Raw genomic sequence first — 143,269 nt, 5'->3', positions numbered from 1 at the left:
AATGCATTGCCTCGAGGTGAGAGTTTTAGTAGTACTAAACAATTTTAATACATGGTTGACAAAAACCAATAACAGTGAACGTGCGTCTTGAGCAAGTTTATTCACATAGAGTTGAAAACAAATAAGTTGATGAAAAATATTCAATCAAGCCTCCCCATAAAAGTTTCACCCACTAGAATTTCCACTAGAATTTTTTTGTTGCATAGCCCTCTGCATTGTCATCAGCCTAAGTAGAACCCTTTTCGTTAACCTCAATGTTTCAACCCGTAGGTGAGTCCCATACAGATTACTGAAGCCTTGTTAGCCACCGCCGTATTCTGTTAAATTAAAAATACAGGTGCAGAAGGAACTAATATACGAGATATTCGCAAATGAGTCAAAAATTGTAGGCGCCAAAAAAAGGACGCCAAAAAGACTAGGGCGTTGAATAAACCTCTGTTTTAACCTTCCTTGACAGGCGACATAACCTGAAAGCTCTTATCGATTATGCCCTTTTAATTTTGCTCCCCCATATATACTTCCGTGATTCCACACTAGTTCCTTTAAATCCTTTGTTCAATATATTGTATATGTAACGAGGCTTGCTTCAGCTTTTCTACCTAGAATATTTTGAAGCATCTTTTTCCAGCCTCTTTAACTGGCACTTACATGCAAAGCGCTGATACTGATCAAGCAACCAGAGTGACGTTTCTTCTTGAAACGTTCCATCCACTCCACTTATTTTTTATGCATTACAAATATAGCTGTACTCCTTTCGCAAGCCATTTGCAGCTGTAAACTTTTAATCTGGTTTCCCGTAACGTCCAATTATAACTGGAACTTTTGAAAACGTGCGCGGAAACGTATCAATAGCGTATGAAACGTAAGGGCGACTACTTGAGGCAATCAGGATGACGCGCTCTACATAATTGTGTTCCTAACGCAGTTCTTGCAGTCGACGGGAGCTGAGCTAGGAATGTGGTAGCAACACAATAATGTGGATTGAGCCATACTGATGGGCTCAAGGGGCCCTTATATTTCATAGGGCTGAAAATATATTGTGAAACGAAGTGTCAGCCACTCCTTTCGAGAAGAAAGGGAGACTAGCGCAGCGAGCGAGGACGTAATCTTTCGCCGTGGGGGAGGTGGCCAACTAGCGTTAGGCGCGTGATATCCGGGAGCCAATGGTGTCTAGCTCGGTTGAATTTCAAACCGGTCATCGGTGAGCCCAGCATGTAAATGCACGCTTGCTTCGCACGTTGCTATTTGTGACGCGACAGTTCCGTATATAGCATGCATTAAACGCTTCCTGCCTGTCGACACTGGTGTCGATGGAAAGCGATGGCTTTGTTGGATGAATAATCGTGTATTGGTTAGGGCCGCAGCATTAGTTCGGCAATAAAGTTCTGCGAAAACAGCGGTATAATGGCGGTAACATTAAACCCATATATCAATACTCACAGTATCGAAGCGAACGCAATGAGGAACGGGGTTCAAACAAGTGCAGGGAGACTCCTAAGAGATTATAGACGTGACCACATTGCTCCTCTGCGTATTTTGAGCATTCTTTGTTATTCTTTCGGCTACTAGAGCTACGAGCTGGAATCCTCGATGAATTAGAGGATAGTATGTCATATTGTGGGCTGGTAATAGTTTTCTGTTTTCACAATACGCGCTTCAATTGAGCTCACGGTGGAGCCTTGTTTTTTGTTTTTTGTTTTTTTTGTTTTTTTTTTCAGCAGACGGATAGGTCGGATATACACGGGTCGCTTGCGTGCCTTCCAGGCGACAAACAAACATCACACCTAGGAAAGACCATGGAACGGATGGTGCTCAATCGGCTCGAGGCTTATCTTGAATCCACAGATTTCTTTTCCCCTCAACAAATTGGCTTATGAAAAGGTGTGTCTACTCAGGACCTCTTTTTTCTCCTCATGCACAAATCTGACCCTCTGCCTTCTTCCCAGATCCAAGCCATTTATGTGCGTAAGTCCTTTGATAACCTTGCCCACGATCCTCTATTAAACATCCTTGCCTCTACTGGCTGTAGTCTAAAGATGTATGGCTACCTCACTGCATTCCTCCGCGACTGCACGGCCAACTTCCCTCTCATACGTGGTACTCCTCAGGGCGCTATTCTGTCACCCACCCTTTTTACCCTGCAATGGCTCCCCTACCTCGTATTTCAGCGTCTATACCAAACTTAAAACATACATTCTATGCGGACGACCTACTCTTTAGTGCACTTCCGGATCTCCTGCAGCAGTAGAGGAGACCCTACAGCATGATGTCGATGCAGTCTTTAGTTATCCTGATAATGTAGGGCTATTTATCTCACCTGAAGAATCCGAACTGCTGCTGATTGCAAATCCTCACTATCAACGCCAACATAACCAGCTAATCAATCTCAAAATGGCAGGTCACCCCATCCCTCGCGTACTGTCCTGCCGGATCCTTGGCCTTCATATTCATGAGTCAACTAATCAGGCGAATGTATCTACAATCGTTAAAGTTTGCAATCAGGTTACGCATCTAATTCGCCGCATGGTGAATAAGCACGCTGGGGTACGCGAGGGTCAAGTTAGGCAGCTTGTGCACGCCTTAGCACTCCGCAAAATGTTATATACTATTCCATACCTTACTCTAACCTGTCTCCAAAGACATCAGATTGAGGTTGCGCTTCATACATTGTCCAAGGCTACCCTTAATGTTCCTGTACCTATACGTCACGGAGCGCCTAAACTCTACAGGGCTGTTCTTGCCCCTGAGAGACCTCATACAACAACATCGAGGCTGGAAAATGCACGTTTTCCTGGCACCGAACAAGGACATTGGATACTACGGCAAGTTGCACTGAAACCTATCGACCTCCCTATAATTACCTCTCCTGCCTCGCTCCCAGAAAACCTCAAAGTAACCCCCATTCCAAACAACGTTGCACCCGATACTAACCCAGGCAGACGTTCCGCTCGCGTTTCCAATCATGTTCACCCTACTAATTCCACAATCGTCTACACAGGTGCATCACGAACTAAGGTCAGAGCGGCTGCTTACCACACTGAGAGCTGTAGCAAAGTAGAGACGCATACCCTCGGTCTTTACATAGATCCTCCTCTTACAGCGACTCTCGAGACCCTGCTAATAGTCGCCATTATTCAAGGCCTCGCACAAGCGCCCCTATCCCTACAGGATATAACATATACACTGATTCAATACAAGCTATACGTACCATTGATACGGGTCGCATTCCTAAAGAACTGCAGGATGACCTACACAAAGCTCTCACCAAACTACGCCCCAACACGGTCACACTGAGGTGGATTCCTGGTCTCGCTGGAATCCCAGGCAATGAGGTAGTGCATCGCCTCGCCCGCGAACTACTTCAACACAGGGCGTCTGTGATTCCCTGGCCTTATCCACCCACGTGGGACACTACTCATCACTAGAAAAATAAAATCAACAATCAATATGACAACATTAGAGAAACTCTTCGTACACTTCCTCTTCCTGATAAATCTGTCACTACCACGCAAATATGCATTCTTAGACGCATACAACTAAACACACTCCTTACTCCTGCCCGGTCGTTTCTATACCGAATCAGACATTCCCCCGCATGCCCAAATTGTTCTAAACACTATGCAAACTTAGAACATTGCATGTTTACATGCCCTGTCGCAATTCAATCACCTCACTTTCCCCACCCTCCTCCCCCAACATGGCGGGCTTGGTTAGCCTCTGACCAGCTGAATGATCAGTTGGCCTTGGTGACTCTGGTCTAGGACATTCTCTAGGCTTAGTAATGTGTTAAATAAATTTCTTTCCTCCTCCTTAATGCGATGTTAAATTCTCTGTTCTCCATGTAATCAGGCGTTGGCGTTGTTGGCATTGTGGGCGAAAGATCAAGATCATGCCTCAGGTATGTGATAGTGGGCAGGAGACATTTCAGAGGACTAATTTTACAGCTTGTTGTGATCGTCTCCGAACTACATAACACTAAAATCCCTCAATGAATTAAAGTAGCGCCATCTCAGGCACCACCATAAGTTTTGCCATACGAGTAGCGGTAATGTAGAGGTTAAGTCATAGGATTCTGTTTCAGAGTACTGGATGACTGAAGAAATTCACAAGCAACACATGATCTGGTATATGCCTTTTTAAATCTAAGTAATGTTAAGGGGCAAACCTTCACGTTAAAAATCTGTCCCGCCATTTACTGAATACTAAAAGCCACGTGGGCCGGATTCAATTTCAGCCATGGTGGCTGCGCTTCATGAAGGCGAGACGCGAGGTTCCCCAACCTCACTTTTAGCAGGCGGCTTCTTCGAGTTCGGCTGCTTCCGATGAACGAAGGCTGAAAAACCGCATTCAGGTTTAATTCTTTTGTGCCACAGCTTTGAAGAATCAGCTGTTCAATCTGAATGTCTATGAATTGTTCGTGTTCAAGAAATCAACAGAAAATATGTTACAGAATTACTCTGCTTAAAAGCTGGAAATTCGAAAGCCTTACTCTCTTCTTTTTGTCCAGGAGTGCATTTAAGTGTTGAGTGCGTAATGTGTGCAGGACCACCGTTCGAAGCTCATCACTTCTAGGTGCACGTCTTTTCATGCCGCCGCCACCCACCTGGTTCCCCTTCCCCACACGCATGCCGCGCATGTGTCGGAGAGGCCGACCCGACCCCCGGCCACCGTCGCCAGCTTTGCGTGGCGCTCTTATGCCGAGAGAAATCTTTTGGGAGCTGACCGCGTTGCCGGGTGGTCCTACACATGCACCTCTCGGGGAGGCCAGTAAAGAGCACTGAAATGGCACTCAGACCTTCTTTTGACACCGTGTCTTTGTGCAGTTCAAAACGCAGTCCCCTTATCTTGCCCGCTTATCCGACAAAGAGCTCCCGAGGAATCGCTTAGGATTTTACTCTGGCATAGTTCTCACAGCGGGGAAGCTTCCCTTTCCTTCGGCTCCCAGTCTTCGTCACAGTGGCTGTGTGGTCTTTTCCCTTCCATGGTGTTACTCTCAGAGGTCAAGCATGGGTGGTGCGTGACAGTGCAATTGTAGAAAGTATTACCAGCAGCGTGAGCGTGGATGGGGCGGCGATGTGCGGGAGGCAAGTGGGAAGAGAGCTTCCTAACGGTAGAGGGTCGACCCCTTACCGGAGAAGGAGTATTAACGCACCCTTTGTTTGATGCAATTTGTATTGCTAGCGGGGCCCGGGGTTAGAGGCTGAGGACAACCCACAGGGTTGTGCCCATCTAGCTTACTATTTGCTCATTGGACAATTGATGTATGGGCCGGCCGCTCAAAATGACCATCCATATTTCTTTGTTGTTTCAATGTGTAAAACGTGCGGTGATTGAAGAAAGTCCAGTCCAGTCTGAGCTGGGACTGCATGTGTAGTCATGTAACACGGTTCTACTTAGGCTATAACCAGTTGTGCTAATGAGTAAAGTAGCACAAATTTGATCTTTTCGTAAATTCATTTCTGCTTCTATTTTTAGGCTCTATATGTTTGTCATGCTGTAAATGTATGCTCTGCTGTCATCACCTTCAAGTGCGCCTCCAACTCTTCTCCCACACCGAACTTCATAACAGGAAGCGTTTAGGAACCTTCCGAAAGGAAACGAACATTATAAATTCTACTCGCGCAACTCGACAGGGTTCGGCCCGTCTCATCTATAAGGCCAGGCATCATAGCGGCATCCACAGGCCATCCGACACGGAGCATCGAGGAACCGTCAAGGGAGGATCCATCTAGGCTGCTACCAATGCTTTTGGAACGGACGCATCATTCGTGCACAGGGCGGCAAAAAACAAAAGACCTGCGCCGGGTGAGTGGGAATTCTTGCGTTTTGTTGAAGTTGGCATGGTGGTTGGTTTATAATGCTTATGGTCGAGACGAGGAGGACGTTAGCCACTAAACAAAGCGAATATAATGTGAAAAGTGAATCGATTGAATCCTCGCCAGGAGCAGCAATCGCTAGAGGGCGGAGTAAAAACAGACACTGATAAAGACTATGATTTCTATGAAGCGACTATGAAGGACGATTTCAGCGTGGAGAGCATGTTTCAGGCCGGCTACCAGAGACACACATTCTCACTAGACGCGAAAGGAGCCGAGACAGAGAGGATGGCTATTCGCCGTATTATGTTATAGGTGGAAATGGAGCTTGGAATGTGTGAAAATGAATCCCGGGAGCGACTAGCCTTAAAGCAGATGGAACTTGGGCTGTCTAATGGTCGACTGCCACCGCTTGGGTCGGGACGGAACGATGAGCGAAGTATAGAATAACACAGCGTGCGGAAGACCTGAAGGGCTACAAAATGCCATGCGACGCTTATGTGCCACTGTGGTTCGAGGGAGGGGAGAAGCTGTTCGCACTTTTCAATGTGTCATACAGTAGCCGAGTGCATTTAATTATGCCGGCACTGGCAGAGCGAAACAGCTACTTAATTCGTAACCTGGACGGAGTGGAATTCACGAACTATGATGAGGATAGCAACGGTTCTAGGTAACTAAAGCTCACTCCCCCTGAGTACCATTGGAGTTCTGAAAAAAGCCAAAAAGAAAGCAGGAGACGTGGGTTCAGTTTGCATCTCGAGTGAAAACTTACCCATAGCGTTCCAGTCTAGAGAGGTGCTCAAAAGAGGCGCTCACCGATCTCATGATGTCGATCGCATTAAGGGAGGTATCAGCTTGGAGGGCACTGAATATGTGTGCCTTCGCGAAACAGATTTGACTGAAACCTAAATACTTAGAAAAATAACCTACAAATTTTGAACAGGCAAAAGGTCAGTACCGGCCGGGGTACAAAGCAGGTTAGGGTGCCAGAGCAGCAAGTGGGCCAAAAGCAGATGAAAGCTGAAAAGGCCACAGTAAAATGTCATCTATGCCGTGGACTAGAGATCCCTGCTAGGAATCGCCTGCAAACAACAGGGAATGAACCGTGCTCGAAACAAATAAATGAGCTTTACAAATAAGACTAAAATCAACACAAATTAACAGCCACCGGAAGCTGGAGGAGTGAAGTCGATGCGGATGCTTTCCGTTGCGTGGACTCGGAATGCAAGGAACGTCCAGCGTCCACAGGCGCCTGGGTCAGGCCAGCAGGCGGTTGGTAGCTGAACAGGCTCGGCGGAGGCGAGAGGAGGTCTCAGGTTGCTGTCGAGCGGCAGAATCTCTAGATTTCCAGGTGCGTCTTATCCGGCGCCTCCAGCACGACGCCGAATGCGCATGCCGTCTACGTGCTCCAGTCCAGGAGCACGACAGGAGTTGGCCACTTCCAGGTCTGGTCACCCGGATCGTAGGCCAGGTGGGAAGCAATCAGCAGTAGCTCCATCGCCACTTCCAGGTCTGGTCACCCGAGTCGTAGGCTAGGCGGGACGGGATCAGCAGGATCTTCATGGCCACCCGTCTTCCATCAACGCTGCTCTCCCGTTCTCTTTCCATGTGCCGCCATGATCCATTCGGCACGCACCCCATACTATGGTGGCTCATTGTCTTCTTTCTCGTTTCTCCCTCGTGCCCAGAGTTCCACACGCCGTGTGGCACTAGCTCCTTACAGCGTCCTACCAATTTTTATTGTACTTTCTATATTTTGCCTCGTAACAATCTGTCGCGACGACTAAAATTGTTCATTTGCTGAAATTTAGGATGGCAGTTTTACTGTCACTGATGAAGACGAATATGGATGATTTCGATCTGGGAGTGAGAGTGACGAAAATCTGAACGTCATTTCTGGTTAGATGTAGCAGAGGCCGTAGTGGAAGGCTCCGGATTAATCTTGAGTGCTTGAAATTGGTTTACAGCAAAAAAAGAAAAAGGTGTCACAGTTTTTCCGTGGACGTGCACCGAAAACCTGCAGTTCACGGAAACCTTTCCGTTTCGCCTCCACCGAAACGCAGCCGCCGACGGTCGGGCGCCCCGCCGGGGTGTTGCAGTGGTAAGACGCCCGACTACTGTGCCGGAGTTCCCGGGTTCGAACCCGACCTCGGCGGCTGCGTTTCGATGGAGGCGAAACGAAGTGGCGTCCGTGTGCTGTGCGATGTCAGCGCACGTTAAAGATCCCCAGGTAGTCGAAATTACTCCGTAGCCCTCCACTACGGCTCCCCTTTCTCTCTTTCCCCTTTCACTCCCACCCTCATCCCTTCCCTAGTCGGGCATCTTAACCACGGCGCCACAGCGGCGGAGCAATAGTACATTCACTTTCGCGATACAAGTGGGATTGTTTTGCTTTTCGCCACCTTCGACTTTCCTCTGCCCGGCCTCCTTTCGGCCCACCTTATTTTTGCAGTGACCACACTGGAATAAATACACTTATATTCACATCACAGAAGCACTGAAAATAACTGATTTTACAACAGTGGAGCAGATATGGATAGGGGTTGACAAGAAATGGAGGGCCTGTCCCATTGGAACGGGCATCCGCCTGTTCAAAAACTAACAGAGAAAGAACGAAACGACGTCAAGCGCCACCTGCTAGAGATAAAAAAGCTATATTCTAGGCACTATACTAGTACGCCTTCTTTTACATCGATCAAGCCACCTGTCTCCAGTTGGCGGAACGACAGGCGCGTATGAACACAGTCATGTAGTGCGCGCTAATCTGATTGGACGAGAGAGCTCTACCTTTCACAGTGCTGCAAACATCTGTTGCCAATACGGATATAGCAGATAATATAGGTGAATTTTATACCATTATTGAGAGGATGGCAGGCATTGTTTTCAGCTTATTAAGCGGTGTAAATTGAAGGTTGTACAGGCCTAAGCGCCTACATGCAGTCATGACGACCACGCAGTATATTCTACAAAGATGTAGAATTGGCAATGAGGAAAGTAAGGACCTGGTATATTATGATGAGTGGATTGAATGTCAAGGTAGATAAAAAGCAGTCTGCAGTGACCCGGCAGTAGGTGCCTATGGCATTAGTTCTAGGAATAGCTGTGGAGAGTTATTGAGTTTGCGGAGAGCGATAACTTAACGCCCATGAATACCTTTCAGCAAATGGAAGAACCGAAATAATTAAATGCCCTAACGGAGCGACTAAATTAAATTGACTTCCTACTAATATTAATAATAATGGTTTCACAGGAAAGGAAAGGCACAATATATGGCCCACTTGCTCTGTGCCCATCTGAACCGCGCCGTGAGGGATAGGATAAAGGTTGAAGTGAAAGTGGAAAGAGAGAAATAGTAGCCGTAGTGGAGGGCAATAAGTAATTTCGACCACCTGGGGATCTTTACCGTGAACTGGCATTGCACAGCACAAGAACGTCTCTCCATTTCGCATCCATCGGAACATCCGCCGGCGGTCGGTATTGAACCCTGGTACTCCGGCACAGTAGTCTGGCATCTTCACCACTGCACCATCGAGGCGGGGAATTGACTTCATACTGTGTTCTAACATTGGCATTTTGTAGTTGGATGCATAGCCAATCAGAGGAAGGTAAAGTCTCGAGTTCGTCTAGATCTGAAGAGCGAACGAAGCTGATTAGTAAGGAACAATTAGATCAACGATTTTGGGGTGAGAGGGGAAGATCTCGCTAAGGAATAGATATTCCTTGAACCGAGGGTGACGACCTTGGTGTAGAAGCGACATCATTACCTTGAGAGAAATCATTACTAAGTCCGCGGTAGATGTAGGTGGTAGGATAGTTAGAGAGGATACCGACCGGCTGTCTAAGAAGACGAAAGATTTGATTAAGAAACGCTTAAGTATGAAAGCTTTCAATCCAACAGACCAGATAGAATTGGCAGAGGTATCAAAGCTAATCAATAAGCGCAAAGAGGCCTATATACGGCAGTATGCAAGGAGAAAATCGAGCATGCTATAAAGAACAGTGGCAGTCTTAAAGCGATGAAGAGGAAATTAGGCGTAAGAAAAATCATATTTATACGCTAAGGGACAAGGCGGGCAATGTCATCACAAATTCGGCAAGATAGAGTCGCTCATAGCCTGAGTCGCGTTGGGACGTTAAACCCCATAAACCAACCAAACAAACTTTAGGACCGGTAAGACAGATCACCTTCGTACGAGGTAACGTGGTCTTTTGAGACCACGGCGTCTGACGAAACATTCTGCGAACACTCCCTGCGACGTCTTTTCCTTCTCGTAAGACATAAGATTCTCGCTTTAATATAATGTTGCAACGGTGATCGATTCCCCGAGCGCTGAACAGATGGAAAAGGTAGCCAGCTCAGCTTCAACGACTGCGCATCCCGCCTGTCTTTTATGGCGAAAGCAATAATACGCCAGGTCTAACAACTCGTCTCTGTGTGCCGTGTCCGTGTCCATTTCCGTGTAAGTGGATCCCGAGCCGGCGCTGCACCTAACAGAAGAAGAACTCTCGGTCACCCGGAACTAATGCTTTCGCTCCATATTCGGTTCAGCAGCGTTGAACCCTTCTCTCTTTTCTTTTTCTTTTTTTGGGGAAGGGGGGGCAACGTCTTGTCTTGTCATATGGAAGGAGGGATGCACTAGGTGGGTGTGATCAACGTTACTAGACTAGTTTGGTGTGATCCTCCTGCTAGGATACAGAACTCAACCTCCATCAACATCCTACGGCTACCCCAGGCAAGGCATCCCAAACCAAAGGTTAGGGGTTTTTGTTTTGGGGAGCGGGCTTTTTCCATCCAAGAGGCTCATGCAATCTGGCTTGTTCCCACCAGGGTGGGGTCTCAGTACCAATGCACCACGTCCACACTACCCCAGCTGGTCGAAGCCTGACGCGAGCGAGTCTTAATTGTAGTATAGCTCACTTCCAATCATCCCTTTTCTTCTTTGAATATCATCATGGGGCCCATTATTCAAGGAACTTCTTGACACCCAAGTGGCGTCTCTCTCTCCAGGTGGAACCAGAGTTCTTTTCTGATTTTGGCCTTAACTTCATGAAGTCTTGAGTCTTGTTCTAGTCCGCTTTGTAGCGGGCTAACCACACCTGACAGTTCGCGTGGGCCAATGTCAGCACAAACTGATTGTGTCTTTACTTTGGAAGCGGGTCGAATTAGCGCGTGGTTGTGCTATGGGATCCAGGGGAGACTGAACATATCGCTCAGACGTTCTAGGGGGCTGCGAGAATGAGGCAGTCCAAAAAGATGTGCTCCACTGTCTCCCGAGCCAAACAGAACAGGACATCTGTCCTGTTGTCGCAGGGACGAAGGCGCGCCGTCTGATTGGCAGCTCCTTCGCTTAATTTCTTCTTTTCAACTTTTTTAGGAGCGCTACAGTAACATAGCCCTAAGCAACATCACCGTGAGAAACGCGTCACCTGAGAAGCGCTTTATTTGCGCTGAGCGCAAAGAGCATTAGTCCGCAACCCCAGACAGTGCAAGAGAAGACACTCGAGCGAACCCCATTTCCGCCTTTCTCTTAACCTTATATAACTAAAGATATGTTGTCATCGGTGCAATACATAAAAGCAATAATTCACGTAGCAGCCATAATGCGAACGCGCCATCAACGACACAATGGATTGAGTTCTTAACCTTGCCGCAGTAAGACGAAGGATGTGAAAGGTATGAACCCGCAGCTTAGCGCCAGAGCAAGCGGGTCATACATGGTATATTCAGACGTATAGAACACTACTGTAAGGTTCACAGATGGTTGAAATTACCCCGCAGCCCTTCATTACCGCACCTCTTTCTCTCCTTTCGCTTTCTTCCATGCTCCTTTCTTCCCTTACGGCGCGGTTCAAGCGCTCACAAAACAAGTGGCCCCGCCGGGGTGGTGCAGTGGTAAGACACCCGACTACTGTGCCGGAGTACCCGGGTTCAAACCTGACCTCGACGGCTGCGTTTCGATGGAGGCGAAACGAAAAGGCGTCCGTGTGCTGTGCGATGTCAGCGCACGTTAAAGATCCCCAGGTGGTCGAAATTACTCCGTAGCCCTCCGCTACGACTCCTCTTTCTCTCTTTTCACTTTAACTCCCACCTTCCTTCTTTCCCTTACGGCGCGGTTGACGTGTCCACAAAAACAAATGAGACAGTTACCGCGCCTTCCCCTTCCTATAAATCAATCAACCACAAAACAAGTGTGCCAGATATTGAGCCTTTCATGTTCTTTCCTATAAACTAATAAAATATTAGTGAACGTTAAAGATCCCCAGAGTGATCCAAAATGTTCCGCAGCCCTCCACTAAGGCATTTCTCTTCCTTCTTGCGTTCCCACCGTCCTCCCTTCCCATACGACGCGGTTCAAATGACCTCTCAGATATGTGATATAAGGTGCATCAGGAACACGATGATCAAGAACTATCCAGTGCGTTCGTCACGAGCGGACGTGTGATGCATGGGCTCCATTGAAATATTCTGTTGTGACGGATTGGAGCAGTGCATCACCGGATATTCATGATCAGCGGGCTTCCTTCAGCGCTCGGCATCGCCAGGAACCACTAGCGAGCGTGTGACTTTTTTTCTGCGCCTAATTTGTTGCACTCTTCGTAAAAGCTGGACGAGCGCTAACCCTAACGGCCGTGGAGAGCAGGGTAGCGACCGCGGGTGCGCGGCGTAGCGCTCGCGGAAAGCTGCGCAGCGTTCGCGCAAACGAAGCCTCCCCAGGCGACCGCGGCAGGGCTCTCAAAAGCAAGGCTGCGATCCCCACAGCAAGGCGAGACCTGCGACTGAACAATGTTCAGATCTCCTCGCTGCTGCACAAAGGAAGATGCTGGCGACCCAGTAGGTAGAGGCCACCAAGAAGGCACTCCGCTCATTGCCCTCGCCCAGCATGTTTGCTATCGCCACGCGAGGAGGGGCTCAGTGTATATGCCCACGATGAAGCCTCGTGCGGCGCACCAGAGCCAGGAGAGGCACTACCGGATGCTGTCTTTCCCGCTCCGGAGCACGTACGACATGGCGTCCCAAGACAATACGTAGGGGCCGCAGTGGATACTTCTATCTTGGGCAAGAGGCGGCGTTCACATAGCCCCAGACAGCGACGCTGACAGCGTAGAGGCAGCCGGTGGCAAGCAGGAGGCCCATGGGCCCCCTGACTCTGGCCCCTTCTCTCGCTTTGCCACACTGAAGGGAACTGCAATCCCATTGGAAGCAGCTCCAGTCATGGACATCTCCAGTATCCTGGCTGCTGGACCGACGCTTTTGGTGCAGCCGGTAGCCTCCAGCACCTGCTCCACGGCGGAGACCAGTACAAAACGGCAGCTTGCGAGCGCGCGTGCGTCGCGTACAATAGCTGGCAACGCTGTGCAAGTATCCGGTGTTGGCTACACTTTGAAGGCATCGAAAGGGGCTCCCCCAGCTGTCCAGGCAGCAATGGACCCACCAGCCTGCTGCCCTGGACAATCAAGGTAGCTAAGGCCCAGCGGCGCCGTCCGGCGGCCCTAAGTAGGACTGCGTCTGCACTGGGGGGCCCCCCTGCACTGCCACACAATATGGTGTTCTTCCGCCCCCCAGTCCGTGGCACTGGGCTCACCAGAGAACAAGGCTGGGATCTGGCGGAGGAGCTTCATCTACGTCCTCGCGTGCTAGCAGTACGACTGAACACGCGGCGCAACGTAGTGATCGTGGACGTAGCAAGCGAGGGCAATTTCAATGCCCTCTTGACCACAACGGTCATCCGTGGCCTGCCCGTGCGGGCCACGGCACTAGCCCCGCTCGAGTGCAGCGGGCTGGTATTTGGTGTCTACACCCGCCGCACGGCTGAACATCTTGCAGCGATGGACTCTGTTGTGACGGTAAGGCGGCCCCATTGAAAGACAGCACCCTGAGGCTCCAGTTCGCCGCTGCTGCGCCGGCGCCAGATATCTCCATTCACGGTCGGGTGCTGCAGGTGCGACCGTGTCGTCCTCGCCCGCTGCAGTGTACTTGGTGCTCTAGCCTGGCCCATGCAACTGAAGCCTGTCGCGCCATGGAACACTGCGTCCATTGCGGCGGGCCACATTCAAGTGCGGAAGGCACCAGCGCCTAGCCGAGATGCTCAAAGTGTGGAGGTCGCCATGCTGCCACGGATCCATCTGCCCAAGTGGCTGAGAGAGGCACGTGGCCACCATTTTCGCGATGTTAAAGTGCCCCTCTCCCGACAGGCCGTTCGCGCGATTGTCCACGAGGGAACCATTGCTTCGGGCGACCAGCAGCACCAGCGCGTTCCCAGCTATGCACAGGTGGCACCCGCGGCGGGCAGCACCCGCCTCAGCAGCCCTGACAGGACCAGGAACAGCTGCAGGGAACCCCCGCAACAGGGACGTCAGCAGCGGTCATCTCAGCAGCAACACCAGCAGCACCCCGATGGCTCGCAGACCGCAGCTCGCGCCGCACAACCCATTCTCGCTCCGGGCAACATCCACACCACCTCTCCGGACGAGCGAGACAAGATCGAACAGCTGATGACTGCAATTCACGTCCTCGCATGGTATATTCCGAACGTCTCTCCCGACAGGCGCATCCGCTTAGAAGCAGCAGGCGCAACCTTACAGGATGTCCAGCATCATGGCTATTCGCTGGGTACCACCCCGCATTCCTTCCATCCTGTAGTGGAACATATGTTCTCTTGCCACGCGCTGCTCACAGCTGTGCTTACGAGTGACTAACGAGTGTACAAAAGTTGTAGCACTGCAGGAGACCTACGTTCGCGCACAAGAGGGGGAGCCCCAAATGCGGCTACTCGTCCACGTCGGATACCGCTTCCCGACAACCTGTGAGGAGATGACCTGTACTGCAGGGCCCTGCTGTGATGCTCAGCACAAGCCAGGGAAATCTCGGTGTGCGGTTTATGTGCGGCGGATATCCAACATGTCCTCGTTGACTCGGCTACTATATGCAAAAATGCTGAGAGAGGGGAGCCATCCCGCAAGAGTGAAAATACGCCAATCTCGTTCTCATCCCCAAGCCGGGCGAACCACCTACTCTTTGGAACCTCCGCTCCATTTCTCTCACGTCTTGCGTGGGAAAACTATTGGATCATGCAATTCAGACCCATTTTCTTTGTTACCTAGAACATCACCTACTCCCAGACACAATGTTTGGTTCTCGAACACACGTTGCGGCCCCAGACATCATGCTCAAGCATCAGGTGCTGACACACAACACTTTCGACGCCAAAGTCATGGTTGGTCTAGACGTACCCAAGCGTTTGGCAGACATCCCCACTTGCACCAGAGGGACGGCCAGATCGAGGACTCTGCAGACAGCCATTGATTGCATTGGTACCTACCTGGCCACATTCGGTCTATCCTCCTCGGCTACCCAGTCTGAATACATTACTGTCCCGACCCCAGGTAGACGCTCCAGATCACCTCCGGCATCCTTGAATCTGGAAGTACAGGGCACCACACCATACCCCGTACCGACCGAATTCGCATCCTGGGCCCTTATCTACAATATAGTGGAGGAAACGCCCCTACTCTTCAGCGTATCGATCAATCTGTAATCCAGAGTAGCCGCGCTTCGTCGCTTCTGTTTCCCTTTGAATAGCCGGGCAAATCCTCTTCATCTTGAGCGGGGCGGTCAATGCGACGTCAACACCATACCTCTTGCCTACATTTTTTGAGGCCATGTGAAATTCTGTGCAAGAATGTGGGGTGAAACATAGAAACCCATTTGTTGGATGCAGGGCAGGTTTTGTGACAGGCTTCCACTCTCTTGTGGAGCCTGTTATATAGGACAAACAGGACGATGTATTAATAATAGACTACAAGAACACTGGAACAACTTGGAAAGTGGAAAGGACAAAACGTTTCTGGTACCACATTGCCATTCATGTGAAATAATGAAGAAGGAGAAGTGCATTCCCAAGTTTGACAAGGTTCGGATTTTGTATCGCCACAAAGAGAAGATGACAAGAGAGATAGCGGAATCATATTTTATTTCAACGGACAATAAGTGTGTCAGCAAGACTTCTCTAGCTCTTTCAAGCAAAGAGGTGTCTTTTTTAAAGGACTTTTTGTGCAGCAGATGAACCCAGGGGTTGTTTCACGTGATTGTTTCGTTTTCTTCGTGTTTGTTTTTTCTGGGCATTGTAGTAATGGGCTTAGGCATAGTTGTGAGTTAGCACATGTACTGTGGTTTTCTTTTATCTTGTCCTTTGTCTTTGTGTTCGCGCTGTTTAAATTAATAATGAATAGATGCCTCCCCTTCGCCCCGTTACGGTTGCGGCTCCATTGGCACCGCGCCGAAATTGGTACAATGCCTGCAGCGTCCTCAATGCCGCAACTGTTACCACCGCGGAAGAGGTTGCCATCGTGTTAGCGCTGACCGACACCTTCACCAAAGTAGCCGTTAGCGATTTTCAACAAGCAATTGGTAACTTTAATGCAGGTCGTATATCCCGACAGGCACATATCCTCCCATATCTTCTCTTACCGTCTACACCTCGTCTTCTTATATGGGCCCCAGCCCATGAGGCGCTCAACGGGAACGCACAGGCGCATGCTCTAGCCCGAGAACTCAACTACTGGGCGGAGCGCCCTCCTCAGCCTGCCGCTTCCTCTGACACCCCCCAAGACACTCATTCACACCTTTTTAAGTACACAGACATCCTCCAACATGTGGGATTCGGGCTTGCCGCGGCTGCCCTTTGAGCGGCCGCCGCCCGTGCCATGTTGTTCTCCTCGTTTCCTTTTTCCCGCCTGAGGCGGCGGAGAGAGGTTCGGACGACTTGTCATTGTCGTTCGGACTCCACGTTGGGCGCCAGTTGTGGTTTCTACGTGGGCATAGGCCATCAACCACCGCGGGTTCGAGCGTCGCGCGAGCCGAAGCCCCGATCAGCCGTCACCACGCGCACACTGAAACACCGCAGCGCGCACTCAACCTCCACCGGGAGGAGAGCACTTCTTTGCAAGGACACAAGCCTCCAAGTTCACAAAGGAGGCGTTTATTGAAACGCCATCCTCCAGCGGCACACACACACGCACACACAAACACATATATACAAACGCACATACACACACATACTCAGTCACCGTGTCCCGGGAGCGCGCAAAGGCGTGCTGTGTTCTCCCGCTCTCGCAGTGACCAAAGGGTTCCTTTGAGAGAGAGTGGGCAACCACCGCAAGGTACGCCTGTCGCGGATCGTTGGATCACGATCGACAGGCTCGAGCTGCGCTTTCAGGTGCGACCCGGAGCGGACGAACTCGAGTACACACTGGTCTGCGCGGACAAAGGCCGGCAGACAAGAACAGCTGCGTACGCACTTTGCGATGTCTCGGAGGAGTCTCTCCCTGAGCTCCGCTCGGACGGTCGCGCGAGCGCGGCCGTCGACGCGGTGCCGCGTTCCCGCCAAAAGGCGCCAATGGGAACAGCCACTGGGGCGCCCTTACCATAAGAACTGTGCGGTCCAGGTGTCCACCGAGAAAGAGTGACAGATACTTGGCCTTTCACTTCATATAGATCAATTTGCATTTAAATTATGCGCATTGACCTCCGGTCCCCTGATGTTTACAAGGACCTCTTCGTGGAGCCTTCAGAGCACCGTGGTGTTGTTCAATGAACACATCGGCGTCAACATCCGAAGACTGAAGAAGTATACAGCCACCTCAATCGTGTTTTATCGCCGAAACGCTCTTCCAGCATACTAATGACGTCCATGAGGCATGCCTCGTTTGCAAAAAGGTGAGCGGTGGCTGAAGCATCATCACCTTTCAGGCAGAGAGAGAGAGCGAATGCGGCAAATAATGGAAATTTCTCGTTGGCAGTGAGGACATCGTTGCGTAGACTCCTGTGGTAAAACTGTTCCCAAAACCCACTCCAGGTATTAAAGTCCCCAGTGGACGGTGAGATAGTGAGCTTAGGAAGCCTGGCTCTTGGTCTTTCGAAGAGGCGGCAGTGTCTCGAGCAGAAGTTTCGGAAGGCGAGGAAATCGTGAAAGAATGCTACTCCGGCAACTCGTGAGGTCGCCAGCGTATGCATCGAGCCCTCTTCGCATTCGACGATCATCGCGTACTGTTCTGCAAAGGTCGCTTCTTCGCAAATGTATGCACGCTTCAAGCTCATCGTTTATGTTCTTGAGTTCCTTGCGTGTTTCGAAGCGATCGTAGAAGCGGGTTAGCAGGTTAAAGGTTTTAGTGCCAACAAAGAGAAAAGCAAGTGTCTCAGTGATAAGCCAGCAATTCTGCGCCCTGTGAGCCATCCACTTGGCTTTCAGTCTATTAATGAGAAAGTAAAACCACATTCGCAGCCCTCACCAGGTCTAGTCATGTGAATAATCCCCGAGTTTCGACGCCAAATATCCAAGGTTGGCTATGAGTACGCACTTAAAGACTAAGATCTAGGACTTTGAAGCTGGCAGGGCACTAGGTCAAGATGGGACCAAACCTGAGCGCTAGTACTCACGCCGCTTTCTCACCAGCGGTCCTGTTCCTATTAATTGGCGTGCTAATGGCGACGGCACAAAAATGCTAAAAGCCTAAACACCTGCGTCTAATTCGACCAACATCTTGCCTAAAAAACCTAATTAAGCTTGTCATTCTTTACGACCTGCATTAATATGTGGAAAACTGGCGCCTCCTACTGCACGCGTCGGTTTCCGATCCAGACTATCTGCTGAGGACGTCTTGCTTGAACTTAGTCAAAAAACAGCGATCGCGCTCGCCTTCTTCACCAACACCGTTATAAGCTACGCCAAGAAGGCCGTCATTGGCTACGTCCGCACCCAGATATCTATCTGCCGCCTATGCAGCCCGTCCTAATGCAAATCGAAAATTCTTATTTTATTAGTCTCATTTGGGCGATCCTCTCCTACCCGGCCATCGAACACCGCCCGCGAATTAGCTCATCGGGAAAAGGCAGGAAAGAATCTCGAAAGCACCCACAAGGATACGCTGAGCAACTGCCGCGAAATCATTCAAGCATACCAACTGGCCCGCAGAAGGTAACCGGTGACGAACTTAGAAGGGTCAGAGTTGGGGCTAGTCGGTAATCAGCTTGAGGTTCCATAGCACACAACACTGAAGAGATACAAAACGAGTGTTTTGTCCCTTCCTTGCTGTGTGCTATGGAACCTCAAGGTGCACAAGATGCTGTCCAAAGCCCATAACATGTCTGGACCCGCCTGAAGACTAGCACGTACCCACACCGCACTCTCTTGCCCACATCTAACCCGAAGGCTACACTAATTCATGCAAGCGCTCCAGATAACCTTCAGACCTAATCCAAATAGTGGGCATGTCCTCATTTATCAACTCCACTACATAAGTCATCACCAGGTAGCTCTCGAAAACACTGATTATCAGCTCTAGCCGCGCCGTTCAAGCGGTGGTAATGGCCTTCCGGCCGCCTGGTTTACCATCGTTCACACTTTAATTGCCAACAGTATAGCTTCATCCACCAATCAAACAATGAAGTTTCATTTTCAATCTCACACACGGTTGAGCTTAGTCCTGTTCGGCACCTAGTCGGTTCGAAAGCGCTATCGAGAGTTTTGAGTTTTGCCATTTATTGTGGGATCAGGGAAGATAATGAAAATTAGTAGTCATGCTACTTGCTTGCGCATAATTCGAAAACTACAATGTAAGTCGCAATAAAAAGGGTTTTAATAATGGATCTAAAAATCGGTTTGGCTTTGTTTCATTTGGTTCAGTTTGGTTTGTGGAGTTTAACGTCCCAAGGCGACTGAGGCTATGAGAGACGCCGTAGTGGAGGACTCCGGAAATTTCGACCACCTGGGGTTCTTCAACGGGCACTGACATCGCACAGCACACGGGCGCCTTGCTTTTCGCCTCCATAGAAAAACGGCAGCTGAGGCAGGTATTCCATCCCGCATCCTTGGGAACAGTAGTCGAGCTCACCAACCACTGCGCGATCGATCGGATTATGCACACCCAAGATAAATATGAAGTTCCGCTTTACATACGCAGTACGGACCTTCCTGTGGGGCCCAGCAGTAACGTGTCACCGTTGCCAGATGGGAAGGGGACGTGACACCCGAAATTGACGTGCCCCAGAGTCTGGCTCAGGATCCAAGTGTGCCGGAGGGTTAGATTACCATCTGGCAGGAGCAACCCAGCTGCCTTTGTGATCTCGTAATATCACACAACACAGCGACAAGCCAATGCACAGCCATGCTACCAACATGAGGCATGCTTCACAACGCCGACATTGAATTTTCCAGATAACTGGACCTTTAACATTATTTTGTTGAAATTGCTAGTTTTAGTTTGACATATCATTTCTGTGAGAGAAAAGCACGTACGCTACACCTACTAAGAAATCAGGTATGTAGGTGCACCCCTCTATTTCGAATGCATGGCTGTTTTTTTCAATAAGGTTTTCCATCGCGTCAGGTGAGAGACCCTGCATAGCGCGTATGTGCATCAACAATGACGCAGCTCACGAGTAGTGTGTTTTCTCATCACCTGCGGACATTGATCCAACACTGTGGGCGTTTGTGCTTACGCAGGAGGTATAAACTGACTTTTTCGGGTATCTTGTCTTTACAGTAGGCAAGTATTAACGTCATCAACCTATTTGCGCAGAAGCTATGAATCAACAGTTCATTACTCAGGAGTTGTAGAACCACACGCCCTGCGTGTAGGCGCAAAGCCTTTCCGTTTGCAGCATTGTTCCGAGATATCCACTGATTTTGATCGATGGAAACGCACCCACTCTAAATAAAGAACCAACCGAACAAAGCAAAAATTGCAGTCGATGACGATGTTTTGATGGTCAAAGACTACGCAGATACGCATGTAGTTATTCGTGCCTCTTGCGTAGATGTGCACTTTCTCTTCAAGCACAACTAGTTTTGGCCAACTCATAAATGAACCCAGCTTCACTGATCTGGGAGGTTATTTAACTTTGATGTTTCCTGCCGTTAAACTTGACCTTTGATTTCCAATCTACGTCAGTAGAGGAGTTGGAACGGTGGATAATTTGCGTTTCAAGTGAACCTCAGTAAACTTAGCGTTACGACCTAATGAAACCCGATTGCGGCGGATGTATTTCGCTGGAAAGGAAAACAGCTCCGGATTTACATGAGCCCTAAATGTGAGAAGTGCTCCATGCTCCAGCAGCTCTTTCAAATGCGATAGCTTTAAAGGTTTCGCTCACCGAAAATCCGTCCGCCGGCGTTGTCGTGAGCGAAAAATGACTAGCATGGCACTGTCAGACGGTAGCTGGCAGCTGACGTGGCCGAGCACTAACTGGACGTAGGGATTCCCTGGCGGGAACTGCCAGTTCGGGCCTCTTCTTTCATATGGGAAGGTGATCCTGCCAGGACCCTTGCCTTCAAGTTATCCTTGGGCCATGCGGACATGTTCATAGGACTTGGTTAAATAGAAGCTTTGTATGTGTTCTGGTAGCCGACGCTATCCCTCAGGCGGAGCTTATGTGCCCCCCATAATTTCTTTCACTCTTTGAACGTGTTTAAACTTCTTTACCTTCATTTATCTTTGATTACCTTGGTTTCATTTGACTATTTTTGCCGCTCAGCGCCCCAGCACATAAGGAGTCGTTGAAGAGATTCAGCCAAAAGTGCGGCGAGATATAGTCCAGCAATTCCAGCTCACGCGGCACACCCTCTCTCTCCACCGGTTGCAGCGATCCGCGACACATGTAACAGGTGCGACAGCTAAATGTTTGCAAGTTTTTTTAAAGAGACGGTGGTGCCCTAGGGTAGTAAAACCATGCTCAAGGCCCTTCAGAGTTGCTTGACCTAGTCTACGGTACTTTTGTTCGCCAAATTTAATTAGTTAAAAATATTAATTATCAAACCTTTTTAATTTTCTGCGGCAGCATCGCAGAAAATTGCGCCTAAAATCTATAATAATAAAGTATTGTAGCATGAATGTTATAATGACCGGCTGCAGCGCCTGCTTGCCGTGATGACACATAACTGTATTAATTATGCGCATGACAAAGAGATAGAAGAAGCTGTCTTCCACAATTAGATGGGGACACTACTTTTTATAGTGACTTCGAAGGTTATGGGTAGAGGAAAAAGGCGCAATTACCGTAAGGGATCCCGCGTCTTGTGTCAGCGGGATACCCTACCAGCCTCATTGTATCTGTTTCAGAAGGGATGCTAGGAAAAACAAAGAAAAAACAAAGACTGAGCGATGGAAATAAAAAAAGAACAGTGGTAATTCCTTATTTGCATAACACCTCGCATCGCCTAAAAAAGATAGCGAAACGCAGCAACGTCAGAGTGGTGCTATCGGCTCCCGAGAAGCTAGGAAGACTTGTGAAAATGACCAACCCTTTTTCAAGGCCAAAACAGCAGTGCACAATTAGACATCGAGAACCCTTTGTAGCTTGTTCGTCCGGGGTGGTGTATGAGATTCCCCTGTCATGTGGCTCGAGGTGTCAATGAGAGATTATTGGAGCACAGGAGGAACGTGGGCAACTACAGGGATGGTAATCTATCTGTGCATTGTCACGATTGTGCTGAAAAGAATAAAAAAGCGTGCAAACCATTTTTTAACGCGTGCAAGATAGTAGCCAAACATGTGTGTAAAGATGTCATGGAAGTAATCGAGGCAGATCTGATTATAAAAGCGGGTGCATCCTGTGTCAGCACACCATCTGTTTCTTTGACGGCCAAAGAGTTAAATTTTTTGTCCGGGGCCACGTGATGTCGGCGTTTATGTCGGGTGACGTCATGATGCAGGTTGTATTTAATGTGCAATGGTGTCAATAAATCATCAGTTGAAAGTTAGTGCTTGTGTTGTCTACATCTCTCTCGTCCTCGTTCATATGCGCTAGAACGTGTCTGCAATGCACCAACTCGCCCAACAATCTGTGCCCACAGAAAGCACCCGGAAGGTGATTGCTGTTGAAGGAGCAGGCTGTGGATGCTAAGCCTTCTCTGTGGCACTTTGGACCAATAAAGTGTGATAAGGCAAAAGCCTTTGCTTGAAACTTCGCTTATTCTTAGTTTTACTGCGTCTGCTTCTATAGGCTGTGCGGTGCGAGGTTCTAGGAAGCGCCAAATGAAAGGCGCCGCGTGGACGCCTGGATCGGTATGACGCGATAGCGTAAGCTACCAGCCTACATATAAAGTTTCGCTTTAACCGAGCTGTATGAACGTGCCTGCGTGGCCTAGGGATAACGTGAATGCAAGGGTCTTGACAGGCCTTCCATATTAAATGAGAGGCCTGCCAAACGTAATGTCAGGAAGCCGCACGTCCAGTTAGTGCTCGGCCATGTCAGCTGCTAGCTACCGCCTCCCACGTAACGAAAGCGTATTAAGGCTTACGCCTTACGTGTTAAGGGCGTAAGAAGGACGTATTAAGGCTTATGCCTTAATACGTCCCCCTCTGGGGGGCGTGGGCCCTGGGTGGGATTTTATTCGTTGCCATCTTGGGTAGCATCACATGACCTAGGGTGGGCCTTAGGGTGGCCGCCAACTTGGATGGCCCACTTGACCTATGGTGGCCGTCATCTTGGGTGCTATCACGTGACCTAGGGTGGCCGAAAAATGTGGAACCTTCTGCGAACGACAGTATGAGCCATTAAAGGCTTTCACCTTAAAATGGAATTATGCGAAAGTAGAGGGTGGTTGCATGGGGAACCCGAACGGTGGCAACGTTTGCACGAGGAAACCAAATGGTTCCAACGATGAAAGTTAGTCATTATTTAACTCTGCTTAAGCCGGTAAATTCGTTGTGAACGACCAACGTCAAAGGCTAACTCAAAGACTAACAGTCACTCCCAAGTCAAGGAGTGTACAATGAGTTGGCTATAGGCAGACTTGCGGCGCTAAGTTCAAATGTATCACAAGATTCGTGATCTGGTTTGACCATTCGAAGTAGTGCTTCAGTGCTGAAGTACACTATATCTCACCGTCCCCAGTTTGGTTTGGTATGGCAAAACTTTATTTCCCACAGTAGGGGTCCTGGAGGACACTCGGCTAGGCGCCAGGTGTAGGGTTGAAGCATGAAATGAATCGGATGGAAGGCGTACCGGATCCTGCGTCTAAATAAGGTTTTTCCTCCCACCGCAGGAGTACGCGGAGGACAACGAGATCATCCTCTCAACAACGTTAGGCTTCAAAGCTTATTTTATCCACGCAGGATGTCATGCTCCACGCAAAGGTACACATGATAGACCTCGGGAAGCAGTGCTGGAGCTGGACTTTCACCAAGACCTTCGATAACGTGGTACACGACGTCAAATTCGGCAACCTCTCAAACCTGCCGATACGCCCGCTAATTTCTTGGCCATAGGTGGTCGAAATTTCCGGAGTCCTCCACCACGGTGTCTCATAGCCTGAGTCGCTTTGGGACGTTAAACCCCACAAACCAAACCAAACCATTATTACAACCGTAGCAATAAAGGCAAACAAAAATGGCATTAATCTTATCTGCACTTGGAGTGCTAGTGTACCGCACGGCGACGCTAAGCGGCCGACACACAGGCACGCGAACGTGTGAAGTGCGAAAACTGCACTGCAGCCGGCCAGGGACCCAACGATGCAACCGCCATGGCGAATTGCGACATTACTCCAGTTCGACGCCGTGGCGCTACCGTGGGTAAACTACGCCATACGACTCGAGGAATTCTTCGGCGCTAACCGCATGACTGGCGACGTGAAGATGAGGTTAGTTCTGATGTCGGCACTAAGCCCAGAAATCTATGCCCGCCTGCGAAGCCTAATGACACCAGGAAAGCCGAGAGATGTGACATATGACACGGTTTCAACCCTCACGCAGCACCTGAATCCCGAACCTTTTGAAATTTATGAAACATTCAGATTTCAAATCCGGGTGCAGAACAACAGCGATGAAGTAGCGGGCTACTTGGCGAAGCTGAGAAAAATCGCCGACCACTGTGGATTTGGCGGGGTTATTGAACGGAACTTGTGGGACAGCTTTGTCAATAGGCAACAGTTGAGCCAGCATACATTGGCCTAACTGGTTAGTGTGAAGCAAGAAATGCAGATTGACATTGGCTCACCCGTGTGTATCATCTCGCGGGACACGTACAAGCGTTATACAAGCAGAAGCCTGTACTGCTATACAGGGAACCTGCCACTGCTGGGAGTCTTAGTAGTGAGGCGCCAAGGCCAACAAGTTGAAGGCATCATTTATGTGACCAAGTGTTCAGAGCCGTCACTTTGTGGGCGGGAAATCATCCAACAGTTCGAACTTTTTGGAGGTACAGTGGTAGGCCTCGTGCAGCATGAGGACAGTCATGTTCGCGATACGCCGAACAGCCTCAAAAAGGAGTTCAGGGAGTTGTTCAAACCTGGAGCCGCCTGCTCACATCAACTTGAAGCGGGATGTGAATCCCAAGTTCTGCACGGTACGGCCTTTGCAGTATGCTTTGAGAGCCAAAGTAGCCGAAGAACTGGACAGGATGTGCCAAGGGCATATTGTCACCAGTTATGCACAGTGAGTGGGCCCCTCCAGTGGTACCAGTACTGAAGGCAGATGGAAGCTTAAGTATTTGCAATGACTTCAAGGTCACATTGAATGCAGCCGGTTAAGTTGACCAATACCTATACGTATACGAAGAATAGAGGGCATGCTTGTATCTCTCGAAGATACTACTGGTTAACAAAGCTCAACTTAGAGGAGGCTTACTGCTATGTGCCTTTGGATCAAATCACGGAAGACAGCAGTGCTGAACACGCACAAAAGTATTTTCTCTCACAACCGCCTGCCTTAAGAAATTTCTTCTGCGCCTGCAATCTTCCAGAGAAAACAAAATTAGCTGTGGTTTAGCTTGTGGTTAAACCTGAAGTTACGCGAAGGCAATGCATGGCTACGCTTAGGTTCGGCTTGAAAGTAGACGTGGCTTTTGCACATAGGTACTAGTTTACTCTAAGGTTTTAGCTTTACTTATGCCATAAGGGGCACTTTTCACCACTAAATGCGATGAGGCGAAAGCCTCTATCACTATTCTGTCTGTCTATTACAAGCCTAGCTGTGGCTGCAATTCCTCGCGCTCGGTGGCTCAGCGAGCTGATGACCGGCCAAAAGTAAGGACAACCAGTGTTCCCATGAAGTACTTTTCGAGGTTGCCCGCGCATTCCCGCCCCATGGAGAACGATAGGACATGTACAAATGCTGCATGTTGGAGGATTTGGAGGATTGTCGTTTAAATGGCAGGGGTATTCTGGTATCAGGAGAGGAGAAGGTGACTGTCTAACTACAGCTATATGAAAGCTTCCGTCCTATCTCGAGAGTGTGGGGTGACGCAGGAATCACATGCAACGGTCCTCACGGCGCCCTTGTACAAGTGGAATGCACATGCTAAAATGAGAAATGTATACTTGAAACTTTATTCTGTTCGCATGCGGGCACCCATTCAACAGATAGCGTATCATCTAGCCGGGGGTTCCCCCTTGCAGGAACTGAAACTACGAGGAGGAGGCATGGATGGTAGAGAAGCGGTAGTTTTTATTTGCCATTGATGTGTCGCGCAGGACTATGTTTATCACTCGAACACTTATGTGAAATAATCGATGATTTTCCCACGCGCTCTATTGTTTATCTGAAGGCACACCCTTAATTCGTAACGAATACTTTTTACACATCATCAGGAATTTTAATAGTGCCGGAAGATGGGCGTGTATGCAAAGGGACAAACTGTCCATAGCTGGCTTGTGGTGGTAGAAGCCACAGAGAACCGCAGAAACCAATTCCCGTGCTTGCACATATTAATGCAAAAGCACTTGTCTCACCCGAGGCATCGCCAGTACATGCGAAGAGCTGGTCATCAAAGCGTGTCTGCGCGATCAACCATCCATTGAATAGGTAACTGGTATAATATATGATTAAGCAATTGCATAAATATTAGGAATAAATAAGTCACCTAAGTGACTAATTATTTGAACCAATTTTCAATCTTAATTACTGGCATATAAGTGAATTAGTTAACTGTAGTCAAACGCGAATGAGAAATTGGTGGGTCACTTCGTTTAAGTGAAGTAGTTACTCACTTAGTCAATCAACATGAATTCGTTAATCAGCAAAGGGTAAGAAACGAACAGGCAAGGCATTCGGCAGCAGCAAAAGAAACTCATTTCTGCACCTAAGTAAAGTGAAATCCCGGAATTTCTCAACCAATTCTCATGTGCAGCAGTTGTAAGTTCATATCTAGATGTGTTGGTGTTAGGCAAGTAGTGTTAACTGATATCGAAGTTCCAGTATACGCTTTCTGTGTGTATGTATACTGATTGAAACTACAGATATGTGTTCCGCTATTGTGTTGATCCATTATGCTATAGAGCTAAGGTGCATGTGTTTTAAGGCGAAAGCTTTAATGGCTCATGCTGTCGTGGACAAATTGTGTCCCGCTTTTGCGGCTGCTCTGATTGGCCGAGGCGGGATGACGTCATAGAGGTCTCGAATAATCACAGAGCACCACCACAGTATGCGCAAATGCCATATGGTAATCAATGATCAATTACTAATTAATAAGTAATAATTAATAATGACTAAATAAGCACTTCATTAATTGACGACTAATTAGTTGCTTACTAACTAATTAATTACTGATTAGTGCTGATTGCGTAGCAGAATGCGGCACTCAGGCTTTCGCCTTTCACAACTTTAGTCGTTTAAAGGCCCACTGTCCACCCGCCGGTCGAAAATATTTTCTTCCCCGGTGACTGTGAGACTTCGCCCCCAGAACGCAAGGCCGCAAAATGTTTTTGACAAGAGTAGTTAATAACGCAGTTACAGCCACCCTAATCACCCGATTCTGTCCTGTTTCTCTCCTTCCGTTCCCTCGCACAGGTTTTTCACTCTCCTACCCGGTAGTCTAGCCTCCGCAAGACAAAGTGCTGAACGTACTGTGCCACTCTGTGTTATAGCCTCACGGTCTTCTGCGTCTATTATTGCTGCCAGTTATGAGATATGTTCTGTCAACCTTGTTCTGTAGATGCACTTGTATTCATTTTTTCTTTTTTCCAGTGGTTGTTCTTGCCTTTTGCCTACTGCTGACTTGTAGGGGTGGTGAGGCCCGTCAAGCGGTGCATAATTCACTGCTTTTTTCTCACCATCCCCAGTTTGTATGTACAAACTGAAATAAAGATTGATTGATTGATTGATTGATTGATTGATTGATTGATTGATTGATTGATTGATTGATTGATTGATTGATTGATTGATTGATTGATTGATTGATTGAAATTCCCCTTCCTCCTCCGCGTTTGGCGGGAGGTGGGGCGTGGCAGTCCGCCTGCGCGAAAAAAAAAGAAAACGGGCGAGGGAGCGCACGCCTATGGATTCAGTCGGGCCGTGGCGAGGGAAAAGCGCGCAGCGAGCGGTAGACACCCATCATTCACCCTGAAACAGCGAGACGGACCAATGGACGTCATTCGCGGGAAGTACGTCATTACTGTAGCTCGACGGCCAGAGAAGGAAACGGGGAAGCTGGCTTCCCGAAGGAGAGCATGAGAGAGCTTTGATTTGTATTTTCGTTGCTTTGCGGCGCGCGTGTCACTGTAGCATTTTGCACAGACTATCTCCGGTACCAGATCGAAACACTGGGCTCCTTCGCCTAAAAGGTCCTTCCATGGACAGTGGCCCTTTAAGTCCCTGGTAATATTTTGCAGTATATTTAATGTCCCCATTGCGCAAGCGGTGTTGAACAGGTTTATCGCCAGCAGCCTGAACTGCCGCGTAATTTTTGGACACATTTTATGCAGTCTTCTTTCCATTTAAAAATTTTACAACCTTTGTAGAGTGAAGTAATTATTTGCAATCTTTGCAGTGAGTGCACTACATATCTCTATGCGAGGTGTAAATACTATTGTTCTTCTGAAGGCACCCCCTTAATTTGTAACATTTTTTTTCTATGCGCTACAGGATATTTAATAGCACCAGAAATGTGGCACTTAAGCGAATGGACAAGTGATCCATAACTAAGGGATAAGTCATCCATGGAAGAAATTAGTTTCATACGAAGGAAAGAACAGTCGGGAGAGAGAAAGAGAAAAGAGTGGGAAACGCGCTTGAGACGAGCGCCAGTGAAGGCGCGGAGGTGAGCACAAGCTGAGGAGTGTCTGATGCGAGGGGAGAGATGCAGAAGTTGAATAAAAGGGACTTTAAAGTTGAAGAAGCGCGAGCGACGCACGACTGCTCACTCCGAAGTAACACACGCTTGTGCAACGCTGCCCAGTGACGGCCGCCACGCCCTTAACAGCCACGCCCCTCTCTTACTCGATGCATCCATGCGGCCATTCCGCCCCCTCAGTGTCAAGTCGCGTGATGCGGGTGTCGCCTTTTTCCCTTCCTTCTCTTCAAGTTCACGGAAAGACGGATGGGCAGAGAGCGGCTTCTGCTGCCGCTGTGCGGCCGCTCCGCCTCCTCAATGCTGAGCCGCGCGACGTGCGCATCGCCACCACTCTCTCCACTTCAAGTTCACGAAAAGAGAGTGAGCGGCTTCAGACAGACATTGGCGAAATCCGTGATTGCGGCTAGTAGTGCTACGCACTAAAAACATCAAGACGCAATTTTTCAATCGATCGGAGGAGGAAACTTTATTAAAAATTTATGTGTTCTTTTCACCCGCCGTAGAAGTGCGTTTAAATGGAATGGAATATAGGAGCGTCCCTTTTGAAACGGGGTGGTAGCAGCAGCTATCATGCTCATTTTTCTCCCTATATCTTAATTATTGATTTAGAATGGTTAACTAAACCTTCATTCTATTTATTAACTTTTGTTCCTACATTACTAACATTATGTCACTTCTCTGCTTTTAAGCCACCAATCTTCCAGTCGTTTTTTGCTAGTTTCCACCGCCGGTTTATTCACCCGGCCACTGTTATCTCTAAACCCCAGAGCTTCAGGAACAGTGATTGCGCCTGCACCAACTTCCGGATGGATACCATTACATTCGAGTATAATATGGTCAATTGTTTCACTGGAGTATCCACATACAGCACATGCGTCATCTCCATTGTCAAATTTTTTTTTTTTTGTAGCTACGTGTTCTAAGGCACCCTGATCTAGCTTCAAAAAGTAGGGCACTGCCTCTTGAGTTATCAAAGAAATCTTCCTTCCTGATCTGCATTTTCCACTTACGGTATAATTCCACACTCTGTTTCTTTTCCATCGAATTTATCCAATTTTTACCTTCTGTGTTTTTCACCTGTTGCTTAATGCTCTTTATTTCTCCGTCCTTGTTACTAGCATACTTACTAGTTAGTTTCCTAGTTCTTTTCCTCCATTGTGAGTCAACGCTTTTTAGGTACAGGTATTTAAATACTTTAGCTGCCCATCTGTTACTGTCCAATTTCCTCAGGTGTTCCTCATATAATATTTTACTCTGAGCTTCCCGTACTTCGAAAGATGCCCAGCCCATATCTCCCTGTACCGCCTCATTTGTAGTTTTGCCGTGGGCACCTAGTGCTAATCGTCCAACGGATCTCTGATTTGTTTCTAATGTCGACTGTACCTCTGATTTTAGGCACAAAACCGCGTTTCCGAAAGTAAGTCCGGGCACCATAATTCCTTTCCAAATACCCCTCAAAACCTCATACCTATTGTATCCCCACAACGCCTTATGCTTCATTATCCCGGCATTCCTTCGCCCTTTGGCCTTAAGTGATTGCTCATGCTTTCCGATGTATGCCAATCCTTCGTTTACCCATCAGTTCAGGCGTTCAGTCGTGTCCGACTCTTCGTGACCCTATGGACCATGTCACGCCACGCTTTCCGGTCTCTCACTATCTTCCTAACACATCACATAACTTCATCTGCAGTGCCTCGAGGATGCCATCTAACCATCGCGTTCGCTGCCTACCTCTTCTCCGGCAACCCTCAACCTTTCCCAACATCAAATCTTTCTCCAGCGACTCCTCTCTTCTCATCAGATGACCAAAGTAGCTGAGCTTTAACTTTAAAATTTGACCCTCCAATGAGCAGTCAGGGTTTATGGTCGACAATATCGACTGATTTGAGCTTCTGGCAGTCCAAGGAACTCTCAAGAGTCTTCGCCAGCACCACAATTCAAACGCGTCAATTCTTCGGCGGTCAGCCTTTTTCACAGTCCAACTCTCGCATCCATACATCACAACTGGAAAGACCATAGCACGAGTTATACGGATCTTGGTTGGCAGACTAATGTCTCTGCTCTTTACTAGGCGGTCAAGGCTAACCATTGCTCTCTTTCCCAGAAGCAGGCGTCTTCTAATTTCATGGCTGCAGTTTCCTTCCGAGGTAATCTTCGAGCCCAAGAAGAGAAAATCTGTCACAGCTTCCACTTCTTGTCCCTTGATTCTCCAGGACTTGATAGGGCAAGACGCCATGATCTTTGTCTTTTTAATGTTCAGTTTAAGCCCCAAACTTGTCACTCTCTTCTTGTACGCGCATCAGAAGTCTCTTGAGTTCCACTTCACTTTCTGCCATTAAAGTGGTATCATCCGCATATCTAAGGTTGTTGATACGTTTCCCAGCAATCTTACCCCCAGATATTTATATTCTGCTACTCTAGGTATTTAAAAGCCTTGTATTTTAAGACCCTGATCAGTTGAGCCGTTGAAAATCATCAGACCCGACTTAACTGCGCTGGAACTGAAGCCTAGAGCGTCCCCTTCGTCTCCACAATACTTAACTAGAGTTTGCAATTATTCCAGACTCTCAGCTAGCAGCACAATATCATCTGCATACATCAAACCGGGGAGGCGCTGCTCTACCGCCTTTCCACCTAATCTATATGACAGGTTAAAACCTAGGTTACTGTCTTGTATCCTCCATCCCAGGTTTATTATATAAAGCATGAACAGCACCGGTGATAGAGGACAGCCTTGTCTTAATCCTTTGCATACTTTGACATCCTCCGTACTTCTTATCCCTTCCCACGTAATTTCTACTTTGTTATTCCGGTATATTTCCTGTAGGAACTCTATTATCTCATAACCGATACCTTCTTATTTTAGTATGTTCCACAGGAGTTCCCTGCTTACGTTGTCGTACGCCCTGTTTATGTCCAGGAAGGCCAAATACAAAGGTCTATTTTCCACTCTAGATATTTCGATGCATTGGGTAAGCACGAACAGGCTATCATCTAAGCGCCTACCATTTCTAAAGCCGTTCTGAAGTTCTCCGAGTATCTTGTTACTTTCGACCCATGCTTGCACCTTTAATTTCACCGCCTGCATGGCTAACCTGTACATAATAGATGTTATGGTAATCGGCCTGTAGGATTTTATGTGCATCCTGTCTCCTTTCCCTTTATCAATCAAACTCATTTTACTCTGCCGCCAGCTGTCCGGAATTTGCTTATTCGTTATGACTGTTTCCAGAGCTTTTAACAACGTTTCCTTACTTTTTGGACCGAGTTCATTAATCAGCTTGATCGGAATTCCATCTATTCCTGTAGATGTGTTTTTAGGAATATTTTTTTCTGCCTTTTTCCTGTTTAGATTGGTCAGTTCTAAGCTGCTTTGTATTCTGCTACTTTGTGTTGCTTCCTGATTTGCGGATATTACCCTATCGTCGCTCTTAAATGACTCGGCTATAACTGATGTAATGTAGTTCACTGCGTTATCTCCCTTTAGACAATTTCCCTCGTTATCTTGAATGCGATCCTGCTTTCTTTGATTCTTCTTCCCTAGCCAGCTTATTCAGTTCATTTCAGGCGTTCAGTCGTGTCCGACTCTTCGTGACCCTATGGACCATGTCACGCCACGCTTTCCGGTCTCTCACTATCTTCTTAACAGCCAGCTTATATGGTTCCAGAATTTTCTTGCTCCGCCTCTAGAGGCATCGTGTATATCAGCCATCCAGCGATCGGTGGACAGTCTTATCTTACTTTGGACGAGGACCTGCACTTGGTTACTTTTGTCGATATGATTGCCATTTTTGGTCGATTTCCTCCTGAGATACCTGTGCTTTCTTTGCCATTCGGTGTTCCCTTGAAGCAGCCCGTCGTTGTTCAATAGCTTCCCTGATTTCCTTATTCCACCAGCTCCGTGGCTTCCTCTTTCCATTCCAGCGGTTTGCTACTTTAACCTCCTGAATTTTCCTCCTTATGAGTAGTTCTACCTGTTCATAATCCCAGTCTTCCATGGGGCATTTCTCTATTGCTTCCTCTATGTCTGCTGCTATCTGCGCTATTTGATCGTCGTTTAATTTTGCGTTTACGTTTTGTCTAAGTTCCATTTCTCTTTTCATCAAGGGCCCCATCTGCAGACTAATACGTTTATGATCACTTCCCAGACTACACTCCCCTTCTTCGTCTATTTCCATTTTTGTGTCCTTGCTATAAATTTCCTGCGCCATTAGACAATAGTCAATGGTCGTCTGCCTGTTGCAGAATTCCCACGTGATTTGGCCTTCACATTTTGTTTCTCTATTTACTATAACTAGATCGTGTCGCTCACAGAAATCTAGCATTAGCTTGCCGTTATAATCCGTGTATCCATCCAGATCGTCGATGTGGCCGTTTATGTCCCCCAGTAGAATAATATTGGCCCCGTTTCCAAACTGGCTTATATCGTCACTGAGACATTCAACAAGATCCCTGTTTTCTTGCCTGCATTGATGTCCTGTTCCTAAATAAACTACCCCTAGCCATGTCCTTATGCCGGCAATTGTTCATGAAACCCAGATATGTTCTTTACAAGATGATTTAATTATTTGCCAATTTGTTCCCTGGTGTATCAACATACCTACCCCTCCACCCTTTTTTTCCGTTCTCGTTCTGTTGCACCCTTCCCAGACGTAGCCTTCTATAAACGGCGGATCTTCTAGATCCCCGAGATGAGTCTCGCAAAGAGCGTACACACCTATTTTGTCATCCTTCAACTGCAGTTCTATCTCTAGCCATTTCGCTCTTTTTCTACCACCTTGCATGTTTATGTAGCTGATCCTAGTGTTAAATTTCTTTTTGTACTTTTCTTACTCGACCTACTCTTTGCCATTTTTGGGGGCTCAGTCTCCATTTTTACACTTTCTTCTGCTTCACTTCTAACTACCTCTGTGCACGGAGTCCTCGCGGACCCCCTAAAAAAGCTACAGCCCTGCCTGCCAGGCGCCAGCCGATCTCTGCTCCCACCCTTCTGTTAAAATGAATGCCATCTCGCTGAAAAGCCCTACCAAAACCTGCTTTATGTACCTCCCTGTTTACCTCAACCACTTCGAAACGCTTCTCCAGGCTTAACTTTCTGATGTCCTGATTAACTGTCACCACGTCCTTTTCCATCTTTCCGTTCAATCCTAGCACCTCTGGCACTGTGCATACGACTATCTGCGTCTGCTGTGCTATCTCCCTGATCTCGACAACTCCCTTAGCTAAACTTTCCACCACTCCTGCAGCGTCACCATTTAGGACATCGTTTAGCCCTGCGGCTACTATTACCATACTGCGCTCTGCGGAATTCTTCAACAGCCTATTTTTACTCTCTTTTAGCACTGCCCTCATTGTTCTCCTTGGGAAGGCTTCAACCAACACACTCTTATCACCCCTTACACGTTCCAAGATATCTCGCTTGCACCTGTTTACGTTAGAATCTCCGGCGATAAGCACCTGGGCCTTCTCTCTCCCTCTCCGAACTGTTGGTTTCTGCTTTCGGTTATCTGTGTCCTTATCTCTGGGATTTTCATTCTTCCTTACTTCCTTTTTTCCGGCGTCTTAGCTGCTTCTAAATAACTCTGACGGTTCGGATCCGCCTGAACTACTTCGCTTATGCCTTCCATGCCAGTGCTGGCCCCAGCCACGTGGCCCGCATTGGAATGTTCGTCCTCGTTGGTTCCAAGTATAAAGTCGGCCCCCTTTTTTTCAATTTGAGTAAGCTGTCCAAGCAGCTTCTGATTTTAAATCACCCGCGTGTTCGCGTCATCTAGCGGCAGCATTGAAAACTACCACCAACGGCTTACAGCCTTCGAGCTTCCCCTCTAAGCCTCAGGTCATCCTTATGAATAAAGTTTCTCCGCGCGCGATGATCTCGGCTCGTCATGAACGGCCATGGCCGGACCCGAGGCGCCGCCAATTTAAATCACCCGCGCGTTTGCGTTATCTAGCGGCGGCAACAAAAACTAGCACCAACGGCCTATGGTCTCCGAGATCACCACCCTGATCTCAGAGGCCATAGTGTCACGGTGGTTGGCGCCATTAATGTGACTGCGATGTCACCAACCACTGCCATGCCTCTGCCACTGCAACGACCCGTGCGCACGGGCTGCACTCTCCCGAGTCGGCTCCATCGTGCAAACTGCGCAGAGGCAACATCCCTTCTATTCACTTTCGCTCTTTCATTTTTGCTTCCTTTTAATTAAAAAATTGTAGGCGTTTTCGCACCTTTGTGTTGTCCATATTAGTGTACATTTTTTTCATTAGCAAGCTTACTTTCAACTTCCGGGAATTTGGGCGAGCACTTTTGAAACAAATATCAGATAGAATAAACAAATGTTCGCGCACTGCTTCGTTATAACTAGGTTCGACTGTACATCTAATACGACAACCACCCTGGCTCGCCATGAAGTAATTGCTCGCAATCTTCCTTGAGTGCCAGTCATAAATGTCGAAACACTAAAAAACTCAACTTGTGTAATCAGGCACCCACACCACTGTTTGTCCTGCAAACTTTATTTACTGCACAAAAAAAAAACTTGCACAACAGTGAGGGAAGCTCCACAAGAGAAAGATCCATTCCAATGTTACATCCAAAGTATTTTTACACGAGACAAAACATGGCATCGTCACAAAACGGTTTTGGTGCAGGCATGATTGTAGCATTGACAGAAATACCCCCTTCTTCACCACACCTATGTGTAAACACAATCTTCCACTCATGCTTGAAAAATGCCAATGCATGATAATATAAACAAGTTCAAAACGGCTGTTCTATTTTTCCAGCCACGATTTAACAGCCACAAAACAAATTGGATGTCGATACTTCGCATCATTTGTTCGAAAAAAAATTGCAAGCCGAGCCCCTATTTCCCCCACATGATAGACTGGTGCTAACCTAATCAGATTTAGGATACACGGAAAGAGATTATCTCAGTCCGAAGTTTGCAGCCATGACGCTGCCGGTGCCAATGACATTCGCCGGTTGCAAATGTTTCAGGCGACAAGGCTCCTATTCTTAGGACAGTCTCATCTCACAGTAATGAGACAGACAGGCCTTCCCCCATAATGAAACTTGCACGCCAACAAGAGCCGCTGCTTGGCAGCAATCCTTCTGGGACAGTATAACCCCGGTAAGCGGCCAACTTTGGACAAAGACTGCTCGAAAAAAAAAAACTACTTCAAAATACTGGACAAGGCACATAAACAAACTGACCGAGCTGTACCACGCAGGATACCATGCTCCGTAATTAAGCGCTCAAATTTCATGGCAAGATAGACTTTGCATGATAAAAGTACAAAAAATGAAGTTCACACAATGTGCACACGATGTTACATTTCCATTGCCAGAGACAATTGGCAGCCAGCACTCCTCATGAGGCAACACCAAAATTCATGAACGCGATGAAATTCGCCAAGAAAAAAATGATAAACAAATGAGCTGGCAGACACTGCCCTGCATTCTTGCAGCCCTGTAAAGGGGGGGGGGGACCACGTAAGCTGCTCCTTAGTTGTCATCTGGGCTCTGTTGCCGCTTGTTGGGTGGCGGCGAGTTGGAAACTGAGCGACGCTGCTGAGGAGAGTTGCTCCGGCTCCGGGAACGCGAGCGGTTGTTGCGAGGGCTGTCAGATCGGCTCTTCCTGCGAACGGGTGTCTTCGATGCTGAACGGGAGCGAGAACGGGACCTCGAACGGGAGCGGGAACGGGAATCCGAAGTCGAACGGCGGGACCGGGAGCGGGAACGAGAGCGGGACCGAGACCTCGAACGGGACCTGAAAGAAGATGGAAGACAGACGCTTGCATTTACGTCGGTATTGGCATCCTCGGGACACTGGGCCAGCAAAACACACACTTAACCCCGAAGGCCACTGATACCTCTCGCCGGAATACATCCCACGCACCATCCCCTTTCCTCTTACCTAGCCTAGCCTCTTCAGCAATATTTCACTAAACAGTTTGTATATGTTACGTAGCAACAGTCAGCAGCCCCACCTATGAGCCAAATTAGGCAACTCCAGCAAGCACTTATTCTATTACACAAACAGTCACCTACCAAGACTAATAAGATACAACTCAAGAACAATGCAGCTAATGCCCCTCATAGGGGACTCTAGTGTAACACTTGGTCACAACACCACTGTCTATGCCACTATGATGGGTCAATGAAATGACAGATGAACTGTTCTGAGCGGCATTTGTAGCTTTGTTCCCAAGTTTCTCGGATTCAAAAGCAGTGCCTTGAACACACAACCAACCATCATTCTGTTCAAACAGACGTTCTTAGCAGAGATAGAAAACTGTGCTGGCGCACTGCATTGCGAAGTGGCCCCGAACAGTCTGCCATCTGGCACCTGCCAATCTCAATACCACAGTCGCGTCCCTCCCCCACCCTGCGATGGACGATTAAGTCGGACATTTTAAATGCTACAACCCTCTCCTTTCAGCAAAGCAACGGAAAATAAAACTGCGTTTACATTTTTTAAACACTTTTATACGCATCGCAGGCTGATGATCTCCTGTAGTTCATAGTCTCTAATCAGTTTTGCGCACGCAAATATGTCTGCCGCCAGCGCACGCGCTACTGGAAACGACGCTCACAGCGATTGTCAAGCTTTAGCTGCTGCTCAAGTGAGCATGAATTCCGAATTCGTATGCTTTAAGTTATTTTATGGCTAAAGTGTTTAGTGCTCTTCATGACGATTAGCATTGTTCAACCCGATTTACTCATCGCTAGTAAGCAGGCAAGCCTACATATTGAAAAATATGTGGGTGTGCTTTTTTTTTCCCCCCGTTGACCGGATTTTTCGGTTTTCTCAATATCATAAGTGGACTGCACCGTATATCCGGGTTTAGCTTTATTGAACTTTAAAGCTTGAATATTTGTTTCGAGCTTATTGCCTTGCTTGTGAAATGTACACCACTGAAATGGGTAATCGGATCTTTATCTTTTGTTGTAATTGCCAGAATGTGATGAACATCTAGACAGCTTCAGGTTTACCGTTTAGGCTTGTATGTCGTTATTACATGGCAATTAGAAAATATCACGCGCAGAAAAAGTGCATACTGTGTCCTTTAAAAACATTTTCTTGAAATTAGCAATCTTGACTTAGACCATACTTCCTAGTAATCATCAAAAGCATTTACAGACCCACAGACCATTTTTCTTTTTGTCACGATAGGCTTACAAAAATTACTGAAGATACCAGTGTGAAACGTTGTGCCTGATTGATGTTATTCCTAGCCAGTCTGCCAAATTTCCATACTCTTCAAGTCGAAAAGTGAGGACGCTCACCGTCAATCCCCTCGTCCCCCCTTAACCGTATACCACTTTCACAACGAGGTCAACGAAAACCTTGAGCTTGTAAACCCACCGGTTGTTTGAAGGTCGGCTCTTCTTGGCTTCATACAGCTTAATCCGACGGCCACTCAGGTCCGTGTTGTCCAACTTGTTCAGGGCATTTCTCATGTCAGCATAGTTGGAGAACTCTACAATCCTGTAGATGCAAGGAAGTGGGTACGAACACCTAATTATGCATACTGCCCTTCTAGTAGCTCTGACTAAATGAGAGAGCTCACAAATGTCCAATGCTACTAGAGAGAGAGGGCGATCTTTGCTTCTTAAGCTAGCAAACCATTTCACGGCCTCCTTATACTTACAAAACAGCTAGCACTTTTCTAACTCTCTCAAATGCTAGCAGCAGGCTCAGAAATGTTTGCTGCTGGACTGGCTGAGGTTACAGTTCTAGACAGGCAACAAGTACCGTCATCAAGGCAGCTGCATCAGCTGCAAAAGTTGTTTTTTATTGCACGTCGGACAGCATACTAGGTCTGTCTCGCACCAGCTGCAGGCATTGTACCGTAAAAACCCGCGTATAATACGAACCCGAATATAATACGAGGTGAAATTCTGGAGACGCGAAATGGAAAAAAAAAGTTTTTACCGCATATAATACGAGAGAGAAAAAACAAGACATTTATTGAAATCGGACCTCACACTTCAATCACTTTCATCTTCAGCAGCGCTTTCCTCGGAAATTTCTTTGTCGGACAAATCATCCCACAGGTACTCATCTTCTGTGCCATCGAGGGCGTTTGAGATGCCGCACTTCTTAAACGAACGGCGCACAAGCTCCTCTGGGATGCTTGCCCACGCGTCCACAATCCATTTGCACAGCGTGGCTGGCGATGCTCGCTTCAGCCGCCCGGCCGGCGTCACTGCAGGCTCACCTGACCGCATCCATTCCGCGTAGCATCGCTTGACTGCGTCCTTGAAGGGTTTGTTGACACAAACGTCGAGAGGCTGAAGTTGTGAGGTCATCCCACCCGGAATCACAACAAGTTCTGTGCGGCAGTCGCTTAGCAGCCTTTTCACCGAGTCGGCCAAATGGCAACGAAACGCGTCCAGCACGAGGATGGATGGAAAGGACAACAGTGCACCGGGCCGTTTGCACCACACTGACTTCACCCAGTCGAGGACAAGATCCTCGTTCATCCAACCTTTTTCGTGGCATCTCACGATGACATTCTTCGGCAGCTCCTCACCTTTCGGCATTGTCTTGCGCTTGAAGATGACATAGGGCGGGAGCTTGCGGCAGTCTGCCGTGCACGATAGCATGACTGTAACCCGCGTCTTCTCGTTTCCAGTAGACCGGATACAAACTTGTTTAGAGCCTTTCTCATGGACGGTGAGGGGCGATGGCATGTCCAGGTAAACCGGCGTCTGGTCAGCATTGCCTATTTGCCCCAGCTGAAAGTTTTTGGTCTTTCGCAAAGAAATCACGTGGCGCTGAAAAGCCACCAGCAGCTCTTCGAAGGATTCGGGCAGCTTTTGTGAAATCGAGGTTCGCCGGCGTAGCGAGAATCCAGCACGGCACATATAGCGATGTATCCAGTGCTTGCTTGCTTTGAAGGCGGAGCTCGGAATTCCCTTTTCCCTTGCAAGCTCCCTAGCTTTTGCTTGCATAAGCTCTACGCTCACAGCTAGATGCGATGCTCGCTGTTCTCGTACGAACTCCGTCAGAGCGAGTTCAATTTCCGGGAATGCGCCATTCTTTGGCCCGCGAAAGCTTCTTCGCATTCCCTTGCACGCGAAAAGGGCTTCTTTCTGTCGTCGCCATCCGCGGATGCTTCCCTCGGTGACGCCAAACTGCCTCCCGGCCGCACTGTTGCCGATGTTTTCAGCAACTAAAATCACCTTTCTCTTAAAAGCAGCCGAGTACTGTTTCCGAGACCCTGGCATCCTGCTCGTTCACTTAAAGAAAAAAGCGTGCACTTTTTCGCGAACCGTGGTTTGCACGAGAGCACATGCGCTGATGCTGTGCGCACTCGACGACTCAACAACAAAGAGACGACACCTCGACGTCGTGGCCACTGCGGGGTGCGGCCACGTTAGGGCAACGAAGCCAAGCCGTAGCCGCACATCGATAACAAAGCCAAGCCGTAGCCACGCGGCAACAACGAAACCAAAACTTCTCGCAAAACTTTGACATTTTGGTTGGGATCCGCAAATAATACGAGGCGGAAATTTGGAACGCTGAAAGTTGGAAAAAAAACTCGTATTATACGCGGGTTTTTACGGTATTCCTGCACGCTTCTCGACCACTTTCACATATCTGAATTGCTGCCGCCACCAGCTGCATCCCCTCCCAAGTTAACCCAAGGTACTGTCAGCCATCTGTTCTTGGCCGTTGCCACACTGTATTGAAAGTGAGCATGACCTCCATAACCTCATGGGGTTGGAGAAAATCCTTACACAGATACTGGCAACAAGGCAAACAAAAGCAAGTTTTTCATAAGAAAAAACAAAGGCATGTTCACGCAGCATATATTTTGTTGTTTTCATGGCCCGTTCAGTAGCTTGTAATACGGTTAACCAGGACTTTTTTCCACTTCACAGTGATCAGTGTTAACGAGGTCTTAGTGTACATACCCCTCGATGGATACTAGGGAGAACAGCCTTTTCATGACCTGCAAGTCCAGCTATACCTCAGAACAATGAACATGGATATTATTAATTATTGGCTATACATCAAACTTTCCTTAAGTGTTCTCAATACTACCTAACAATATTTCAGCACACAAATTCTATAATGTATATACTGAATGTAGTAGACCATGAGGTGGATACATCGAACTCCCAGCACCAAATGGTGCACGCTCAGATTGCAGGAATAAAGCTCTGCCACTGTACGCACGTGGCTAGCAATGCAGCTTTTACTCTGATGTACAGCCGGCCAAATCTTTAACTGGTGCGCGTGACAGCCACATTTTCTGTGCTCCTGTGCCCTAGGGCAGATAAAATTTGCCCCAAGGTCAAGATTAGACAAGGACTTGGTGAGCTTTTTAGCTGATTAACTCTTGTGCAGCACTCAGAATCACAGAAAATGTGGCTGTCACTTCAGTTCAAGATTTAGCCGGCTGTACTGTTATCGATACCATAGGGCTCCTACAGAGAAAAGCTACTCAAGGAGGCACTTGGCCTGCTGTCCATAAGCGGTGTCATGGGTTAGCAGTCTCGTGCAGGGAATCCAAACTGGCGCTCTGTTTCCTGCAGACTCCGGCATCGCCACGAGTGTCCTCGAAAATGTTAACAAAGCTCAGAAAATTGGTCATACCATTTCTCCAGCAAGGATCGCCAGTTTCCGCTTCTCGAGCGACTAAATCGCACTGATTTTGCGTGCACCTCTGAAGAAATTATTTCGCTATGTTTTACTTGTTTGCTATAACTAGGTTTTACTCTACCCACCAAATGCACATTTCATTCTTATTCACAGTGTCGTGCACTACACCCAAAACTAAAACCAGCAACGCCTATACCTCCGACACGTAGCTCTTCTGCCTTCCCTTGGGACAGCAATAAAAAATTGACAGAGGTTTAGCATGGATATACTTCAAGCTTTTTATATATCACAGGATTTTGCTATTGCTATAAAGGCAGTTCTTTGGTCCATCGTTTGCCTTGGTTTCAGTATTGCCTACGATGAGGCTCTAACTTTACATTTCGCGTTGTAGAACCAAGTCTATACACCCATCATCTCCCATGGCTGGCTCCGATATGCAACATCGCACAGCCGTTTATACCCATCGTCTGACATCACATCAGCAGTTTCCACTCCGCCACATCACATGACTAGACAAACTACTTGCGCAAGATGTAAGGTCAAAGGTCAAGCGGTGCAACACCACGGTGCACCACATAAGGCAAAGCTTAAAGCCGCCACACGACCTCTGGCACACTTAAGGGCAAACTCCCGGCCACAGCGACCTTGGCTTTACCTAGCGTAGTCAAGCTTTCGCTTCGAAAGTACATAACAGCTGAAATTCCCCTTCAACCCTGGGTAGCACCACCAAGACGTACCCTTGGTTGGGCCGGTTGCTATGGGCGTCCGTGAAGGTCACCTCACCCGCCTGGCGCATGTAGTCTTTCAAGTCCTACGACAGAGAGGGAGGAGGCCACCATGGAAGGAAAGGGCAGAAGGAGGAGGGCAGAAAGGGCAAAGGTAACGCATCAGTCCAGGGCCACAAAAGTCAGACGACATGCATCAACACAACAAACTTGGAAAAGCAAAAGGCTACTTGTACAGCAGCGTGTCTCCAGACATGCTTTGTTAACCAGTCACATCCGCATGTTCCGGCATGCACCAATGCTTTACTAACACCACCAGAACTCAAACCGCGGTACTACGCACGAAAAGGCACGTCACCTGCACACACTTAAGAGGTTTATTAACATAGCATGTAGAAGTGAAACTATGACAGTACAGACCAGCAAGGAACTGTAAATGCTAGAGAAGCTGTCTCTAAAGCAGCAGTGCCATGAGGAAGTAATGGCTGCTAACTAAAGTCTGGAAACTACTGGTGAAGCACTTGACTATGAGTTCCTAGTCGGTCAGTTGCCAAATTAATACTCAAAGAACACAGCACAATTAGCGTAGACAGTAGACCAGGCTCATAGTTCACGTAACCCAAATAAAGACTGCAAACGGGTGAATTAAAAAAAAACTGCTTTCTCTTTTTCTCGGTGGGTCCATCTGTCTCGCGATTTTGTAATTCCCTTCACTTTACCTTTTTTTAAAAGAGGAATCTCTCTTGGCCAGAGAGTAACACGGGGGCTGCACTGCACGAGCTTTTGCTGAAAATTCTACCGTAGTCAGCGTTATTTTAAACACCTAGCTGCTCAGCACCATCTAGCCATGCAACATTACCGGGCTGTAAAAACTAAAAACAATTAAGAACTGCTTTACACAGTCATAACAATCAGTTGCATACAAAACTCTGTTAGGCCCATTAAAGCATTGTGGCGTACACTTACCGAAATGACAATGAGGCTACTGTCGAGCGGCCGTAAAACATCTTTTTCAAGGACGGTACTCTTGTACACCGATACGCTTTCTTATCCTAATAATTGTCCAATGCCTCTATACGATGTGCACTGCTAATACACCACCATACAGGAAACCTTGCAGGAATGAAACAGAGAAAGAAGAGTAGACAATAGGAATAGTCCGTTTTCATTCCTATTCCTTCCTCAGTCAAACCCCTGCACCATTTCCCATAACAATGTGTCCACATCAAACAACCTCACCAGCAGCGCCCTCTCGCTAGGTCGCCTTGACATATGGCAGCTACAAAAGCCTCGGCAACAGTGCAGCCCCGCGCACAAAGAGAGCACACAGCCCTCGCCGCCGCAGACCATGGCGGTCGCCGGCGAGGAGGGAGGGCGCAGCGGTGGCGTCCAGTGGGCGATTTACCTTTTGGGGGGGGAGAGGGGGCGCCGGGGGTGGTCCCGATCCTCAGACCACCCCCCCACCGACCAGACCAAGAGAGCACACCCATTGAGAGAGAGACCACCCTTGCGCACAGAGACCACCCAAGACAGACACCGTCAGCGAGAGGACGAGACAGTGGCCGCCAGCAAGCGACGGCGTGACTGTGTGCGCTACGGCCGGTTGTCAAGCCCCAGAGAGAAGGGGGGGAGGCACTTCCTTCCTTCCATTGCGCATCCATCCATCCATAGAGTGGATCCATCAGGACTTCCGACGCCCTTTTCCTGAACCCCTAGACCAAGACGGGGAGGGGGGAGGGGCACAGCGCGGCAAGACACCACCAGGTGCTTGCCACACGCCTATGCGCCGCTTGAGAAAACGGAGTAGCCGCCTTATCCCTGGGCCGAGCGCAGAGTAGCCACTCGAGGGCTTGCGGTTGGGTAGCCGCATCCACAAACCACCTTCGCTGGTCACTAGACACAACCTCCTCCTCGTCTTGGTCAGACGGCGACCTTCTTTATGGTGGGGCAGGGGTATTGGGGGGAGAGAGTGATGCAGCAGAGAGAGAGAGAAACAAGTTGTCACTCAAGAGGGCACAGAGAGCTGGAACACTGCACAGCGCCACTCAACGTTCAATCACGCTCAACAGCCATGGAGGCCTTAGACATTCAGACCAAGGTCCACCTCATGCTGCCCAACAAAGTTTCCACTACCAGGGTGCTCAACAAAGACTCACACGCAGTAAGGCGCAATGCACCCTTACGTAAATGTCATGCTATGAGTTGCAGTGATTACGGCTCTTGCCAAGCCGTCGCAAGGAATTTCCTGAAGAAAATTTATGCCAATGCCTTCTCTCTTTGTGGTTCCAGTCGCCTCGCCAGAGGGACTGTGCAGTGTTCCAGTTCACCACAGCAGCAAATAATGAAAAGTTCCCAGCATTTCCACCAGCAGAAAGCTCCCAATGAAAATGTTTTGCGACCAGTTGAGAAGGTACTGCAACTATCCAAAAAAAAAAAATACATGTTTAGTAAAAGCGGTTCTTCTGTCTCCAGCAAACAGTGTGTGTGGCTGTGGAGTTGTCACTCAAACATTCGATCCCCCGTAGTACAAAGTTTATTTCAGTACTTCCGAGAAACCTGCCTGGCAATAACGGAAGACAGCCTTGCAAGCAGAAGCAGTCCCTTCTTTTTTTTTTTCACTATAAATTTTTACATTTTTATTTTTTTTTATAGCAGACTTCGAAGACTTTCAGCAGAATTGCGAGAGAGCATCATAACTTACACCGGAGCATTTTCATCCAGAGGCCATCACAGGTGAGAGCTAGAAGCAGCACAGTGTGATTAGCTACCTAGAAACTGAGGTGGATACGACCGTCCTTCACAGCTTTGCAGAGAAATAAGCAACGAGTACAGCGTCTGAAAGGCATATGGCCGTGCTTACAAAACAACGCTCTTTGCCGAGCAGTTAAGAGGTTTGTGGTAACCCAACCGCTATGTTTTTAAGCAGCGCCATGACCACACAAGGGAAACACCTGAAATTTAGAGACCGCCCGAGACTTTTTCTTTAATGACCCCACAGGTACAGGTTATACAAACAAAGTTCCAGCTAAGCTTTGGACGGCCCGGCCACCACTTCCCGCCGGACCAAGCCTTTCAATGAAAGAAAAAATGAACAGTCTTGGCCTGAGCCTGGAAAACCAAGTGCTGGATTGACAAACACCACAGCCCCACAGCGCGTCTGCTGCAAACTTGGACGGCAAGTCACAGTTGACTGCTCTGAAATGTTCTACTCCCGGCTAACTGCAGCGCCCAATTTTGAAGACTTTTTTCAGCTTAGAATGCGTTGGGATGCATGCAGCAACAAGAGAATGGTGGGCATGCGTGATTCATGATGGTGCGACCGCGCGTGCGTCGCAGCCGTGCATGGCTCTTGCTATTTTACCTGCCAGCTGACGTGACTGCTGAGGTTCTCGACGATCAGCTGGTAGTTTGTTCTCACGGGAGGACCAAACCTACTGTTGGCACCAAAACAGAAATGAGACGAAAAACAAAAGCAGAACTGTAAGCGCCTTCCAAGGTCACAAAAGTGTCCAACAAAATCACTTTCCCCCAAAAAACTGGCCGTGGCTTAGCTCAGCAAGGCCAGAATATATGTAGTGAAAGCATGTATGCTGGCGCTGGGCTAACTACTACTCTCCAATCTAATCCAATCCAGTCCAGTCCAACGAAGTACAGTTCATTCCAGTGAAATGCAATCTAATGCAATCCAATCCTGTCTGATCCAAACTAGTCCAATCCAATCCAATCTAATGTAGACCGATCCAGCCCTGCCCAATGATATCATAACTACTATCATCCTAACGCTAGAGAAGGAGAACTAAGATTCGCTACTCACTATGTCTAGCTATGTTGTTGTTGCTGCATTAAAGACGAGACATTTTCTTCTGATTGCTTCTTGATTCCCAGATGGCGCAGCAAGCGTGCAGCGTCCGCCAGCTGCGGCAGTTGCTAGGCAACGGCTCTGTGCCTGCCACCACGCGAAACTCCTTGTTCATAGCCAAGGTAGCTTTCGCTACAATAATTTTTTCAAGAATTGGCCGAGGTCAGGGCTTTCCCCGCGGTGGGCAGTAGTGGCATCGCCACCCTCTTGGGCTTCAAATTTGTCATACTCGAGGACAACCATACTCGAGGACAACTTACTTCGAGTGATGTGACCAGTCGGGCCACTTGAGCCACTGCAGCGCGTGTCACTGTCCTTTTAGTTTTATTTGGGGATGCCAACACGCAGTTATTACAAGTCATATTTTTCTCTCTCTTAAGGGGGAACCCAGGTCTTTGCGGCCGAAAATAGGTCAGAAAAATTGGTTTGTCAATCTCCTCGCTCTCGCGATCCAGAGACCACAGCTACCTCTGAAGTTTCGTTGAAAAATATTGTCGAATTCGCACGTTACACTGTTTCAAAGGCAGAATCTGAGCGCATCGACCTTTAAACTGAGGTCAAATCGCGCCGAATTTCGATCGCCCGCAGTTCAAGAAATATGCGATGGTATCGTTCGAAAGTTCGCGATTCAGGCCATTCCTATATTTCGGTTGGAGATCATGAGCGAGCCCACCGAAGCAAAACAATGAAACCAAATTGCCTGAAGCAAACGCTGCTATTGGTCTCCTACCACACGTGAGCAAAATGACGAGCTTTGATTGGCTGGCAGCATCGACTGCTCGCGGTCCGGTGCCATTTTGAGGTCTCTCCGTCAGGTCTCGTCGGCCTAGCATCATTCCCTCATCGTGACCACAGCACGAAATGCACAATATTTAGATCCGCACTTCGTTATTAGCCAAAAGAAGTAGCGAAAGGAGATAAATGTGGCGGGGAGGCTGCATCGCTGCATCTGGTTACCTACAATCAATAACAAAGTGCCAACGCACCGCATCGAGTCCATGATGGCCTGATAACTGCGTAGCATAGCCAGTCGTGCTCGCCGCGACAGCGAGGAGCGGCACGATCTTGTCGAGGCAATTTCTGCCGCGTAAGGGCACCTTAATCGCGATGCTTAAGAAGCTTTCAATGCCCGGATAGATTGCCCTGTGAGGCAGTGCCGCGACCGGCCGCTGCGGCAGTCTCGAAACAGCGTCCCGCGACATGCGGAATCCCAAACCCTGTCGAAATAAACTTGCTTCTGAATGCTATGGTGTGCAACACGAGCAACGAGCGCTTATCACTAGTTGCAGGCCGACTGCGTTTACGGCACGATTGTGCGAACGGCGATCACGCGCCAGAACTTGGCACCAACTTTTGCGGAGGTCCCAATGCACACGCAAGCATCTTAGTGGCGGCCTCCGGACCATGCGTTCCATTCGCTGGCAATTTCATTCTTTTGAGGTCAATTATACTGATAGTAAATGATGCATTGACATGGGAAGCCAGTCAGTTACTGTTAGCTTTGGTGCTTCAAGAATTTGACAATATGTTTCTTTCTTATTTCTCAAAGCTGCATTTTTGACGCATTCGGCATCTTGGAGGAGCGATATCTCTTATCAGCTATTGCTACGATTATTATTTTTTTTTTTTTGCTGGGAAGATGCTTATGAGCTGTGCAATAATATTAACTTTAAAACACTGGCTGATTGAGGAAACTTTCAAAATAAATCATTTGTCCGGTTGCCAAAACGAACTTCTGTTTCAAGTTTGACGAGTTGTAATTTCATCCAAATTATCCTAGGATATTCATATACGCTTATTGTACTCCTTTGTAACTCTAGATCATTTAAAAATAAAAATTTTCTCCACAAGGTCTTCCAAACAAAAGACATGCTTTCATTGCTGTATCAAAAACTATTTGCGGTAGAAGAAAAGTGTTTTGCAGTTTTGGAATCTGAATACTAAAATGCACAAACTCTGAAAGTTTGGCATAATCTATTCATAAAAAAAAATTAAGCTCAAGACCAAGGTGCCCCCTTAAACTATGTGCTTCCTCCGCTCTTCCAGTACGCCCAGTTCAGCGGAACCAAACCACATTGTGTTTTGAGGATGCTTCACCACATGAGTTACACACCATGTAGTGAAGCGAAATGCAACGAGGCTGTTCACACAACCTAGTTAGGCAAAGCGAAAGTGTCGTTTTGCTTTGGTTAGGCTTACATTTACACATGGTTTTGCAGCAACTGGTGAGACTATCGGGTTGGGGACGCTGTCACCTAAGAGAGGGAAGACTTTATGCTGTATCTACAGTCAAAGATGAAAGTCAAAGGTCAAGTGGTGGTACATGTTTAAGCTATATGGACACAGTGCGACCTCTGGCTCGTTGAAGGTCAAGCTGACGGCCAGGCTGATCTTGGCCGATCCATATACTCCGTTTCATACATCAGGTGCAACGCAGCGAAAGCTACGCAAATAGTCCGCAAGAAAAAAAAAGCAGGAGGCGTATCACTACGCGCTCGTTCTGTAGGCGAGTGGTTCCTGCCGAAACGGGCTCTATTCCGAGCATACACGTTTGCAATAACATGCTTCGTATGCTTAGACATCTTCACAGAGCGGATCTTAATAGAAAAAAATGCGCACCAAAGAATCATTTTCTCAAAAAGAGATGCGCAGCGCGGAGGGCACAGCCAGCGCCATCTGGTGGCACAGCTGGCAAGGTTGCAGGGCAGCAAAACGCGGCACGAACAAAAACGACATATAGAAACATACAAATTAGCCGAATCCGGCCTTTTCTCCCTAAAAAAGGTGCTTTTTATGAAGCTGATGGCAAATGTAAAATGTATTAAGCTTGCAGACAAAGCAACTATTATTTTCTCTCGTCAAGAGCAGGCACTATTTTTTATCGCGGATGCGGAGAGCGCGAACAAGAGCTGTAGCTTTGGTAGTGTTGCACTTGATGTATGAAACAGAGTATAGCATAACGAAGCTTTTGCTTCAAAATTGGTAATATGCGTAACACATTAACACTTAGGGCTCACCACATGCTTTCGTCCATCTGCGGCAAATAATTTACAACTGAATTTTTCACTGCCTACCGTCGCAGCTTCCGTAGCCAAATGATGTGGAAGTATAAGCTGCTTTCATATCACGCGAAGCATACAAAGGCCACAATAAACAACAGTAAAAGCCCGTAAATTCTAACTTCAATCATTTTAATCTTTGGAACAGGACTATTACCTGGTCTGGCCAAACTGATTTACATATAGAGAAGCCTATTAATTAACAAGCCTTCTGGTGTGCCAAAAGCAGCTACTTATCTACACAGCCCTGCATAACACTTATCAAAGACTAACCTCTCTCTGGGTGCATTGAATCGGCCAGGTGGCGACCTCCAGTCTCGTGAGCCCGGCGCAACAATTCTGCCGCCGGGGCCACGCCGACTTCCATGCGCCAGTTCCACAGAGACCCTGCATGAGGAAACAATGCATGAAACACCGAGACTGCTGCGAACCGAGAGGTGGAATCAGCCTCACCACACACAATGTCAAGCATAATCACTGTGGTGCTGAAAATTTAATGTCATGTACCCACACTTGCAACTCAGTTACATTTTGAATGGAGGTGAAATGGTAACATCCCCCCCCCCCCCCCCCCCCATTAACTAAACTGTCCTGTCATGGTCTACAGGTCTATGTAAATCTCTGGGAAGTAACACATCACGGAGCAGATATTAAAATCAAAACACTTGAAAATGCTATTCACTGGTGTGGTGTGTGATGTCAGCACACGTTAAAGATCCCCAGGTGGTCGAAATTGTTCTGTAGCCCTCCATTACGGCTCCTCTTTCCACTTTCCTCCCGTCCCGGTGCAGGTGTCCACAGAAACAAGTTAGACAGATACTGCACCTTTCCCTTCCTGTGAACCAATTATTATATATTATGATTATTAAATCAGTTGCCACAACAATGTACATCAAATGTAAGATGGCGCTTTAGTGAGTTGTCACACCACAGGATGTGTACGCTTCAACTTGCACGGCAGCAAGTTAGCCAAGCAAATTGATTTCAAGTCAGAAGAAGCTGATGAGGCGACAGCCTCTCGTTTTGCCTAGTCTACGAAAAACATTCACTAAGGTTGCCTATCCATCTCTTCTCAGCAGCTACAGATGTATGGCCAGGGTTCAGAGTACAAGCATTTAGCCTAATGGCTAATACAGCCAATTTAATTTTGGAGTAATTTTTATGGCATAAGGGCAGCTTTTACCACAACATGGCACAAGGTAGGGTTAAGAACCCATTTTCCAAACATCTCAAAAAAGCCCCAAGAATTCCCCAGCCAGAGTATGGCCGCAAACTTGACTTCATTATTCCCATAGCCCCACTATCAAGACAATGATTAAAAGACCTGCCTCCCCCCCCCCCCCCCTCACCCTCTTGCCTACATAAAGGAATACAAACACACACACAAAGGAAGTGCTTGATTTTCAGCATACCTTTCTCCAAGCAACTCCTTGCCATTAAGGTCTTTAATGGCATCATCTGCATCCCTGTGATCTTCAAATTCCTGCACAGTTCAGGGCATAGGCAAATTTTGTATCAATGCACAGCATTCGTAGTTTAAGCGCACTAGCCAGTACTAAAAACTGTTATGGCCTGTTGTATGTCATGCAACAATCTTTAGTAATGGCACTCTACAAGCCCTATTACACTTTGCAAATGGGCAGGCAGGTAGGACAAGGAGTTAACAAGTTTAAAGTAGTGGTTTCGGCAAGCTGGTTGCTCATGACATGTGGTGCTTTATTTTATTTTACGAACTTTATTTCTCCGAACTGGCTCAAGGCAGCGTGAAGTTAAGAGCAAATCAGACAAGGCTCGCAGCAGGTTTGTAATCAAGGCGCGTGCGCAAAAGCCGCATCGATGCGTGCGCATGCGCTACTGCGCCGCGCCATTGCGGTTTCTTGGTAATATGAAACCCTCCAACTGCGACATATAGAGTGAACCGGTAACACTGGAAAAAGTACAGAATAAAAATGCAGCAACTCACCACAAATCCGAACCCATTCTTGAGATGTATGTCCCCTACGCGTCCGTAGCCTTTGAAGAATCGGTCCACGTCCCTCTCCCGGACCTGATAGCTGAGATGCCCGATAAACACCCGGGTCGTCATGGCTTCCTAATCTTGAAATCGAAAGAGGAAAAGACGGCGCAAAGTGGCGCGCAATCAGATGCAAAAGAAGCTAAAATATGATGTGGAACCGCTAAACCGACAACCAATTCGCCGAGGAATCACTACACAGGCGAAGGCTAGGTTAACTAGGGCGCTTTTGTGCGGTCAGGCCACCTATTTCAGGCACGCGCGCAACAGCTGTGGCCTTCGCTTTGAGTGCTTTGTGCGCAGCAAGTCCATTTACCTCAAGCGAACGGGGCTCCCAATGGGAACAGGACGAGAATTTCCTTTCCACATTTTTGTTTTTGTTCCTGCAATTTTGCTGGCAGCTGCGCTGTTTGTCACGGCTGCTACTTTGGATACCAGCGCAAATAAGAAAAAACGTGGTGGCTACGACTCACAAAGCGAATCCGCCACACTGTTGGGGAAACTCGATAAAATATTCGGAAATACTGCGCAAGCACACACAAGCGCGCCATAAAGGCCAGCGTCAGCGCGTCTTGGTGCACATATGTTTACTGCAGAAAAATAATGACGCGAGAAGACCTCTACTTAACGTGAAATCTGTCGTATTAAATGCGAATTTCTCAGCTCGAACAACAGGCTACGTTGGCCACCTAAAACGCAAGCATGAACCGAAGCTAGCTTCAATAAAAATCGGTCCACAAGATAACGTCGGCATCCCTACTAGGCCTTTCTTCCTTGCGAGCTACGTTTCCAAAAGGGTCGCTGCGCTAGCTACGCTCGTAAAATGCAGGCTAGCCGCAAAATCGGTGATTGAACAGCAAATCATGTAGTGCGACGCTGGTTCAACTTACCAGAAGTCAGCAAAAAGGCAATGTTGCGTCGAAATTAGCGTCTCATCGGCCGCTTAGTACAGATCAACAACCTATCCAAACGCCTTCTTTGCCGAAACTGGCTCGACACAAACAAGGCTAGAGTGACGTCATCCGGCAAAAATTGTTTTCGCTGTTGCCAGCTGCCGCGATGGAAAACACGATATGGGCCGCAGTGCCGCAGTGTCTGCGTTTTCCTGCGACTGCTAGCGACGTATGCAGCGAACCAACATTTACATTACGGTTTACTGCAATGCATGAACAGCTATTGCAACTATTGTGGGCGCGTTTCTGGATGTGGAGCCTCACTCACATGTCAGAACGTTCGTTTTTTTTTTTTTTTTTTTTTTTTTTTTTTGACCAAACAAAACCGATGGGTGCGTCTCTACGGCTTTTTGTCAACCATCCTCTCCACCGCAGAGGCAGAGAGAACGTATTTACACCAGTGTACCTCCGGCCAGCCCTATCGCCTATCGTTTGGGACGGACGGCGGGGCCTTTTCAGACGTGGCTGGCCGGCGGCGTCCCAGGTCAGCTGGAGCAGTGTCCAAGTGGCGCAGCACTGCCTCCCAGAGTAGTGTTCCTGTCCTATCCCGAGAGAAACGGGCAGTTCCATGTGTTCGAGGATCCATCTCGAGCCGCAATTTATAAATTATCTTTCTCCCGAGAGCGGGCGTGTGAAGGCGGCAGCCTACCCTATGCAGCAGCCACCTACCTACCCAGTCGATAGTGCTGTAGAATTCGGCTGCAAGATGGCACGGGTGGATTGCCGGGGACAGTGTGCGCCGGAGGCAGAAAACTTTCTGGAGAAACCGGCCTCCTGCCAGGTAAATGTCCTAGGTAAATCACCTTTCTAGTAGCAGTGTGATTTCAGATTGGTTCCAGCCGAAGATGAGAGCAGCAGAGATGAAATATTCATCCCCATTACACCCCAAAATTGTTCCCACACGCGCACTTTCCATACATTCAATTTGATCTTTTTGCCTACTACCTGAACCCAGTGCTGGCACCCACATCCACCCATCAATTGTATTCAATTTAGAAAACTCTGGCACAACAGTTGCATAGCCTGAAAGCGTCCTCGTTGCCATATTGCTGAAGAATAGATCTCACCATGCGCAAAAATTCACTCTGCATCTATGGAGCATATTTGAGTGATACATAGAATGGATTTTATTACAGGAAGATATGAAATATACAGCCACAGGGTTACTATATACAGACTCCACGATTTTATGTGCGTATCCCGATATGATTGGGTGAGACAATGGCAAAGGGACACAATTCATTGTACGCTTAGTTAGCTGTGCAGAATCAATGCGAAACAACCATGTTACTTCAGCTATCATTCGAGTTGTCATCGTTGTTCTTGACTGGAGACTTCGATCGCGAACGAGAACGTGACCTAGAACGAGAGCGCGATGCTGAATGATGGCGGTTGTTGGTCTCTGGAGACTTGCTGCGACTCCTCGACTTGCTTTTAGATTTGGACTTTGACTTTGAGCGAGATCGCGATCGCGAACGGCTAGCAGACCGGCTTGAAGCACGGCGCTTGGGAGGTGGGCTCCTGGAGCGAGAACGCGAGCGCGACTGTGATCGTGAACGCCGCTTGACGGGAGTGCGCGAGTGGCTTCTTCTCTTGGCACTCCTGGACCTGCAACGAAAAAAAAAAAAGGCAGCCATGAAGCCAACTTGAAAATAAAGTGTTACTCGAAACACATTGGTAACACCGTGGATAGAATTCTTTCAGTACGTTGGCACCATTTTCCGCAGCAAGTCGTCGGTCCCGAAAGATAAGGTCATCATCGAATCCCACACACAATAGAGAGAAGTCAAGTGTTAAACACGAACCTGGAGCGACTGCGTCCGCGACGAGTGCCACTCCGTGACCTGGAACGTGATCGTGACCTGCGTTTGACCGGGCTGCGGGAACGGCTGCGACGGCGACTCCGAGACCGTGAGCGGGATGCACTTCGCCGGCGCCGCGCAGAGCGAGAGCGGGAACGCGACCGAGAACGAGACCTGCTACGCCTGAAAGCCAAGAATACAACACACACGTACATTGAGTGAAGGACAGCGGCTACAGTGGAACAGTTCCGCGCGAAAGAAGTACTGACGATTTGCGTAACCTCTTCTCCTCAATGAGACGGATGCGCCGTCCGCTCAAGTCCGTGTTGTCCAACTTCTCCAAGGCATTTTTCATGTCAGAGTAGGTCGCGAACTCCACCACCCTGCAAGGAGTAATAGTAAAGGTGTCCAAAAAGCCCAAATCCTGAAGCAACACCACAACACGACCACTACGTGCCAGAACAAACACCTACCCTTCGTTGCGACGCAGGCGATGCGCATCAGCATAGGTCACCTCACCAGCCTGCCGCATGTAGTCTTTCAGGTCCTTTTTGATGAGAGAAAAAAAAGGGGAAACAAAATGCAAAGGTCACACACTGCCTACCAGAAAGGCCTCCACACAATTCCAACACCACCCAAAAATGAAGGCAAGCGTTTGCGGGATGCACCAGGCGGCAAGAAAACTTGCAGCGCGTATTTACCGACAGAACATGACCCCTGCAAGTTGACAGCCATCGGCTGCATCCACAACCAAGTGCCGTGACTGCCCTGTAGCTCTTGGAATAAACTAATCATGGAGCTTACATGCGCCCATGCCCAAAGTCCCACCAGAGCAATGGGACAGCACAGAGGTTTGTGAATGCAGCCTATGGCAGCAGAAAAAAAAGTGCACAATGGCTGGCGCCAAACGGGACTGCAAGTAAGTTTGACGCTTGGTGCAATCCATAACGCCACACTGGTCCAATCCAGGAAGAGAGCTGCAAAAGATGAGAGGATGACTGCGATGCAGCTGCTGCGGACCCGATGATGTTTGCCGCAGTGGAGGCTGTTCGCGGCATTTCAAAGTGGAAGGAAGGCGTCGTGCGTGATTTACCTGGCTCCGCCCCAAGACCCAGGCCCAGACAACCAAGGTGGGGGGCGCAGCCAAGAACCGAGCCAAGCCCTTCACGAGGGGAAACGCCACACCAGGGCCGCAGCAGGCCTCCTCGCCCCTAAAGGCTCCATCATCCATCCACGGTGGGGAGGAGGTCCATGGGCCAGGCCCCCGCGCAGTCGCCCAATCACGAGAAAGCCCCTCATGGCGGCGAGAAGGCCTTCATCTCTCTAGGTAGGTTGGTAGGCAGGCGTTGCCCTCTCTCATCTCTCTTAGGGCGAGCGTCACTCTCTCGCAGGCCTTAGTAGTGGGGGAAGCCTCGGGTCCCTCCAAGCGGTTGGTCCACCGCAAACCTTAGGGTCGCCTCTTACTGGGTCCTCTCCACACCAGGGGGGGCACAAGGAGGAAGCCATCATCACAAGGGGGGATGTAAAGGAAGGAAGCCTGCCGCACCAATCCGCGGGTAGGCGGCGCGCAAAGGCTCGCTCCCCCTCTGAGCAGTGCGAGAACAGAACACACACACGGCCTGTTATTTCTTTTCGATTAACAGCTACACTAGCCCCGCAGCCCCCATTACTGCCTGTCCGATGCCAAAACCAGCCAATCAAGGTTGAACGCCCAGTAGTAAAATATTTCGAGGGAACGTTGGAAAATGAAAATGTAGCCCTAAGCACAAAGCTTTCCCGACCATCTATGAAGTACTGCTGCCAGCTCCTAGACTGCAAACCCAAGCTCTGAAGACCTGTCTGCTCCAGTGACCGAATTACACCTTACCAAAAACCAGATTACCGCCAAGTTATTGGCACTAAACTATACGTGACCTCATTACCAAGACTGGTGTGGTGCCGTGAGACGCCCCTAAAACCCACCAGTGATGTAGAGCACGAATGTTGGCAGTTCTCTGCATGCTTGGCTCACACCGATTCGAGCAGAGTGGGACGGTAACCACCACGAACGAAAAGAAAAAAGCTGGCACTCCCAGGAGCAGTACAAAAATATATTCACTCTGGAGAACCACTCCTCATGAGAGTGCAAGAGAGAAAGCCGCCAGTTCAAAGCCTGACACCTTAAATATTTAATCTCTAAACTCTGGGACAATATTTCGTGGCTACGCAGTTGGCTGCACAGCAGAATAAAGTCCCTTCGAGGGTTGTGCTCATAATTATTAGAATTGTGGACACATTCAGATTATTACATCAAGCCTATATTACAATGCAAATAAGTACATTAATGTAGTGCACTACACCACGCAACTGTGACTGCTACGAGATCTGCTGCTGCCTGCGTCTACCTAGAAGTTTGAACAGGGTACGAAGCATATGATATTCATTAACCGCAAGCTTACGCTCACATAGGGCCTCAGTGAGGTAAAAAAACATTTTAGCATTGTTTGCGGATTAACGATTTCGAGTAACTGCAGACGTGAAACCAAAACTAGATACGACGGAGTACTTGGTGTAGCGACACCCATGACAAAAGCTCCGCCCCCATAGCCTTGGGTGCATACCCACAGAAAGTGGCCCCTAGCATAGCTTATGCTGAACGAGTAAAAACGGGCATGAGCAAAGAAAGATGACACAATACTGAAGCTCTGACGAGACCAAAAATAGCCAGCACAAACTGAATGCCTCACCTGCCAGCTCACACGACTGCTGAGGTTCTCAACGGTAAGCTGGTACTCTGTTCTCGTTGGTGGGCCATACCTGCAGAGAGCAAAGCAAAGCAGATATTGCACTGAAAGCAACAAAAAAGGTACTACCCAAGAAATCCGCGCACCTGAACCCTTTCGGGACCACACCATAGGCCAAGGAGAAAAAACGGATACCAAGATTTTATGCAGGCTGCCAGGTCCACATTTCTGTACAGTGGGAATAGGCCTCGCCGTTTAGAGCTGCAGTTTCAAATCTTGCGACTACAGTAGAACCCCGATATAGTAAACTCTGATATAGTGAAAACTGATATAGTAAAGTGAAACTGAAGTCCCAGACAACTGTACATTCCCCCCTCTTTCATAGTAAAAATTTTTGAGGAAAATTTGTTATTGTAAAGTGCGTCTGGCCATGGCCTTCCCAGGAAATGACATCTCCGCACGCGCGCTACCCACAATCGCAAAGCATTAAAAAAACAAAAAACAAAACACAGATGTCCTTTTAAATGGCTTTACCACTAGGCTTGGTAGTACTCAGGAGAAGCCAACTTTAAGCATTGGAGCCATGAGGGAAAGCATGCAGGGTATAGGAAAAATAAAAAGTAAAGCCGTCCACAAGCATGGAAAGACTGTGGCGCGATCCATTCAGAAATTAGGAGAGAGTAAAAGTGAAGCGAGAAATGGGGAAGGGAAGAAACGACCGAACATTCACAGCACTGAGCAGCTCGAGGTAGCAGTGGCAAGAACGGGAGGCGCGGCATGTGCTGCAGCACTTGACTGCCGTGCGAATTTCTCATCTATTGCCTTCTCACTGACACAAACAGCAGATGATGCCGTGTTTCATGCAGCGCTTTGGTTTTTCACATGAAATCAAACTTGTACTCATAGCCACGTTGCCATCATGCTTAGGTACTTCCACAAGATTTTAACAAAAAATATATACGGGATGGAGAGACAGTAAGGGAGAGATGGAAGGTATTGCAAGTTTTTTTCATTAAACAACAAAACGTATTCAGTAAGTAGCCATTTAGTTACCAAACTGCAACTTCAGGACCATGTTATCACCAACCACTGATATGGTAAAGATCCTGGTATAGTAAAGAATTTTACCAGTGCCAATGACTTTACTATAAAGGGGTTCTACTGTATCCACCATTTCAGCTCTAGACTGTTTTGACGATACGAGCAGTAGAAACTCAAAGCTCTGAAAGTGATACAGGTGCACATCAACCTGAACCATTAACTAATGGGCAAAGGAGAGCAAATTTTCCATTTCAGGCTTTGTCTAAAACATGGGCCCATGATCCCAAAACTACACTATTATACAAACAGGTCCACCAAAAACGCATACCGGCGCCTTGGTGGTGACCGTGAGGCAGCGCGTGACCGGTAGTAGTCTGCTCCACGTCGAATTCCTCGAGCCAGCTCAACAGAGACCCTGTACAGCACAAAGGAGGAGAGACTATCACACTCCAAGCTAGTACAGTTAAGAATTCACCACGGCTTTAAAATGCCCCATTGTTAACATCCTTAAATAATGCAGCATGTGCACCACTTACCGATCGCCAAGCAGTTCCTTTCCGTTCAACTCGTAGACTGCATCGTCTGCATCTCTGTGATCATCAAATTCCTGGTAAATAAAAAACCTAGTTGAAGCTGCTGCCCAAGGAACTAAGCGTTCACTCTTATGCTGCATTTGAACCATTGTGTCGCAAAAAACTATCATCCATAGTTATCAATCGTTCGCGTTTTTGTGCACGTGTAGTGGAACAATATGGCGCACTACCGCCAGCCACGTGCTCCACAATGCAAACCGTAATACTATCAAACATTGTGACGTGCCTTTCACTGCGGGACTCAAAAACGCAATACTCACCACAAAGCCGAAGCCATTCTTGATGCTGATCTCGCGGATGCGACCAAAGCCCTTGAAGAAGCGCTCCAAGTCACGTTCCCGCACCTCATAGTTGAGACGTCCGACGTAAACGCGTGACGTCATCTCTGCCCACACAAAAAAAAAAAAGGGGGGGGGGGGGAGCAAAATGGTCCAGTCACTTCTTGGAACGCAACAACAGCAAACGCGTTTTGTGTAAACTATTGAGAATTCATCAGTAGAACGTTTTCCGCAGCAAGCAGTTGGTCCCGAAAGATGGACATCATGGAATTCTCAATCGCGCTGCGCAGATAGCAAGAAAATTCGAGAACAAGCATGCAAGCAGAACACGCCGCCCCCCACGCGGAGCAGCACACTGAATTTACTGCATTAAATTTCCTCACGTGCGACGCGACCGCAAGCTTATCGCAGCTACATTCTTGCAACCCAGGATCTCAAAAACATAGCCCAAATGAGTCCCAATCGGTATTAAAGGGATACGCACAGGCGCACAAAGGCTTTTTCATGAATAGGTTCCCGAACGCTTCGAATATTGAAAACCAATATTTGTGCCTTACATGCCCTTTTTCATCTAAAGTTAAATCTGAGCCTATACAAGCGGACGTCAAATTGAGCCCGGCGCATGTCGCGGCCTTAAGAATAGTAGGCCTAACCTCAACACGCGACATTGGTGGAGTAATGTTAAGCGGGACTGAACATCGCATGAACAAAGTGGCGTCGCACTTACCGCGGCCGTTGTCTTTGCTACAGGAAGCGGTTGAATGCGAGATCTGAACTCTTTCGATAAAGTATTTCTCAGCCTGATGATGAACCGTGCTGGAAGCACGCGTCCACAAAAGGTCACCTTCCCCAACACTCGCAGCCTTTGTTACGCCTCGGCAAATCTACGGGGTCTCTTAGGCTGTCTCCACGAGGACTGCATTTTGTTGCGAAGATACTCTCGATGCCCACCGTTTCTAGGCGTAGTGCTCTGAAGGTTTTAGCTTGTTATACTTTCAATTTACCAGCTGAAAAAGTTCAGTATAACACAAAGCTATTTTAAATTTTATACATTTGCAAGATTGGTTTGAAGAAAAAAAAAAAGCTAACAAAATGCGTAGAGTGCAGCACCATACACAACGACGAGTCTGTTTAATGCTGCATAACTTCTCTACGAGTTTAAAAGCAAATAAAAACAAACATGTCATAATTACTGTTTACATATGCTGAAAAGTAAAACATTTTACTAACATAATTTACAATTTTTGTGCTTTTGCGTTCTTATACAAATAGTCAGATATATCGCTGGTACAACTTCTAAATCTAAAATTTTGCGTTTGAGGCTATTACATAGATTGCTATAAAGCGCTACCTGTTAAGTGCGCGTCTGCTCAAATTCAAAATTTAAATAAAACTAAAAGACTATTGTGCAATAATAATAATAGGTTTTGTTCAAATATATATATAACAGTATTACATTAAAGGAAGTTCACGGTTGTTTATTATTTTTGGGGGGTTCGAGGCTAGAATGGATATGGCGTGTGCTCGGTCTGCTGCTGCGAAGGCGAGGGGAGTCATGGGACCCTTTTTGCCCCGCATCTGCGAATCAGCCGCAGCATTCGAAGATCGCCATTTTGTGCGCAACGCCAGTCGACGGTCGCGATTCCATGGCTCCTTGGGCGGCATCCCGGCTCCGAGGCAGCAAGTAAGGCCTCGCTCGGCGCTTGGACCCCGACCCTGGGGCGCCGAAACTAAACCGCGATTGTCGGCACACTCAAAGCCGGGCACCCCCCTCTACCTTGGCGCTTCGATTTCGACGTCGGGCTCGCCGAAACGCTACAAACGCTGCGCGCGGCTTGCGACGCTTTTTGCTGCCAGTCGATTGCCCCAGAGCTCCCGGTCTGCGCGTGTTTGGCGTCGAAAAGGGCTCGCTTCTGTCGCGTCGTAGGCTTAGACGTCGCGAATCCCACGCGTTTAGTTGACTCACAGCCGCAAATTCGCGTTTCTCTTGTTTTGAATGTAGTGAGAGAGTACTGAACATGTGCTTTCTCGAGAATGCTGTATAATGTGGTTGTTGGGGCCGACCGAGCAAGCTAGCCGAACCCCTCCTTAACGTCTGTCCTGGCTTTCTCTTTTCTTCGCCTTACCTGGGGCGCCGCGCCGTTTCGCTTGCCGCGTTTAGCAAAGCCGGTTGTGCGGTGTTGTACTATTCTGAGGGTCACCTTTGGAGATCCGGCGAGACATATCTGCGGCGCGGATCGTTGCTGTGACGAGGTCTCGAAACTTTCCTGCAAAAGCCGGCTGCACTGCCGGAACTAGGTTTCATTTTCACTCGCGTGTTCTCACGCTGTGTGTGCTGAATCGCCTTTCTTTCACGACGCTACAGCGTAAGGTGACCCACGCTGCTGTTGTGGGTCTAAACTGGGGATCCCTTGAAGCTTCCCCGTTCGATCGGCGGAACACTTGAGTGATGTGTCGGCCGGATGGTAAACCGGCAATCAATGACATGACGCGGCGGTCGTCACGTTGCTTTCTGTTAGCTTACCCGACCTAGAGGAGACAAAAGGTTACGAATGGGACCGTTTTCGGATTGTGCGTTCCGGCCGGATTCTTACCAACTTATTGAATACAAGCTTGACACACAGTCTAAGACCGCGGTGATAGTTCAGTATCGCCAATCACACCCTCTTGCACTGACAAGATGAAGGAAGAAGTTATGTCAGCGTTGCATTTGATTTTCTAGCTTAAGATATACCAAATTTTCTTGTTGCAATCACCTGGGGGCCATACAGACTGAAAGCCATATGTCTTCAATAACACCCGGTAAGCAGTTCGTAGTTGCACGTCCAACCAGGTGCGATTGTTTGGAGCAGCAAATGATGCAGGTGGTTTCTGTTAAGCTCATCACATGTGGCAGATGCATCTTAAAGAGCACTGTTCTCATGACATTTGGAGAAGAGCCTCAACCATATCGTGTCATTGTCATTAAGCACTTTCCTGTTCATTGTTGTCTCTCATCCTTTCTGTTGCGCCATAAGCTTTCCCAATGACACAAAAGGCGTCTAAAATGTGAACTTAATGTGGGGTGGTTGGAGCAGTGTCTTACCGAGATCCTAATGCTATAAGTGCTGGTCAGGATGGTGGAATGATTACACTGTTTATTTTCTTATGTGGCAGCTTGCTAACTGCTCAATATATTTTGGTTCACTTTAGCGTAGTACTAGTTATCTAAACTGAGCTGCTGCAAACGCAGTCTAAGCCATTTTGCTGTTACTTATCTGACATTTTTAGAGGGCTGTTATTGGTCAACATGATCTGGAAGAAGGATGTGATGAAATCAATTCTGATTAAAGTCACAAACTGGAAGCTGCAACTAAAAGAGCAGCGTATAATCAGAGTTCTGTGACATATTCTGACCCTTTGGGAAGCATGGTTTGGACCTCGTAATGTTTTTTCCAATGCTGCCACATAGTTAAACCCGAGCAAGCAGCCCCCTCCAAGTTTAGCACACTATCTCTAATAGCAAGTTATGGGTCAAACACTGTTAAAAAAATTTATATTCTAAGTAGTCGTCTTTCCGTTTAGTCCTGAGGTAACGATTTCTACCCATTACCATGCCACTAATAAGGAAAGTGCCCTGAATGCATATGTCTAGCCACAGTTTTGACCAACTAGAACAGCCAGAGCAAAATGGGACTGAAATTCAAAGTTGGCTTTGCAATCAAGCTTTTCTTTTTTAGTGTAAGGTGGTTGCCACGGCGACAAAGTGCAGTACAGAAAAGAACAGTTCACCTTTTAAGCACGAAATTCAAATTCAGATAACTGTGTTCACTACAAAATTTTATTTTTTTTAGCCAAGAGCAACATTTGAACGAAGACATTATATGCGTGAATAATGCATGTACTGCACAGTATTTTAGACTAATAACAAGCACTAAAAAAAATATTTGCTTGCAGTATATCCACTACTTGTTTACTGCGAAAGAACAAACGGCGCCCTTGGGAGGATTGCACGTAGCAGAATACACGGAGCCATGGTCATAGCAAGTAATCGCCTGTCCTGATAAACAAAAATGCTGGGGTCTGATAACAGGCGCCACTTTTCCTGGCCTTAGGGCACTGAGAGTACTAGTTTTAAAGCATAAATTGACTAGAGTACTAACCTGCCAGGTAGCTGAATAGTATCTGTCCTAATATTGTAACTAAAAGAGCAAAGTCTAGCGCCTCTGTATATTTGGAGCAAAGTCTAGCGCCTCTGTATATTTGGAGTTCAGTTTCCTTGCAAATTGTTTTACTACTGAGCTACTATTTGAGGCCTCTCTCCACTCATTTTTGAGTGATTGCCAAGGTAATGCTAATAGATTATAATCGTCCAATGGGAACACGAAGTTAAGAGTGTTGAGTGAGATCCACAGCCCCATGTTGTTGTTTTTTAGTTACTGTGTGCCGTTTACTGTTATTTAGCCTGACGTCTTATGGGGGCCACTTAGCCAATACCTCGCTAGCAGTTTTCTAAAAACAACACCAGAGATTCTTGGCATATCATTTTGGCTTTACTAATTATCCTCTGAGTGATGTAATTTGGAGGTTCCTGCAATACTGGTGAAATAAACTTGAGTTCGGTTTAGTTTATAGGGTTTAACGTCCAAAAGCAACTCGGGCTATGAGAGACGCCGTAGCCAAGGGCACCGGAAATTTCGACCACCTGGGGTTCTTTGACATGCACTGACATCGCACAGTACACGGGCGCCTTGCTTTTCGCCTCCATCAAAAAGCGGCCGCCGCTTCCGGCATTCAATCCCGCACCCTTGGGCACAGTAGTCGAGCGCCCTAATCACTGTATTACTGCGGCGGGGTGAAATAAACTTAGAGCAGCATACGCAGGAGTAACCACAACATATCCCTGTACTTGGAAATGTTTTTGATATCGTGCAATTATGCAGCACGTGAAATCATCGCCTACCCTACCTGCTGTATGCTTCAGAACCCTATGCACAGAAGTACATTGGGGGTGTGGCCAGAATTATCTTGTTTCATGTCTGTACTCTATCACCTTCTCTCCCTCAACATGTGTTCCACACTATTCTGGGCTTTGTTTTGTATATTTTTTACCTTTCCAATAATGACAGAGCAATGAGATTGGAAAGTTTGCTGTAATTGAGTGATCATAATGGGCACAGGCAGAAGGGATTTTAAAGCCCTGGAGAACGCTTTGTGTCTTTCTGCGGACTTGAACCTGTGCAGCGATGGTAATAGTCTGATAAACACAAAACTGCATTTCTTGTTAGCTGGTGTGCTTTGTCAAGGTTTGAGCAGATGTAGTTCATCTGATGACATCTGGGGTCTACTTCCCGGTCTCAATAACTCACAAGACAGCATGAAAAGGAAGACTGGAAGCTAAAATAGAGCAATGCTATTTGCCCTCTCTCATTCTGTTTTGTGGTTTCTGTTTTATTTTTAAGCTTTCACTGAGATTACAAAAGAACCATTTAACCATGTCGCGCCCAGCTAATGAAAATTTCAGATAAATTTTTGGCACATTGTCCGATTTGTCATTTCTGGTCTGTACTTCGCAAAAACTTGATTTGGTGGGAAAGATGCGACTGCTATGTGACCAGAAATGAGAGAACTGTGATACTTTCTATGCAACTACGAGCAATAGGGTTGAGCATGCATACACAGTCATGTGTAATAAACCGATATAAATATACTGTCCCAATAACCACGAACCAAACAGTATACACGCATGGAAATTTTAGTTTTACCTCTAGAATTACCTTTTTCTGCGATTTTTTCCCGACCTTCAGCTTCTGCGGGAGGCAAAAACTTTTCGAGTTTTGTTTTCTAAATGTGTTTGAAAGGCTTCTGCCTGCGATAATGAAACGAGATGGTGTATTTCTACGATTATAAATGAAAGGTAAAATGACAGCTGGGGTGGTATGACATGTCCACTCAGGGCTGTGCACAGGGTCAGGTTAAGAGTTGCACAACTGTGGAACCTGTTATGTAGTATTGTTAAGTAATGTATTAGCATATTGAAATAAAATATTCGAGGAGTACAGACATCAAATTTTGGTTGAGATTTTCTTCTTGTTATTGGTACACAAGACATTCCTGTATATGGATCACCGCGTGGTTCTCTCCTATGACAGCTGAATAATTCTTTTCTTACCTCTTTTGGTTTCAGTTTCAGGAGCTGAGCGATGGCTGTGACGTCAAAAGTCTAGCCAAAGTCACGCGAGGGGTGAGAAAACAGCAATATGGTCGTCAAATAATCACCTGTTCTAATTCCCGTTTTTGAGGCAGGCTGGATTTAGTGTTGTGGTGAATCAAAATGACTGGGGAACAATTACGTGACTGTTTTTTCATCTCTCGCTTAACCTGGGCTTGCTTTGACGTCATGGGCATCGCTCGGCTGTTGGAACGGAAGCAAGCTAAAGAAGAAATTGGATTACAGATTATTTAGCGGTCGTAGGCAAGTATCACGGGGTGATCCATGCACAATAATGTCTTACACGTGATTGCATATAACAAAACACGAACCCCAGAATTAGAGATCTGCAATCCTTCAAAGTAACATTTGAATTTTGCACATGTTTATGGTTTCTGCGGTTGTGCGTGCAGGCTGAGCCATGGCCACTAGTCGAGGAGCAGTGCTGGGCAGCAACAGCAGCGGCGGCGGGGACGAGCCGTCGACTTCGGAAGAGCGGCCAACTAAGCTGGCCAAGCCGCTACACCTGCAGCGGATCGAGCGGGCTGTCCGACTTGACAGCTTCATCAACTTTATCCACAACTACTTCTCGACGCCACTCAACGACGGCGAGGAAGAGGACGACACAGAGGCCGAGAGCCTCTCGGACATTGACGAGGATGGCGACGTGCTCAACGGCGGCGGGGCTGCTCCATCGGACGCAGTCGACCGTCGCGCTGAGAAGATGAAGCTGTACAACTTCGAGAATGTGCGCAAGAGCCGGCGCTGGCTCAAGAACGTGCTGCTGAGCGACACGTCTTCCTCAGAGGAGGACAACTCGCCCACGGAGGACGACCTCCAGGACTGGCTCCGCTTTCACAAGCTGCGACAGATGGCGCGCGCAGAGCTCAACGCGGACCCTGAGGTGAGAAGTTCTGCTTTATCGTGTCTCGACCCACTTGCACAACCATGCCTTTCTTTCTTTTGGCATGGTCAGCCAATTTTGTATTGACTTAGTATTGCTTTTGTATGCCTTTTGTATTGAGGCGCTTTTGAACGATTTGTCTTGCAATTCCAGTTCTTTCTCTTTGAGGCATCTCCCTTTATTTAGGAGTTTATGACGTTGCTAGAAAGCAAGACCCATACATAGTCGTCATCATTGTCAGCTGAGCGGTTTCCACTATTGAATAAAGGTCTCTCCTGGTCAAATATTTACAGCCAATCCCCCAAGGTGTAGTACTTTTGTAATAAGAGAGCAATTACTTAATGGCATCCACACAAGCACAGCCATACGGCTACAAAAGAAAGTAATACAGCTTTCCCAGAAACTTCGTAGTTAAAGGAAAATTCATCCTGTTACAAGGATTGAACCTAGGACCAGCGCCTTTCTGGGCAGTCACTCTACCAACTGAGCTAACCAGGATGGACACCGGATAAGTTTGTAAGGGAATTGATCAGTAATTTGAAGTGGGATCGGTGTTGGTTGAATATTTAGAGGAATCCCCCAAGGTAGAGTAGGTTTGTAATAAAGGAGTACAGTCAAACCTCAATATAATGATTCATGGGGGACCGCAAAAAATCGTTATTTTTAAATATCGTTGTAATGAAAAATCGGCGATTATAAGCCAGTGGTCAAACCTTGGTACGAAAGTGACTTACTTACCTTGGCAGTAAGCACACGTGTAGACAAGCAAAACCTCAAATAAAAATGTTGCACTAACTTCAAAGCTGAATTATTTCAAGAAATAGGTTATTTTCTTCTGCCATGTGCAGCAAACACGAACTCACACTACATTACAACACTACAGCACGTACACTTTCCACTTTACGCAATACTTATCGGGTGCATGATTAGACCAAACGATGAAAGTACAGTCTTTGTCCATGTGCAAAAAATATCAGAGTTCGATGTGACCTCATGTTCAGTGTTCCCTGAAGTTTGAAAACCTTGTCTTGATATTTCAAAATGATTGCGGTGGTCGATGAGGCAATGCTAGCTGTCTACAGAGGCCGATTCGAATTTTCCCTGTGTCGATTTCTTGCAGTGAAAGCTGTTTTTCTATCTTCTTGGCACCTTCGCTGGCTGCAATCGTCATCAGATCTCGCACAAACTCCACAAACAAAAAAACAAACAAAAAAAAACCTCGCACGCATGAATGTCGTGAACAACCTACCGGCAAACGACACACAACATGGGAAGAAAAAAGGCAGGCGGCTTGGCCTACTGGCTACTGCATATTAAACCAGAGCTTTGAGTTGATGCTAGGAGCTTACCACTAGATATGCTGACGATGATAGCTACAATCCACGGACCGTACGCACAGAAACGGCAGTTTGTTTCACGCGAGAGTCGCTAGCTGCGGTGCTGCTTTAGCTGAATTCATAATACTGATGTTCCTAGATTATAGATGAAAAAATAAAATTTGTACGTTGTTCTGAAATATGCGCTATATTGAAATTAGTAATTTTGAAATAGTTTTACATTGAAAACATAGTAAATCTAGTGGGGATTCTTGAAAAATTTGTTAATGTAGTGTTCATAGTTAACAAAATTTGACGGTACAATTGCTCATTGACATTCGCCCAGTGCAGCAAAGGTCTCTTCCAATGTTCTTCATTTTTTTTTTTCATAACCCATGCCAGATATAGTTGTGCTATCTCTGCAGACTTGCCCTCATGAGTAGTTAACCTCTGGGAGCATATTATTGTTATAATTAATGTGAAAAAAAGTGCACAGCAAAGCTCAGTTATAGTGAGCATAAGCACTAGAAATTAAGTGAAAAGGGGCATGCAAATGTTTATGTTCAGCAAGCGACACTAGAAGTGCCCCGATTAACATGTGCAAAGTGGTGCAAAAAAAAAAAAAAGACAAATATTGAAAAGATGGAAGCACAGAAAGTGAGGAAAGAAAAAAGAAAAAACACGAACTGTAAAGAAAAGGCACGTATCAAAGGTGCAGCGATGTCAACATATCGCCAGTTTAGGCCATCTAGGCAGCCATGGCAATAGCTGCCATCAAACACAGCTTCCTGTGTAATCTACTCCGCTGCCTGAAGAGGCTGTTGCTATTCTGTCATCTGCGTCTCACGTCATCGCATTTTTTTCCCATAATTACAACAACAGTGTAACTAACTGTCGGAAGTGTCCAGAGCATTCGAGTTGGGAAGAAATAACAGAACAAAGCTATCTACATCTGAGCTGTTCTTAATTTTTTTATTATTTATATCTATTTATTCATTTTTTCTGTATTTGATACGGTGTCTCCGATTAAACACCTTTCTCAGCTGTTTTCTTTTTTTCCGCGCAGCTGCGTCAGTACCAGTACTACGGCGTGGGCATGCTCTCCCAGCACGACCCATTCCCCGAACACCAGAAGGCGCTTCTCGGCACCAAGAAGAAGGCCAAGGAGAAGCGAGCAATGGAGCGCAAGAAAGGTGGGCACAACTCTGCATTCGTTTTCAAATCACACTAGAGGTTGCTGTCCTGGTTTGTGAAGGTACCAGCCTGCTGCAGCTTTTATTATTCAAACGAGTGTAAACACTCATGCCCCCAAACTAGGTAAGCGGTGAAGCCAGATGTGCCTTGAAGGGACAGAAAACTGACCAAAATATATAATGGCATTATGGTGGGAATGAAATGATCTCTCGCCTCGTGTACAGTTGCCGACCAGTTTTTCGGACCCTTAAGGGGCCAAGATAGTGTCCAGAAAATCAGGCAGTCCGAAAAATGAATTCACGCAAAAAAAAAAAAAAAAAAAAAGTCACTTTATTTAGCGAGCGGCTTGAAAAAGTGGTCAATATGCCTCTGCGGGGCGCTACGTTGCCGTACAAGTAAGTCGGCTTGTACGTTGGCAAGGGTGACATTCTCGCTGTACACAGCCAAAAGCACCATCAGAGCTTGGGTTAGTCCACTGCTAGTTGGCAGCACAGCCTCTGGCTTTTCACTGTCGGAACCCGAGTGATCACTTTCAAGCACCTTGCGAACAATTCGTCGTCGGTGAGTTCAGCGCAGAGCTCGATCTCGCTGTCAGCATTAGCAAACTGCTCCAGCGTCACTTCCATGGGAATGGCTCCTGCAGCGCGCAAGTGATCGATGAGGTCAGCAGACGAAGACGGCTGATGGGATTCACTGGCTCTATCATCGGGTGACGATGGCACTTCATCACTGATCGCAAAACAAGTGTGGCAGGAGCAATTCCGCAGTGTCTTCTCGGCCACCGCCTTCCATGCATCGGAAAGCATGCCGAGTACAGACAACAAGTTGACACTGTAGGTTTTGCCGCTGTCCACGCATAACACCATGCGACTAAGCACGCGTGACCGATTGAGGTGCTTGAGCGTCCAGATAACGCCTTGGTCCATGGGCTGTAGTAGGGACGTCCTGTTCAGCGGCAAGAATTTCAGCTGCATGGCTTTCAGATCCTTGATGTGGCCATGTGCAGCACAGTTGTCCACCAGCATGAAAACTTTGCGTCATTGGCGCAAAGTTTGTCCAGCATCCGGGTGTAACCTTCAAAAATCTGCTGTGCTATCCAGGCTTTCTTGTTGGCTTCATACAGCACTGGAACACGCCTGATAATGGCGCCGTTCTTTTCCAGAGTCAAACGGCTGTAATTTTCTCGCTTCGATGGTTATGTTGAGGAGGCGGACGAGGAAGGCAGTGTCGGCGCCATCGGTAACTGCTTGTAGCTGACGCGGCGATGTAAACAGCACAACACACAACACGTGAATGGCGACTGACAACTGTGCACGACGGCAGAGCTGGCACTGGCTGGACGGTGCAGCAAGTGATGCCTGCTATCGAGGCTATACCGGGTATGTGATGTTCCGATTGGACGATATGACACGTGGGTTCGAGGTCGCAGAGAACCAAAATGGCAGCGGCCAGAAAAAAAAATGGCACCGGCGTTGTTTGCGTTTTCGGTAGCTTTTGAGTCGCAAATCTAAAGAAAAAGTCAGGAAAATCGAACGAGAAGGATTTCAAACGTCCGAAATTTTGGTCGGTGTTATATATTGACTCTATGGAGTATGTGGCGGTGCCATGGCAAGGTCCAGATTTTCAAGCACATCCGGAAAATTGGGCATTCCAAAATTGGTCAGTGACTGTAATATAGACTGATTGCTACAGTATCCAAGAAACGAGGATTTATCATTTTAATAGAGCACTGATTTAATATCTTTAAATATAATTTAAATAGAAATATTTAAGTGCAATAGAGGGCTCATTTGATACCAGCAAAGAAATGCAAGTCAGGAAGAAGATAGCCGGAAGATATGGTACAGAAACAGGATATACAATATTGTAAAAGAAGGCTAGGTCGGGACGGCGAGGTCGTGACGGCAAGGACAGCGAAGCCTTGTCTAGCGTTTTAATCCGATCACGAACCCAGGCGCGCGCCGGAGCCGGCGCCGCGGGACGATGATGATGGTATGTACAAATGAAAGAAGGTCCACAGAAGGCTCACAATATTAACACAGGTATAGTTTAAGACAAACCAAGACAATAGCTTTGTTACTGCATTAGTTCCGAACAGTTTGGATTTAATCACATAAATATGACTGAAGTAACCCCCTGCGGTGAAACTATAAATGTCACTGTAGTAACCCATATAATAAGTAATAAGTTAGTAGCTTGTATGCTCTGGAAAAATGTCATTGGTTTTCCTAATTTCACGGTGCCATCTGTCCTTTGAAGAGTGTTCCCCTTGTTTTAATATAACTTGCACTCTTTCTCCAGTGCGCTCGCCAGCAAGAACCACCCTCCCCTGGCGTCACCTATGATGTGCTTTTGGCGTTTGTCACTAGATGGCATGTTAGTGTTTTGAATTCCTTGGATGAAGCAGGGACCGTGGCCCACTAAATCTTTTCCTGTGCCTTAGCAGCCTTGGATGTCGAAACTAAGATGAATGCTACTCTGTACAGAAAAATGTCTTATTACTGTCTGGCTGGAGAGATTTACATTAGTTTTTGGTGCGTCATTTTTGTCGACGCACAGTTTTCATCACCGCCACTTACTCATGGTTTCTAGAATCGGACGACATAAAAAACGGGTGCATACGCAGATAGAAAAATTATCGATAAATTTTTTCTGCAACATTTCTAACCAAACTGCTAGGGAATCAACAACGCTAGGCTGGAAGGTTTCAGTTGCGGCGAAAAAAAATTGGGCTGTTAAAGCGCAGTGTTCTGTTGCTTTAAATGTTTGTTTTGTCTTTGTGTATAAAAGACGTGCACAGAAATTACAGTTTAGGGGTATAATGGAAAAAAGCAATGTCTAAAGTTAGCAGTAGTGGAAAGAAAAAAAAAAGGACTTTGTCATTTTTCAGTTGCTCGCACACAGTGGAATCATATGATTCGGAGATTGAACAGAGTTTTACAAGAAGTTCGTAGAACTTCCCCCCAACTGCGGTTCTGTTCAGCATCGGTTGAGAAGCCTAATTGTCATCCAAATCAACAGCACTTGAAACACATTGGACAGAGCAGCCATCACCGTTCCTTTGAGGGGACTGTGTGGATTTTGTGAAGGAGGGCTTAGCTGTGCGCAGTAAATATTCGGTTGCAGCAACAAAATAAGGAAGCCTCTATACTCCGTTTCATACATCAAGTGCAACACTGCCAAAGCTACAGCTCTTGTTTGCGCTCTCTGCATCCGCGATGAATAGTGCCTGCTCTTGACGAGAGGAAGTAATAGTTGGTTTGTCTGCAAGCTTAATACATCTTACATTTGCCATCAACTTCATAAAAAGCACCTTTCTAGGGATAAAGGATCGGATTCGGTGAATTCGTATGTTTTTTATGTCGTTTTCGTTCGTGTCGCGTTTTCGCTTACCCGCAACCTTGCCAGCTGTGCCCTCCACGCTGCGCATCTCTTTTTGAGAAAATGGTTCTTTGGTGCACATTTTTTCTATAAGACCCGCACTGCGAAGATGTCTAGGCATACGAAGCAAGTTATTGTAAACGTGTATGCTCGGAATACAGCTCGTTTCTGCAAGAACCACTCGGCCACAAAATGAGCGCGTAATGATACGCCTCCTTTTTTTTTTTTTCTTGCGGACTACTTGCGTAGCTTTCGCTGCGTTGCACTTGATGTATGAAACTGAGTATAGGGATACGAAGGCTGCAAATGGTGCAGTACAAGGCTGGGACTGTAGAGTAAAGCCTTTTTTGGCATAGTAGCCAAAGCAGTGAAGGTGTGAATGACAACTTCTGACTTTGCAACTGATGCAGTACCGATTTCTTGCCTTTGTGGCCCGCCTGTGAGAGAATGGGATTTTTTTTGCTTTTTTCAAAAATTTCACCTTTGCCAAAATTTCTTAGCTTCCGAACAAGCTCCTTCTTTTTTGTGGGAGAAAAAAGGAGTTGACGTCTCTTACTTTTTTTATCATTGTAGCCAAGCTGAAAAGGATAAAGTTGGAGCCGGATTATGACGACGACTCATTCAACCAGGTGAGTGTTAATACAGAAAGTTCTCTCAGTGTCAGAAGCTGAGAGGGGGGCAGGCCTGTAAATAGTAACAGCATAATAAAAATCGAGTAGCGTCACCAACAAAATATCGGGAAATGAAAAAAGAGGACTGATTTAGCAACAGGAGCGCACAGCGTTAAACATTATGAACAGGAAATCACATATATATATTAATATAAATTTATGTTGTTTTCCCCTCCCCTGCAATAATGCCCCAGTGAGGGAGCTGTAGGTACTGTGTGTAGATAAATAGATAATAGAAAACAAACTGAAGGCATGTTCAATAGCAAGCATCGGGCTATAAAAGAATCAGAAGTGACGAGGAGAAAGTACTGTCTCAACGAATTTGGATGAATTGACAGCTTTTTTATTTTTACCAGTGATGAGTTTCACTTTAATGAAGCACGTAAATGAGTTTGGAATTCTTCCAAATAATTAGTCTTTGGTCTGGCTAAGAGCATGATCGTTAAATTGGATTGGGCTGCAGTGGCCACGCTTGGACGAAAGCAAAGCACACGAAATATCCGCGTGCTCCGTGGCGTCAGTTGCACGGCAAAGAACCTCAGGTGGCCGAAATTGAATCATATCTCTGCGCTCCATATGGTATGGTTCAGGTCTCCGACCGTTTACCAGTCAGTGTACAGGCTTGTAGGCCTTTTCTTTGCGAATAAGACGTTAATTTACATTTTACATTGGGTGCCATCTCTGACTGCTCCAGTGACCGACAAGAGCCTGCCACAATCCTTATTTTTATTTTATTTTTTTTTTATTGCCACAGGATAACTCAGAGGGGGAGGGTGGCAGCCTGGATGACTCTCGGCGCAGTCCGGATAGCATGTGTGGAGACGGACCGTCTGGACCGAACAGCATGACCGGCAGTGGCAGCTCGCGCGCCCACGGTGGAGGCCGCAAGAAGAGTGCCGCCGCCCACGAGGCCTCCATGAACCTCAAGCGCCGTCGGCTGTGGGTCGCCCTCGCCAAGAAGGAGATCGCCAGGGTGAGTTGGGTGGTCAGGCAAGCTGGGATGCCAAGGATAGATCGGAGGGATCTTCAGCCACGGTTTATGTGCCCAGCGCAAGGTTTTCAAATGAGCAGTCTGCAAAGCCTTCTTCCTTTCTCGGTCGTTTTCTGATCACCCAAGGTTGTCGAGACAGAGGAAAATATATACCATATTTAAAGTGGAGGCAGGGGTTCTTAGGATCAGAAAATCTGAAGTACCCTCCTCCCCTCACTCCATTTTCACGGCAATATCGTGACGAGGCGTTCACAAGAAGTAATATTTTACCTGGCAAACATCTGCAAACTCAGTTTAAGCAGTGCGCTTGGAGTTTCAAGCTGTGACAGCCCTCTTCAAGCTCATTCCGATTTCCGTTACGGATGCCGAATACCTGATACCAAACAAAGCAAAGCAGGCCCATGATAGCTGTAAAACCTGCCAAGCTCCGCCGAATGGCCAAATGCCGCAGATTCCAAGTCCATGTGACAGCACGCTGATAGTTATCCCGGGGTCGGTTTCGGCCGGCTTTTGCCGTTTTGTGCCGACAGCTGTCGTGTGGTGTCGGAAAGCAGCAACACAAGAAGCCGGAGATCATGCAGACTTTTTTCCAGAACTTGGGGAAAGTACAGCACATTGTAAAAGTACAGTATTATCACGGTAACAGAAAGAAAATATATATATATATATATAGCTGTGCTTTCTGTAACAGTTCTTTTGCAATTCACTCTTTTCACTTTCCGCTACTGGTAGCTGCATGTGTGACTTGTCACTGTCTGTGTCAGGACTAAAGCTAAGCAGTGTACTTCAGTTGCTCCTATGTCAAAGACTTTGCTTATCAGTGGCAGGCACAGTACTAGATCAATCAATCAATACTCAATCATTTTATTTTCCACTGAGGAGACAGGAATGAACTGCTTAAGGAGTTGTCCTGAAGTGTGACCCCAGCTTCTTTGCTTTGTCTTAGAAAAGAAACCAAGTTCATATTGTGGCTGGAATATTCTGTTACGACTTCGTTTTTTTTCTCTCTCAACGAATTACAATTAATCTTGTAACACTTAATCTTGTAATATTTTGTCAGTTAATCTCGTCAAATATGACTTAGAATGGTGGAGGCTCCTATGTCAAAGACTTTGCTTATCAATGGCAGGCACAGGAATGCGCTGCTAAAGCAGTTGCCCTGAAATGTGACCCTGGCTTCTTTGCTTTTGTCTTACACAATCATTCATTCAATCTATCAATCAGTTTGTTTTCCCACAGTTTAGAAACCAAGTTCATATTGTGGCTGGAATATTCTGTTACGACTTGTTTTTTTCTCTCTCAAAGAACTACATTTAATGTTGTGGTATTTTGTCAGTTAATCTCGTCAAATTTGACATAGAATGGTAGAGAGACCACATTTCGTAGTTAAGATTTTGCGGACCCGCTTTGTTTGTCGTGGCGGGCAAGCACGAAATGGCCAGTGTGAATGATGGCTCGCAGTCAGACATCTTGTCCTGTCTTGTCTCACTCTCTGTCTCTTCCAGGGCCAGAAGCAGAAGGCGAATGTGCACAAAGAGATGTTGACCAATGCCAAAAAGGTTGGTCTTGTCATTTTGCTGTATTTTCTTCCTCCTGCACAGGATGCCCAGTGACCTAGAAAGCTTGAAATAGTTTACTGAGGGCAGGTCACTCATAATACCTAAGGAACCGTAACAATTGACCCATGGAAAGGAATGTGGCTGTACTGTGCTGTTGTGAATATCCACTGTCAGCAATGTTGCACTGATCATGGAAGACAGTTGAGCTAGTTGGTGTGTATTCGTTAATGACTGCGACATTGCAACTAGCGTGGAAAAGCACAAAGGACAGCAACAAAAAGTACCGACGTGACAGCACGCTAGCGTGCTGTCCCGTCGGTACCTCTTGTTGCGACGTGACAGCACGCTAGCGTGCTGTCCCGTCGGTACCTCTTGTTGCTGTCCTTTGTGTTTTTCCTCGCTAGTTGCAATGTCACAGTCATTAACAGTGTTGCACTGTGACAGCCTTGAAAGGATTATTTTGCGTGCGGTCGAATTGTTTTTACAAATTAGAATTGAACTATTCTTCCATTTTTTTATGTTTAAATAAACTGGCACTAAATTTACTTAAAATATAAGTGCTATTCAAATAACTGCGCTTCCTTGAAGGGCATAAATGGTAGAAAAACAGCAGTTGCCGCTAATAACAACAGAAATAAAAAAAAAAGTGACAGTCGTGACAACAAATAATTCATGGCAGTGAGGAAAAGAGGCAGGCAGTGCCAGCCGCATTCTTCGAACCAGTTCACCCATGGCGCCGTCTGATTGCGTCCCCCGCTCTCATTTGGCAGCTGGCAGTGGCGTGCCAACGTGAGGTGCGCCGGTCGACCTTGGGCCAGCAGAAGACTGGCCGGGATGTGGCGGGGGGCCGGGGCCGGCGTCTGGCCCGCGAGATGGCCCTCTACTGGAAGCGCTACGAGAAGGTGGAGAAGGAGCACCGGCGGAGGGCCGAGCGGGAGGCCCAAGAACAGCTGCGCATGGACATCGAGCTGCGTGAGGCCAAGCGACAGCAGCGAAAGCTCAACTTCCTCATCACACAGGTGGGGAGTTTGTTGCGCCTCATGAAACCTCTTGGGTTAATTGGGTTGTGCATGAAGTAAAACAGGAGAGAGGCCTTCAGTGTGCATTAGTTTGGGTGGTGGGATTATTACAATGCATTGTTCGTTTTGATAGTGAGTTGCAACAGGGTTGCTTGTTACAAGAACTAGTCCATCGTGCAAGGCTTCCGATTGTGTGACGCCCGGAATGTAATGACAGTTTTACGCGGCCCGCTGAACACCATATGATCAGGGCTCGACCGCTTTTATAATTGGGAGCTAATTATTCCCACCCGCGAGTGCAACAAAAGTCTGCACAAACAATTGAGACTGGGACGGAGAAATATGGCATTTAAGCATGCAGTCATACTAAGATTGAGTCTGTTGGCATGTTCCACCGGTGCTTTCACCCGGAACAAAAATTTCTTCTTACCACTAGGGTACTCAAATTTTCGTTAGATAATGCTTTCTCTGTTTTATCTCATTCTTGCTTCCCTTCTTGCGGGATTTTGTTGCAGTGTCTGAAGGTTTAAGTAGTCTATTGGTGCAACAGAAAGAATACTTAGTTTTAAGTCAGTGCTCATGCTGTGTATGCCTTTCCTTTTGGGCTGAGATATTTGACATGGCTGAATGAAAGAAAAAAAAAAAATCGGTCATTTTATTTTTTCCCTTTAACCAGCAAAGCCCATCGCCTCGAAGGATTGCGGCTTGTTATGACCATGAAAAACAAAGTTCCGCCATTTGTGAGATGTGTGTGAGATGTCTGTCGACGGTCTTGTAATTTTTATTGTTCGTTTTGCGAGGATTGATTTGAAACGTTTTTATGCATTTCATACGCAATTTAGTGCAACATTTTTATCGCCCTCTACCGCTTCCGTCAGACGGAGTTGTACGCGCACTTCATGAGCCGCAAGATGGCGGGCGGCGGTCCAGACCTCCGTCAGGAGGAGATCCTGCAGAACCTGGACGAGTCGGCGTCGGGCTCGCGCTCCAGCTCACTCCTGGACGCAGAGGATGACGACTATGGTGAGTCTGGAGTCCAACATCTACACTGAGAGATAGCGAACTCGTAGGGAGATCCGAGGAGAGTCCGTTTCTCATGGTAGCTTATAGAGATGTACAGAGGGAAGTGGGGCTCTACAGAAATTCTGGGCGACAAAAGTGACCACATACACCACTGTTAAGTGGGCGCCAGACTGATGTTTACGGCAGTGCAGTTGCCCTACTTGTGTTCAGGATGTTCACGGTTGCCAACTTGAAGTCACTTCCTAAGACTTCAAGCCTTTCCGCCCACCCCTGTCTCAGATATCACTGGCCATGGGCAGCTTTATCAGCATGGCGACAAGCTCAAAACGGGCGGGTTTTTTTTTTTTGGCGATGTTTTATAACCTGCCGTGTCGCTACACGAGGCTTCTTTTGTCACAATTAAGTGCCTGTTTGGATAACGAAATTTGCTCTTGAGATATTATTACACAGCAGGACGCTTACATGTCAACAGTTCACAACCGGTAAGCACTCTGCAAGTTTTTGGTACTTGCCTGATCTCAGAGCTGTGATTGTAATGAAATATTTATGTGCTTTGCTGACACGTGCGGCTCTGGTGCGGTGGAAGATGCGAACTGTTCTTGGGAACAGCATGCGACAATTAGGCAAAGCACTGCAGCTAATAAATTTTTGGAATTGGCTGCTGTTTTGTGAAACTTGATCACTGGGGGACATCGAAGCGAAAGCTGATCAGTGAATAATGGAGACATGGTAGCCTGCCTATAGGATACCTCTCGTACAACAGACGAAAGCTTCCTCCTACTATGTGTCTCTTATAAATATGTTAAGTGTAGTTATCTAAACTTGAAGGGGACCACTGAAAACACATTCAGATTACAGTGGAGTCTCGTTGGTTTGGACTCACTCAATCTGAGTGGGCAGTTTATTTGAACCGACGCTCTCGCCCATTGCTGTGAAGTGAATTGAAAAGTTTGCCATTACTTTGAATTGAGCGTAATTTGAGATGTCTGTCCCTCTCCAGTTTTATGTGTACCAAGGAGTCAGCTGTACTGGCATTGCTCTTAGGATCACTGCCAGAGCTTCTTGGTTTGCTCTTTGTCATTCCATGTACAGTATGGTCCGCTGGTAAAAGGAGCATCAGGCCTCCAATACACTATAGCGCAGCAAAAGACGAGGACACAAGAGCGAGAGACGAACACCACGAGCGCTAACTTCCAACAAATTTTATTCTCCTGAAGCATCATATATACACGCCAGAAAAACATGAATCACATGTGCAAACAGTATCAATTCCTTAGAAAGACAAGCTCTTTATCTGAGAGGAGAATGGAAGGTGTGCTTACACACGCGCATCCTGAACTATTTATCTTTTCGGCTTCAATGATTTCGCGCGTTACTCTTTCTCTGCTTTTTCCTATTACAACACTTTTATCAAAGAAAGGCTTACAGGTTTTTGAGTTGCATTCGAGAATGTGGTCAACTAGCGATCCGCCTTGCCGGCCGTTTCTAACGTTGCGAGCGTGTTCCATTAGGCGCTCGTTCAGACATCTCCCCGTCTGGCCGATATAGTGTTTCCCGCATGACAAGGGAATTTTATATACAACACCTTCATCGCACGAGACGTACGGCTTCTGGTGCTTAATTGTGCATCCGCCTGCTTTTTTGGTGTTGGTTTCTTTCAGCTTGCACAACGTAGAAAGTTTCTTCGGCGCCGAGAACACTACGGTCGCATTCGCTCGTTGACCAATTCTTTTCAAATTGTGAGATATCTTGTGCAGATATGGTAAAACAACAAGGTTTTTCCGATCCAGAGGAACCGGATTTGGGTGGCATTGATTTTCTGGTTTCATGTTCTTAAGAAGTTTTTCGGCAACAGAAACTTGAACATGGGCGGGATATCCAGCATTAGTCAGCCTCCTGGATTGCTCTTGAAAACTATCGCTCATCATGTGTGGACAAGATTTCCGGAGAGCATTTTGAAAACATAAATTGATAATACCTCTTTTCACAAGTTTAGAATGAGCGGAGTGATATGGCAGCATCGGCTTGTCGCTACGCGGCTGATAGGCCCAGCATATGTGATGAGCGTGAAAGGTGAAGTTAATATCTAAAAATCTAATGGAGTTATTAATGGGCAATTCGCATGTTAGAACAAGCGGTTTAAAATGCTCTTTCATGATAGTTACAATGCTTTGAGCCTTTGGCTCAAGAGAGCCATGGTCACACTTAACAAGAACAAAAAAATCATCAACAAATCTAAAGACCTTGATTACGTCCAAGCTTTCAAGGTGGCTGGAAACAGCCTTGTCAAGTTTGGATAAAAACAGATTACTCAGAATCGGCGCTATGCACGACCCGATGCATATCCCTTCTTTCTGAAGGTGGGGTTTTCCTTCCCAGTTAATAAACGTTGACTGCAAGTAAATAGCTAAAATTTCTAAAAAACTGCTCGCCGACACACCCGCCGAGTTCTGGAAAGCAACACACCCGAACTCATCTATGTACTCCTCTACACAGCACAGCACCTTGTCGTTCGGCAGCGAGTAATAAAGATCCTTAACATCCACAGAAAATGCAACAATGCTGTCATTAGAGCGCGACCGAACGAAGTCTAAAATTTCGTCAGATTTCTTAACCATAAAAGGATCGTCAAGCGGCAAAAGGTTAAGTTTGCTTTGTAAGTACATTGAAACAGTTTTTTGCCATGTGCCAGTTTCAGAAATGATCACTCTGAATGGTTTTTCCGGTTTATGGGTTTTTGCACTGAAAAACACGTCTAAAAAATCTTTCCGTGATTCGCCTATTTCTTTAGCCAGCTTGGTAAGGTTCAGCTTGTTGCATAGCTTCTTCGCTTTAGCTTTAACTTTTGACATCATTATTTCATTGCGGCAGTTAAATACAGAAGACACGGCTTCGCCCGCCTTGGACTTGTAAAGTTCACAGGATAGAATAGCAAAACCACCTTCTTTGTCAGCCGGCAGCACGACCAGGTCCTGTTCCTTGATGTAGGACTCGACGCGCTTGAGGGGTAGCTTGGAAGATCCTGGCTTTGAGCATTGCAAAACGTCGACTCCTTCTGAAATGCAGCGGTCGTGTTCCAGTTGCGTTGCACGCTGCGATACTTGGCGTACCATCGCAAGTAGTTGTGCAGCTGACGGCTTGGGCTCCACAGCAAACTTTGGTCCCAACGATAGAACTCTTGACACGTCATCTGGAAGATCCAGGGCCTCCAGGGTGTGGACTGTGCTTCGGGCTGCCTTCGTCTTGCTCGAAAGGTCGGCCCGTAGTTGTAGCAGGTGTTGAGCCCACAAGCATTCGGTAGCTTGAGCAGTGATATGCTGGTATTCACGAAGAGTTCGCCAGGCTGTCTGACTTCCGCCTATCGAGATAAGTTGAGCCTCGAGGCACTGCCTGTAAAGCCGGGCTTGCCTGTACCACTCTGACTTTGCAAGCTTGCACGCCCTCATGCCGTGACCAGCCGATGGGACGAATCCTCCAAACAACCGCCTCACGTCTTCAGGCAGCAACTTGTTGCGAATGCAGAACGTCATAGTGCGTGCACGACATGTCGCAAGCGCTATGAGGGAAACTGTAGCACAGGGATTCTGGCGAACATTAAAAAGCGGGCCCGTTGTACTAGAAATATAGTTCAGTAGCGTGGTTTTTTGGGCTTGTTGGTACATGATTCCAATACACTATAGCGCAGCAAAAGACGAGGACACAAGAGCGAGAGACGAACACCACGAGCGCTAACTTCCAACAAATTTTATTCTCCTGAAGCATCATATATACACGCCAGAAAAACATGAATCACATGTGCAAACAGTATCAATTCCTTAGAAAGACAAGCTCTTTATCTGAGAGGACAATGGAAGGTGTGCTTACACACGCGCATCCTGAACTATTTATCTTTTCGGCTTCAATGATTTCGCGCGTTACTCTTTCTCTGCTTTTTCCTATTACAACACTTTTATCAAAGAAAGGCTTACAGGTTTTTGAGTTGCATTCGAGAATGTGGTCAACTAGCGATCCAAGCTGGCTAAAGAAATAGGCGAATCACGGAAAGATTTTTTAGACGTGTTTTTCAGTGCAAAAACCCATAAACCGGAAAAACCATTCAGAGTGATCATTTCTGAAACTGGCACATGGCAAAAAACTATTTCAATGTACTTACAAAGCAAACTTAACCTTTTGCCGCTTGACGATCCTTTTATGGTTAAGAAATCTGACGAAATTTTAGACTTCGTTCGGTCGCGCTCTAATGACAGCATTGTTGCATTTTCTGTGGATGTTAAGGATCTTTATTACTCGCTGCCGAACGACAAGGTGCTGTGCTGTGTAGAGGAGTACATAGATGAGTTCGGGTGTGTTGCTTTCCAGAACTCGGCGGGTGTGTCGGCGAGCAGTTTTTTAGAAATTTTAGCTATTTACTTGCAGTCAACGTTTATTAACTGGGAAGGAAAACCCCACCTTCAGAAAGAAGGGATATGCATCGGGTCGTGCATAGCGCCGATTCTGAGTAATCTGTTTTTATCCAAACTTGACAAGGCTGTTTCCAGCCACCTTGAAAGCTTGGACGTAATCAAGGTCTTTAGATTTGTTGATGATTTTTTTGTTCTTGTTAAGTGTGACCATGGCTCTCTTGAGCCAAAGGCTCAAAGCATTGTAACTATCATGAAAGAGCATTTTAAACCGCTTGTTCTAACATGCGAATTGCCCATTAATAACTCCATTAGATTTTTAGATATTAACTTCACCTTTCACGCTCATCACATATGCTGGGCCTATCAGCCGCGTAGCGACAAGCCGATGCTGCCATATCACTCCGCTCATTCTAAACTTGTGAAAAGAGGTATTATCAATTTATGTTTTCAAAATGCTCTCCGGAAATCTTGTCCACACATGATGAGCGATAGTTTTCAAGAGCAATCCAGGAGGCTGACTAATGCTGGATATCCCGCCCATGTTCAAGTTTCTGTTGCCGAAAAACTTCTTAAGAACATGAAACCAGAAAATCAATGCCACCCAAATCCGGTTCCTCTGGATCGGAAAAACCTTGTTGTTTTACCATATCTGCACAAGATATCTCACAATTTGAAAAGAATTGGTCAACGAGCGAATGCGACCGTAGTGTTCTCGGCGCCGAAGAAACTTTCTACGTTGTGCAAGCTGAAAGAAACCAACACCAAAAAAGCAGGCGGATGCACAATTAAGCACCAGAAGCCGTACGTCTCGTGTGATGAAGGTGTTGTAATAAAATTCCCTTGTCATGCGGGAAACACTATATCGGCCAGACGGGGAGATGTCTGAACGAGCGCCTAATGGAACACGCTCGCAACGTTAGAAACGGCCGGCAAGGCGGATCGCTAGTTGACCACATTCTCGAATGCAACTCAAAAACCTGTAAGCCTTTCTTTGATAAAAGTGTTGTAATAGGAAAAAGCAGAGAAAGAGTAACGCGCGAAATCATTGAAGCCGAAAAGATAAATAGTTCAGGATGCGCGTGTGTAAGCACACCTTCCATTCTCCTCTCAGATAAAGAGCTTGTCTTTCTAAGGAATTGATACTGTTTGCACATGTGATTCATGTTTTTCTGGCGTGTATATATGATGCTTCAGGAGAATAAAATTTGTTGGAAGTTAGCGCTCGTGGTGTTCGTCTCTCGCTCTTGTGTCCTCGTCTTTTGCTGCGCTATAGTGTATTGGAATCATGTACCAACAAGCCCAAAAAACCACGCATCAGGCCTCATTGCGTCCGCTCTTTACAAAGCACTGCCGACTACTCTTCCCGAACATGCACTTGGTGCCGTCCATGCTTGCCAATGGTTGGTGGCAGCGCTTTGCAAAAGTGTTTAGGCTTTGCGATCTCATGTTCCCTCTAACAATGGACCGTACTGTACGCCGGCGCACTGAACCAGTGGAATTTCCTTCCCTCGGTTCTTGTGTTTTGCAGACAAGGAGGTTGTGAAGGCGCAAGCCCTGAGGAATGCCGAGGAAGCCTACAGGGCACACCAGGCCAAGGTGAGCGTCTTGCCTCGATTCAGCGAGCAGGAGCAGCACTGGAGTTGTATGCCGAAGGGTCTCCGATTTTGCCTTTTTTTTTTTTTTTTTTAATGTACTGTGTCTGAACAGGGTCTGGAAAGGGGTGATTTGTCTTTTTTTATCTTAAAAACTGTGAATTGCAAAAAACACTTTTTTTATGGGTCAGCATTTCGGTATGTGTGCCAAATTGTAACATCGAGAGCGCAGCTTTCATCTTCTTTTTTTTTTTTTCGACAACCCGCTTTAATTTCACACTATTGCTGATTTGTGAAGGCTCATCTTTACCCCACGGCAGAATGAACCTTTGGCAGGAAATATTACCAGACTGGCATAAAAATAAATGCTATGAGCAGCTCTTTGGTAAGAATTTTAGGAGCACATATTGTTTTCATTCTGCTGAGAGAAGATGCTGTAGTGTACAGTAACTTTTAAGGAGTGAGACGATGCGTGGCTAAGTGTTGCTTGCTGGAAAGCGCCTGACTGGTTGGTTATCCTTCCAACACTGTTTGTCATTGCAGACTGAGGGCTTCGATGCCGAGGTGAAGGTCCTGAAGAGCCCGAAAAAGGGGACAGCACCGCAGAATGACTGTGAGTTCTGCTTGCCGCATCTCTCGCTTCTCTCATTTTTGGTCCAGCAGCTGAAATGCTTGCTCAAAGTTGATCAGTTAACATAACAGATGGCTGGTTTTGGGCTACTTGGAAAGAAACTGTTATGCCCGTTGCATGCTGAGAAAGAGGCCGATCTTTTCTTGGGGGGTTTCAGTGAACGAGGACTTCAGGGTAACGGGTGACCCTAGCCTGGCGACGGAGGACCTCTCACAGCCACAGATGTTTCAGGGAAAGCTGAAGACGTACCAGCTCAAGGTGTGTGCCTCGAAAAAAGTCTTTTTCCATCCTCGCGGAAAAGTTAGCGAGCCAGTTCTGGATAAGCAGTATAAACGCAATGTAGGGGTGGCTTAGTGTCAAGCCGTTCTTTGTGGAGATTGTGCAGTTAAACCTGGATGTAACGAACCTGCACACAGTAAACTTCAGAACTTTTTGAAGTTTTGCAATTCCTCAACACAGCCATCATTGAGACATGTATTGCTAACTCCACGCAATGAAGCTGTCGTGGCAGTCAACCTTGATATAACAAAAAACTTCATAGATGACAGGCTAGGGCTACATAAACCACAAGGGAAAAAAAAAAACTAATTTGCAATTGCAGTATCAGTTTGGTTGGCCCAGATAAGGAGTTAATTCATTATGTAGTTGAGGCGTCGCAGCTGATGGTGTTAAATAGTAGAATGCAAGGTTCTACGGCTACAGCGGTTCTGTAGAAGCTATCACTATCAAAAGCAGGCAGCTTGCTACATACAAAAGGAAGTTAACAAATATGAAAATGCCATCTCACTTTCTCTGTCGCATCACTTATTTCATGCATGGGCTGTTTTGGTGAATTAAGGCTGACTAAAGTGTTAAGCATATTTGCCCTGGTCAAAATTCCACCTCGAGTAAATTATGTTTTTAAAATTAACACCATGGAGCAAGTATTAGTTTTTCTGATCTTTATTGTTTCAGCAAGCTGACATTGATAATTTTGCCCCTTGCAGGGCATGAACTGGTTGTACAGCCTGTACGACAAGGGCATCAACGGGATCCTCGCCGACGAGATGGGCTTGGGCAAGACTGTCCAGACCATCGCCTTCCTGGCTGCCTTGGCGGAGGTATGATTGCAGTATTTGCACGAGTGAAGGACTATGTTGACCACTTCGACCGTACACTGAGGACTACTGTAAAATCACGGTGGTACGAATCTAGTTGATACGAATTTCTGGATGGTACGGATTCTCTAAAATCCCCGGCCGAAGTGCATTGTGTGCAATGTGCACATCGCTGCAGCTCCGCGATCGCGAGCAGTTTGCAGTGCCGCACGGCCCGCATGTCGCCATCTCCTGTCGCCAGGTTGGGCAGACCGCACGTCACCGGCATCATGATGTTTTCCAGGTCGCGAAAAGTTTGCAAAGGCATGCGGCTCGCGCATCGGGGACGTCGCAATTGTCTATCGCGCTGTGCGCGCCTCGAGTGGCAATCTGTGACCATGCGGCTGTAATAAACCTTCTCGGACGTAAACAGATCTGCACGATTGCCTTTCCCATAGTTCTGAATAATCATTTTCTTTCATTTGGATGATACGACTGTTTGGATGATACGAATTTGTTTGCAACACCTGTGAGGTTCGTATCACCGAGGTTCTACTGTACATTGACTACGTCTACTATGCACGGAGGGCTGTATTGATTACTTCAACTGTGGACTGAGGACTGTGTCGACTACTTGGACCTTGCACGTGCAGATGCAGAACATCTGGGGCCCCTTCCTGGTGATCGCCCCGGCCTCGACGCTGCACAACTGGCAGCAGGAGTTGACCAAGTTTGTGCCCAAGTTCCGGGTGGTGCCGTACTGGGGCAACACGAGCGACCGCAAGGTGCTGCGCCAGTTCTGGAACGGCCAGCACCTGGGTGGGGAGCGGGCCTCCTTCCATGTGGTGGTCACCTCGTACCAGCTGGTGGTGCAAGACGTCAAGTACTTCCAGCGCATTCACTGGCAGTACATGGTGCTGGACGAGGCGCAGGCCATTAAGAGCACCTCCAGGTATTAAATGTTGGTTTTGCAACGACTTCAGGGAGATTGTTTACACAACAACAACTGAGGTTTATTCTACAGCTGGTAATACACAACGAGGCACTGGTCAGAGATCGTCGAAATGAGGCTTAAAGGGACACTAAAAAGAAAAATGAAATGTGCTTGCATCGATAGAATGCCAGTTACTGGTTACGAAAAAGTCACTCTTACTGAAAACAGAGCTGTTATAAGGTAGTAAAGAGAAAGAACAGGAATACAGGTATGGCCGCCACAGCCAAAACGGCTGAGACTCGCAGCTACAAATCACAGGACACGCAAGGGATCCCGGAGGCTTACAAATGCGAATTACGTTGACCGTTTGAATGCTGTAGTCGGTTTTGTTTCGAATATGATGACATGCTTTTATCACACGTAAAGGACGGCGAAAAGACGAAAACACAACATAAATGTAGCAAGGCAAACATAAAAATATGCTCATTTCGTCCGCTTGTCGATATATGCCACTAGTCTCTCAGCTAATATAAGCTAACACGGCGCTACAGGCGTCCACTTCAGTTTCGATGATGTTCCGACCCAGGCACTTCATGCGTGCTCGGATAGTTTGGTTTGGGCCTGCGGCGCCTGAAATACGAGCTCTGAGCAGCAGATGCGCCTCTCGGCACGCACCTACAAAGTATTCTCCATTCCCTGCGCAGCAGCAATCACGGAGTCTCCTCTTGCGTCATAGTATGTGTCATCCTACCAGACTACGTAGTAGGAGAAAACAGTTTGAATTTCGACCGGCGGGAACAAAAAAAATCTCAACTTCTTATCGCAATATCTCAGCAATAATTCGATTTTTTGCTGCAGGATATGCGGCGACAGTGTCGCCAAATGGCGGCATCTGAAGTGACACAATGAAGTCACACAAACCCGTACGTCGAGCGGCTGAGACTGAGGAGCTCTCGGCGCTCTTTTGTATTCTGGAAACTGCAGCTGGACCTTGTTATAACTTATGAGCAAGCAGGTGAAAAAAATCGTAATATGTTCAAAATAGCCAAAATTGGTCGTAAAAACATTTAGTCGAAATAGCGCATAGCACTCAAGGGACATGCCGTACAGGGAGTAACTGCTATGATAGCCTAGTTGTCTAAGCATCCGGCTTGTGGGTGACGGGTTCAAGGGGCTCGATATCCAGTGCTGCCATCTACGGCAAATGCTTGGGAAGGGATCTGTGACCTCACCTTGTATAGACGAAAATATGTTGTACCGTGGTCCTCTTTGGCCAAAGGTGCCCTTGCGCCGTAAAAATTAATTACCACCACCAGTCGACTCAGTGAAAGGGCTGCAATTCAGGTGACTTTTATCAGAGAGAGAGAGGTTTTCATTAGTTTAGTGCCGTTTTGAAGGCCACAAGAAATCAAGCTCCCGTTAGGTTAGGTTTGCTTTCCAGCTCACCACCACCAGCATGTAGTGGTGGCAGGTTTTAATGTCATGAAGGGTATCTTTCCTGTATTGGTAATACCTTTTTCACCACATCCGTGACAACCATTGTTAGTGTACGATAGTTGCCGTAATCACTGCAGGGCTATAGCCATCTTTCCACCTCTTGCAGGAGTACTGTGGACAGGTTTGAGGGATGCGAATGCATGCTGATCGGCTGGTTACCAACCTTCTATGCCATTTTACCTTCCATAACACTGTTGGCAAGCGCGAAAAACGTTGTGACAACGCTTATTACACCACCTTCGGTCTCTTGCCGAAGTTGTAGGCAATGCTTTTTAAAAACCAAGCACCGTATGGTCGGTATCCCCTCTCTAAAGGTTTGAAGTTGTAGAGAAATTGGGCCTGCATTCAAGCACAGCGCACAGGAGATGGGTCCTTTACGCTGCTCGAACTAGTTTTCGTGAACTGCATTTGGATTGTCCCAGTGGAGAAGCCGACCTCTTTCTCTCCTTCCTTGCACAGTGTCCGGTGGAAGATCCTGCTCTCGTTTCACTGCCGCAATCGGCTCCTCCTGACGGGCACTCCCATCCAGAACACCATGGCTGAGGTGGGTGGCAGTGCTAGGCTAGGCCTAGCATGGCCGCAGTTACGTCGCATCCTGATGAAGGCAGGACGCCGAAATAAGGAACAGCAAAATTAATCCATCGACTTGTAAACTTACAATAATCCTCACAGTCCGTTGCGTTGCTTATTGCGTGTAGAAATCCATCCGGTGGTTGCTGGTGTGAGATATCTCCGACTTTTCTTTTGATGTCAGCTTTTGTGTACGGTCAGGACTGGTATGAAGGGAATCACTTGCGGCCTTAAACTGCTCTGGTAAAGTGTCCTACGAAGTGAGTGACCAATTGGTGCTGACTGTATGTGCCCAGCATGTCTGGGCTGTATAGACACGTTGGTTCAGCCAGTCGTCAGTGCGGTTAACAGATGATTCGGTTAGCAGTTAAAAACCAGCAATGTTGGGACCGGCTCTCATCGGGTGCACATATCAATGCAGCCTATCAGTGTGCTTCTCGGTGATATGTACTCTGCCGTCACTGCGTTGTTGCAGCTGTGGGCCCTGCTGCACTTCATTATGCCGACGCTGTTTGACTCGCACGAGGAGTTCAACGAGTGGTTCTCACGGGATATTGAGAGCCACGCGGAGAACAAGTCCACCATCGACGAGAAGCACCTGTCGCGGCTGCACATGATCCTCAAGCCCTTCATGCTGCGCCGTATCAAGAAGGACGTCGAGAACGAGCTCTCTGACAAGGTTAGCTTTAGTTCTCTAATGGAAGATGAGGAGCTTGATCTTGGGAGGACCAAGTCGATAGGAGGGATACAGAAGAGACAGTGGGGGTGTAGTCGGGCTGACGAGCATGATGTGCTCCTCCATGGCAGAGAATAATGTGAAGAAGTATGACAGCTAATTTTTGGGTTCGTCTTTCATTCTTTGTAATAATGCTTAAGACGTTACTTGTACTACATGGATCACCACGTGATATCTGCCTACAATCGCTAAGTAATTTATAGTCAACCACCTAAAACTGGATGTTTAAGCCTAGTAAGAGTCTACTATCAAGATTAAAGCTGCTTCAAAAGAAGCAACAAAATAAGCGCTTAGACGAATGTCTTGCCTGTTTCAGTTTCATCTTTTGAGTGATGTTTGTGATGTCAAAGGCAAGTCTAGGTAATACGAGGGATGAAAAAACACTGATATAATCGTTCCTCTGTCGTTTTAAGTGACCGCTTCGTTAAAGCCAGCCTGCATGGGAGAATATATGTTGTTTCCAGATCGAGGTGCAGGTGTACTGCTGGCTGGCGCAGCGCCAGAAAGCCCTCTACCAGGGGCTGCGCAACAAGATCTCCATCGAGGACCTGATGCAGTCATCGGGGGCCGCCTCTTCCCAGGCACAGTCGGCCACCTCCAGCCTCATGAACCTCGTCATGCAGTTCCGAAAGGTCGGTCTGCGTGTGCACACGTTTAGGGAGCAGTTCTTTTGCATACTTGGAGTGCGCAGTGGCACAGTGGCCATCTGCTGCATGAATTGGGTGCTTTTATCACTTAAGCTTAATCAGCTTTTATCTCAAGCTCAAGAGGCCCGCTCATTGCATCTCCTGCTTTCTGATAAAAAAAAGGTTGGCACTTCAACTTTGCAATTAGAGCTCCAAGCAGTTGCTGTTCGGTAAACTGCAGGCATAAAAACTGCGAGGCCATCTGGTGGGACAAGAAAGTAAAATACAGTAACCGATCGAGTTTTCGGACTCCAGTAATTTGGACTTCATTCAAGTGAAATGCACACTTTTCAGCGCCACATGTGCCTGCTGCATCGTGACCAAGCGGCGCAGCATGCACGCTGGCGGCCATGCCCGCCGTAGCACATCGTGCTAGAGGGTGCGCAAGGATGGTGCATGAAAGCAGATCACAGCGGCGGACCACACTATGCTACAACTCCCAATTATCGACATATGAAGGGAACATGGGGATCGGCGAATTTCATGATTTTGAAAACTAATTTTTCGCAGAAATGTGACTTTTTTTTTCAAGTTCACAGGTTTTTCAGGTCGTTTGATTATTCGAACCATTTCCCAGGTCCCGCCGAGCCTGAAATATAGCGTCGGCGACTGTATTAGAGCTATTTACAGACACTTGCATGAAGGTTCATTTTTTTGAAGTTTTCTCTTTTTCATAAAGAACTTACCATGTGCTGGACAAAGCGTGAAATGAACAGCGGGAGAAATTTGGCTTCGATCTGCGCGGGTTTACTTTAAAAAAAAGTGACAGTATTGTCCTCTCCTACGCACTCGAAGTCCATGTCACCTTGCTAAGAGCGTGGGTGTGTCTCCTACACTCTCCTGGCTGGCCAGCCCGGGTCCAACCGAGCACTGACTTGCGCTGTGTTTAATGTTATGTTTGCTTATGGGGAAATGATTTCCTCTCCCTGTGTTACCACCCAGGTCTGCAACCACCCGGACCTGTTCGAAAGGAGGGAGGTCCGTTCGCCGTTCCACATGAGGGGATCCGCATTCGAGCTCTCCCGCTTCCTCTTCGCCCAGGGTCAGTCACTTCGCCCCCGCCAATGAGCGCAGCTTCATTTTTACAGTCGGTGTAAACGCCGCTACAGCAAAGTATTTCCAATTCCCTGTCAGCAATTCACGTGATCTTTTAAAGCGAAATCTTCCCTCGGAAGCAGCCAACTTCTTTATGATTTTACGTATCCAAGTTAGCCTTATATCTTGTTTGGTTTCACCAAAGAATGGCTGTCGAAGTTGTTTCAAACCTTCAATAGTGTAGCTGAGAAGTTCTATGTAATGAGCTCACATGTGTATAAAGATGGGAACCTGCACAGAAAAAAAAAAAAAGTCTGGTGTGGTTTGGCATCGGTCTAACCTGAAACTCCGTGCATATGCAAATCTTGCCTTTTCTGCTCACTTTACTGATGGAATAAGGTGTGTAATGAAAACAAGCGATGTGTTTAATTTATATTTTAATGTGAAGTTGTCGTTTTGACTCCAGTAAGTGGCAACGTTAGACCTTTGGTGAAAAGCATTGGCTGGTTTCAAAGCGTTTCCAAGTTCTATTTTGCATCACGCTACATTTAACGCTCTCATGTCTGAGAAAAGGTGATAGTATAACCACATTGGCTTAAGTACCCCATTTGAGCTTTTTGTCAATGATACAGAACCACTACCAGAGCTGCTCGCCTATGGGGCGAGTGAAACTTGAAAGCAAGGGGAAAAGTTAAAAATTTGGTTAAGCACAGCTATGCAGTGAGCTGTCTTATAATAACGTTAGAGGAGCTCTGAGGGAAGCTGTTTCTAGTCGTTTGCCTTGCTAAAAATTGATTTTGCAGTTCACCGTGGTTTTATTTCCCGGAAAAAGATACGTTTATTTATGATAAAATCTCTCCCTCCCCCTATTTCCAATTCAGTCCTGCGATTTCAACTGTTGGTAAGCAAATAGCGCTATGGCCCAGCCTCAGAATATAAAGGGCATGAGAAACCTGCGTCGATACACCCCGGTTTCTTTCACAAACGGCAGCCATATCATTTAGTCGAAAACATAAAAATGGCGGGTTACGTAATCGGACGAGAACAGACAGACGATACTTTGTTAGAACAGCTCAGTGAGCACCAAGCAGAGGAAAAGATAGCTGCACAAAGAAAGGGCAGACGGGGAAGCGAAGCTTGGCAAATTTGGTGCAATACGGTCGTAACGGCTGACAAAGTACAGGTCATTGAAGATCACTGGGAGAGGCCCACTATCACAGCAGATATGACCGGACCTGATTGTGAGGGTGACGAGAACCACACTCGGTAGCATTGGCTGCTGTGTGGTTAGTGTACGCGCTGTGGGGCCTAACTCAATTGGGAGCCAAACCTAAAGTCATGAAAATCTGTTCGCAGAAACCTCGAAGGGCTCCCTTATGCAAAGTGATGTTGGCATATGTTAAGAGAGGAAAACATAGCTGCACAAAGAAAGGGCAGACAGAGAAGCGAAGCTTTGCAAATTTGGTGCAATACGGTCGTAACGGCTGACAAAGTACAGGTCTTTGAAGATCACTGAGAGAGGCCCACTATCGCAGCAGATATAACCGGACCTGATTGTGAGGGTGACGAGAACCACACTCGGTAGCATTGGCTGCTGTGTGGTTAGTGTACGCGCTGTGGGGGCTAACTCAATTGGGAGCCAAACCTAAAGTCACGAAAATCTGTTCGCAGAAACCTCGAAGGGCTCCCTTATGCAAAGTGATGTTGGCATATGTTAAAGAGAGGAAAACATAGCTGCACAAAGAAAGGGCAGACGGAGAAGCGAAGCTTTGCAAATTTGGTGCAATACGGTCGTAACGGCTGACAAAGTACAGGTCTTTGAAGATCACTGAGAGAGGCCCACTATCGCAGCAGATATAACCGGACCTGATTGTGAGGGTGACGAGAACCACACTCGGTAGCATTGGCTGCTGTGTGGTTAGTGTACGCGCTGTGGGGGCTAACTCAATTGGGAGCCAAACCTAAAGTCACGAAAATCTATTCACAGAAACCTCGAAGGGCTCCCTTATGCAAAGTGATGTTGGCATATGTTAAAGAGAGGAAAACATAGCTGCACAAAGAAAGGGCAGACGGAGAAGCGAAGCTTTGCAAATTTGGTGCAATACGGTCGTAACGGCTGACAAAGTACAGGTCTTTGAAGAGCACTGGGAGAGGCCCACTATCGCAGCAGATGTAACCGGATCTAATTGTGAGGGTGACGAGAACCACACTGCTGTGTGGTTAGTGTACGGACTGTGGGGGCTAACTCATTTGGGAGCCAAACCTAAAGTCGTGAAGCTCTGTGTACAGAAACCATGAAGGGCTCCTTTATGCAAAGTGATGTTAGCACGTGTTAAAGAACCCTAAACGGTAACGTTTTATGTCCACTGCAGCATCCATCGCTGCCGTGGGCACTTCTGGGGCGGGAAAGCATGCTTACTATACTTTGCAGTTAGTGTTGGTAATTGGCACCCACCCGGTTGGCGTGCAGGTATCCTGAGCGGGTGGAACGATCACCACAGCCGATGGCCCAACATTTTCCTCCCCAGCCATGTGCACCACTCCATTTTCAAGCAAGGTGAGGATTTGGGTGAATGCCACCGCATATTTTTTTAAAAATCACGTGTGTGTAGAGCGTATCAGGATGCAAGAGACTGATAAACAAGTTTCCCGGCGTGTTTCGTGCGATCTTTCCAGCGGACGGTCGTCCCTCGAGCAGTTTCTCCTTCTGCCGGTTTGTGGGCCTGTCGCCTGCGGAGCTCGTCAAGATCATGCTCTGTGGTCTCCTGGAAAGGTGTGCGCATTTCTTCACGGCGTAATCTTTTTAACAGACTTGAATTTCGGTTTTATCTTGACCGACACTTTGGTCTCGCGAGCGTGTAGCTAAAACGGCTCCACATAGTATTTGAAATGCACTCTGTGTCTGAATTCGTATTAGCAAAAATCAGTTGTGCTTAAATTTTTTTCTTTTGCAATCTTCCTGGGCATATTTGAATTCCCATAATAGATGACCATGTGCACAGCAAGGAATACCTTTGTCTCACTAAGCCGTTTCTTTTATTATACTCCCATAGATTTGGTCACTGTGTAGCACATTCTTTTGTCCAGCGTATTGCGACTCTGTACCAGGAAACAATGCGCAGGAGAGTTCTGTCATGTGTGCAGAATGTGACCGTGCATTGTGCTTCTCTCGACGACTGTCAGGTTCCTGGCTGTTGTGAAGGAGCTGAAGGAGGCGCAGCGAAGGCACCACTCCTACGTCTGGCACAGGGAGCAGGAGGAAGAGAAGGGCAGGAGTTCCTCCAGGTGAGAATAGGGCACGGACAACTGGGTACTTGCAGTGCAGATGCAATGACCAGAAGAGAGTAGCAATTCATGGCAGCAAATCGTTTCAAAAACAATTCTAAAAAGACTTGAAAGTGCACAAAAAAAAAATGGGCAGCTCTAATTCTCGTGTCCGTGGTGCTTAGACTGCCTACAGATTCAACTCCTAAGCACAGTTCATTTTAGCACTTAACAACCGGTATGGAAGTCAGTGAACTTCACATTGCAGTACCAGTTATTATAAAAGCTTCATTTTTGTCGAATCAGCCTGTTTTCCTTTTATTATTAAAATGTAAAAACTAGACAACGTGCGTCAACTGCAGCTCACCCTCAGTGTCGTCGTTTTTCTTGTACGACAACAGGAGCGGTCAGCAGAGGCTGTCATCTCCACAAGACCTGCTCGTGAGCCGTCACGCGGCGACGAGCGCGGCGTCTTTGTCGCAGGGTGGCCCATTGAGCCGGCTGGTTTTTGCCGCCGACCGACGCTGCTACGGTTTCGCTGACCACCGCGTGCACGCCATGGCGGAGACGACGGCCCACCGCGAAATGCGGCGACGCAAGCTCCGCAGCCCGCGCCACTCGCACCATCACCACCACCACCACCACCATCATCACCACCATCACCAGCAGCCCAACGTGCACGGTGATGGGGTGACACCTGCTGGCGGAAGCACGGTCGAGGCCGGAGCTTCTTCCGGTTCGCCTCTGCTACAGCCTCATGCTACACCTACTTCAGGGGCCGCAGATGCCCAGGCCAAGGTGTGTCTTATTTGGTTTGGTTTGGTTTGTGGGGTTTAACGTCCCAAAGTGACTCCGGCTATGAGAGATGCTGTAGTGGAGATCTCCGGAAATTCTGACCACGTGGGGTTGTGGGTACTATTGGTACTAGCTGGAAGAAACCTTTGACCCTTAGTGATATTTCCTGGTTGCTCAAGGTCATAAGCCCTCTGCCTTTCTTTTACACTTCATTTTGGGCTAATCGTATTGCAGCCTACCTACGGTTAGCGACTGGTATTGACTTTTCTTTTTCCTTAGTGGAAAATTCATTTTCATCTTCAATACATCTTCAAGCTCATGTTTATGTGCATGTTAGGCAGTCGGGGAGGGACAAGAAGACATGCACTGTTCCTAGAAAAGTTTTGTGAACTATTAAAAAATATCAAAGTGCAGTATACATGCAATTGCTGCCACCGGCCTATTTGGCAGGTAATCTGCATGCTTTGATGTGAATTTTCTGGAATGAATTCCACAGGCTTGGCTACGTCGTTCATTGAATGGCAGATGGTCCTCCCTGTGTAGCCATAGGAAGTCGCAAAAAGTGGCTGAGTCGGTTTGGTTGGCTGAAGTAACTTCTTAAGAACAAGATGGCTTCCAAGGAGCCCTTGGCCTCTTCAGTCGCCCCAGTGACTTTCTCACTCACTCAGCTCTCTCAGCACGGATCTCTCGAGATTCTCTCATAATGTAGCATAAAGTAAATTGTTACTTTTTTTTTCGCGTACCAAATGAGCTTTTGCAAAATGTTTTCCACTTCTTGTATGTATATCGAACGTCGTAGCATTATGCACTATTTTAGGTCCATTGAATGTATACTTATACAACTTTAGTTCGCTGCCAAAGAACGTAATGGGATGAGGCGGAGTCGGCTCTCTCTCACCATTTTGATGTCAGCTGCAATGGTGAGTCTGTGGACGGCTGATTTTTAGCAGTGTGCAAAGCGCACAGTGTCGTCTGCTGTTCTTTGTTCTTTCTTTTGTCCTTTTTGCAGAGGGAACAAAAGCAGCAGAAATAAGAAGCTCTTCTTTCAGCGGAAGTGAGACCTCTTTTGTGTGTGTCGTTCCAGAAGCCATCGCACCCGCCACCAGCAAGTCCTCCACCACTGCCGGAGTTCCCACACCGGCAACGGCCGGTGCAGGTTCGAGAGTGCATGCCTGCCGACGTGCCCCGGTTTTTGGTGTCCTGCCTGGCACCACGGGTGAGCTTACGCAGTGATCAGATGGGCACTCATGTTGCACTTCTCTGCGGACACCTGTATTGCACCTAAGGAAAGGGAGGAGGGTTAAATGAAAGAAGAGAAAAAGAGAGATGCCGTAGGGGAGGGCTCTGGGATAATTTCGACCACGCGGGGATCTTTAAGGTGCACTGACATCGCACAGCATACCGAAGCCCCTCCGTTTTACCTCCATCAAAACATGGTTGCTAAGTTGGGTTCAAACCCAGAGACTTCGGTTCAGTAGCCGAGCGTCTTAAGCACCAAGCCACCGCGGCAGGTAACGAATGTCCTAAAACAATGTTCCATCGGCTTAGACAGGAGTGCGGGTGGTGGCTTGCTCGGCTGGTGCAGTTTCTCAGTGCCTTCCTAGTATGGGCCTTACCTTCCCTTTATCACACAGTGATTGGGGTGGGCGCCGTCCGCTGCCATAAAATCATTGGAGCGTGTGTAGAAAGCGAACAATGCTAACAGCCCGTATCATGATCGTGGCTGACTGCATGCTTTCTTTGACTGATGGGCGGAAGGATAGACGATTGTCATAGGAAAAAGTCAACTTCTTGCCTATTGAGCCCTCCCCTCGAACTGACGTCGATGTTGGGGAATTGCAAACTGTGTGTCTCGGCTAAAGTTCTCATGTCATTGTCAATTAAGGTGGCTGCGATGTGCGAGGACTTCGTTAAATTGAAAGTGCAGCATAAAATTTCTTCGTTAAGTCGTGAAAAAAAAACACATGGTTTTCAATTGGGCAGAGATCGGGAAATTTAAAAAAATTAATTGCATCGTAAATTTCACTACATTGAGGTTCGTTATATCGAGGTTCAACTGTACTTGACCGTAACTAAGTAGTTCTCGGAACATTGAGGCAGCATCGTGAATTTCATTACATTGAGGTTCGTTATATTGAGGTTCAACGGTACTTGACCTAACTAAGTAGTTCTCGGAGCATTGAGGCGGCGGTTTTGGCTGTGAACGGTGTTTCTGTCTTCTGTCTGGTTTTGAATGATATTTGTCAGCTTAGAATCGCTCTTTGAGGTGTAACATTGACAAAAGATGTGGTCATCAGTTTTGGTGGTTGCAGTTGGTTATCATCTGTACACTTGCCAGAGGAGTGCCTGCTGTCATGGAGGGCTCCAGATCAATTTCATCCCTGTGAGGTTGCTAATGTACACTGAAATTGAATTACGGGCACACTTTTTGATACAAGCCATGTTGACAGATCGAAGTAAGTGTTAAAAATAAACTTGTAGGTTGAATTGATAAGGGTTCATCTTGCGGTGAAGTTATCGCATTCTGTACCCTTACTGAAATACGGCCGCCTTTGCTGACGGTGAAATGCCGCTGTTTTCACTTTCATGATGATTCCACCGTGAATCCTGCTTTGTTGCCGCTTGGTAAACCATGCTTGTGTCGTTGTTGTCATTCCTTGGCCACACAGGTGACAGCCGAGCCCTGGCACCTCGAGTGCCTGTCCAACCGCGCCCTCTGGTGGTGGCGGAGCGTGCAGGCCTGTGGGAGTGCCGACGCCCAGCGGTGGTGGCGCACGGGGTTGACGAGCCCGGAGCTTCCGCCATTGGGGTTCGAACCTCGAGACCCACCCGAAGGGGGCATAGGATCGGCCCGACCTCTCCATGGGTGGTCGCACATATCCATACCAGGTGAGGCGTTCACTTGTCGTTGGCTCACAAGCTTTGCAACACTTCTGCTTCCCGTTGCTGTTGATTTAGTGTCCTCACCTTGTTCAGCTAGCGCAAAGTTTGCGGAATAATGTAGGAGAAGGAAACTGTTTTGCTAGCAAAAGCAATTGCTATACGGAGCCCTCCTCAGTAGCTTCAGAGCACGGACTGTCTTCGTTGGGGCACGTGACGTTTTTCCGTAATTGGTCGTGTCCAGTGCTAGGTACCACACATCTGTGCGCCTTTTACTGTAACTGTGGTAGCCATGATTACTGCAAAGACTGTAGGAGACCTTGGAGAAATAGCTCTAGGCATGAGCAAAAAGACAAGCAGGAGAATAGCTGCAGCTTTTGCAGAGTTTTATGTGTTGTAGAATATTGTGCAACTTTTTTTAACTTGTTTGAAATGCCCCACGGACTCCTCATTGAAGTATCGTTCAGGGCTGATATACATGACCTTCCTAAATGCAGCAAAATCAAAGATAGGTGCATGATTGATTTGTTTGTAAGGCTTGACATCCCAAAGGGACTCTGCCTATGAAGGATGCCATAGTGGATGGCTCCGGAGTAATTTCGGCCACCCGGGGGTCTTTTAAGGTGCATTGCCATCGCACAGGCTGTGAGAGACGCCGTAAAGGAGGGCTCCGGAAATTTTGGCTGCCTGGGGTTCTTGGCGTGCTCTGATATCTCAGAGTGCATAGGTCTTTTTCCCTCCCTGGAAAAGTGGTCACCGCAGCCAGGATTTCATACCGTGTCTTTGTGTTTGGCGGTCAGGAGTGCCCTAACCACCGAGCCACTGCAATGGGGCCTAACGGAGAATATTTAATGGGCAGGTACTTTGGAACTAGATATCAAGGCGAAAAGCTAGGCAACTGTGTGCTGTGCAATGTGTGTGCACGCAAAGTTGAAATTTCCTGAACCCTCCACTGCGGCCTCTCTCGCATAACCTGGGTCGCTTTGGGACGTTAAACTGCACAAACCGAACCAAACCAAAACAGATATCATCCTTGATCACCGCAGGGGTAGTCAATTTCAGATGGTCCATGGCGTCCTCTCGCTGAACTTCGTTGTAATAAATTGTGTGCAGACAAGGAGACCCTGGTGACCGACTCTGGGAAGCTGCAGGTGTTGGACCAGTTGTTGAGGAAGCTCAAGGCCGAAGGTCACCGTGTGCTCATCTACTCACAGATGACGCGCATGATCGACCTACTGGAGGTCAGTCCTCCTTTGTCTGTGCAGATGACACGCTTCTTGGTCAGTCTGGTGCTTGCCAAAGGTTGTATGTCAGGGACACGTGTGTGTCGATTCCTCTGGAGTAGAAGTTCTCGAGCTGACTGTAGCATTGACCTTAGCAACTTCAGCATCCTTCTCACATGTGGAATTTGCGGGGTTTGACACGCAGTTCTGCCAGACACCCTGGAGTGTGGAACAGTGTGTACGGGATTTTTCTGGTCATGTACTGGCATACTTTATGGGACCATATATCTGCAGCTCGCTCTCTTTTTTTTTCTCTCTTTTTTTCCCCATGCATTCCAGCCAGGAAGTGAGGGAAGCCAAGGCACGCAGACCTCTCTAACGTCTTTTTGAAAGCAGCTCAACATTCATCCTGTGCATTTCGTACGGATAGCCTCAGGATACGTACCATTCCATGAGAAAAGCGTACACGGGGCTTTTAGGAGTGTGTGAACACAATGTATAAGAAATATTTGCAAATGTTACCTGCCAAGCACCGGCATATGCGACAGTTAGCGTTTATGCTTAGTTCCGTGTGTAGCTGTAGGGAGCTGTCATTAATTTGATCTCTCCCAAATGTTACAACCAGTCCATTCAGAGTGACAGTTTGCTCTTGTCAGCAACAAATACATTAAAGTACCATATTGATTCGAACTGTGCATAATTCGTGCAAGCTTTCACTTTGCTTAAAGTTTGGTTATCAAGTCTCGTACATTGTGGTGCCTGGTGTGGATCTCAGAACTGCTCGATCTCTGTGCCAAAGGGCATGCTTCATTGCCTGTCGTGTTGAAGTGAGATTTGTGTGTGTGTGTGTGTGTGTGTGTGTGTGTGTGTGTGTGTGTGTGTGTGTGTGTGTGTGTGTGTGTGTGTGTGTGTGTGTGTGTGTGTGTGCGTGTGCGCGTGTGCGCGTGTGAAAAAGAGGGGGGATAAAGCATTCTCAAAAAGACAACACAGGCTCACGTGACTGTTGCCCTATGTGTGTGTGTGTGCAGGAATACATGTGGCACCGGAAGCACACGTACATGAGGCTGGACGGTTCCTCCAAGATCTCCGACCGAAGGGACATGGTGGCCGACTTCCAGAACAGGTGATTATGGCCACACCATTCCTTCCTCCCTCTCTCCTTTCCTTTCCTTTTTTTCTTTCTTTCTTTCTTTTCATTGTTGATGTGAAGTCATGTGTTACAACAGAGCGCGCTGCCCTTTAGTTGCCACGTGTGGTCCTGCATCTCTCCCACATTACACAACACAACCTGCTTTTCGGGTGACCACGAAACTTGTCTTCAAGTTACGTCATACACGATACTGGCAGCTGTAGCCCCACTAGGGAAAAGCCAGAAGGATGAAGCTTGTTCCCGACTGTGTGGGGCTCGTGACACTGATGACTCCTCCTGCCTTTGCAGGTCGGACATCTTCGTGTTCCTTCTGAGCACCCGCGCTGGCGGTTTGGGCATCAACCTCACTGCTGCAGACACTGTGAGTGGTACCTTTTAATCTCTATTGCGGCTCTGGCAGTGTAAAATCATGTGGATTGAAGGCTGTTTCGGGTGGTTTGCACGTTAATGTGAAACTATGAATCCGCAGTTTGGCTTATTCTGACGCCGTGTGCAGGTAATCTTCTACGACAGCGACTGGAACCCCACGGTGGACCAGCAGGCCATGGACCGTGCACACCGTCTGGGTCAGACCAAGCAAGTCACTGTCTACCGGCTTCTCTGCAAAGGATCCATCGAGGAGCGCATCCTCCAAAGGGCACGCGAGAAGAGCGAGGTACGCTATCACACCATTCTGCTTCGAAGGACAGTGGGAGAGGGGTTTGGCACTGCATTCATTTCATGCAGCCAACAGCATGTAGACCTAATGTCGTGTGGCCCCGTGTCTGTGCAGTTGTCCTCCCACCTCACTTGGCACAGAGCATGTTTACGTACGAGGCGTTCCATATTTATCTGTGAAAAATTCTCCTGCGCGAATTGCTGGACTATTCAGTCTCAAACACCGACCGCAAGGCAACTTGTGATGTTCTTCGTTTTACGATAACACAGTTCGTCTGAGCATTTTTCGGAATTCGTAAAGAACTGCCCTGGAACGCCCTACGGAACGCCGTGTATTTGATGCATGGTACTGACCTAATTTAAGGGGGAACGCAGGTCTTGAACGGCCAAAAAGGGGCAAAAAATTCGGCTTTGGGAAAAACACATTTTCAAATTAATTGTACTGAATTCAATCAAGAAATATGGTAAAATTGAAATGCCCCAGAACGCGCCAAATTTTTTCAAGCTTGCCGCGCATTTCGCGGGCGAGCCACCTGTCCAATCGCCTCCATCTTGGGCTCGTTTTGAAGCTTGTTTCTTTGTGCGTATTTTACGGCATCTCAAAATGGTATCAGTCAAGGATAGCGACCACCCTCGTCAATTTTTTGAAGGCCTTTTCTGTGCCACTGATTGGGCGGAGCCACTGCGCGCGTAGCGAGCCTCCCCATCCCAGGCCTCCCATTAACCAACCTGACCGGCGTGCAATTTTTTTTTTTTTTTTTTTTTTGCACTCGCTGTTATGATTCTCGTTTCGCGCGCAGCGCTCGCTTAGCAAAGTTTCTTGAGATCATTTTAGTTTCATCTTGCCCTATCAAGTCCTGGAGCATCAAGGGACAAGAAGTGGAAGCTGTGACAGATTTTCTCTTCTTGGGCTCCAAGATTACCCCGGAAGGAGACTGCAGCCATGAAATTGGGAGACGCCTGCTTCTGGGAAAGAGAGCCATGGCTAGCCTTGACCACCTAGTAAAGAGCAGAGACATTAGTCTGCCCACCAAGTGCCGTATAACTCGTGCTTTGGTCTTTCCAGTTGTGATGTATGGATGCGAGAGTTGGACTGTGAAGAAGGCTGACCGCCGAATAATTGACCCGTTCGAATTGTGGTGCTGGCGGAGACTCTTGAGAGTTCCTTGGACTGCCAGAAGATCAAATAAGTTGATATTGTCGACCATAAACCCTGACTGCTCATTGGAGGGTCAAATTCTGAAGTTAAAGCTCTGCTACTTTGGTCATCTGATGAGAAGAGAGGAGTCGCTGGAGAAAGATTTGATGTTGAGAAAGGTTGAGGGTCACCGGAGAAGGGGTAGGCAGCGAACGCGATGGTTAGATGGCATCCTCGAGGCGCTGCAGATGAAGTTATGTGATGTTAGCAAGATAGTGAAAGACCGGAAAGCGTGGCGTGATATGGTCCATAGGGTCACGAAGAATCGGACACGACTGAACGACTGAACTGACCTGACGTTGCATACTTTGTGAGCACGAAGTAGCGATGCCGGGAGATGCGCGTTTGAAGACAATGACTCATTATGTGTTCTGGAGGAGGAAGCGTCACCCACTCAACGCGAAGCGCAGTTGACGTCGGTATCATATTTACAGTATTGTAAGTCGACCCCCCCCCCCCCCCCCCCCCCCGTCGCTTAGAAGCTTCGAACTTGCGGCTCACAGCGCAGTTCTTCCTGCGGCATAAATGATAGTTGCCTCCGTGAACGCTGTGGGGAGCAAGCGCTGACTGGTTTTTCGACTGGGGAGCTCACGATGAAGCATGCGGCCGGTCGTAACGTCAAACGCAAACTCAACGAATGATTGGTGTCAGCTCTTCCATCAACTATCGACACTCCCTGGAAGTGCCGCTGTGTCACGTGACCCAACCCGACTGATGTGCGAAAAGCGAGCGGCGCCGCGATTTCAATAGCGGCTCTTCTGTAGACTATCGACACTTCCGCAGGTGCAGTTTGTACTTCGGAGTGAAAGCTAAAAAAAAAAAAAAAAATTCTTACGAATTCGCCGTAGCCTTCCTGATATGGTTTTTGCCTTGCTCTTGTTAACAGTGCCATGCTTTGGTTTAGATTGTAAGTCGACCGCCCCACTGGACTTTCGAATTTTAAGAAAGAGATCGATCGGCCTACAATCTTGTAAATACGGTGCGTTCGACCGTGCCGGATGAAGACGACTCGCAGCCACAGCGAGCATCACCTGCCCATTGTTTGACCATGCCGGATGAGGATTGTTCGAAACCGCAGCTAGTGTCGCCTGCCGCATTGCCCGAACAAGTCCGACAAGCAGTACGGTCTAGCAGCGAAACTGAAGGCGATGTGCTCAGCGTGCGACTATCGTATGGCGTGTTTTTCCTCGCCGAGGGCTAAAAGGACCTGCCAAGATCACACCCCTTGGGGTGACCAGGAGGGCCATGAGAAATATCCAGACCATCGGAAAAGATGTTACGGCCCTCTCTGATTTCTTTGCTGCCGGAATGAACCTGTCACACAGAGCTCTCCACCACAAAAATGCTTCAAGCCCGCCTAAGAAAAGTGGTTGAGGTTTGCGAGGGCACTGCAGCAGCCTCTGAAGCTGCTATTGTCAGTATTATCTAGGGTGTGTACAAAGATCTTTATCAGCCTCCAAATAACATTGATGTTATCGGAGCCTCGAAAAGGACCAGATGAGGCTGAAGAAATCTGCAGCAGCCTTCTTGAGCAAAAATGCCAAAAAAAGAAAAAAAAAAGTCCTTAGGAGGCCTTACAAGGGAGAAGGGTGTCCTGACTACAGCCCCGGACAAGTGTAAATTACCGTTAACACAAACCACTTACTGCAGCCCTGGAGAGGTGTAAATCACCAAAAGCAACAAATGGAGTTAGGAAGTTCATTCCCACAGTTTTATGACAACTACATTCCCTTACACCCTAACTTACTTTTAGGAGAAAATTCACTGGTTAAATTGTCTTCTCTCATTAATTTCTTAAAAGGTGCCAACATCCTAAGCATATTCTAGTGTATTAAAATAATCGCTTGCTTCCTTTCACCAAACAGATATATAAACCCCGAGTTTGGCGCATAATGGCCTATGTGCATAGGCCATAATGGCTTATGGCCTATGTGCCATAAAACACAACACATCATTTTTGTTGATGTTTCACACACATCACCATTGAGCACGGCATGAAGCCTTTGCCAAATCATTTAATTAGTACACACCTAGATCGTCCCAGGCATTTAAGATTTTTGATTGACAGTATTCTGGACGTAGCAAAAGAGTGAGTTTTCTTCTTATTTCCTGCTCCGTGCCTTGTTCGTGCAGATCCAGCGCATGGTAATCAGTGGGGGCAACTTCAAGCCCGACACGCTCAAGCCCAAGGAGGTGGTCTCCCTGCTCCTGGACGACGCCGAGCTGGAGCGGAAGTGTGAGTGGAATACATAGCTTACCACCGAACGTTGCGGTCATAATGTTCTGAGCAGCTTGCGCAGGTTTCTGTTTGCACGTTAATGCAGGTTAGCTGCACTCTTATCTTGTCCGTTCCTGTGTCATATGCTTAACAAGATCACTGATACTTTGAAGATGCTGTTTGTGCAGTTAGTTTGCGTATAGCATTGTGTTTTTCATCGGAATATATCCCCCCTTCATATATGGTTAAACCTGACTTTGATGAACCTCTGTGTAGCAGATTTTTCAGTATTGCCCCCTGGTGGTTTCAGGTGGCGCCCAAAAGATGAAAAAGTTAGGGACCCTCGCGTTCCCTTTCTAGCTGGGACTTGCAGTAGAAGAGCCCTTGGCTCTGTGTCTCTGCCCTCTTACTTCGCGAATAAATCCCTGTCTTTGTGAGAACGTTATGCATTTTTCTCAATTTCCTGATGTCACCCCCATTAAAGTGCGCGTGTGTTTGAGGACTGTACGTAATAAAGGCGTTGCAACGGTTGACCTTAATATATTTAGCTGGGGCTAAGTTACCGGATATATTTAGTAGCAGCAAAAGTTAACAGGGCATAACGCGAGACATACAATGCACTTGAATTCACGCCACCGCACAATTACGGAGCTGATGGCTCTTGTGAATATGGAGCGCGGACGGTGGAGGATGCCGGTGATGCAAGCGAGGAGTCCATTTTCTGGGATTAATGGTGGCAGACAAAAGTGTGAGAACATGCGCAAGAAAGCAGGTGCTTCAGTACACGCTCTCTCCTCCAGCCCCGTCTTTCTTGGTGGCAAGTCCGCAACTCGCTCAGAGCAACGCTGTATGCACTGCGGTGTAGATAGTGACACCTTCTGCCGTGGCTGCACTCTCAGTGCTCTGCGTAGGATTTCAAATGACGGGGATTTACCGTATAAACATTTTCGCGGTGATTTCACCTACAGTTGTTTGTTATTTTGGTTTTCATTCTGCATGGATCATCCTTCCAAGTCTTCGTGGGGAAGCTGCATGTAAATGAAAGCTCCAGTGTAATCAAAAATGGCGGAATTTTTTCCCAGTTTAGTTAGTGAGCTAGCTCCCTGTTATGGACCTTAAGGAGGTAACGTGAAGAAACATGCATATCTGTGGTATGTCGCTGGTCGTGCAGTTGCACGTGCTAACAAGTGAAGGAATGAGATGGTTGCACTAGTGAGGAACAACGTATGCATCCGACAATTGTTGCGTTTGCACCACACCTGTTGGTACGCTGACTGATTTCACTCTGTCCCTCTCTGTACATGGACTCAGTCCGGCAGCGTCAAGAGGAGAGGAAGCAGCTAGAGGACGGCACCTCGGACAAGCCCAAAGAGCGAAAAAGGCGCAGTGACAAGGGCGAGAAGGTGGGTACCACATTTATTACCTTCGCATTGTAGTGGGCAACCTGCCCATCCTATCCACTTTGCTCGGTTTTACGATTTGCAGGGGCGCTCCCAACTTCTCTCAGATTGAGTGAAGGCCGGTCTCTCTTTATATCCATTTACAAGGCTTACACCAGGAAACGTTCTCAGTCTCTTTAGCTTTAGGGAACATTGGCGGCTTTCGGCAGGTGCTGAACAATTGTGTGTGTCTTAGTCTTAGACTCCAGCCTATCCAATGTGGGATTTGGGATTTGCGATCACCAGGAGCATGTTTTAAAAATTATTTCTAAGTTACCATATTTACTCACATAATGCTCGCACTCGCGTAATGCTTGCACCCCCAACATTGGGTGTCAAAAATTTGATTTTTTTTTTCCTCGCATAATCATCGCACCACCAATATTACCACCGTAAGAATCGTCTGCTAGTAGTAACTAGCGCCATCTTTGGAGCGCTACTGAACCTAGCTGGCCTCGTTGTGTGCTAGCGCTACCAGGCAGCGATAGCATGCTCGGGTAGATCATCATTATTGGTTATGCTCGTCTTTTTCTCTTTTTTTTTTACCTTTATGATGCTTGTAGTCATCGCCATTTTGCAAGGTGTCCGCGTCTCGTCATTGTTCCGTCAGTATTACTTGCTTTGTTCCACCGTCTACCGTGTTCTTGGTGCCGCATGGTGGTGAGGTGGTACGCATGTTATACAGCTGCTTTTAAGCTTTCGAGTATGGGCTACAGCATAGCAACCGCGCTGCCAGCAGGTACTTCAGTGTCAACGAGTTCTGCGTGGTGCGCTACTGGAGACAGCGATTGCAGTGTCGATACGGACTGAGATCAAGTCAGGTCTGCTGTGAGCATTATACCACGGTACGCGGGGAGTGATGATGAGGCTGAATGCGGTAAATAAAGTGCTTTAGCAATTTGTGCTTTTGGCGACCCTGTACTTTTATAACAAAGGTAAGTTCTGCTTGAAAGTAATGTTTTGGATATATTTACATAGCTGACCTAAGAACCCCGATTCGCACCTATTTAAATTTGCTTTTAGCGCTTCAAAACTTGCTCGAAAATTCTCCCCGCATAATTATCGCACCCCCCAACTTGGCATCAATTTTCCGCGAAAAACGTGTGAGCATTATGTGAGTAAATACGGTATACGCTCCATGCAAAGCTTTCCAATTTGACTTGGATACTCATAAGGACCACCTCTATGTGGGTTTCTTGCATTAGAATACATTACCGCAGCTAATGTATTCTGATGTATTCTAGGTTCATTAAGCCTAACCTGCCACTTCCTCACCACATAGTTCGAGATGACACGGTTTACCTTGAACATGCTTCCTAAGCCTGAAGCCCATGCATCTATTAATGTTGCTACTTTATTGGAGCATCGATACACCTAGTGGGAGGTACCCAACAGCTGTGCTTCGCCGGGGTGGCGCGGTGGTTAGGGTGCTCGACTACCGTGCCCAAGGATGCGGGATCGAATCCTGGCGTCGGCGGCCGCCTTTCAATGAAGGCGAAGAGCAAGGTGCCCGTGTGCCGTGTGATGTCAGTGCACATTAGAGAACCCCGGGTGGTCGAAATTTTCGGAGCCCTCAGCTACTTCATCTCTCATAGCCTGAGTCGCTTTGGGACGTTAAACCCTCAAAACCAAACCACCAAGCTCCTAGCTTATACATCAATCATCAGACCGAAATTAGAATATGCCTGTACAGTATGGGACCCTTTCACTAAAGCTAATAACCATGCATTAGAAATGATCTTGCGGAAAGCAGTTCGTTTTATTTTTTCTAAATTCCGCATTACAGATTCCCCTACAACTTTAATGAATGTTAATGGCATACAAACATTAGAAACTCTAAGAAAGCTTTTGCGATTAAAATGTTTTTTGTGTGTGAAAAATAACAAGTTATCAATGAGCCCGGAAACTTACATGAAACCACTAGTGACGCGACCAACGAGGCATCGTCACGCCCGGTCCTTAATAACTTATCTTACCAAAACCAACTTGTTTAAATGTTCTTATTTTCCACGTACAATAACGGAGTGGAACCAGCTTCCTTTGAGTGCACTGTTGACCACTGAAAGCATTGCCAGTTATTTATAAATACTTTTCAATTTTGTATGTTCAGTTCTTTTGATAAACTGTGTTCAATTTGCTTTTTTTTTTTTGTGTGTGTGTGTGTGTGTGTGTGTGTGTGTTCGAATCATGCCCACATTGTCTTTGGTTTGTTGATCTTTTAAGTTTTGTGCTGAATGTTCCCTTGTTTTGTATTGCATTGTATTGCCCCTCTTGCTTGGGCCTACTAAGGCTGGCAGTATCGAATAAATAAATAAATACTCTAACAGAGAACGGCCGTAACGTTTGAGGTGCTGCCATGGTGTTGCCAAGGTTGGAGCGGGCTCTCTCTCTCTCTCTTTATTTTGCATTGCTTGCTAAACCGGCCTTGTGGCCTTTTCTCTGGCAGCGTGGTCCCCGCAAGAAAAAGCTGGTGGAGCACAACGTGACGACGAGCGCCCCACCGCCGGTGACGGCGCCCACGCCACCCCCACTGCTGCTGCCTTCCTCCCAGCAGGACTCCGAGTCGGTCGTCAGCCTCGACTCGATCCCACCAAGCCCCTACAGCGAGGTGGGTTGTTCCACCACGTGAGAAGTATGGGGGAGGCTCACATCAGACAGAAAGGGTGGGCAAGGAAAGGTTTACTTGGAAAGGGTATTCAAAGGATCAACTTGAGCGTCGTGACCAAACTGAATGATGCCTACACCTTCTTCAGTTTGGAATGGGGTGTAGGGGGAGACCTTCCAATGCAATCGCTCTTGAGAGCAAAAAGGGCAAACCTCGGTCATAGACTTCTTCGGGAATTAATACTGGTGACATCATTGCCCTGCTGCTTCCTGACTGCTGTATACTGTTTCGATCCTTCAGTTTCATTAGTTCAAACTTGGGTTAGTTTGCATTGAGATGGCATTTACCTGCAGTTCAAAAGGTGCAAGCCTATACCATACTTGTTTATTCGTTTGGTTCAGCTATATATAATGCCACTGTGCTACTACTATACTAAGCCTTCAAGAAAGTAAGAAAGTGTGATTGTGATCTCTTCTCAGGGCCACTGTTAAAAAAGCCACTGTTCTCAAGTAACTCTGGGCATAAGTTAGTACAGGAAGCTGGTAACGCTGCCTGATTCGTTTTGTCTACGGCTGGTTCAGTTCCATCGAGTCATTTTTCTTCTTAAAAGCAGTTACTCCAATTACAGTGTTACAGTGCGACAGTGTCACTTCCTCAAGCATAGCCATCGTAGCCTGTAATGGCCACCCGGTCCCGACAATGTTTGCCATATTTTGCACCTGTTAAACGCATTTAGAATGATTGGATTATTAATTGCCCCTATTTTAAACAAATTTTACTCTGCTGCTGCTGCTTACAACCACCACCTCTTCCTAACCTAACCTCACGAAACCTAAAATAATTACAGGATGTAATTAAGATGGCACTGCAGCTTGCAGGTTGCAACGGCCTTAGCTGAGCAGATTTTGCCCAGTCATTTTAAGTGTTTGGCAGTTCGTCGCTTTGAGCTCATTTATTATTCATCTATTGTTTGTTGTGGGTTTATATTCTTTTTTTCTTACAACTTGCTTCTAGACGTAGTGGTGTGGAAGTGAGTGCTCTTCAAAAACTTGCCCTTTGGAAACTGGTGCAGCGGTCCCTGAGCAGCGTGGCCGTGGCACAGGACGATGACAGCAGCGACGGCCCCCTGATCGTGGACGATGGCAGCCCCTCGAGCACTCCCGTGCCCCCACTGAATACCGCAGGTGAGAAAGGATGGTCGGTCCTCTTTCTGCCTCGTGATGCACCTCGTTTTATTTGAGCACCACTATTCTTTAAAAAAACAAAACAAAAGTAAATTGCGTAGTCTCGCGACAGGTTTTGGAGACGAAACTCAAAACTGGTTACCGTATTTACTCGAATCTAACGCGCCCTCGATTGTAACGCGCACCCGTTTTTCGTGACCCCCACCCCCGAAAAAAAAAAAAAAGCTCCGATTGTAACGCGCACCCGTTCTCCGCGAAAAAGAGTACCGCGCACCTAACGCTTTCATACAGCAATACAACTTTGTCTCGTTTGGAAAAGCAAAGATTTAATCTCGGTGCACTAAAAAACACACACACAAAAGGAAACGGCTTATCTTGCCAAGATTGTCACTATGCCGGCACAAGGTTCACTCGTCGTCGCTGTCAGACAACTCCTTGTCACTGCTGACGGACCAAAGCATCTCATCCTCGGTGCCGTCCATGGCATTCGATATGCCACATTTTTTAAAGGCCTTGATGACCATGGCAGACGGTATCGTGCACCACGCATCTTTCGCCTATCCAGTGAACTCTTGCAGCGAGGCACGCTTCATTCTGTTGCTGGGAGTGAATTCATGGCAGCCACTCACAAGCCATTCGGTGTACAGCGCCCGAATCCTATCTTTCACTGGCTTGTTCAAGCAAACATCGAGCGGCTGGAGCTGCGATGTCATGCCACCTGGTATCACGACAAGGTCGATGTTGCACGCAGCGAGCTTGTCCTTGATGCGTTGGTCGAGATGGCACTTGAAAGCGTCGAGCACAAGCATCGCACGCAGGCCCAAACTGCCGCCGGGTTTCTTGCGCCAGACGTTATCGATCCAGTCGGCGACCAAGTCCGTTGTCATCCAACCTTTTTCATTGGCGCGCACAATCACGCCACTCGGAAACACGATTCCTTTCGGGAGCGTCTTGCGCCTGAATATGAGATATGGGGGCAGCTTGTGTCCATCCGCGGTGCAACAAAGCATTGCGGTGACGCGTGTTTTTTCGTGGCCGGAAGACAACACGCGCACTTGCTTCGCCCCCTTCTTTTCAACGGTTGTGGTGGCAGGCATGTCAAAGTACAGCGGTGTCTGATCGGCATTTCCAATCTGGCCGAGGTGGTAGCCGTACTTGCGGCGCAAACTTAGAACGAACCGCTGAAAACTGTGCAGCTTTTCTTCGTACTCTTCAGGCAACTTCTGGCATATCCCTGTCCGCCTTCGAAGAGAAAAGCCTTTTCTCTTCATAAAATTAGACAGCCAGCACCTGCTCGCTTTAAAGTCGCTCCGCGTTAGCCCTGTTTGTAGGGCTAGCTGCATCGCCCGGACTTTGAGCAGGTCCGTCGTCACTGGCCGCTGCGCCGCTCGCTGCTCTAGAACATATTCTGCGAGCCGCTCTTCTATTTCGGTGAACCGGCCCTGCTTCGGTCCACTGAAACCTTTTCGTGTAGCCTTGCTGCCGAAAATCTTTTCCTTCTGCTTGCGCCAGTCCCGCACGCATGTTTCCGGAACTCCGAATGCGCGTGATGCGGCCCGATTTCCGTCCGTCTCTGCACACACGATGACTTTCCGTTTAAATGCGGCATCATGATGAACTCGACGAATCTTCGGCACGTCCATACTGGTCGGTCAATCGCAGAAAACGGGTAGGCTAACCAAAGCACATGTACCAGAGCACACGAAGGACGCTACTGCAGCTAGGCATAGACAGCTAGACCAGCTAGTAGGCTCGAAGTGCATACCAGGCGGCCATTTTGAAATGCCGATGGCGATATGATATCGGAGATTTAGGGTCGTACTCGATTCTAGCGCGCACCCAATTTTTGGACACGATATATCGGAAAAAAGGTGCGCGTTAGATTCGAGTAAATACGGTACACAACAGCGGTGGGCAAAATGAACGAACAAATGGAGCACGTAAATTGAGATGCATGACTAAAAAGTATGAAAAGTAAAACTGCAAGTACTCGGACGTGGAGAGACTGGAAGTAATTCCCCAAATACCCGAAGGTTGACTTTTAAAGGCACTCTGGTTCCCCTCCTTCCCCCAGAAAATGCATTGAATTCAACGTATTCGAGAATGCATTGAACGAAGCGGCTCCATCGTGCAGATAGATTATTGGCAGAACATTGTGGACATAGCGTAGGCAAGGGGACACACATTGCCGTCGGAGTTTTCTAACGCAAGAGGACAGGAGTATGAAGAAAGAAACCACATGCTTCCGAGCCTAGTGGCAATATTCTAGTGGAAGAAATCGATAAACATGGTCATTGTGAATATTCGCGCCAAATTTAAAAGCTTTGCGTGGAGCTGATAATTTACCAGTAATTTTTAAGAAGTACTCCTGGCGACAGCTTGCAACCGATTAGGGCGACACATTCCCTCATTGGACGCTCTCAAGTGACGCAGGCGAAACTGAGTGCGGTGGGGCGCTGTCATAGACTTTTCTTTATTATTATTATTTTCTTCCACGCCGGCGCGCGTTGAGTTGAGGAGGGAGAGGAGGAGCTTCGTTTTGTATTGCCAATAGTTAGCGACGGTAAGTTAAAAATGTTTACTTTGAGGAGAGGACTGATGGGACACCTGTTACTTGTGTGCATTCTCTAGGTTTAGTAAATAGCTCTCCATGGGCCCTTCAAGGTATTTGCACAACTATTGCTGATGGCATACAGTCACTGAGTCGACATCGTACTGAATGTTTCTTTGCTTTCTTCTGCTTTTTGTCCTCCCCCCCAGTGGACAGTCCCGGGGCGCCATCTCCGGGCAGCAAGAAGAGTAGGGGAACGGGTCGGAGTAGGGGTCGACCACGGGGGTCAACACGGAGGGGCGGGGCAGCACTTAGGGGCCGGGGCTCCATGCTGGCAGCCGCCGAGCGAGCTGGAGCTCAAGCCGGAGCCCAGGCTGGCTTTGCGGCCTACGGCTACAGCGTCCCCTGGAACGGAGCCTCGTCCACCGGTGAGCTTTTGAAAAGTTGAATCGGATTTCATTTCCAGCTTCGGCCTACCGCAGGGGCTGAGGTGCTCTCCGGCTGTGCCGGCTCAACGCAGACGTGGAATATAGTTGAACTCACTGCTAGTCCTGTTAACTTCAAGTATGATATAGAAAAGCTACCGTATTTACTCGCATAATGATCGCACTTTTTTTTTTTAAATACTGACGCAAATTTCGGGGTGCGATCATTACGCGGGGTAAATTTTCTACAAAAAATTTTTTAGCACCGAAAACGCAAGCAAGTTGCAGGTCAGACGTTTTAGAACATATATCTCGATTACAACCAAAAATAAAAGCTGACTAAGGCTTACCTTCGCAATAAACACGCACATTAAGCATCACATGGAGTGCACAATGCCCATTTATTTTTTTTCGTCAGTACTCTAATCAAAGTCTGAATCCTCGCCACCTCGCTTTCACTGCTGCACGACTCATCGGAAACGGCAGTGTCGTCGCTGGGAGCATCTTCACAATCCCACAGGAAGTCATCTTCCGTTCCATCCAAAGCGTTAGATATGCCTGTCTTCTTAAAACTCTTAGCCACTACCTCGTCGGGGATACTGCTCCACGCTTCTGTGATCCATGAGCACAGCATCTCCACGGATGGCCTTCTAATCTTTCCGCTCGGCGTCAAATCATGCTGGCCCATTGCCATCCACTCAGCATAAAGTCGTTGAACGTTGTCCTTGAACGGTTTGTTCAAAGACACGTCGAGAGGCTGCAGCAGCGAAGTCAGGCCGCCAGGAATGACTGCAATGTCCGTGCGCAGCTCTTTCAGCTTGGCACGCACGCTGTCCACAAGGTGACCCCTAAAACTGTCCAAAACCAGAAGCAAGGGAAGCAGAAGTGCTCCTGGTCTTCGTCCCCAACCAGTCTTGATCCAGTCGACCATCAGGTCTGCAGTCATCCACCCTTTCATCTGTGCACGTATATGGATGCCACGGGGAAAGTTTCCCTTCGGAATAGTCTTCCGTTTGAAGATCACGTATGGTGGCAGCTTCCGCCCGTCGGCCATCACAGCAAGCATGACTGTGCATCGCTGTTTTTCTGCGCCAGACGTCTTCACGAGGACGCTCCGAGCACCCTTCTCGTTCACAGTTGTATTCCGGGGCATGTCGAACGTCAGTGGAGTTTGATCGGCGTTTCCAATTTGCGACATGAGGTAACCGCATTTTTCGCGAAGCCTAGTGACGAAGTGATGGAAGTCTATCACTTTGCTTTCATACGCGGCTGGGAGCCGCTGGCATGACGACGTCCGCCGCCTCAGGGAAAGTCCATTCCGTCGCATAAAGCGAGTCGTCCAACCGGAGCTAGCGCGGAAATCCTTTGCGGCGATTCCCAGCTTCCTGGCAGTTGTGCGCGCCGGCGTCTGTATCATTTCTAATGACACTGCACAACCATCCTTGCGCAGGTCCCTCACGTATTCTAGGACCGCCTCCTTAACACGAGGGAACTTGCCCGTTTTGGGTCCACGGAAAGCCCGCCGTGTCTTGTTCGTAGCCATCAGCTTTTCGCGCTGCTTCTTCCAATAGCGTATCCTCATTTCGTCCACGCCGAAATGCCTACCAGCAGCGCGGTTGCCATGCTCCAGTGCATAGTCGACAGCCTTGAGCTTGAACGCGGCGGTGTAACTGGCATACTGCCCTATGGTGAAATGGCGTAAACTCGCACAAAAACACAAAGCACGCTACAACGCTGCCGAATTGCAAAATGGCGAATGCCGCAAAGCATGGAATCATGGGAACTCCAACGTTACTAGACTAGGTTTTGAACTCGTCGGAATGCATTCGCTGCGGGATGACTGCAGATCAACCACCAGGCGGCTCCATGTTCGGGGTGCGATCATTACGCGGGGAATTTAAAAAATGGAATTTTGACCTCAAAATTCAGGGGTACGATCATTACGCGAGTGCGATCATTATGCGAGTAAATACGGTATCTTTGAATAATTAAACACTGCTTGTTTGTGCAGGAAAACCTCGTTAATTCAGATCTCATGGGAGTGAAAAAAATGTCCAAATTATCCAAATGTCGAATTATGGAATGAGCAACAAAAACTGCATGTGAATTTCTTTTTATTGCATACCTTTATTTCGTGAAGAAGTCAGATATGCTTGTTTGCTTTTTCGCGGAAAGCTGGGCAGTGAGGACAAGTTTGTGCACATGGGATAACCCTTCCAGGGCGAGCAAGTTGCCAGGAGCATCACAATAAATGTCCTCTAAAACTGCTAGAGCATCCGCGACTTCTGTAGTGGTACGACGCACCGTGAGCTCATCACACGACGGCTCATCATTATCGAGCGAGCCCTCTTCGCTGGGCACCTCATCTGCCACATTGAGGGCATCACTGGTTATCTCATCATCGCTTACATATTTACACGATTCTATGTTGACCCCTTTAAATTCGAAAATCCGAAGTGGGGCATCGATTTACAATCGGAAAAGCATGGCACTGATAAGAGCAAGACAACCATATCAGGGAGGCTACGGCGAATTTGTTTGCTCTATGGCTTTAAGTGCAACATTCAGCTACTGTGCGTACTTCTTGGGAAGTACGCACAGCACAAACTGCAGCTGTGGGAGTGTCGATAGTTTACGGAAGAGCCGCTGTTTGAATCGCGGCGGCGCTCCCTTTTTGCACGTCAGTCGCGTCCCAGCCACATGACACGGCAGCACTTCCAGAGAGTGCCGATGGTTGATGGAAGAGCAGACACCGATCATTCGTTGAGTTCGGGCTCGTTGCACGTTCACACTTTTAACTTTACGACCGGCTACATGCTTCGTCACAAGCTCTCCAGTTCAAAAAGCACTCGACGCTTGTTCCGTGCAGCATTTAAGGAGGCAGCTATCATTTGCACAGTACCTTTTTTTTGTTGTTGTTGTTTTCGATAATACGGAATTTGGTTAACTCGGACATTTTTGCCGGTACCTTGTGATCCGGAATAATGAGGTTTTACTGTATTTTGCAAATAACACGTGGATTCTGAAATAAACAAGGTAAACAATGTTTGCTATTTTTTTAATCTTCCATTTTTCTCTCTGATCAAATATTCGTATTTAAAAATTTCAGTAGCCCCGCCGGGCTGGCGCAGTGTTTTGGCGCTCGACTACTGTGCCCAAGGATGCGGGCTTGAATCAGCGCCTCGACAGCCACTTTTCGATGAAGACGGAAAAGCAAGGCGCCCGTGTGCTGTGCGATGTCAGTGCACGTTAGAGAACCCCAGGTGGTCGAAATTTCCGGAGTCCTCCACTGCGTCGTCTCTCATAGCCTGAGTCACTTTGGGACAAACGAAACAAACCAAAACCTAAAGGTTTCAATATTTGCACACCCCTAATACATTTACTTTAGTCTAGGCCGACCTCTGTTCTAAGCAGACACCTGAAAGAGTTAAGCTGGAAAAAAAAAAAAAAAAAAAGCTTACCTCACATGTAAGCCGACCGAAAGCTTGTGCGTTTTAGTGAGCCAGTCTACACAAAACTTTCTGAGCCGATTCTTAAAGCAGTATTGACATCAAGTTTGGGTTTATTTTTTCTTTAACCACCTGACTTGGTTTCAGTTTCAACAGGCGAGAGCAATAGCTATCATCAAAGTCAAGTTTAGGTAATGTCAGGAATAAGAAAAGCAGTGATTTATATATAATTGCGCCTTCACTGGTTGTGGTTCCTATTCTTGGGTGTTTGCTTTAGCGTTTTAGTTACGTATATGCAAAAGACAGAGGAACAGTTATATCGCTGTTTATTTATTATTATTATTATTATTATTATTATTATTATTATTATTATTATTATTATTATTATTATTCCTGACGTGACCTATACTTCCCTGATGTCACAGCCATTGCTCGGCTGTTGAAACTGAAACCGAAACAGGTGAGAGAAGAATTCGATTATAAGATGCTATTTAGCAGTCATAGGCAAATACGTATTACAGTGATCCGTGTACAGTAATGTCTTACGCATCATTACTAAGAATAAAACACGAACCAAAAAATTAGGCGTCTGTACTCCTTCAAAAAGCTCGTTGATGCAGGCATGAATAGGCTGTAGATAGTCTGTCATGCCGCCCGGTATAATGACATCTGTGCCAGTTTTTGCGGGTAGTTTTCACCCCGTTGGTCAGGTGCCCACGTCAAAAGAGGATGACCAAGAAGAGGGGCATGGATGTGAGGCTTTAAGTGCTATATGTGTCAGTGAAAATCACGGTTTGGCCAAAAAAGTTTCACTGTAAACCTCGCACCCACGTCTCGCGGACTTCCAAATACTGTTCACGTCCACTGCGCAGGCTGTTAGATCAGATGTCAGGCTCAAGCTCTACAACCTGGGCAATTTCCGTGTCAAGCCAAACCCACTGTCTCGTGTATTTTCGTTGGATGTGGCTAGGAATTGTAATGGCTACATTCAAGGTTCAAGGGGCTGCCATACCATTTCATTTCTCATGTAACATCCATATATACTTGCCAAAGTGGATGCTAACCTACTTAGGACAGGGATTCAGATTGATGACATATGTACCTCCAATTGCATCCCATTCATTGGAAGTGTAGATGTTCACTGGGAAGCAAGGCAGATACTGCGTCTTTGCGATGTCAGTGCACTTCAAAAATCCCCAGGTGGTCGAAATTACTCCGGAGCCCCCCCCCCCACTATGGTTCCTTTTTATCTCTTTGTACTTCCACCCCTACCCTGCTCCCTTCCTCTGTGGTGGGGGTCAGGTGTCCACAGTACAGGTGTGACAGATACTGTGCCTTTCCTTTCCTGTGAACCAGTTTATTATTAATATTATTATTATTATTATTATTATTATTATGAAGACATTTAACACTCTGCCAAACTCTGTGCCAGTCTCCCAATGCTAAACTGCCAAGCAAACCCATGCCAAACGTTGCTTCCACACGTGTTCATCGGTTTTAGCTGAACTGGACTCTGGCTTACCTTTTTTCCAGTTTCAGTGAGTGGTCATCATGTATATATTGAATTTCATTTATGACTCCTTTAATCGAAGACCGCCTAAAAGTTTCTTATCTCATGTTCATAAAAGAAAAAAAAAAAGGTCATCCTGACTTCAAATAAATATGGTATTTTTGTACTGTTTGCTTTCGTTTGGTTTACAGGATTTATGGAAGTTCAAAAGCTCGTTGCCAAGATCCTACAGGCTAGGTGTACAATTGATAGTCGACGTGCACACTATCCTTATATGCCAGGGTCCTTTGCAGGGGCTCAGGAATGTACTTGGTAATCCGCCGTCAATTTGTCACCAGCAGCCCCTTGGGCAAGTGGGCAGCCGTCGTTGCTTTTTTTCTGAGCTGTCGGACTGACGCAGTCGGTACCAGGCCTATCTTACCGTACCAGTTGTGAGACTGTGCTAGGCTGGACGCCTTACTGAGGGTTAGCATACAGTGGCAAAAAGGTAGCTACAGTTTAGTTTCATCACATTTAGAAAGGCTGGAATGTATGCTGCTGGAATGTGTGTTTAGTATGCTGCCCGCAGGCATCCCGATAGTGCGCTAACTTTTGCAGACCAACCTGTAACGCTGCCGATTTCGCTACATTGGAGAGTCTGATCAATATAGCATCGATCTTTGAATAAAATGTCCAGCTCTCTCGTTGGCTAGCAAAGCAACCTGCGCTAGCTCATAAAATGTTTGCCAGCGCCAGCTATGAGCCAGGGCAGGGCAACATTGTGTGATATGTCGGGGGCCATGTTCAGTGCAGCACCAAGACACCAACATCAGTAAGTATGTTGCAAGTTTGGATCAACTGACAAGTAATTCTTGTGAAGGCCGTGCTTAAAAGTGTCGGAAAATTAGCAGGATACTATCGGTGTGATAGCGGCTTTAGCACAGCCTTTTCATTCCGCATCCCAAGCACACGTAACAGTCATACACACTGTATGCTTATTATTTTTCCTCCTTGGTTGACTAAGTTTAAAGTGTAATTAAAGCTCACGCTTCTTTTATAAAGTGTATTTGGAGCGCATTTATTTGCAAACTCTTCGTTACGGTCATTCACTTTTGTAAAGTCTCCTTCGCATCAGCCCATCAGGACAGTTCAGAAATGCTATACTTTTGTCCTCAATGTCATCATCATCATCATCAGCCTGACTATACCCACTGCAGGGCGAAAGCTTCGTCCCATATTCCTCCAATTAACTCTGTCCTGTGCTAGCTGCACCCACCTTGACCCCTGCGAACTTCGTAACCTCATCCGCCCACCTAACTTTCTGTCACCCCCTGCTACACTTTCCTTCCCTTGGAATTCAGTTTGTTACCCTCAGCGACCATCGGTTATCCCCTCTTCGCACTACATGTCCTGCCCATGCCCATTTATTTTTCTTGATTTCCACTAGAATGTCAGTGACTTGAGTTATTTCTTTGACCCACTCTGCATGCTTCCTATCTCTTAACGTTATCCCTATCGTTTTTCTTTCCATAGCCCTCTGCATTGTCCGTAACTTAAGTAGAACCCTTTTGGTTAGCCTCCACGTTTCAGCCCCATAGGTGAGTACAGGCAAGATGCAACTGTTGTATACATTCCTCTTGAGCGATACTGGTAAGCTGCTAGGCATAATCTTGCCAAGTGCTTGCCAAATGCGCTCCATCCCAATCTTATTCTTCTTGTTATTTCCTTTTCATGGTCCGGATCTGCGGTTACTACCTGTCCTCAGTAGACATATTCGCCTACTACTAGCAGTGCTTCGCTACCTAACGCAAACTGCTGTTCGTTCCCGAGGCTGTTGAGCATTACCTTAGTCTTCTGCATACTGATTTTTAAGCCTACCTTTCTACTTTTCCTGTCTAGGTCATCAATCATTATTTGCAGTTCATCCCCTGCGTTACTTAGCAAGGCAATGTCATCAGCAAATCGCAAATTACTGAGGACCTCAATCCTCAGTGTCAAGAGGGCTATATTGGTTTCACCAATATTACATAAGTTACAAGTGCCTACGCTTCCTTTAGCTGTGAACATGTTTACATCACATGCCATTGAGCACACTGACAGGGTATGGGGATCACTTTTTGTCACGTCTCGTGTCATATATTGAGCAAAAAGGAATCCTCAAGATGACTGGTCCGCTTTTGTTTAAAACGATACACAAAGCAGGCCGCCAGCCACTTTTTCTCTCTCTCCTGTGTTCATTTCTCTCTCCATCTGCTCTCGAATCACATGGAGACCTCCTTCCGATGGAGCCAGACTTTAAGATACATGGCTGCAGGAATTCTAGCTACTTTGGTACCGGCGAGAATCGCGCGGCCTGAAAATGAAGCTGCCGTCGCTACCAGGTCAATTGCCATGCTTGTGAGTGGCTTAATTTATGAGCAATTGACGCAGCGAGCTTACCGGTATTGCTCAAGAGGAAAGTATACAACAGTTGCATCTTACCTGTACTCACCTATGGGGCTGAAACGTGGAGGCTAACGAAGAGGGTTGTACTTAAGTTGAGGACAACACAGAGGGCTATGGAACGAAAAATGGTAGGGGTAACATTAAGAGATAGGAAGCGTGCAGAGTGGGTCAGAGAAATAACTCGAGTCACTAACATTCTAGTGGAAAGCAAGAAGAAATGGGCATGGGCAGGACGTGTAATGCGAAGAGAGGACAACCAATGGTTGGTTATGGTAACAAATTGGATAAAAAGGGAAGGAAAGCGTATCAGGGGGTGGCAGAAAGTTGGGTGGGTGGATGAAGTTGAGGTTCGCAGGGGTCAAGTGGATGCAGCTAGCGCAGGACTGGGTTAATTGTAGGAATGTAGGTGAGGCCTTCGCCCTGCAGTGGGTATAGTCAGACTGATGATGATGATGCAGTGGCTTCCACCAAGGTAGTAAATGGGGGGAGGGTGTGTTGGGCGTGCGTTTGCCACTTTCGCTCCAGGCAATGTATCTCTCAGCCATGGAGGCACCGAAAGCCGGCGCTTATGCAGAACGAACGAACGCGTTTGAGGCGGTATTCGAGCAGAGCGAAGTGGTGGAAGGGTCTGCTACTTCTTATGTTTGCCATCCACCGTTTCATTACGATGCACCTTAAGAAAACGGTTTTGTGTGGATCCTTTTGCGTCGTAACGGAAGAATTGAGAGATCTCCGCCAGAAAGCGTGCGCGCCTCGAAGGAGAGTGGGAGCTTCGCAGTGCCTGCCATTCTGCCTGTAAACGCCTCTTTTGAGGTGTCGTGCGGCTGGCAGCGAAACAAACACACACTCAAAAAAAAAAAAAAAAAAAAACAGTGCTACTCGCGCGCTTTGTTTGTCCCCGTCAACTCGCTGTCTAGTTTTCCCTCTCTCGGTTTTCTTTTATTCAGTAATTCTCTAACTTCGTTGTCGTCCTTCCGTCGCGGGAGAGAAGGAGCGTCGTCTCTCCACCGAGTGCAATTGTTTGCCTTTGAACCCGCAAGTTTTCTCTCGAGTTTGCGTTCTCGTATATTTATGTAGGCGTTATGTCATGGCCGTGGTTGATCGTTTGGCTCTTCAAAACTATACAGACTGTTGCGTCGGTCGGAGGTACTCGAATTATTACTTTCTCGGCTAAGAGGAGTTTTTCTTTTTCCATGGTACAAGCTGTACCTGCAGCTCCATCTGTAGTTGGCGATGGGGCTGGGGAATAACTGTTGGTTTCACGTGTGGCGTCGTCTGCTGTCTTTAATCTGCCGCTGAGGAGAGACGGTGCTCCCGATGCCATCGTTGCGAACACGTCTTTCGCTGTCTGGCGTCACGCGCGCTAGCGGTGGGGACTTCTGATGAATTTTCACCTAGCCATGTTTAGTTAGCGCAATTAAACAGACTAACTACCGGATCTCGCCTCACTGCGAAATTTGTGGTGCGGAGCCAGCTACCCCTCCTCCAACTCCACCTGGGTCCCCGGCGTGACATCATCCTTTCCATGCTCCTCTTTAAACCCAGTCCTCTTTTATTTTGTTTGTTTGTTCTCTTCTGTCTGGTCTTTTCTTCTTTCCTCCTTTCACTTTTGGCCTGTGCGCCAGCTCTGGTGCCGCCATGATCATTATCATAAGCGTGTAAAGAAGCATCCTAAGCATACCTTTGTATCGTCGTTTATTCGCCTAATTGGCCGCACGCTTACGTGAATGCGTGCGTAACCTCTCTCATTAGTCATTTTGATTGTTCGCACAATCCCTCCGTACCTGACGCTCTGTGACCCCTGCCTTCTATATGTACCTTTCTACAATTGCAATTCTGCATTCAGAACGGGAGGGCGTTAAACGGTGCACTTTTGCGTTTTAAATGGCGTTTGTGGTGCGTGGCTCCGTCTGGCACGAGTTGCCGACGCTGTATAGTGACGCAGGATGCGACGTCATTACCGATTACGTTAGTACAATGCTGGCGTAACATCGTGGTTTTCTCTCGGGAGTGGTTAGGCGGCCTTCCCTGAACCCTTCTCATTTTGGCACGGCTTAGACTTATAAACAATTTCTAGAGTGGCCAGTTACGGGTTCTAGTATGTACAGCCTTTGTCAAAAATATACGGCCCAAGTGGTTCGCTTCTAAGCACTCTAAGTCCCTGGAAGAAATAGCGGAATATATAGGTAAGCGTAGAGAAGAGTGGGGACTAGACTTGTCGTCTATGAGATTTCGAATGGTGCAGATGCGTACTGATCCCGGTTACGGAGCTTAGAAGCAAAACCCTTGGGCTGTATATTTTTGACAAAGACTGTACATTCATAGTTTGCAGCGAAGTCATAGCGGCCATCATGTTTGGGCCCAGAAGGTGCGTTGAAAACTGCGGCGTCTTTTTCCAAACTGCTCGCTCCACTTTGCTAGCGTTTTAAGAAGAAAAAAAAAAAATCATAGTCGATCTCGCCTTTGAGAGTAGCATTAATTAGTGTGAAATGAGCTGGAGGAAAAGCTTCTCAAGGACGTCTCATTTCTGTTTCCTCTGAGGGCGCGCATAAACACCAGTATGACCGTCTAGCCATGCTTAACTGAGCTTACTTTCGGATAACGAAGTTTAACCGGAATAAACCTCCGCGTTTTTTGTTTTTTTTTTTTTTTTTTATCGCTAAGTTTGAGAGAGACTTGCTCACGCGTATTGTGTGAATATGCAATACTCTGCTCTGGTTGGTCACTTGAGACAGCTTCACGAGGGCCCCACAAAGGCATGCACGTGACATTTGAATAAATGTGCAGGTGGTTATAAGGGCAACATATTCGGATCCAACCGGGGGTGGCGCAGTGGTTAGGGCGCTCGACTACTGGGCCCAAGGACGCGGGATCGAATCCTGGCCTCGGTGGTCGCTTTTCGATGGAGGCGAGAAGGCTAGGCGTCCGTGTGCTGTGCGATGTCAGTGCACGTTGACGAACCCCAGGAGGTCCAAATTTCCGGAGCCCTCCACTACGGCGTCTCTCGTAGCCTGAGTCGCTTTGGGACGTTAATGCATACCAAACCAAACCAACATGTATTAGCTGGCAACTGTGAGGTAGAATGGTCACAGCGACAAATGAGACAAACTAGTAAACAACTCCGCATGTATCCCTGAGAAATGCTGCTCATGAATGGGAGACCATATACGCGGGTCGCTATTTTTTCTAACGGCATCTATGTCGTCATGATTATTGGGCATCATTGTATGAATGGGCCTTGATTATTGGAATCTTTATTCGAGGTTAAAATAAGCAGCATATCAGTGTGCAGAAACTAGTGCTGGCTTCATCAGCACATTGATACAGTGATACCCTTCTGCTCTTATCTCGCCTCTAGCTGCATGGTTTGTGCAGTTCCAATGCCGTGTTTCACGAAGAAGAGCTCGTCTGGCTGCGCCAGCCTAGGTGGAATTTTACCTATCTTCATGAATTATCGTTGGGCGCAGTTTCGGCTGTGTGGTTTGTGCCTTACAGTAGTATGCAAGACGTCTGTCTCATGGATCACCATGTGGGGTTCGTTCACTCTCGTTAAACAAAGGCGGCCGTGTCGCTCTGATGTTCTCTTATTGCACAAACAGACCCCAAAGAGTGACGATGACAATGAATAAACCAGGATCTGTAATCACGCAGCTTGGATCAAAACTTTATATCGTCCGTTCGGCTGCTAAAACAACAAGGTTTCGGTAGAAATTCTGTTATCAATTTTGGATTTATGTTAAACACCGCTTTTGCTCGACCAGCGCAAAAGGCAGAGAGTTTCGGCCCGTGACATGCTGTGTTTCCAAAAATTGGTAAAACACCACGACCCGTAACGACGAGCTCTTCAGGAGCGACCTTTGACCTGTCTGCTCCTCGGGTAAGTACATTCAGGGGGAAATAACACAGACTTAAACAAATCCCATCCGCTGCAACGACTTGCTCATTTAGGGCACTGAGCGTTGCAGGGGAGGCGGCGTCTAAGGTTTCATAATATCTGCGTTGCGCACACATTCCTGATCCCGTGTCAGGGCCTAGCTTGTTTTGGCTCTGGGCGAATGTTGTTCCGCGTAGGTCGTCTGCGTGCCGGCCGGGGCCGTAGCAGACGACGCCAGTACGTCGGTGTCGAATGCAGCGGCGGGAAGTCGCTCACGAACGTCGCCCGGTGTGCGCCCCCTCCGAAAAAAAAAAAAAAAAAAAAGATTTTTTTTCTTCATCCCCACCGGTCGGGACGAACCCGGCCGTGAGAAAAACGGAAGTTGCAGCGGCGGAGTCGAAACCGGGCTGCTTTCGCCTCTGCCCTGTTCCGGATCTTCTTCTATTCCCTTTTTCGGCGGCATGCAGGAGGAGGTATACGCACGGTAGCGCGCCTGCTACGTGCTGCAGATGTCGTCGTCGTCGTCTGCTAAGTTGGTGTTGTCTTCCAAGTCGCGCGCGCGCGCGGACGCGTGCTGCGCCATCGTGCGGCCGAGGGAGACGACGCGCGCGCTCTTTTGCGCATGCGCTTTGCGCGGCGGAGCAGGAAGCAGACGACGATCTTCGTGGTTGATTGCAGACGATTCGTCGCGTGGTTCCTTCCGCTGTGGTCCGAGATATCTCGACCCCGAAAGAAGAGCGAAAAGAATTCGCGAAAAGGAAAATAGTTTTGAGCAGCCCAGTTTAGAGAGGGCGAGCGAAGCCGGAGGATGCGGTTGAATGGACGAGCTGTTGAAATGTTGCCTTTCGTGGTGGGGCGATTTTAAAAACAGAACTGCGGTTTTTCATGAGGGCGGATTTCCGTCCGTATTTTTTTGTCACCGCGGAGTTTCCCACGGGGGCATTTAATCAACCGATGCAGGTGTGCGGTAGCCTCGTCACATGTGTGACGGGCAGTTCTGGCAGGTTACTGAAGCTCTATGGCATGTTCCGGCCTCAACGTTTCCGCTAGAAAGTCCGGATGGACTTACTTCTGGTCGAGTTCATCTTTATACTGCAAGGCGTATACTTCACGCGGACAACCTAGGACAAGTATTAAACGAAAAATAAAAATGCCTTGCGCTTATGCTGCCCTGCTTAAATCGCGGAGCTTTGCGCTATAGCTAGTCTGTACATTTTATTTTAACTCTAACCCTTTGATATCGTCCGTAATCTTCAGTACGGTAGATGCGTCCACCTGTGGATTTTAACTCTAACCCTTTGATATCGTCCGTAATTTTCAGTACGGGAGATGCGCCCACCTGATAACAGCGAAAAGAGCTGCGCTGCAATACGAATACAACGTGGTTTATAGAGTAACCAGCTTCGTCTGTTTTTTCTTTCTCCTGTTTAGCAGGTGACTGTGTAGTTTTTGAGAGCCACCGCTGCATAGTTCCGGTCCGAACCCACGATCCCTGTAATAGACTTTTTTCCAAGTTCATCGCTGGATGGGTGAACCCGAGAAAGGGAGGTAGTGGTCTTGGTGGTGTGGATCGGTCAGAGGTGGTCAAAAGCTCATGGCTCGCTCCGTGGCCTGGTTCTTCACGACGGGGTTGGAGCTGAGAAACGCGGGTTCTCACTGCTCGAAGGGAAAGAGGCGTCAGCCTATATTTCTTACTGCATTCTTTCTTTAGGATCATGCGTAACAATTTATCATTGCATTTCGTCTGCCACAGTGGTTCAGTCTCGGTTTCAGGTTTCTGAACGAAGGTGCCGACGTCACATTCTAGTACGAGATCACGTGACGCATACGAAAGCTGGTGTATATACACCGCTTTGTGGATATAATTCATGCCAACTCTTGCGTTATGATGCTGCAGAAGCCCGAATGACAGCGACTGGACAGAGAGCTCTTATATCGTTTTTGTGGGCCTCATGTGATCTCATACTTTTTCGGTACGTCGGGACGTTCGGCAACCTGAAACCGTTACTCAGGCTGTGTGGCTGAAGAAATACAGTTATAAATGATTTACTGAGCGAAGGTGAGACATGTTTACTGTTGTCCTGCGCATAATTCTGAAGCATAAATGTAAGACACAGTTGATCGCTACCATTCTAGAGAGATCTGGAAGGCTCTAGATCAACCCTGTGGTCAGCCCGTATATGTTTCGCGTGCGGCCGAGCGTGAAGCATCCCAGCATGTCGCCGCATTGTTCGCTGGGCCATTGTGGGCACTCTGCGCTAGCGCAGGGGAAGCGGAAACTATGAGCCGACATGCAACAGACCAGAAAGGAGTCGTTTCGCCATTCTCCATAGGCCGATGGAAAGGTCCATACTCTTGTGCCGGTCGCTCATCTTGCGAATCATATTCGCGCCGCCTCAGGAAGGCGACACTTCTCCCCGCTTGTTAGCAAGCCACGTCAGAGAATCCTGGGTGGTCGAATTAACCTTTGCTTGATCCTTGCACTACAGTGTGTGTCGTTTAGTGCAGTATTGACCCAGCATGTAATATCATTCACTAACCAAGCCCAGTCCTGATGGGTGAATGAAAAGGTTCCTGCTACGGCGATGCTTTTTGTTATTCGACGTTCTCTCTATCTTTCTCTCTCTCTTCGTTTAGTTCACGTGGCGCGTATTTTCTAATGGCTTTATAATCCCTCGCTGCATGAGGTGTGGAAGGCCGGCTGGGATTAAGGCGGCCGGTCATTAAACGGTTGCAGGGGCGTCGTGCGTGCCGGGATTAACGGAAACGGATTAGCCAAGAATGGAGCGCTCGCGAGGCAGGGAGTTGTGGAGTGAGTCTTGAGAAACCAGCTGCGCCTAGACGACGTCTGGTCTCGGGCGCGGTGTGAATGGATTTGTGCCGGGTGTTTCTCACCTACCGATCGGAGACTTAACTCCTGTCTTCTCACCCTTTATTCTTTTTTTTTTTTTTCTGGCATTCCTGTTTTACCTCCGTAACGCTGCGTAGAGTCGAGTGACTCTCCATCGCAGCTTCTTCGTTGACGGTAGCGCCCCGTTCATGAAAAGGGTTCGAATCGGGCACCGGCTATTCTGTGCAACAGTTACTGAAATCCTTGTCTGCCGTGTTGAGTCCCCAGTTGATTTATCCTTTCTCACGCTTGGCTCGCACGTGCGTTTGTGCCCGGCTGGCGTGGAGCAAAGCATTGTGTTTGGGGTTCCATGTCCCGGCTTTTAGCCTCGCATTAGAAAGCCGAAAGGATAGAGCAAAAAGAAAAAATACTTCTGACGTTAATTGAGTCGTGCGCGGAGAGCTGTCGTGTTCTTGCCAGCTACAAGCTGGCTGTGCGAAGACCGTGGGCAACTTCTGCGGCTACTTCACACATTAATTACGCTTGCGTTGGCACGTGCTCGTGTGCTTGTGCGTGTATAAACACTAAAGTCATTCGACATCTTATAAAGGTACACGATCTCACTCCCATCGCAGTCGCAGTTTGGCGTTTCTAACGTTATGTAGACCGATTTTTCAGAGCTTGCCCTGCGTTCTTCTCTCCGAGTCCGGCACCCTTTACCGCACGCACGCACACGATCGGATTGGAAATAGACTGTCAAATTGGTGGGGGGGAAAGGAAGAATAAATACTGGAAGGAAGATTGTTCGGTTCTTGTCGTTTGTCGCAGGAACGGACTTTCCCAGTGGAGCGGCAAATGAGCGCGAACGTTTGTCGCCCGAGGCGTACATGTACACACCGTTGTTTCAAGGGTGGACGATATGTCTCCGTCTCCTGTCTAGTCTAATTGGCCTTGGCCCCGACCTTCTCGGAGAGCACAATGGAGCGACTTTTCCTCCTCCTCCTCCTCCTCTGCGGGAAGGTCTTTTCGAAAGCGGAAAAGCTAGAAAACGATCCCTGAGGGCAAGGCCGTGCCGCCGAGTTTTCTCCACTACCCGCGCGTGCATGCCTTTGGAGGCTTTCCTCGTTTTAGATTTGTTTTGTCGGTGTGTCCCTGGGTCTTTCGGGTACGGAGGATATGTGTTCGCTGCCGATATTATCCTGGCGTCGTGTACATTCAGTGTCAGCGTTGTGGGAGTTATCAGTCCTGTGCTTAATCCGGCCGACTTGTGAATATCTTAACGGGTGTTGTGGTCGGTCTATTTTTCCTCACATTACGCTGAGCGGGGAGGGGGGGGGGGGGGGGGGGGGGGAATTGTGAGGCGCGGAAGAGTAAAGGTATGCATAGATTCTCGCTTCATGCTATGCTTCGCCTTTTTCGTATACATCCTGTACGTGCCTCTCTCTCTCTCTCTCTTTTTTTTTCGGCAGCACAGTCATACCGTAACGTGGCGTACCGTATACCATTATTGAATCCGTGTGTCCTTCATGCGAACCATATTTTGTTGCGGGTTACGCACTGTGTTCACGCTGGTTTTGTGCTCACGGGCAATGTATACGCTTCGAAATCAGGCACTGCATGTGATTGGCCGCGAAATTCGCAATTGAACTTGGGTTTTGCGCCACTTAGGTGAACTACTCAACGCTACTAACGCAGATAATGTCATTCCTTGTTTTTGTTTGTTAATTTTTGTCTTTAGGACTTTCGTAATGATGTCTCTTTTCTTTCTTTTTTTTTTTTTTTTTTTTTTTTTTTTTTTTTTTTTTTGTAGTTCCGGTATTCTCAGGAGGCTCAAGCACGTGAGGCAGCGGCATCTCAGGAGGTTCAAGCACGTGAGGCAGCGGCACCACTGCAACAATGGGGCGTGTCCAGATTGGGGCGCGAGGTCGCTTATTACGATCTGCTAGAAGCCGTTCTGACCGGTACTTCGCGATAATATGGCTGCAGCTTGGTTGAAACTTGATTGGCTTCGCCCCTTTTATTATAAAAGCTCACAACATGTAGAGCAAAACAATGGCACACGCTCTTCCTCGTGTGCGGTCGAGCTTGTATCTTTTTTTCTTCTAGATACGTGGACATTATCGCGTACAGAACTTCTTCGCTGTTCTTGTCCACCGTGCGTCACACCGGGAAGAAAGCGGCGCGGCCGCGAGTTCGTTCTTTTTAATACCCATGGGCTCATGGGGCGGAACAATGGCGCCTCGTGTTCGGTTGGCTGAAACGGTGTGACAGCAGCGGACCGGACAAAACTGGTCTCGTACTGGTACCGCTTCGCTTTCCTTCATTTAGCTCCCGCGGACACGGCCAAGGGTGCGAGGGAACGTGCAACCGGAGCCTTGCGCTGACGTCATCGCCTCTGCTCCTCGACTCGGCGAGTCCTCTTGGCTGACGCGTTGCTGAAGTCGACACGAGCCAGCATTGTCGTGTACATTTGTCCCTAATCTGGCCGTATTTAGTCTGTCTCGTTGCATTAAGTGTGCTGTTGGCACTGCGAAGTACAGTGTAAAAGGGAACACGGGAGCGCGTGGCCTAAACGCTTTGCGAAACGCTGCCACCAACAGAAGACGAGAATGGGTGGCACCAGATGTATACTGGGAAAGAGCAGCCGACCAAGCTTTCTTTGCATGCACTTTTATCGCCGATTCTTATCACCTGTCGGTGGCAGCGCTTTGCAAAGCGTGGAGGCCACGCGCTCCCGTGTTCCCTCTCATATTTATTCTACACAGCGTGTCAAGCGGTCGACGCTTTCTCTGCGTCCGCGTCTGCAGCGCAGCCCACAGCTAAAATTTACAGGGATGCACTTAAGTCTGCTCACGTGCGGAAATGCGAAAGCATTGATTGCGGTTTCCCTGCCTATAGTTCTGTTTTCCGGCGTCTACAACTTCGTTTTTTTTTTTTTTTTTCTGGTTTGCCTTTTTTCGTTTACTCCCATTTATTTTTATTTTTTAATTTGAGAAAGTTTATTTAATTTTGTTTTTCGTTAACTCGTTAACTTTTTTAAAAAAGCTCGTTTCCATCAATAAATCTCGTGGCTGTTGTGATGACATGCCTCTGGCAGGTAGTAGTTGGCAGGCGACAGGCCAGGCACCGATTGGTCGGCTCTTTTCGTGACGTCACGAGACCACGTGACGTGACTGAGTTTGGCAGGAGATAACATTGGCGACGGAAATCGAACCCCATTGCTAACCTTGGATTCTGAGTATGGCTCCTCCTGGGTCATGCAGGCACGTTTGTACGCCTTGGTTTAGCATGTAGGGTGTCATGTGGGGTGGTTTATCGGATAATGTAGTAGATTACGACTATGTATTATAATTGCGATGCTCAACCTGAAACCTAAGTGCTACGACGCACTTAATTTATATTTGTCCTAACCACGCTGAAACAGCTGTCACTTTTGCTTGGGCTCGCCTGGGCTTCCAGCAAACGACAGGCATTCTCAACACTTGCACAATGACTCACTGTGATTGCTGTCTCACGTCATGCTCACTCGAATGTCCATCAGAACGGAGTGCTAACTAAAGGAGCACAGGCGATCGCAGAAATCATAAAAGGCGATCATCACCAATAGCCACCTCTTTAACTCATCCTCTTCGAGCCATCAGTATAGAGTTTTTGCGAGAACCACAAATTATCGGTTTTAAGCAATAGCTTATACACCTCGTTCGATCTAAAAGCCGTCAGCATAGTATTAGTTCCGCGTGTCGGAAGTAATCGGGGACTGCGTAATAAAATTATCATGGTAATTTGTAGTTCTAGTGTAATCAGTGTGTGATAGATAATGACGAGTTATAGAAATTGTAGTTAATTGATAAATTAAATAAATTAAAAGTGAAAAAAGGGTTTTCCAAGTCTTATAATGAAAAACTGATGCTTTTATGCTGATTAAAAAAGTGTAATTCAATTAAATCATTGAAAAATGGAAAATGTATTCAAAGGTGTCGAACTGCTCAGAATGAAAAGTCAATGTCTTCCAATGCTAAGTATTGGTCTATATAAAAACAAAATTTTTTTTAAATTAGAAAGTGAAAAAATATTGTCTATGTGTGTGAAACGCTATCTCGTCATACCTGTGACAGCAGATCTGAAGTGTGCTCCTAATTCTTACATGGTCACGTGGCGTAACCTCGACGCGCGTATGTTTTGCAGGCGGGGTACCGTCAACGCCGGTAACGCGAGGTGGCGCTGCGGGAAACCCATTCCGAGGCGCCCTCCAGCAGCAGAGTGGGGCACCATCGAGGCACGGCTCTCCCCGGCAGGGCCTGGTACAGGCGACGACGTTGTCCGCGGCGGCGGCGGCATCTGGAGCTGCCGCCATCTCCCAGGCGCCACTGCAGCAGCACACTCAGAGGCAACTATAGCCGCACCAGGGCGGAGACAGGGAATCGTTAAATGGGGTATCACTTGGCGTGACGCGAGGCCATGATGCCGTCCGGTGAGGCGCGTGACAGCTGGGACTTTACGTTGCCACTGCAGAGTTGTCATGTTCGTGCTGTAGTGTGTGATGGCCTCCGGCACCCTGTGTACATCTCACACGTTTCAAGCCCAAGGCACACTTTGACTCTGACAGTGCGAGGTCCTGCTGGCAGATTGTGTGACATCATTGCCGGTCTCCGAATCACAAGGATGTGACTGCTTCATTTGTTGACCGCCTTTTTGTGACTAGATTTGTGAGCAAAATAACAAAAAAAAAAAAACGAGTTGTGTAAGTGAATTGTGTGACAGGATATTCTGTCGAATCGAGCTTCTATGAGGCTTTCGCACATATTGCTTGCCCACTCCCAGCTGTAAAGCAAGATCCCTCATAGTCACATAAATAGGTCGTGCCATTTGTGCACATAAAAAAAAAAAAAGACATTTTTTTTTTTTTAATCTTTTTGCCGCTGACTTGACGCACGTGATATGTGGGGGATCTGCCTTTTTAAAAGCATTACTACAGTAAAGCATGAGGAACTCTCTTGTTCGCCTAGTCGAGCTGCTGTCTTGCGACAAAAATGCTGCTGGGATTTTGCTTAGCATACCTGCACTCCCTTGCTCACTGTGTTTACCTGTACATAGCACTTTCCAAACGCACAATAAAGTGTGCTGCTACCAGTGTACGGTTTAACCCTTCTTGGCTCGAGGCCGACCTTTTGAGGGTGGCACCTTGAGCATAAACTGGTGATGTCATTTGACTGCATGTTCCGAGGGCAGCCATGTGTAAAATTACTGCGATGCGCACCTCTTTTTTTAACGGTCGTTGGACTGTCATTTGCGTTTCAATGCTTTCTGGAAATTTTAATAAAAGTCAGAACTTTTGAGATTTCCGAAGCAATGAGATATCATTCAGAGCCTTATTAGATCTTCTGTTAAACAGACCACTGAAGAACTGTGTGCTCTGAAGGCAAGGGTGTCACATAGCACGTCTGAATGTGTATTTAAGGGAGTAAGAGATAGTGTGCTTATCTAAAACCTGAGCTCGGGACATGTACCGCCTTTGCCAGAAGTAACCAGGCTGCGTGTTCCACTTCTATGTCGGGTAGCAGAAAATTCAGGCCACTTCTGAAGCTTTGAATTTGTGCAAAGTGAAGGTGAGCTCCTCTCTTCACTTCTCAACAAGCTGTAATCCTCTGGGAATCCATGTTATCTTTAGAATACAAGCGAGAAGCAAAACGTGCAGCCTGGTTACTTTTGGCAAAGACGGTACATGGCCGCAGGCTCAGATTATGATAAAAAGCATGAAAATAAAACGCCACACCAATCAATGAGGTCCAGAGGAGGACTGTTGTCTTACTTTCATCATGCCGTGGCATCTCGCCATCTTCAGTCTTTTGTAATAGCAGAAGTATGAAGAAAGCATTTCTTTTGTTCTGTGATCATCACGCTTGAAGAACGAACTTCTGTGATGTTAAGTCATTGTTACGAGCGTTGTTGTACGTGAATAAGCCTACGTGATTGTGCTTTTCGGAAACGTCATGATTGTGCGTGTTGTATATTTGTTGTGGACGCTGTGAGCGTGTTATTTTCTTGCCATATTTGCTGCATATGTGAAGCTTAGACCATTGTTTGTGTTTCCTAGAAAGTGTGAACTAGGGCATTTGTCACGGAAGACGGAAGGCACCACGGTGAGAAACGAAGAAAGTGAAGTATCAAGGCCAGGCCTGTATACCGAATGCATCGTCTAGAAGTTTTTCTGATTGGACCGATGTGGAGCGTTTGTGATTGATCAAGTTTGGTTTGCAGTATCCACTTTTCAAACCCAGCATCGATGGCGTATTAGCAGAAACAAATCTTGTTATGTCAGGTCGGCTGGTCATGAACTGTGGTAAGAAATTTAAAATTGCATATGGTGGAACACTTGCCATCACAAAGGCTGTAAATAATAAAGCTAAATTTACTCCTGTGAAATGTGTATGGTGTCAATCTAGACAATGCACTGTAGCTGTTGTGTGTCTGGGATTTAGTCTATTCTGGCACCCCTACTTTACTCCCTCTATGGGCTTCTGTGAGGCCTCTCCTGCCAGTTGTTTTGGTTCAGTTAAGTTACACTTCTGCCAGCCATCTTGGTTTAGCAGAGCAACAGCCATGAGCTGGTGGCGATCTCAGTTTGAACCATATGGCTACACTTGGAGGATGCTAATCAGTACTAACTCCCTATATTACAAACGTCCTCTACCTGGGGGGTTCCCTTAACCATAGGATTTTTATTGTGCTAGCACACATTGGAGCCCCATTCTTCAATTCTGATAATTTTGGTCTTTGAAACCGCCCGAGCTAGGAGCTACCAATTTAAAATGATAATCAAACCCACAGAGACCCTACACTCAATGCAATAAGCCTATAAGGAGTAGCATGTCCTCTGGCGCACTCCCTTGTGGGGACACAGTACTGTCCAAGCTGTCGGGCAGATTTTTCACCACTAAAGGTATGGAATGCCATACTTTGGCAACAGAAGCATATTCTCTTCTTAATGTTTATTTTAATTAGCAAGGAAGCTTCTAACTGCACCAGAAGTTTTGATGTTTGCAATTAGAACACAGAAACCTCATTTAAAATCCTAGTAATTGGTAGAAATTTGCATAGTCTCGAGTGAAAGTTGACTTCCATATGTCTAGGGATGAACAACACCTGATTTAGATTGTGGTTAAACCTGGAGTTACGTGAAAGCAATCTGCATAGCTACACTTGGGTTGGGCTTCAAAGTAAAGACTTTGCTTTTGCGCATAGTAGTTTTTGTTCCCCAGTGCAGAGTAGCAGGCCAAATTTTTATCATTCGAGTCAACCTCTGTGCCTTTCCTTTCAATAAATCCATCTATCTACCAGCTTCATTTATGCCTTAGGGGAATCGGTTCACGTAGGAGCACCCCTTGCCTCTTGTTGTTAACCGTTATCATCCTGGTGTAGGTATGACATGGTCTCTACGTCGAACTCCAGGGCACACCGCCATGACAACCTTCAAACGAACCTTCTGTCCTAGCAACTGCTGTTGTCGTTCACTTCTACCAACTACCAAGTTATCTGTCTTCTTCTTTTACTTCGTCTTTTTCTTCTTATTCTTTTTTTTTCCTTCTTTTTTATCTTCTACAGTGCCACGCCGACGGCTTGAAAATCTACCGCAGCGTAGCTTTCGCTACAAAATCTGCCCCAGAGCTCTGACTATACTACATAGAGTGTTTACAGAGACTATACAGAGTCTTTACTATAATAGGGAGTGTGCTAGAGGACCCGGTACTTCATTTTTACTCCCTTATAGGCTTCTTCGTGTTTAGAGTGTAGGATCTCGAGTCGCACAACTACTAGACCATGTGGCACATTTGCATGGCTTGGTTAAAAACAAGCTTTGTGTCTACTTCGATCGAATGTTAGATGGCAAAATTTATCGCGGGAATGTAATGGAAGTAGGTTACCAATGTCTGCTCCCAAAAAATGTGATGACATGCCACAATCACTTTTGAAGAGATGTAAGTATACTCCTAAATTACTTCAGGTTTTCATGCATACAGAAACTATGTAAACAAGGAGCTAACGAAACAAACCTCTATCCAGACGTGACACTCACATTCTTTCGTTTTCGACAGATTCCGCCCTTGAAAACTATTCTTTCCTGCTTGCTTTTTTTTTTTTTTCTATACAACGCGTAGTTGCAAAAACAATACGACGAGAACAAAACAAAGAAAACAACCGTTCTCGAACACCCATCACTTTCATAGCGCTCAAGGAGCAAATGAGCGGTGAACCCACTGCATTGTTTCTTCACCGTTTCTTCACAGTTTGAAGCCATCTCTGCAATCGTGTTCTCGGTACGAACCCGGGCGTCGTGTGTTGACGGTAGGTGCACTCCTTTACCGAATTCCTACCCGTATGGCTGAGACTGTGTGCATGTAAATTACTCGCAACGACATGCATGCGTTCTCTGGATACCTCCCTAACGCAAGCACCGCCTCGAGGCTGGGTGAAAGCTTCGGGCGTGACTATCTTAGTGTAAAGGTACTCATCCGCCCCTCGGGAAAAGAAAAACTATAGGCACTGTTTTTGCGTCCCACGTGTAACCAATGGATTATTTAGTATTAAGAAAATAGAATACTTCAAGGGACCTTCGTGAAGAAAGCCTCTCGCATAGTAACACTCGTGGTGATGGTGGTAAAAACTTTAATTTCCAACATATACACGGTAGGCGTCAACCTGCCCGCCTACACGACGGCCTGGAGCCCTTGGACCCGGGCGGCGTGTTAGGCCAGTCGGATTACACCTAGCTGAGTCTCAGGGTGTGAGCTCAACAGTAGAGTCTCCCGAAATTCTTTTGTTTTTGTCTGTTCATTTATGTTTTTTTATTTCTGGACACGTCCATAGCCTAGGTACCAGATCCGCCTTATCCTAGCATAGTTCGCACCTATCTGAGAATTGCTCCAGGTACCAGTGACTTAAAGCAGCTGGGTTCGGAAAAGTCCTTGTTTGTAAGCGCCTCCAAATGCTTTCTTGGATCTTATTTAATGTCCTATCTGCCGGTGGGTATTCTAACCTGTTTAGTCGATAGTGCTCTGTAATCTCTTTGTAGCTGACTAGCCTGTCCGTGCTAAGAGTGTACTGAGGATCAGGGCCTACCCGGAAGGTGAGACCGCGGGCAAGCTTATGAGCTCCCTCATTTCCCTGAAGATGGGAGTGGGCTGGTGCCCATATCAGCCGGATTATTATATCATCCTGACATGTTCTCAGCATCATTTTTGCCTGTGGAGAGACCCTTCCCTTGAGGAAGTTGCATATTGCTGCCTTGGAATCACTTATAATTGTAGTAGCCATTGTCCCTACTATTGCAAGTGCAATCGCCACCTCTTCAGCCGTGTGGGCTAAACTCGTCCTAACCGAGCCGCTTATTCTTAGATTTTGTTCATCTGACACTACTGCCACCATAACATGCCTTTCCTTAAACTCGGCGGCGTCGATATAGACCACGTCCTGTCTTCCTTGATATATCTTCTGCAGCGTTTCCGCCCTTTTCTTCCTTCTTTCCTGATGATGCTCTGGATGCATGTTACGTGGCAGCGGGAAGATTTTGAGTCGCTCGTGCATGTCTGCAGAAAACGCAACTCTAGCATGGCACGTGGGTGGTTACCCTTGTCTGATTCTCACCACAGCAAAAAAAAAAAAAAAAAAAAAGAAAGAAAAAAAAAAACTCTTCAGGGTAACAGCATTCGATCTGGCGAAACTGAGCAGCTCGCATCGTGTTACAGAATCGGGAAACAGGTTTGTGTTCCTCAATAAAAGTAAGCATTATTGCACATCGAACTGAGCAAGTAAAAAAATTCACCTACCCTCGGCGGGATTCGAACCCGCAATCCCCGGTTTAGGAGACCGATGCCTTATCCATTAGGCCACGAGGGCACACGGGTATTGTGACAGCGTGCAGAGTTTTAGCATTTGTATCATACGAAGACCATTTTACGACCCTTGGAGAAACCGGTTTGACTGGGCTGTTAAAGGGGGAAGTCAACACTTTCCTGTGTTACGAGAGCAACCCAGCTACCCAATATGGCAGCACCCTTAACCCCTTTGTAAAATCGTGTTATAATAGCGAAGAGACCGCCCTCAGTGAAAACGTAGCTTTCATACCCTACAGAAAAGACCGAAATAAACGAAATACCACTTTCGCCACCAGTAAACTTCGGAATTAAAATGAGGGCATCGACGCAGATTTTCAGGGACGGATCTTGGAGACTAGGCTACACCACCATTAGAGAATTATGGTACGCCTTGATTCGCTACTGCGCGTTCCACTGCGTCTGCGCGGATCGCTTTGAGGGCGCCAGATGGCACCACATGTTGGATACCGCTGGACATCGAATCATCCCAGGCGGCGTGCAATGATGGCAGTCCTTATTAATTTACTATCAAGTCTTCATAACAATTGTATATTTCAGCTGTTAATGCTTTAAAAGCTCTCCAAGTAAAAAGTAAATGTGAATGCAAAAATACTGTAACTCGCGTGGCTCATAATCATATGGTCATCAAAGCCGTGCTTTCATGGGTATGAAAATTAATTATAAATGAAAGCTAAAAAATATTTCTGTGATGATAAAGGTAAACAAAAGAAAGAAGGCAAGCTAAATGAAACCTTCACGTTTCTTGTGCATACATAAAGTGGTTAACAGAGCAGATTATCTACATATTCTTGCACAGAAAAAGCGGGCTGTGAACAGTTTCCGCGGCTTCATGCAAGTCCATCGCTTCTATATATAAAGATGGCTTCACTGAAATTTATTTCGCTCTCGACATGGGCTGCAATGCAAATAACTTTTCGTGCAAAAATTCAAATCGGAGATGCCTGCACAGCTCGCTTTTCCACCTCTGCTTTCATATGGAGTGAGTGATAAGAAGACAGTGACATCATACCAGTCCATCCCCGAATTAATCGAGAATCGTAATCTGTTTGGGTCATCTTCGCAGTTAAAGCACCACTTTGCGGACTTTGTCATGAGTGAGCTCGTCGCTTGGCATCTTCGGCTCAAGAAATTCTAACGCCCTAGCTTTCAATTCAGAGATTGCCGAGTTATTTGTGGAAACAGTGGCAATATGTTGCTGTTGGTTTTATTATGTTTGTTTGTTTGTTTGTTTTGTTTTTTCGTGAAGTACAGGATCGTCCATTTTGGGGTGAACACAACGAAGTGTGCCCAACGCTCTGCGGACCGCCCGCGCGTCTGGCGCATCGAAGCGAATTAGCGCGCAGGCGCAGATGAATCTTCTTGGGTATACGATACAACCTAAAAAAAACAGCAGTTCACTGGGTTGAACGATAAACAAAATCAGTCTATAGTTTTCCTGATCCTGATCGTAACTGCCCTTCTTGAACGGCTTCAATAACCTCACGGCTTCGTTCGCAGTGTATAGCTGATGTCGCCCTTCAGTTGTTCACACCCCCTCGTCCAGATGTTTTTCAATGGCACCGTACTGTTTCGGAACCGACTTTATCATCGCAAGCTTCGAGTTTCATCTTGTTCTTAAATCTTTCCTGGTACATTTCATGGGGACGATATCATTCCCGCGCAATGAGAGCGGTCACGGTAGAGAACGCGTTCTGTAACAGCTCAAGACTTTATCCAGACCAACACCTCCTGATGTCCGGCCCAGGACCCGAGTGTGATACCCAGGTGTCCGCATATGTCAGTCCAGTCAATCCAGTCCCCATTTCCCTTTCATGTCGCCAGACCTTCCTTTTCGGGAGCTCGCAGCGGCCTTCACTTGGGCTACTGACGAACTGCATGAGGCCGGCATTCGCCATCTTCGGTGGCCTGAGTACCCTGTGATTGTGCGCTGCGGAATAAAGAGGTTTTACAATAAGCAAACAAGCGTGCGATTGGCGCGCTTTTATGATGATGAGGGCTCATAAGGGCACCACCGATATAGACGGCAGGTGTCAGGCGCTATGCTCAGTACCAGTACTGACCTTGCATATGGAGTACGAGTGCGCGTATTCAATGCTACCAGGCTGCGTCAGCTACACGTGGTCTCCAATACACAACTTCAATGGTTCGCATAAGCCACATGCACTTTTCTTACGGCTGAGTCGTCAGAGTGTTGGAAAACGATCCTGGAACCTACGCCGGTGCGTCGAGCAGTCGAACTGTAGTCCTTTCTCACTGGCTTGTAAGAGGTTTCCAAAGTCCGGTCCCGAACGGTAATACAAAACTGGGCAAATTCACGTGCGTCTTAACCGACGGTGTGCGCTCGCTGATAAGTGATACTGGAGAGCCAGCGAGCTCTCCTCCTTACCAGGCGAACGAACTCGTGAAAAATGAGCCACGTGTGAGTGGTTGCACCACTCCAGTCAACACCATGGTAATGCAGCCCGCTCCTGGGTTGCCACTTCAGAACACGCGCTTAAGAACACGCCAGAGAGCTTATATTTCACTGCTGCTCTTACATCAGCCATCTTCGATCCAACGTGGCAGGGAGGGAGTCTGAAATTTCCTGGACACATTGAACTGTGAGTGACGCTGACCGACTCGATCTAAAAATTACTTGGTCAACCTTTCTGTTATTTCAATTTACATTTTATGCGTGAATTTTTATGTTGGACAAGGTTTTAGTCACCGAGGATAAGTGTCATGCTCGAGCAGAATTTTTTTCTGTTTGTCTGATATTTTCCTTAAAATTGCAAGTTTAAAATTCCCTTGTTAGGTTTACTCCATATTCGTTACTGACGTGCAGCAGATGACGCTAGCTGTCCGGGACAGCTAGACATCTGTCAGTGGCAGTTGAATTTTCACGCACCCAACAATCTCCGCGTACTTGCGATGATTGGTACGCTACCCTCTCAAGATTTCCTGCTGCTGTCCGGTGACAGGCGGAGGCGAAGATTTTGAATGCGCGCGGCCAGGTGGGTTTGAAAGCTATGGTTTGCAGTGTAAACAATCAAAATTAGTCAATTGGTATTTGTTGTCCTGCAACTGACACAGTGTGAGGAAAGTAATCTTTGTTCGCTGCTGCGTTTTAAATATATTCTGCGACTGTCTGAAAATTCGTCTATGCTGAGGCACACAAGCGTAGGTCACTTGGAAAGCGGCCATGTGCGCCGTAAAGTTCCACTTCGATCACTTAGGCTTCTCAATATAAAGGACAGACTGTCCTACAACGCGACTCGAGGATAGCAATAACGGCAAAAGGAGGCGTGCTTTGAAGTATTCGGTTTTGGAGACGTTTTCAGCGATTTATTCCCCCTTGTAACATCCAAGATAAATCGGGGTCCGCACAATTTACTGGAGAAATTGACACTCCATGGGGACAAATTGAGGTTAGCATGTATCAATCGAGAGGTATAGAATAGCGCGATTCGCTGCCATGATCCGTTTTAACGGGGTGCCACTGCACATGCGCAGGTCGCCTTGAAGGCGCCAGATGGAGCCACATATAAGGAAGCCGGTCGCCGCGGCGCAACACGTAGGCTGCCTAGAAGCCATTAGTGTTCCTGGAGATGGAAAAAGCAGGAGGCACCACAGACGCTTCTTCTACTACTACTACTACTACTACTACTACTACTACTACTACTTGCTGCATATCGAGTGACTCTACCGCTGCGTAAAAAACAAATCGACGCGCGGTAGAAGATCGCACTAACGTATCTCTGACCGCGCTATGCTATATAACTCTGCATTAACACCGCTTCTTGGGCTAGTTGGTGCATACTTGAATTCTTTCTTGTGGTGTGTTTCGTTCGGCGCAGTTTTTCACCAATTCATAAATAACTCCGCATAGTTTATTATACTGCTGCTTAATTATTTAAAGTATACTGCTTGTATACTACTGCTTTATGCTGAAATTTAATCGCGGAGAACCGACATTTAAATAAAAAGAGCTTTGAGGCATAGAAGAATGTTCCAAGACCAACACAACACGAAACACTGGTGTTTCGGTTTAGTAGCGCTGTTTAGTAGCGCGGATCTCAGAACCACCTCTGACTTCCAACAGTGATCACAGAGTCCTTTTCTCTGAGGCCATCACAAGTTGGAATCGAGTTTGAATGTCCTACTCCAAGCATAATATCAAAAAGACAAGTATAATTAATTCTGCAGGAGATGCTGAGCTTGCACTTAAAAGGGTATTTAAGATTCGTGCTTCCAAGGTTTTCGCCAGCACAAAGGAACGAGCGTTCAAACTTCGACGAGGCTGGGGGGAGGAAAGCAGCCTGACGACTGCACTTGTCGCGAACCTAACTGATGCGGGAAACAAGTAAAAAAAAAAAAAAAAAAGAAAACGAAACGGATGTTAAAAAAGTGGTTAATTCACAATTAAGGGTAATTGCCTGCAGCATTGTAGGGCATCTCTTTGTTTTACCAATTCTGGTGCAATCAACCTTGAAGTATGAACCAACTTATTCAGTTAATCTCCCTGTTTAACTAACATGTCCAGCAATTTGAGCCTTTGTACATGTTTCGCGCATGTGTGAAACTCGCGACAACTGTGTCATATCGCATTGCTTTCCTCAACGCAGCTTCGTCCACGTCTGAACGTTGCTTTCTTTTCTGTCATTTTTGCTCTTAGCGATTGTTTCAGACTGCGCCTTTCATAAACGTGCAACTTAGTTTGGTGATAGCTTATTACCTCAGACGCACTGTATACCTGCGAAATGCATGCGTCATCGTGGGCACGCGGTCCAACTTCCGTGCACGTGGCTTGGGTGGGGCGTGCATTGCGCCGGTGCTGAGAAAATGTGTGCCAGGCACTCCCCCGTTCCCCTTTCGTAAGCCTCGCACTAACGTTTCGTGGCACGTAGTTCTCGCCTTCTTCTGCGCACTCTGTTAGTCGAAACACGCACATTGCGAAACATTACACTAATTGTCTAGTTACCAAGTTAGCACGTATGGCATGGTACGTATACGGTACGACATGGTACGGTGGTATGGTGTGGTGTGGTGTGGTATGGTATGGGTATAGGATGGAATGCGTGGTCTGGTACGTTATGGGATGTTATATATAGTACGGTACATGCGTGGTCCGTATGGTTTCGTTTGGTTTGTGGGATTTAACATCCTAAAGCGACTCAGGTTATGAGAGACGCCGTATAGTGGAGGACTCCGGAAATTTCGACCAGCTGGGGTTCATTAACGTACACTGACATCGCACAGCACACGGCCGCCTTGCTTTTCGACCACTTTTCGATGGAGGCGAAAAGCAAGGCGCCCGTGTGCTGTGCGATGTCAGTGCACGTTAAAGAAGCCCAGGTGGTCCAAATTTCCGAAGTCCTCCACTACGGCGTCTCTCATAGGAGGCCGGGATTCGATCCCGCATCCTTGGGAACAGTAGTCGAGCGCCGTAACCACTGCGCCACCGGGGCGGGTATGGTCCGTATGATACAGTATAGAATCGACCCATATACTATTAAGGGTGCCATAGTGAAAATGCCTGGTTAATTCAGTGAAACCGCTGCAGGGTTCTGCTACAACCCTATAACATTATAAGAGCTCTCACAAGTGAACCGCGACGGCCTTGTTCTCAGCATCCAGAAGTCGCATATAACCTTAGCAAAACTTGGTGCCGTGCATACATTAAATGTAAAACAGCGCATTAGAGTCCTGTCTTGTCGTTTGTGTAGACATTATATTGTGCTGCGAAGGGCCACCGCAAGATTATTAAAGACCGCGCATCTCCTTCAAAGCCCGCCGCAGCGATCACTACTGGCAATATCATGCAGCCATAAGCTGATAAAAAAAAAAATGTAGTTTTAGTTCTCGTCTGTTCAGAAGCGATCTTGAAATTTGGCGTCATCACCATCGTCTACTGCTGTACATCGTGAATATATACAGCAGACGATGGCGCGTGCTGCGTTGGCGCTTGAGAGCGCTTAGCTGCCTTTATTTTTCGTTTTACTGTTTACATTGATTTGTCAGTAGTGCAAGTTGGGACAGTTGGTTTTTTTGTACATTCTGCTGGAAGAATGAAAGGAAATGCCGTTTACTTCGACCAATGAGATCGAGCATTGGAAGGCACCAGAACTGAGTGTCAGTGACGTTTCCTGAATTCACATATTTTAGTACATGGTTCTGGGCCGTGCACTCAGTGCAGCCGTGCACTCGATGCAAATAAGTTATTTTCGGAATAAAAAGATAAAACGTCTGGTTTTAAGTCGAAACTAGCAGCAGTTTTTAGGCAGCGCAGTAGTTGCATGATACATGTCGCCTTTTCTGAGTTAAACTGAACTGAATTGAACAAAAACATTCCCGTCTAATTATATTCTTTCATTTTTCGTACTCCACACCAGAGAATTACAAAAATGCGATTTGAAATCTTTCTTTAGTCACTGGGGCCAACTCCAAGTGCTGGAAACGTATATCGTTTCTCGGTGAGCTCTGTATAAAATGTGCGCGTGTGCGTCTCTAAAGCCTAGTTATAAGTCTAAGTGTTCCCCCCAGTGACGCCACAAGCTGCCAGCGTTGTTTTTCCATTTCCTTTTCTATTCCGTTCTTTCGTCTGTTCCTTCCATTCTTCTCAAGGTCAGCTGGCATTTATAAAAGAGGCGTGAAAAACAATACCGGCAGCCGCTTCCTCATCACGCGTTTCTACTTAGCCCCTTTTCTTCCTCGGGCACTTCATTTCTCCGTCTATTTTTTGGCTTTCTTTCATTCTGCTGGAAGCGCTTCAGTTTTTCATTAGGAATCCACGCGCAACGCAGTCCTTGGGGCGAAATGCTTTTTAAAGACTTTACTGCGCACACTCTGTCGTGACATCTTGTTATCCGCGATTATAATAGCTCGAGTGGCACTTCCCTGAGTGCGGGTTCACAAACTCGGATCGTTCATAATTGCCAGAATAAATTTAATGCTATTATTCTACAACAGAGATCAAAATTATTAAATTGCCACGAGCATGCAATGCGGGAAGCAAGCAATGGCCCCCTTGTAAAGAAACGGAATGGCCTCCAAACAGTAGTGGAGAGTGGGAGAGTGGAGAGGAAGTTTTCAGAAATGTAGCATACGCGGAGATTTTGGACAAATTTTGGGAAAACGTTACTGAACATATTTTTTTTTTTCATTTGTTGTAAAAAGGCACCATAACAATCGATATATCCTTAGGTCTTCCTCTGATATTTCGTACACAGAAATGTTGAAAAAATTTCGGGAACAAGTTTCTGAACCTAATTTTTTCACATATTGTAGAAACGCACCATAACAATCGATATAGGTGCAGATTTCCCCCGGTAGTTTTTCTTATTAGATTCTCTAAGACAGTCTTCGTTGTGTGCATAAAGCACGTATCTTGTAATGTACGACATCTTCCGCACAGTTGCGAGTAGTGCGCGAGAAAGCTGGACACACAAACATCTGGCCGAGGGCAATGTGACTTTGAAATCACTGGAAGATCCTTTGTATTGCAATAAACCTGAATAGAGGGTTTCTCAGAACGATTTCTTTTTTTAGACTGCTTGGGATACTTTGTTATCACCCTCATGTTGAAGACAATGACACGAAACAGACATAAGGTCATATAGATATAGCGGAGTGCCCTTTGCAGAGGTGGAAATGAGTTGTGTAGATTTAGCCTTATTGGCATATAGTGCAACAGAAGCTTATAGCCTCATATATAGTCACCTTCAACAGTATTTAACGCTTTGCCTTCCGGAAAGAAGTCTGG

At 47.2% G+C, this 143,269-nt stretch overlaps 3 protein-coding genes and 1 non-coding gene across 6 annotated transcripts; 1 reads left to right on the top strand and 3 right to left on the bottom strand.

Moving 5' to 3' along the window:
* Positions 1-35,382: 35,382 nt before the first annotated feature.
* Positions 35,383-52,198, bottom strand: LOC146173712 (serine/arginine-rich splicing factor 6-like). Its single transcript, XM_084585038.1, has 8 exons — positions 52,052-52,198; positions 51,111-51,244; positions 50,560-50,630; positions 49,421-49,534; positions 45,591-45,663; positions 42,242-42,315; positions 38,256-38,378; positions 35,383-36,656 (listed from the first exon to the last, which is right to left on the bottom strand). Exons 2-8 carry the CDS (start codon positions 51,231-51,233, stop codon positions 36,392-36,394), a joined length of 843 nt encoding a protein of 280 aa, XP_084441164.1. The 5' UTR covers positions 51,234-51,244; positions 52,052-52,198; the 3' UTR covers positions 35,383-36,391.
* Positions 52,199-53,217: 1,019 nt separating this feature from the next.
* Positions 53,218-59,484, bottom strand: LOC146173711 (serine/arginine-rich splicing factor 5-like). Of its 2 annotated transcripts, none has more exons than XM_084585036.1 (9): positions 59,279-59,484; positions 58,534-58,658; positions 58,217-58,287; positions 58,009-58,095; positions 56,643-56,712; positions 54,390-54,463; positions 54,186-54,299; positions 53,920-54,099; positions 53,218-53,722 (listed from the first exon to the last, which is right to left on the bottom strand). In XM_084585036.1, the coding sequence occupies exons 2-9, from the start codon at positions 58,654-58,656 to the stop codon at positions 53,407-53,409; spliced, it is 1,035 nt and encodes a 344-aa protein (XP_084441162.1). In that variant the 5' UTR covers positions 58,657-58,658; positions 59,279-59,484; the 3' UTR covers positions 53,218-53,406. The 2 variants fall into 2 exon arrangements, with proteins under 2 accessions (XP_084441162.1, XP_084441163.1); XM_084585037.1 differs by having other exon boundaries at positions 54,198-54,299; positions 59,279-59,483.
* A 590-nt stretch (positions 59,485-60,074) lies between these two features.
* Positions 60,075-131,343, top strand: Ino80 (chromatin-remodeling ATPase INO80). Of its 2 annotated transcripts, none has more exons than XM_084585632.1 (33): positions 60,075-60,235; positions 65,155-65,645; positions 68,028-68,154; positions 72,110-72,165; positions 72,962-73,180; positions 74,704-74,757; positions 75,528-75,776; positions 76,655-76,799; positions 82,731-82,798; positions 83,338-83,407; positions 83,583-83,683; positions 84,412-84,525; positions 85,155-85,453; positions 87,392-87,476; positions 87,978-88,181; positions 88,703-88,870; positions 89,867-89,966; positions 92,430-92,516; positions 92,636-92,732; positions 93,143-93,244; positions 93,625-94,021; positions 95,106-95,234; positions 96,688-96,907; positions 98,012-98,139; positions 99,150-99,244; positions 99,560-99,632; positions 99,768-99,926; positions 103,260-103,362; positions 104,656-104,747; positions 107,230-107,391; positions 108,461-108,572; positions 111,333-111,551; positions 129,821-131,343. In XM_084585632.1, the coding sequence occupies exons 2-33, from the start codon at positions 65,163-65,165 to the stop codon at positions 130,030-130,032; spliced, it is 4,929 nt and encodes a 1,642-aa protein (XP_084441758.1). In that variant the 5' UTR covers positions 60,075-60,235; positions 65,155-65,162; the 3' UTR covers positions 130,033-131,343. The 2 variants fall into 2 exon arrangements, with proteins under 2 accessions (XP_084441758.1, XP_084441757.1); XM_084585631.1 differs by having other exon boundaries at positions 95,103-95,234.
* Positions 131,344-135,456: 4,113 nt separating this feature from the next.
* TRNAR-CCU (transfer RNA arginine (anticodon CCU)) lies at positions 135,457-135,529 on the bottom strand. Its single transcript has one exon. It is a non-coding gene; the product is annotated as a tRNA-Arg (tRNA).
* Positions 135,530-143,269: the final 7,740 nt, after the last annotated feature.

Source organism: Amblyomma maculatum, chromosome 11 (genome assembly GCF_055883805.1).
Source record: "Amblyomma maculatum isolate TAMU_Amacu chromosome 11, ASM5588380v1, whole genome shotgun sequence".
NCBI lineage: Eukaryota > Metazoa > Arthropoda > Arachnida > Ixodida > Ixodidae > Amblyomma > Amblyomma maculatum.
Note: the sequence above shows the minus strand (reverse complement) of the source record. Positions and strands in the feature narration are given on the sequence as shown.

Coding starts and splice junctions, on each gene's coding strand:
- LOC146173712 (XM_084585038.1), bottom strand. CDS start 51,233: ATGACGACCCGGGTGTTTATCGGGCATCTCAGCTATCAGGTCCGGGAG. Junction 50,631..51,110: donor AGAATGGGTTCGGATTTGTG/GTGAGTTGCTGC, acceptor TGAACTGTGCAG/GAATTTGAAGATCACAGGGA. Junction 42,316..45,590: donor GCAGTCACGTCAGCTGGCAG/GTAAAATAGCAA, acceptor TCTCTGTCGTAG/GACTTGAAAGACTACATGCG.
- Ino80 (XM_084585631.1), top strand. CDS start 65,163: ATGGCCACTAGTCGAGGAGCAGTGCTGGGCAGCAACAGCAGCGGCGGC. Junction 104,748..107,229: donor GCAGTGACAAGGGCGAGAAG/GTGGGTACCACA, acceptor TTTCTCTGGCAG/CGTGGTCCCCGCAAGAAAAA. Junction 111,552..129,820: donor GAACGGAGCCTCGTCCACCG/GTGAGCTTTTGA, acceptor TATGTTTTGCAG/GCGGGGTACCGTCAACGCCG.
- LOC146173711 (XM_084585036.1), bottom strand. CDS start 58,656: ATGACGTCACGCGTTTACGTCGGACGTCTCAACTATGAGGTGCGGGAA. Junction 58,288..58,533: donor AGAATGGCTTCGGCTTTGTG/GTGAGTATTGCG, acceptor TTTATTTACCAG/GAATTTGATGATCACAGAGA. Junction 54,100..54,185: donor GAGAAGAGGTTACGCAAATC/GTCAGTACTTCT, acceptor CTTGGCTTTCAG/GCGTAGCAGGTCTCGTTCTC.